The 144,179-nt window shown below is 41.2% G+C and overlaps 7 protein-coding genes and 3 pseudogenes across 8 annotated transcripts; 3 read left to right on the plus strand and 7 right to left on the minus strand.

The window, feature by feature from the left end:
- The first annotated feature begins 6,186 nt into the window (after nt 1-6,186).
- LOC136166209 (olfactory receptor 7E178-like) lies at nt 6,187-7,116 on the plus strand. Its single transcript, XM_065932237.1, has one exon. The coding sequence runs from the start codon at nt 6,187-6,189 to the stop codon at nt 7,114-7,116; it is 930 nt and encodes a 309-aa protein (XP_065788309.1).
- An 11,104-nt stretch (nt 7,117-18,220) lies between these two features.
- On the minus strand, nt 18,221-19,156 carry LOC136166220 (olfactory receptor 7G1-like). Its single transcript, XM_065932247.1, has one exon. The coding sequence runs from the start codon at nt 19,154-19,156 to the stop codon at nt 18,221-18,223; it is 936 nt and encodes a 311-aa protein (XP_065788319.1).
- Nucleotides 19,157-26,045: 6,889 nt separating this feature from the next.
- LOC136166224 (olfactory receptor 7G1-like) lies at nt 26,046-26,984 on the minus strand. Its single transcript, XM_065932261.1, has one exon. It carries the CDS (start codon nt 26,982-26,984, stop codon nt 26,046-26,048), a length of 939 nt encoding a protein of 312 aa, XP_065788333.1.
- Nucleotides 26,985-31,344: 4,360 nt separating this feature from the next.
- LOC136166229 (olfactory receptor 7G1-like) lies at nt 31,345-32,283 on the minus strand (annotated as a pseudogene).
- Nucleotides 32,284-38,499: 6,216 nt separating this feature from the next.
- Nucleotides 38,500-39,428, minus strand: LOC136156198 (olfactory receptor 7G3-like; annotated as a pseudogene).
- Nucleotides 39,429-51,548: 12,120 nt separating this feature from the next.
- Nucleotides 51,549-59,264, minus strand: LOC136156202 (zinc finger protein 431-like). The gene is made up of 5 exons (XM_065918730.1): nt 59,166-59,264; nt 57,630-57,756; nt 54,552-54,635; nt 53,688-53,767; nt 51,549-52,994 (listed from the first exon to the last, which is right to left on the minus strand). The coding sequence occupies exons 1-5, from the start codon at nt 59,262-59,264 to the stop codon at nt 51,549-51,551; spliced, it is 1,836 nt and encodes a 611-aa protein (XP_065774802.1).
- A 10,620-nt stretch (nt 59,265-69,884) lies between these two features.
- Nucleotides 69,885-79,160, plus strand: LOC136156213 (olfactory receptor 7G3-like; annotated as a pseudogene).
- Nucleotides 79,161-90,260: 11,100 nt separating this feature from the next.
- ZNF317 (zinc finger protein 317) lies at nt 90,261-104,546 on the plus strand. Of its 2 annotated transcripts, XM_065917694.1 has the most exons (7): nt 90,261-90,431; nt 97,849-97,968; nt 98,612-98,754; nt 99,180-99,306; nt 99,761-99,856; nt 100,338-100,420; nt 100,910-104,546. In XM_065917694.1, the coding sequence occupies exons 2-7, from the start codon at nt 97,869-97,871 to the stop codon at nt 102,227-102,229; spliced, it is 1,869 nt and encodes a 622-aa protein (XP_065773766.1). In that variant the 5' UTR covers nt 90,261-90,431; nt 97,849-97,868; the 3' UTR covers nt 102,230-104,546. The 2 variants fall into 2 exon arrangements, with proteins under 2 accessions (XP_065773766.1, XP_065773767.1); XM_065917695.1 differs by lacking the exon at nt 98,612-98,754.
- Nucleotides 104,547-106,664: 2,118 nt separating this feature from the next.
- Nucleotides 106,665-114,660, minus strand: LOC136155702 (olfactory receptor 7D4-like). Its single transcript, XM_065917697.1, has 2 exons — nt 113,755-114,660; nt 106,665-106,942 (listed from the first exon to the last, which is right to left on the minus strand). The coding sequence occupies exons 1-2, from the start codon at nt 114,658-114,660 to the stop codon at nt 106,880-106,882; spliced, it is 969 nt and encodes a 322-aa protein (XP_065773769.1). The 3' UTR covers nt 106,665-106,879.
- Nucleotides 114,661-124,036: 9,376 nt separating this feature from the next.
- Nucleotides 124,037-124,975, minus strand: LOC136166235 (olfactory receptor 7D2). Its single transcript, XM_065932284.1, has one exon. It carries the CDS (start codon nt 124,973-124,975, stop codon nt 124,037-124,039), a length of 939 nt encoding a protein of 312 aa, XP_065788356.1.
- Nucleotides 124,976-144,179: the final 19,204 nt, after the last annotated feature.

Here is a 144,179-nt window from a genome sequence, read left to right on the forward strand (position 1 = left end):
GAGAACTGCAAACTCTCTATAAAGAAATACGGAGTTGAAAAACTCCTAAGCTGGGACAAGAAGGCCAGCTTAGAGTTTGGTACCTGACTTTGTCCTAAATTACTCAACTGTTCTTAAGAGGATTGGATTTGATGAGAAATCAACCTTTTAAAATGTTTTAGGATTTGACACATTGTTAAAATGCTTTTCCTAGCCATTATAAACAAAAACAACAAAAAGCAAACTCTCTTCCTTTTCATCCCAGGCAGAGACGTCCTGCCCACTGGGCTCTTTCCTTTAGGGGTTCATGGTAGACACAGTGGGAAGCAGTGGTGGTACCTGCTTAACAACTATAGGAAGGAAGGTGGAAGTGGGGATTCCAGGAAGAATGAGCTCATGCAATTCAAGGCAGTCCTCTCTCTTGTCCCTGCTCTTGAATTTTGCTTCCCTGTCCACTTGCTCTTTTATTCTTGTAATTTTCTTCTTGATCACTAAGGGATTATAGTGTCAGGGTGTTGGTTTGTATTCTTAGGAAGGAGACAAGAAATGTGTCCTTTAGAAAGCTTGGAAGAGACTTCTGATCCTCTGCTTAAACTCTCTGAAGTGTGGGGAAACAGAGTAAATAAGTTCAGTGCATGGACCTCAGAGACCCACAATCTAATTTTGAATTTTATCTATTTATTATCTGAACGACACTGAGCAAGTCCTTAACATCTCTGATCCTCAATGTTGCCATCTAAATTGATATCCAGTTGATAAAACTGTGTTGACAAAGCATGAAAGAAAATGGATTCTAACACGTGCCTAGATGTGTGATGGAGGCATTACAGTTAAAGTAAAGTAAATTTTAGGTAGTTTCATTATTAATATTATCCTTAAGGCTAAGTACCCATTACTTAACTAAAATAACCAGTGATCTGAGGTTTGGTTTTCCCTAGATCCTAAGAGAACATTCTGTTGCTGTTTAGTTGCTCAGTCTTGTCTGACTTTTCCAACCCTATGGACTGTAGCCGCCAGGCTCCACTGTCCATGGAATTCTCCAGGCAAAAAAACTGCAGTGGTTGCCATTTCCTTCTTCAGGGGATCTTCCCACCTCAGGGATCAAGTGTCTCCAGTGTTGCAGGCAGATTCTTTACCACTGAGCCACCAGGGAAGCCAGAGATAACACTTTACTTTTTTTTTTTTTTTTTAATGCTAGTGGATTCTGACTGCCTATAGGGAAACAACTGAGATTTATCTATTTTAGGTTCCTCAGAGCATTTCCTTCCTTACACAGACTAGGGTACAAGAACAAAAATCTCTGTTGGATACTGATAGACCTTAGTTCTCAGAAACAGAGTGTGGGCTGTAAAACTTCCAGGCACTGGGCATTTTCCTGATTGTTTTTTCATTCCTTCTAGCAACGTCTTGCTGGACTAGACAAAAGATGAAACAGTGCTTGTATGCCTCTGTGTCACTTTCTAAGGGACTCATCAGTTTCAATTTCATAGAATCTACAGTGTTCAGTTATTTAGGAAAAAATAGTGACTCACAAAAATTAAAAAGAGAGAGAGAGAGAGAAAGAGAGAGACAATGAAAGAAAGAAAGAAGACTTTCCTAGTGATGCAGTGGACAAGAGTCTGTTTGCCAATGCAGGGGACACGGGTTTGATCCCTGATGCAGGAGGATCCCGCATGCCACAGAGCAACTAAGCCCATGCCACAACTGCTGAGCCCGTGTGCTGCAGCCGCTGAAGCCCACATGCCCTAGAGCCCGTGCTCTGAAACAAGAGAAGGCACCCCAGTGAGAAACTGTCTACCGCAACTAGACAGTAGTCCCTGTTTATTGCAACTGGAAAAGCCTGTGCACAGCAACCAAGACCTAGCACAGCCAAAAATAAACAAATAAATATTTAAAAAGAAAGAAAGGAGGGAAGTCAATCTGATCATGTGGACTAAGACACATTTTTGGATTTCCATTCATTCTGCAAATGAATTTCTTGGGATATAATAGGCTTCTACCTCTCCTACATAAAATAGAATATAAGATCATTAAATTTTATTAGGATTGTGCTTCATCAATACCCAAAGACTCCAGTAATGATTCAAATTTTGATTCAAAACCTATGACAGAATATTTTTAAGTGCTGATCTCTTCAGATACCTCTATTGGGGATCAGGATGGGTTACCACAAAGCATACCACAATGATCTATTGATTAGTTTGAAATGAAGTTGCTTCCGAAGCAGCCAGTGCAAAAAGGAAATTCTGATTCTCCTCTGTCTCCTTGAGAGGGAGGAAAATCTCTCATATGAAAGGGGCACTCTCTGCATCTAGAGGGAGATATGAGTGCTCAGTTGTTCATCATGTCTGACTCCTTGTAACTTGGACTGTAGCCCATCAGAGATTTCCCAGGCAAGAATACTGGAGTGAGTTGCTGTTTCCTTCCCCAGGGGATCTTCCCAGCTCAGGGATCAAACCTGTGTCTCCTGCATCTTCTACCTTGGCAGATGGATTCTTTACCTCTGAGCCACCTGGGAAGCCCTAGCTAGGGGGAGGATATCCTTATTGTCAGACATAGGGAATTTAGGGCCCAGAAATCTGTTTAAACAAAACTCATTATTTCTTCAATATACTACCTCAAGCTCAAACAGTTTAGATTCTTCACTAATGAAGCACTCAAAGCCTAAGTTTCTTTGTCCTGTCAATTTCTTACAAATGTTTTGTTTCTTTTTCTAAAGAAGATAAAAGCCGCCTGCTTTGGACACTTCTTAGGTTCCATTTTTATGTGACCTCCAACTGCACAAATTAACATTTGATTCCTTTTTCTCCTGTTAATGTACCCTGTGTTAATTTTATTATTAGTCCAGCCACAAGAACTCCAGAAGGGAAGAAGGGGAAATTAGCCCTTCCTTGACACCCCACATGTCCTATAAATAGGTGTTATTGGCCCAACTTCAATGTAAAGAATACCTTTGCAGAGAGGTAGGGAGATTTACACACACTCCATATTTAGTGTGTGAAAGATGTGAAAGGCCTCAGACAAGGGCTCCCAATTCCAGTCCCAGGACTCTGTCCCACCAGAGTGGATTGCTTGTTTTTTCCTGAAACCTGCTTTAGTCCCAGATGATCAAATGGAATTAGAACCATGGATTTCTTCTGCTGGGGATTTGGTGAGTTTATCTGTGAATCAACAAATGGACTAAGTGGTTTTCAGGGGCTTTTATTGTATGAATACTATGGATGATAGGGTTTTCTGTGAATAGGAATGCATTTTCCAGCCCATCTAGAACATTTGAGTTACAGAAATATCATTCCTATACAAATGGGAATTTTCCTGTGATTTTATCATGAAAAGACTATTGCCAGTGAGATTTCAGAGATATTTCTAATTTTATATCTTGACAATCAGAGCATGCACTTGCTTTGGTGTGATTTTTTTTTTTATCACACAAGGAAACCAAGATAGGAATAGGAAAACTGCACACGTTTCAATTTTTAAAACTCAAACAATAATCTTAGATGCGTATGTCTTTTGGGATTACTATTCATGTAATATAGATAGGGGTGCAAGAATTTTCTTAGCTGTGTCATAATAAAAAATTGAAAAGGAAAATAAAACTTATCCCTCAGGTAATGTCATACATTATATTATGTGCTGAAATACACATATTTCATAGAGTGGTAAATAGGAACTCATCTATGATAGATAGTATGTAGTAAAGTTTTCAAGAAAACTTCTTATGAATACATAAATCAATATAAATGTTATGGAAACACTGAAAGAAAACACATTTACCCAACTCATGATGTGTTTAACTTGGGAAATATTGAAGTGCTAGGGAATAAGATCAATGCAGGGAGAGCAAAATTCCCTCTAGTTTTTTTTTTTTTTTTTATCTTTAGATTGCTTTAGATATGCAAATATCATGCCTAGTACGCAATCTACAAATCAGTTCCTCAGAGGTACTGAGGACTTTTTAATGCCTTCTACCATATCAATAGGCTCTTTAACTACGGCCTCAGCAGCAACATCTTCAATGTTGACACCACCATGAGAACTTCCTATTGATACAGGGCCTTGAAATGACCTTTCCATTGTGATTGCAAAGTAGTATTCTCTCCTGGGATATCTTCCTTCACAAACCAATACTTGATTGCATATCCTGCCCTTTTCTCCTGTTTGCTTGGTAAACAACTTTTTCCCAATCATTTGTGAGGAAACAGCTTTTGCTTCTTCTGGAGAGAAAACGATCTTCACTCCTCCTTTGAGGCCACTTTCAAATGTTCCTTTTCCTCTGACACCAGCCAAAACTTGCACCTTTATCACAACATCTTTTGAACCTATTTTTTGGCGATTACAAAAGCTTCATCCGGTGACTTAGCCACGTGTCCTTTGGGAATGGAGACGCCAGCTTCCTGCAACAATTCCATACTCAGGTATTCATGCAGTGAGAGATTCCTTTGCTGTTGATGCCGTATTTGGACTCTATGGTTGTCAAACAATCCAGAGCTTCCCAGGACCTGGGCGGTGGCCGGCAGCGCCATCTGGGGTCGGTGGCTCCTCAGGGTGGCGGCAGCCAAGAGCCGGCTGTAGAACACGGAGGTTGCAATTTCTCAGTCCGACCAAGTCCCCTGGGCGCCACAGGCGCAACTAGTTTCTTTCTTTCTTTTTTTTTTTAAATTAGACAAATAAGGTACAGCTTCCTTTTTGTGATAGCTACATCAACATTATAATGACTGTAAGTTCAATTAAATTGAGATACATACATAGTTTTTGGTCTTTCAACTTTTAAATTAAACTTATCCTGGATATTAAAACAAGCCTCCAAAGTATAACTGACAGAATTTGGGAGGTTAAAAGGGCATGTGAAAGCTAATTTTATATGTTAGCTAGGCTAGACTATGGTGACCAGTTGCTTGTAACTGTGAGTACTTTAATTGCTTATAGCAAACCTGTAAGTTCAGTTCAATTAATGTACCCATTTTACAGATGCAGAAACTACCCAACTGTTTGTGATGTTATTATTTTTTCCCATTTTGATTTTTCCCAATTACACTCATATTTTGACCTGTCAGGAGAAATGAAGACTTGAGTTGCCTTCAGGGAGTTCAATGTTGATTGAAACTTGATCCCTCCATAAGAAAGAACTACTTGAACAGCTCTTAATCTGTCATAAGAAGACCTATTTAGGGTTTGAGACTGGGCTTTGTTCTTAAATTTTTCAACTATTCTTAAGAGGACTGGATTTGATGAGAAGTCAACCCTTTACAAACGTCTAGGAGTAAATACACAATTAAGAAGGTTTCCTAGCCCTACAAACAAAAACAGTAAAATGCAAACTCAACTTCAAACCTATCTCTGAGAGTATATAGCACTGAGAAAAACACTACAAAAATGAAAAAAACTTCAAAGTATTTATTAAAATTTAATTATTACTTAATAATTGGTGCATCATACATTAATGCTATCTTCAGGATCGTGGATGCCATATGATTTTACACTTTTAACAAAAATATACTTATCAAAATGTGGAGTCCATCAAGGTCAAATATTTATATTTGAGTTATATTTAAAGAGACATTTACCAGACAACCCACATATTTGAATGAACAGTTACTCTCATGGAAGATGAATATCATAAAGATGAAATAAAGATGAAATAAATAAAGATGAAAAACCCTTGAAATTAATTAGCCTATACAAATGCTATCTGATTGTGAACATTTGATTTTAATTTAGAATCCAGAGACAGTGCTTTTTAGCTCTCTGGGACTACAGTGCAAATCAAGGGAATTTCTTGTACTGCTTTTGAATAAGATATAGTACTTTTGACTGCTGTTTCTTGTGCTTTAATTATAATAATCTTTTAAAAGAGAAGAATACTTATTATTCTATATCTTTCTCTCAAAGTTAGGGTACAGATATATTACTGTGTTCATGGACTTGTGATCTCAAAATGTCGTTTCTTCTCTAATATTCTTTGGTCCCATGCTTCTAAAATAGATGCATGAAGAAAAAAATGAATGTCTTCAGCATTAGTAAAGATGTGTTCACACTGAGAAATATTGCTCAATGAATTGTGTTGTATGGTCCTCATGCATGCATGCATAACTCTTTCTGAATTCTGAATTGTTCAAATCCAAACTCCGTACACTTAAGTCTGTGTCTCTATATTTCTGTTGTTTATTCAACATCTTCTTCTCTTTAAAAAGGTGTCCCTTCTTCATGGAACCACATAATCATACGCGTGTCTCACAGTTCTTCCTCCTGAGGCTCTCAGATGATCCAGACCTGCAGCCCCTCCTCTTTGGACTCTTTCTGTCCACGTACCTGGTCACTGTGCTTGGGAACCTGCTCCTCATCCTGGCTGTCAGCTCCGATTCTCACCTCCACACCCCCATGTACTTCTTCCTGTCCCATCTGTCCTTGGCTGACATTGGTATAAGCACCACGACTGTTCCCAACATGCTAGTGAACCTCCAAACACAGAGCAAATCCATCCCCTATGCAGGCTGCCTAGCTCAGGTGACCATCTTTTCTCTTTTTGCATGTTTGGAGAGTCTCCTTCTGACAGTGATGGCCTATGACCGGTTGGTGGCCATCTGTCACCCTCTACACTACCTGGTCATCATGAACCGCCAACTCTGTGGCTTGTTGGTCCTGGTGTCATTCTCCATCAGCCTTTTGAACTCTCAGCTTCACTACTTGATGATGTCACAGCTTACCTTCTGTGCAGATGTGGAAATCCCTCATTTCTTTTGTGAGCTTTCTCAACTTCTCAACCTTGCCTGTTCTGACATCTCCACCAGTAACATATTAATCTATTTCATTGGTGCCATCTTGGCTGGAGTTCCACTCTCGGGGATACTTTACTCTTATATTAGAATTATATCCTCCATTCTGAGAGTCTCCTCATCAGATGGGAAGTACAAAGCCTTCTCTACCTGTGGTTCTCATCTGTCAGTTGTTTGCTTATTTTATGGAGCAGCCCTTGGGGTATATCTCAGCTCCACTGTCTCATCTTCTCACAGGAAGGGTGCAGTGGTCTCGGTAATATACACTGTGGTCACCCCTTTGCTGAACCCCTTCATCTACAGTCTAAGGAACAGGGACATCAAGAGTGCCCTATGGGGGATTATCATCAGAATGGCCTAATTTTAATACCTGTGTCAACATTTTTTTTTTCTGGGAAAAAAATACTGGGAAAGGCAGTAAATTCAAATATGTGCAACAAGAAATTCTGAATCTGCAGTCCCATAGTGATTTGTACCTATTTGACACTCTGCTTTCTGTTTACACAAGTTTTCCCTTTGTTGTTGAAATTGTTGTTTAGTCGCTCAGTCATGTCTGACTCTTTGTGACCCCATGGACTGGAGCCTGCCAGGTTCCTCTGTCCATGGGATTTCCCAGGCAAGAATGCTGCAGTGGGTTGCCATTTCCTTCTCCAAGGTTTCTTCCTGACCCAGGGATCGAACTGCCATCTCCTGCATTGCTAGGCGGATTCTTTACCACTGAGCCACCAGGGAAGCCCCATTTTCCCTCTTAGAATAGCTTTAATGGAAATAATAAGTTATTTTGGACTCCCCACACAAGGCATAGCTCACCTGGACTTTGTGAAGCACATCAGTATACCCTTCTCACTCTCTTTATACATTATCCAGGACCTCTGTTCATAGGGAGTTTTATTTCTAGTACTGCAAAATAATCATAGCTCTTGCTTTCTTCTTATTTATTGTTTCTATACTTTTCCTATGATTTTTTTGGCCCACACTTTGATTTGAGGATCTATACTCTACCTTAAGGACTAAAATATTTAGTGCATTTTTGTTTAATAGTCTTGGTCAGATTTTTGAGCAAATAGGATGACTAATTTCCTGTTCAAACTAGGGTATTTTGAAATTGAAATGAGGTATGATTAATACTGAGTTATCAACTGGGACTTTCCTAGGAAACCTGACATGTATGCTTCCCAAGAAGTAGATGGAAGAGTATCTACCAAAGTCAATTACCAACTTTTCTGATAATTCTTCCAATTCCAACCACCATATCCCCAATCATATTATGTATCCAGACACAAAGAACAAAAATGGAAAGATTCCACTTGTATAAGGTACCTAAGGTAGTCAGACACATGCAGACAGAGATTAGAATGTTGGTTACCAGAGTCTTTGGGAGGAGGAATGGGGAGTTAGTGTTTAGTGCAGACAGAGTTTCAGATGGGGAAGATGAGAAGTTCTTCAGACAGATGGTGGTGATGGTTGTAAGACCATGTGACGTTTACTTGGAAATCATTAAGACAGTAAATTTTATGTTATGTTATTTTACCACAATTAAAAAAAATCTACTGTCAGAATGAGGGACATATTTCTCCAATGTTGTCTCAGCTCTCTGCAATTAACTCCTAAAGCAATCTGCCTCAGCTACAGAGAGCCACCAGGTAGCCCATATCAAACAACTATATGATGTGGAGATGTAAGCATTTATCTCCACTGTCCCAACTCCAGCCAACTCTAAGGGATCATTCTAGTTACAGAGCTCTCTGGTGGTTTTCAGAGAACTTTGAGGGGCTTCAACTTGGCTTGATTTTTTTTTTCACACCCTGCTTTGCTGCAAAGAGTTTGCCAAGCCACAAAGCTTAAGGGAACACTCCTCATGAGATTGCCTTCACTTCAGACACCAGCTAAAAGTTCAAGGATTCCCGGTTCCACCCTTACTTATACAAATCAGGGACTTCCTCACATTCAATAATTTTCTAGAATAGTCAAATTAAGGGATATCCCTCGGGTTCAGTATTGTGTTAGAATGACTCACAAAACTCAGGAGAATTCTATACTTAAGATATTAGTTTTATTATAGCAAAGGATACAAATTAGAACCAAAGGAAGATACACATAGGGTTGGACCTAGAAGTCCCATAGATGGAGGTTCTTGTTATCTGCTCTCTGCAGAGTCCAGACCCATTATCTCTTCCTGGCTAAAGTGTGTGATAATATATGAAAACAATATTGCTAACTAGGTAGCTAACTTGAGCTTCAGTGTCTAGAATTTTTATAGAGGTTTTATAACATAAACACAATTAGTTAAATTATTGCCCATATGGTTGAACTCAATTTCCAGCTTCCATGTTGAGTTGATGTCATTTTGCCCAAAGCTCTCTTCATTCAACGGTTAGCACGGCTATACCCCATCTTCAGTGATCTCATCAGCATAAACTATCAGGTATTGTCCACATTACCCACTATGAAAAACCAGGATGAATAACATCACTCCTATCACTAAGGAAATTTCCAGCATTTAATGATTACCTGTCAGGTGCTGGGGCAAAGGTGGTATCTCTCTGGGTGGGGCCAAATTCCATACTACACTTCTGCCCTTGCATAAATTTTGAAAAATTGAAGACATTTTGCAACACACACTTCCACCATTTCCCTTCCTCCCTGGACCAGCAGACCTTACATAGAGAGCTCTATAAACTCCTGAGGCAAGCACCAGTTCATTTATTTCTGTTGTTGTTGTTTGGTCTCTTAGTCATGTTGGGTTCTTTTGTGATCCCATGGACTGTAGCCCATCAGGCTCTTCTGTTCATGGGATTTTCCAGGCAAGAATAATGGAGTGGGTTGCCATTGCCTTCTTCAGGGGATCTTTCTGACCCAGGGATCAAATTAGTGTCTCCTGCATCGCAGGCAGATTCTTTACCACTGAGCCACAAGGGCTTCTATTTCTATTAGTAGCAACATTCAATAGGATATATTTTTGTCCATCTAATAGTATGTAAAACATTAAGTCACAAAATAAAAGGCAGGTTATAAGTTTCACAAATAACAAATGGATAAAAATGAGGATAGAAATTTCTCAATTGAACATCTCAAAAGACAATACAGGAAGGTGTCAAAATGAAACAAAAAGGCAACCCTCAGGATGGGAGAAAATATTTGCAAATAAAGCAACTGGCAACAGATTGACCTCTAAAATATACAAACATTTCATGCAGTTCAATATAAAAAAAATCCACTGAAATGGGCAGAATATCTAAATAGACGTTTCTCCAAGGAAGACAAGCAAATGGCCAAAAAAGCACATAAAAAGATGCTTAACAATACTAATTATTAAGGAAATGCAAATCAAAACCACAATGAAATATCACCTAAATGGCCATCATCAAATAATCTACAAACAATAAATGCTGGATAGGGTGTGGATAAAAAGAAACCTACATGCACTGTGGTGGGGACGTAAATTAATACAGCCACTGTGAAGTTCAGTATGGAGGTTCCTTAAAAAACTAAAAATAGAACTACCATATGACCCTGAAATCCTACTACTGGGCTTATACCCAGCGAAAACTGTTTGACAGAAAACATAAATTAATACAGCCACTGTGAAGTTCAGTATGGAGGTTCCTTAAAAAACTAAAAATAGAACTACCATATGACCCTGAAATCCTACTACTGGGCTTATACCCAGCGAAAACTGTTTGACAGAAAACAACAAAATTCTGTAAAGCAATTATTCTTCAATTAAAAATATAAATAAAATCTAAAAAACATTTTAAAAAGACATATGCATCCCAATGTTCATTGCAACACTGTTTGCAATAGCCAGAACATGGAAGCCATCTAAGTGTCCACTGACAGATGAGGGACTAGAGAAGATGTAGTCCATGGATACACTGAAATATTACTCAACCATAAAAAGAAATGAAACTGGGTCATTTGTAGAGATATGGATGGACCTACAGACTATCATACAGGGTGAAGTAAGTCAGAAAGAAAAAAAAGGATTGTATATTAATGCATATATGTGGAATCCAGAAAAATGGTATAGATGATCTTATTTGCAAGGCAGAAATAGAGACACAAACGTAGAGAACAAACATATGGGCACAGCGGGGTGGGAAAGGGGATGGGATTGATATATGTACACAATTGGCACTGTGTGTAGAATAGAACCTAGTCAGAACCTACTGTATAGCTCCGGGAACTCTATCCGTGCTCTGTGGTGATCTAAATGGAAAGGGAACCCAAAAGAGACGGGATATATGTATATGCATAGCTGATTCACTTTGATGTACAGTAGAAATGCAAACAGCATTGCAAAGCAACTGTACTCCAATAAAAATTAAATTTAAAAAATTTAAAAAGCTATTAGCCAAAGAAAATGGTCATCATAAAAAGAAACAAATCTACAAGCAATAGCTGTTGGATAGGGTATGGAGAAAAGAGAACCCTCTTACACTGTTGGTTCAGTTCAGTTTAGTTCAGTCGCTCGCTCGTGTCTGACTCTTTGTGACCCAATGAATCACAGCACGCCAGGCTTCCCTGTGCATCACTAACTCCTTGAGTTTATTCAAACTCATGTCCATCGAGTCGGTGATGCCATCCAGCCATCTCGTCCTCTGTTGTCCCCTTCTCCTCCTGCCCCCAATCCCTCCCAGCATCAGGGTCTTTTCCAATGAGTCAACTCTTCGCATAAGGTGGCCAATGTACTGGAGTTTCAGCTTCAGCATCAGTCCTTCCAATGAACACCCTGGACTGATCTCCTTTAGGATGGACTGGTTGGATCTCTTTGCAGTCCAAGGGACTCTCAAGAGTCTTCTCCAACACCACAGTTCAAAAGCATCAATTCTTTGGCATTCAGCTTTCTTCACAGTCCAACTCTCACATCCATACATGACCACTGGAAAAAACATAGCCTTGACTAGATGGACCTTTGCTGGCAAAGCAATGTCTCTGCTTTTTAATATGCTATCTAAGTTGGTCATAACTTTCCTTCCAAGGAGTAAGCGTCTTTTAATTTCATGGCTGCAGTCACCATCTGCAGTGATTTTGGAGCCCAAAAAAATAAAGTCAGCCACTGTTTCCACTGTTTCCCCATCTATTTCCCATGAAGTGATAGGACTAGATCCCATGATCACGATGGTGTGATCACTCACCTAGAGCCAGACATCCTGGAATGTGAAGTCAAGTGGGCCTTAGAAAGCATCACTATGAATAAAGCTAGTGGAGGTGATGGAATTCCAGTTGAGCTATTTCAAATCCTGAAAGATGATGCTGTGAAAGTGCTGCACTCAATATACCAGCAAATTTGGAAAACTCAGCAGTGGCCACAGGACTGGAGAAGGTCACTTTTCATTCCAATCCCAAAGAAAGGCAATCCCAAAGAATGCTCAAACTATTGCACCATTGCACTCATCTCACACGTTAGTAAAGTAATGCTCAAAATTCTCCAAGCCAGGCTTCAGCAATACGTGAACTGTGAACTTCCAGATGTTCAAGCTGGTTTTAGAAAAGGCAGAGGAACCAGAGATCAAATTGCCAACATCCGCTGGAAATCATTGAAAAAGCAAGAGAGTTCCAGAAAAACATCTATCTCTGCTTTATTGACTATGCCAAAGCCTTTGACTGTGTGGATCACAATAAACTGTGGAAAATTCTGAAAGAGATGGGAATACCAGACCACCTGACCTGCCTCTTGAGAAATCTGTATGCAGGTCAGGAAGCAACAGTTAGAACTGGACATGGAACAACAGACTGGTTCCAAATAGGAAAAGGAGTACGTCAAGGCTGTATATTGTCACCCTGCTTATTTAACTTATATGCAGAGTACATCATGAGAAATGCTGGGCTGAAGGAAGCACAAGCTGGAATCAGGATTGCCGGGAGAAATATCAATAACCTCAGATATGCAGATGACACCACCCTTACACTGTTGGTAGGAATGCCTATTGGTACAAACACTGTATATAGAGGTTCCTTAAAAAACTAAAAACAGAACTATTGTATGATTCAGCAGTCCCACTCCTGGGCATATATCTGGAGAAAAATGTTATCTGGAAAGATACATGCCCCACAATGTTCACTGCAGCACTATTTATAATAGCCAGGACATGGAAGCAACCTAAATGTCCATTGACCTAGGAGTGGATTAAGAAGATGTGGTTCACAGATAACTAACAAGAACCTGCTTTATAACAAAAGGAACTCTACTCAATACTCTGTAACAGTCTATATGGGAAAATAAGCATTAAAAAAGGATGAACATATGTATAATTGATACTTCTCTGTATACCTGAAACTAATGCAACATTAAAAATCAACTACACTTCAAAACTGTTTTTAAAAAGAGGATTTGGTACATATATACAAAGGACTATTAGTCAGCCATAAAAAAATAAAATAATGCAATTTGTAGCAACTTGGATGGATCTAGAGAGTATCATACTAAGTGGAGTAAGTCAAAGACAAATATCATGATATCACTCATATATGGAATATAATTTTTTAAATGATACAAATTAACTTATTTGCAAAACAGAAACAGACTTACAATATTATTACCAAAAGACTTTCAATATTGAAAACAAATTATGGTTACCAAAGGGATAACATGGGGGTGAAGGACAAATCAGGAGATAGGGAGGAACATACACACACCACTACTATATATAAGATAGACAACCAACAATGACCTACTGTGTAGCACAGGGATGTCTGCTCAACATTCTGTGGCAATCTGTATGAGAAAAAAATCTAATAATGAATAAATGTATATGTATAACTTAAATCACTCTGCTATACACCTGAGACTAACACAATATTGTAAATCAACTATATTACAATAAGATATACAAACAACAAAAAACAAATCAGATGTAAAGCAAAAAACAAAACAAACAAAAAATGAACATGGTACTAATCTATTCAAACAATTTTCTTTTTTATCAGATTAGTAATCTAGGTCACTTGAGGTCTAATTATGATGTTCATAGAAATGTGAGTTTTATAAATGAAGAGAATAGAGAAGATTTGAAATTGAAGTATCATAATAGGGAGGTAACAGTTGGAAATAAATGAACTGTTGCATAGTAAAAATACATAAATGCAAGACCTATGGATTTCACAGACAAGACATATTGGCTACAGGCCATTATGGAAAGTATTGACAAACTACAACTATGTAATTAAAATGAAGCACTTGTATTCATTTGAAGAAAAACTGTAGAGGATATCCAAATAGAAGTCATATACTTGAAGAAATCTGCAATGTGTATGACTAGCACTAATGTTTTGATTATGTAAATAACTCATGTGAATGAGTGAGAAAAGGATAAAGAACTCAGTAGATGTATCATTTTAGACATTTAACAGAAAGGGTGATCAAAAGACTCTCAACCATGTATTAATAAGAGGTATGCCACTTGAAGAAATAGTTTTTACACCCAGTAAGTTGTTACAATAAATGAAAAGTGTTGATGATGATAAGGATCCTCTCTCTCATTCTACCAAGAAATATTAAAAAAAAAAACCCTCAGATTTACTCATAATGGCAGAAACCTAGTTACAAAAACTAATAGTTATTTATTTTATTATGTTACTCAGATCAGAAGAAAAAGGCTGATAAACATTACAAGAAAGCAAACAAAATTTCCATCAGTATCATAAAGGATATCTATTTTGTAGTCATCAAACATAATGTAGATATACAGAATATTGGAAATTAATCAGTTACTATTATATCTCAAAGTACAATGAAATCTCTAAAGTGCAATACGAGAAAAACAATAACAATGGCATTGCTTATTTTAAATTTCAGGTCAGTTACATGCATTTTATTATGTTACTACTTTTGCAGAACAGCACATGCCCCTTGGAGCTTCCCTGGTGGCTGGTAAAGAGTCTGCTTACAATGCAGAAGACACAGGAGATGCAGGTTCAATCCCTGGGTGGGGAAGATCCCCTGGAGAAGGGAATGGCAATCCACTCCAGTATTCTTGCCTGGAGAATCCCATGGATAGAGGAGCCTGGTGGGCTACAGTCCATAGGGTCACAAAGGGTGGACATGACTGAGGCGACTTAGCAGGCACACACATACCCCCACCTCTGAAGTTCAAAATCATTGGTTCTTGCTGGAGGTCAGGGATACCTCAGTATGAACAAAGGGTACCTGAGGTACCTGAGGGTAATTAATTTCTGCAGCTGTTCTAATGACAACAATGGAGGAACCTCTGCGCTGGAGTGAAGAGGAGTGCCAGCCAGGGAGCTGTTCCCTAGATTTGGTGCTTAAAGTAAAACCACCTCTCACTTTTCAGTGAATAGAAGGTTTTTCATCCACACGCTTGATTCTCCCTTGACAGCTCCACTGTTTTCACCAACTAACCACAGAAGTGATTCTGACTGATGAGCATACATTTTTGTGCTTCTGGGGAAACTGATCCAGCTAATCTTGTCCACTTCCCTTTTTCCTTGTCTTCCTAACAGCACTTCTCTGTCAAATGAAAGTAGTTCTCATAGAACAGCTCTCTTCACAAAGACACATTAAAAAGTTTTCCATGAGGGACTTCCCTGGCAGTCCAATGGTTAAGAATCTACCTCCCAATGCAGGGGACTCAGGTTCAGTCCCTGGTTGGGAAAACAGATTCCACATGCCTTGGGTAACTAAACCCGCCCACTGCCCCATGCACCACAACTAGAGAAAAGCCCATACACTGCAATGAACAGCCTGCACACCTCAACAAAGACCCAGCATAGCCAAAAAAAAATTTTTTTAAGTTTTCCACTACAGTCCTAAGATTACACCCAATTGTTAAGACTTTCATGATACAATTGATTTTATTTCACGATGCTTCTGTATGGACTCCACCAACAATGTGTAAGAAACAATGATATAAGATGGCTAAGGAGAGAAGTGAAAATTCAGGTACATTCTTGTAAATAAGCCAATGAGAAAGAAGGTTTTAAAGCAAATAAGATGCCAGAGGAAAATTACCAACATTTGCCTTGCCTGACTATTAATTATTTATTTTTATTATGTATTTTACTATATTACACAGATCAGAAGAAAAAGGCTGATAAATATAACAATAAAAGAAAACAAATCAAATTGTTAAAGCAAGTGGAGAAATACATGGGATCAATAACATTATAAGACTCAAGGTTAGAGGAAATTTGTGGAACATGATAATACTGTTAAATTTTACTAGGGCATTGGTCTAAGTATTTAGAGTCCTTATGGAGATTAACTTTGCAGGAATAATTGCACTCAGGTGGCTCAGTAGTAAAGAATCTGCCTGCCAATGTAGGAGACATGGGAGACTCAAAATTCGATCCCTGGGTTGGGAAGATCCCCTGGAGTAAGAGTTGACAACTGGCACCAGTATTCTTGCCTGGAAAATTCCACGGACACAGGAGTCTGGCAGGTTATAGAGTTGGACACCACTGAGTGACTGAGCATACACACACAATAAGTATAAGGCTTTCACAGTAATCATTTGTTCTTTATCCGGAACTGGATTAAGTCAGTGGCATATGATCCTATTCTCAGTGATAGGATTGAAGGTAATATCTTATGGATGATGCAGGGGAAACATCTATTGTTAATAGACCTCAATTAACAACAGACCCAGAGAAGGACAGTTGATTGTACTGGCCTCTGGGATTCATATCTAGATATGATGGCTGCATCTGATTCAGCCATCTGAGTCCATGAGGGGAGTCAGTCCTGGGTTGAAGCTACTTCACAGAGGAATGAATGAATCTCTGCTCTCCTACTCCTGCACATCCTGTACCTCTGAAATCCTTGTAATGAGGATAACTACTTCATTGTTTGAGCATATTAGAGGAAGGATATCTTTACCTTATTAGAAAGGATTCCTCATTAACCAATTTCAAATATTATGCAATCATTTCAAACCATGGTGATAATCTAATCACAAATTTTTATAGATGATGAAGTTGAGTGTTGTGGATGTTAATGTTGCCCCACATATGTCTGATTACCAGTGAGTGACTAGTCTTAAGAATTCCTGAACTGTGGTTAAGAAAGATTGGCCGCCATGTCTCATAGCAGGCTTAACTCTGGGGTGCAATTCACATGGTGCAATCCACATTTCTACCTCTGTATAACCACAGACTTCTTTAAACCTTGACCTATCCAACTTTTCCCACTTCTCTTGTGCTGAGAACATTCCACCCAAAATTATCATACTGAGAAGATCTGTCTCAGATTCAGCTTCTGTTTGCTATAACAAAAAACCTTCAGTTTAGTTCAGTTCAGTCGCTCAGTCGTGTCCGACTCTTTGTGACCCTATGTATCGCAGCACGCCAGACCTCCCTGTCCATCACCAACTCCTGGAGTTTACTCAAACTCATGCCCATCGAGTCGGTGATGCCATCCAGCCATCTCGTCCTCTGTCGTCCCCTTCTCCTTCTGCCCCCAATCCCTCCCAGCATCAGGGTCTTTTCCAATGAGTCAACTCTTCGCATGAGGTGGCCAAAGTACTGGAGTTTCAGCTTCAGCATCAGTTCTTCCAATGAACACCCAGCACTGATCTCCTTTAGGATGGACTGGTTGGATCTCCTTGCAGTCCAAGGGACTCTCAAGAGTCTTCTCCAACACCACAGTTCAAAAGCATCAATTTTTCGGCACTCAGCTTTCTTCACAGTCCAACTCTCACATCCATATATGACCACTGGAAAAAACATAGCCTTGACCAGACAGACCTTTGCTGGCAAAGTAATGTCTCTGCTTTTTAATATGCTATATAGGTTGGTCATAACTTTCCTTCCAAGGAGTAAGCGTCTTTTAATTTCATGGCTGCAGTCACCATCTGCAGTGATTTTGGATCCCCCAAAAATAAAGTCTGACACTGTTTCCACTGTCTGCCCATCTATTTCCCATGAGGTGATGGGACCAGATGCCATGATCTTAGTGTTCTGAATGTTAAGCTTTAGGCCAACTCTTCTCTTTCACTTTCATCAAGAGTCTTTTTAGTTCCTCTTCACTCTCTGCCATAAGGGTGGTGTCAAAAAACCTTAGAGAAAGGTAGTCTGCGGCAAACATCACAGAGCTAGAGACTTACCTGGTGGTCCAGTGGCTACTCCATGCTCCCAATGCAAGGGACCCAAGTTTGATCTCTGGTCAGGGAACTGGGTCCCACTTTCTGCAACTAAGAGTTCACATGTTGCAGCTAAAGACCTCACATACCGCAACTAAGACCTTGCACAGCCAAATAATTAAATTAAAAAAAAAACCAAAAACTACAGAGCTAGAAAAACAACAAGTCGGGTTTCAATGCTAAGTTAAAATGTACTTGGCCTTCATGTTATCTATTCACTTAAGAATTTGGTAACACAACATTGCAAATCAACTATACTTCAATAAAAAAAAAACTTGGTGATGAAAGTGTCAGGCAGAGTAGTTCATTCATATTATTTTAATTTTGATTCATTCTAGAGTACCCGGCCAAAATCAGGAGATACAATCACAGTAAAGATATTCTTCCAAAGAACTTCCTCAAGGCTCCCTTCATGTCTTTGTTCCTCAGGCTGTAGATGAAGGGGTTCATCATGGGAGTGACCACAGTGTACATCATGGAAGCCACTGCAATCTTCCTAGAAGAGTCAGTAACTGCAGAACTAATATACACCCCAAAAGCTGTCCCATAGAACAAGGACACGACTGAGAGGTGAGACCCACAAGTGGAAAAAGCTTTGTACTTTCTGCTTGATGATGGCATTCTCAGAATGCAAGAAACAATTTGAATATAAGAGAAAATGATTCCAATAAGGGGAATGCCACCAAATACACCAGCTGCTAAATATATCAGGATGTTATTGATGAGGGTGTCAGAACATGCAAGTTTGATGACCTGAACAACTTCACAGAAGAAGAGGGGAATTTCCAGGTCTGTGCAGAAGGACAGTTGCAACACCATCAGACCGTGGAGCAGGGCGTCCGCAGTGCTGATGAACAAGGAGAGTAGAATCAGCTGAATACAGAGGCGAGGGTTCATGATGACTGTGTATCTCAGTGGGTGACAAATAGCCACATAGCGGTCATAGGCCATTACTAAAAGGAGAAAATTTTCCCACAAAACAAAAGTTAGGGCAAAGCAGATCTGGGTGATACAACCTGTAAAAGTGATGCTCTGACTCTGTACTTGGATGTTCACCAGGATCTTTGGGATCATGGATGTGCTTAAACAGATGTCTGTAAAGGAGAGATGGGAGAGGAAGTAGTACATGGGGGTGTGCAGGTGGGAGTCAGAGATGACGGCCAGGACGATGAGCAGATTTCCCAGGACAGTGACCAGGTACATGGACAGGAACAGGCTGAAGAAGATCGTCTTCAGTTCTGGGTCCTCTGACCATCTCATAAGATGGAATTCTGAAACATCTGTGTGGTTTCTGGGTTCCATGCTGCTGATGAGTCTGATAAAAAAGATATGATAACCAGGAAACTTCCCTGGTGATTCAGTGGTTAAGACCCCACACTCCCAATGCAAGGGGCTTGGGCTCAATCCCTTGTCAGGGAACTAGATCCCACAACTAAAAGATTCTGCATGCCGCAACTAGGACCCGGTGCAGCCAAATAAATATTCTTTGAAAAAGACATGGTAAACAAAAGAATCAGGGGGTATCAAAAGAGGTAAATGCCACTTGGGGAATGGAAGGAGACAAACTGAGGGAACAAAAAAGGAATGCCTCCTTTATGCATTTTTATTCCTGGGTTCCTTTTTAAAAAATTGATGTGAATATTTCATAGCACAAACAATTAGTTCTAGAAAGTTTTAAGACTTGGTTGTATTTTTAAGTTATACTATCTGTGCTCTTCTGATTATTAAAAACATTTGGTGACTCTGTAAAGAGGAACAGTAGGCTAGGGAGGTAGTGAAGATTCTACGTAACCAGCAGCTTCAGTACCATGCATCAGAAATAATACAAAGATATATCAAGAAACAGGAAAGATCAGGTGAACTTACCAACCTTTCTGCCCACCCACACCATCACAGGAACACAGAGAAATGTCAGAAAAAAAAAAAAAGTCACCTTATTTGATGTAGGGAATAAACCAATAGACAATAGATACCAAGGGGGGAAAGGAAATGGGATTAATTGGGAGATAAAGATTGACATATATACACCACTATGCATAAAATACATAACTAATACAAATCTACTATATAGCACAAAGAACTCTACTTAATGCTCTGTGGTAACCTAAATGGAAAGAAAATCTAAAAAAGAGGGGATCACTTTTTCATGGGTATATCTGTAACTGATTTGCTTTGCTGAACATCAGAAACTAATACAACATGGTAAAACAACTATACTCCAATAAAAATTAATTTAAAAAATTACACTTCAGTTTAAAAAAATCTGAAAAAAAAGTCACCCTGTTGTAGAACAAGCAGATTTCTACTCAGGAAGAAAAGCTCAAGGTCATAGCAAAGAATATGGTGTTAGTAAAGCAGATGTTTACAAGTATTGGTACAAAATGCAAAAAAAAAAAAAAAAAAAAAAGTGTGAAGATGACATAAGTTAGGCAGAGACTGGGTTCTAGCCATCTGATGTAGGTACTATCTTCACAGCCTTCCCTGGATAAACTTGTACCAAAATATTGCCCTCATTTCCAAACATTCACAAAGGGATATCACCTGTGATACCTGGCTGGGATCATAATAGGAAGAGGCTTGACACCTCTAATGTACCATAGAGAAGAGCTGTCCTTAGGAAGAACAAAAGATCTGAGTGAGTCACCATGTCCTGGGCAGGGGGAACCCTTTATGAGAGGGGTCTCAGTTGTGCTTCTTCCTTCCCGAGAAAGACTGCTAACAGAGGTGGTCACAAGCATATTACTGTCTTGAACCCTGGAGATTCAATTTCCAAAGTTCCTAATTAACCAGCCAATTCATTGTCACTGTGATCCCAGGACAGTGCAAACTCTTAAGGTGAAGAGAAATTCAAGATGGTTGATTTTCTGACTCTATGAGGTCAAGTGGACATCATTCGCTTTTCTTTGTCTGTGCAGGCTCATGCCCATCTCTTAATTTTTTCATGGAATTGTAAGAGGCTCCAATGTCATGGCAAAACACTAGTGTGCAGATTTAATCTCATTATATTCATTTAGATTTTACCCAATAATTGGAGATGGTATGCCACATTAATATTAATTAAAATATTTTTCATCTTTAAGGAGATCAATGTTTTCATGTGCCTATCCATTTCTTCTCTCTATTTTTCACTGCTACTGTATGAATTTTGTTAACCTACAACTGTCATGATATAGCAAAACCAACAGAAGACAAGATGGCATTGTAAAGTCACTCCTCACCATCTTAGCTTCTTTTGCTTCAAACACATAAAATAATAGGAAAGTATAAAAGACATAGAGGTATAAAAAGTTAAAAGCCAAGGGCTCAGGGGAGGTTTGTTATTGGGAAATTAGAGTGAATATGAAGTCTTGGACACTGCCTGGGACCTTAACTCTAGACTTAAAACAGGAGAAAGTTTCAAAAGAAGCCTCAAAGACAAAACCAAATCAAGCTACCTGATGGATTGGTGGCTGGATTTTTTTATGCTCTCAAAATCAGTGGGCAGCAGGAATTAGTTATTAGAGTGAATTCAAGGCTAGTTTTTGGTAAGGGCAGCTGTGAAGCTGTTGCATGATAAAACATGAGAAACAGAGGCAGGGAAAAAATATAGCAATTAAAATGAATCCACAATTCAAACTTCAAAATAACCTGGAAGAACTAGATGCCAAAAAGCTCAACCTATCAAACCAAGAATCAGATCATCAATCCACTCTAGGGTAAGATTTTAAATTATTTATTTATTTTTTTAATTGGTGAAAAATTGTTTTACAGTTTTGTGTTTCTTTCTGCCATACAACAATGTGAATCAGTCATAATTATATATATCCCTTCCCTTTGACCCTCCCTCCCCTCCCCTCATCCCACCCTTATAGGTCATCACAGAGCACCAGGCTTGGCTCCCTGTATTGTTTAGCGACTTCCTCCTAACTATTTTGCACATGATAGTGTATATATGTCAATGCTACTTTCTAAATGCATCCCGCCCTCAACTTCCCCCACTGTGTCCACAAGCTCGCTGTCTACTAGGTTCATCAGTACCATTTTTCTAGATTCCATATATATATATGTTCATATACAGTATTTGTTTTTCTCTATCTGACTTTACTTCCCTCTATCTGACAGGCTCTAGGTTTATCCACTTTTCTACAACTGACTCAAATTCATTCTGTTTTATGGCTGAGTAGTCTTCCACTGTATAAATATACCACAACTTCTTTATCCATTCATCAGTTGATGGACATCTAAGTTGGTTCCATGTCCTAGCTACTGTAAATATTGCCCCAATGAGTCTGGGGTACAAGTACCTTTTAGAATTGTGATTTTCTCTGGGTGTATGCCCCGTAGCGGGATTGCTGAGTCATATGGTCGATTCACTCCTAGTTTTTAAAGGAATCGCCATACTATTTTCCATAAGGGCTGTACAGGATAAGAATTTTTAAATAAATGTTTGCTTTTTACAGGGGACTTCTTTCACTCAGCATGCCTTTGAGAATTATTCAAGTTGTTGAGAGTATCAATACCTAACTCCTTTCTATTGCTGCTTTCTATTATAATACAGCACATTATTTATGCATTATCCAGAGAAGTACATGTGGGTTGTTTTGTTTAGGCCAGTTCTGAAAAGAGCCATTGTATTTATGAACAGTGTGGTGATATATGATTTCATTTATATGGTATTATGAGAAATACAAAGCTGTAAGGATGCAGAAGAGATCCGTGGCTCATAGTGATTCACAAAGACAAAGGAATGTGTGATTACAGTGAAACACAAGGTAGTTTCTGAGGGTAGTGGTGGCTCTAAGAATTGATACATGAGCTGAAATATAAAGAGCAGTACAAGGACTTCCCTGGCGGTCCAGTAGCTAAGACTCCCTACTCCCAATGCAGGGGGCCCAGGTTCGATCCCTGCTCAGGGAACTAGATCCCACATGCCCCAACTAAGACCTGGCCCAGCCAAATAAATGAATAATTTTTTAAAGTAAAAATTAAAAATAGGCATTTCCCTGGTGGTCCAGTGGTTAGGTAGTTAGGAATCAATCTTGTAATGCAGGGGACAAAGGCTTGATCCCTGGTTGGGAAACTATGATTCCAAATGCCTCAGAGTTCGTAAGTTCATATACCACAACTGGAAAGTCTGTGTGCCACAACAAAAGATTCCACATGATGCAACTAACATCTGACACAGTCAAATAAATAAATTTTTTTTAAAGATCTCTTCAATTAATAGTGAAAAGCTTTTCACAAAGAAAAATTTCTAAATAAAAAAATTTATTAATTAAAAACAAAATAAAGAACAGTACACAAAAGTGCATTAAATTGTATGATATTTTAAAAATAAATTTTGGAAAGATTAAAACATAAGTATAGATAGTGGAGCAGTGGTAAAGAATGCGACTTCCAATGCAGGAGATGCAAGAGACACAGGTTTGATCCTTGGGTCAGGAAGATCTCCTGGTGTAGGAAACTCTGAAACTCTGTATTCAGTTGGGTATACCCACTCCAGCCTTCTTGCCTGGAAAATCCCATGGATAGCGGAGCCTGGCGGCTTACAGTCCTTGGGGTCACAAAGAGTCAGACATGACTGAGCTTGCACACACACACACATACACACACACACAGATAGTACTCTTAAAGACATAAAGGAACCTGTGCATTAGAAATTAAAATGAAATATATATATATATATTTATATACATCTTTATTCATAAGAGAACTATATACAATAGCCAAGAGGTGGGAGCTTCCCAAGTGTCCACCAGAGGATGAATTGATAAACAAAATGTGTTATATACATATGATGGAATATTATTCATCCTTAGCAACGGAGGAAAGCCTGCCGCATGCTACAACATGCATGGAGCTTGAGAACATTAAACTAAGTGAAACAACCCAGTCAGAAAAACACAAATTTCACTCATAAGAAGTATCTGAAATACCGAAATTCATAAAAAAGGAAAGTAAAACAGTGGTTATGGGGGCTAGGAAGATGAGGTAAAGGAGAGTTACTGTTTAAAGGAAACTGAATTTCAGATTTACAATATGAAAAATTTCCTATACTGAACACTTTTAATTGTGAACTTAAAAATAATTAGGATGGTATAATTTTATACAATGTGTATTTTAACACCACAAGAAAGAAGAAAATTAGTATATGTAGACTGATAAAACAAATATTGCGAAATAGTAACTGCTGAATGTAAGCAGTTCATAAATTGTTTTTCATTGTCTCATTCTTTCAATTTTTGCTGTATTTTGTTTTTCACAACCAAAAATTGAAAAAGAAAAAAGGACATATATTGTATGAATTGTATGACATATATTGTAAGAATTTTCTAGATTAGAAACATTTATAGAGACAGAAAAAGGAACAGAGGTTGCCAGGAACTGAGGCACGGCGAGAGTCAGAGGTGATGAAAAGTAGGTGGAGGACTTCTTTGGTTGTGCAGTGGTTAGGAATCTGCCTACCAGTGCAGGGGACACAGGTTCCATTCCCGGTCTGGGAAGATCCCACATGCCGTGGAACAACTAAGCCCGCATGCCACACCTACTGAAGCCCAAGTGCCTGGAGCCTGTGCTCTGCGACAAGAGAAGCCGCTGTCAACAATGGAGAAACAGACATAGAGAACAGACGGATGGACACGGGGATGGGGAGGAGGGAGAGGGTGAGATGTATGGAGAGAGTAGCGTGGAAACTTACACCACCATACGTAATACAGAGAGCTAGCGGGAATGTGTGACTCTGGGAACACCAACAGGGGCTGGGTGACGATCTGGAAGGGTGGGATGCGGAGGGAGTGGGTGCGGGGGTGGGAGGAGGCTCAGGAGGGGGGAACATGGGTGTACCCGTGGCTGATTCTTGTTGACGTTTGAGAGAAAGCCACAAAATTCTGTAGAGCAATTATCCTTCAATTAAAATAAATAAATAAAAAACATGCCAGAGGGAAAAAAAGAGAGAGAGAGAGAAGCCACTGCAATGAGGAACATGAGCACCACGTGGAAAAGCAGCCTCCACTCACTGCAACTAGAGAAAGCCCACACAGCAACCAAGACCCAGCACAGCCAGAAAATAAAATACAGGTGGAAACAGAATGTGGTGATGACTGCACAGCAGTGTGAAGGCAAATACGACTCAAAATGGCACACTTGAGACACATTACAATTGCAATTCTTACATTTTACCACAGTTTTAAAAAGTAAAACGAGAATACAGTAGGCATATTTCTTTTCTAGAACTTCAGTACCAACTTTCTCCAACTGAAGGTAACATGATGCCATGGAAATAGCGACTAAAAATAGACTCTCAATTAACAACAGACCCAGAGAAAGACAGTCGGTTGTCTTGGCTTCTGGGAATCACCTCTAGATATGATGCCTCCATCTAAGGCAGCCGTATGAATCCATGAGGGGAGTCAGCCGTAGCATGAAGCCTCTCCATGGAGGAATGAATGAATCTCTACTCTCTCGTGCCTGCACATTTTCTGCCTCTGAAATTCCTGTAATGAGTATAACTATCTTTATTATTTGAACATATTAGAGCAAGAATGGATGTGCTGTGTGCTAAGTTGATGCAGTCATGTCCAACTCTGTGCAACCCTATGGACCATAGCCTGCCATTAGAAAGTCTTCCTCACTAATCAAGTTCAAATACCTCACAATCTTTTCAAATGACTGAGATCATCTAATCATGGTAACTTTACAGATGATGAAGCTGAGTACTGTGGATGCAGATATCAGCTTACACATGTCCCATTTACCAGTGGAACTCCTGAACTGGGGCGTGAAAGATCAGCCAGCATGTGTCTCAATAGCCTTAACTCTAGAGTTCAGTTCACATATGCTAAACAGGGAGTCAGGCAGAATCTATCTTTGCATGACCACAAACTTGTTTAAATCCTTTCCTTCACCTTCTCTGATATCCTTTATGCTGAGAACATTCCCCAGCGAAATTACTATAGCACAAACCTCTGCCTCAGACTCAGCTTCTCTTGGCCCTAACCAAAAACCTTATCTTAGAGAACTGAGATTTTGTGTCAAACATCACAGAGCTAGACAAGGAATAATTTGAGTTTAAACCCTAAATTAAAATGCACTTAGCCATCATGTTATGTTATCATTTAAGAACCTGGTGATGAAAGAGTCAGGCATTCTAGCTCATCAGTAATCTTCTAATTTGGTGTTATTCTAGTAGCCTTATCTCAAATTCAATGACACATCAGAGAAAAGAAAGGATGCCATCAGTGAGTTTTCTCAAAGCTCCTTTCATGTCTCTGTTCCTCAGGCTATAGATGAAGGGGTTCATCATGGGAGTGACCGCAGTGTACATCAATGAAGTCACTGCAGTTTTCCCAGAGGACTCAGAAATGGCAGAACAAATATATAGTCCAAAAGCTGTTCCATAGAACAAGGTAACAACTGAGAGGTGAGACCCACAGGTAGAAAAAGCTTTATACTTTCTGCCTGATGATGGCATCCTCAAAATAGAGGAAACAATTTGAGTATAAGAGAAAAGGATTCCAGAAAGAGGAATGCCACCTAATATGCTAACTGCAAAATACAAAAAAATATTATTAATGAGGGTGTCAGAGCAGGCAAGCTTGATGACCTGAACAGCTTCGCAGAAGAAGAGGGATATTTCCAGGTCCTTGCAGAAGGATAGTCGCAATACCATCAGACTGTGGAGCAGGGCATCCACAATGCTGATGGATAATGAGATGAGAATCAGCACAGCACAGAGGTGGGGGTTCATGATGACAGTGTATCTCAGGGGGTGACAAATGGCCACATAGCGGTCATAGGCCATTGCTCCAAGGAGAAAATTTTCAAAGCTAACAAAAATCAGGACAAAGCATATCTGGGTGAGACAGCCTGTGTAAGTGATGCTCTGATTCTGTGTCTGGACATTCACTAGAATCTTTGGGATCATGGTGGTGCTTAAACAGATATCAGTAAAGGACAGATTGGAGAGGAAGAAGTACATGGGGGTGTGGAGGTGGGAGTCACAGGTGACAGCCAGGATGATGAGCAGGTTTCCCAGGACAGTGACCAGGTACATGGACAGGAACAGGCTGAAGAAAATGGTCTTCAGTTCTGGGTCCTCTGTCAGTCTCATGAGAAGTAATTCTGAAACATCTGTGTGATTTCTGGGTTCCATGTTGTTGATGATCTGATGAAAAAGATGTGGTTAAAAAAGACATGGAAATCTGTGGTCCCTAGATGAGCATCAGGAGTATCACAAGAGATCCACACCATCTTGGAAAGGGAAGGAGATTAATGAAGGGAGGGGAAAAGTAATGCCTTCTGCATGCACATTTTTCTGTTCTTAAAAAAATATCCAAAGTTGGTATTTCAGAGCATGAGCAGTTAATTCTAGAAAGGATAAAGACATGGTTCTTTTATAAACTATCTATACTCTTCTGATTATTTGCGACATTAGGGGACTTCCCTGATGGTCCAGTAGCTAAGACACTGTGTTCCCAATGTAGAGAGTCTGGGTTTGATCCCTGGTCAGGGAACTAGATCCCATATGCTACAACTGAGACCTAGTGCAGCCAAATTAAAAAAAAAAGTAATTTTATAAAGAGAAACAGATGAGGGAGGCCATTGAAAATTCTGTCCAGATCCCCAGTGACCTCAGGGCCAGGGAAAAGAAATAATACATAGACATGTCAAGAACCAAGAATGGAAAGATAAGATGAAGCTCATCAACTTTTCTCTCCTCCCCTACAATGACAGATGCACAAAGAAATGTTGAACAATTCTTTAAAAATCACCCTGTATCTGAACAGGAAGATTTCTAATCAGAAAGAAGTGCAAGGTCATATAGAGAGTTTCATATTAGTAAATCACAGATGCTTACAAATATTGGTGCAAAATATAATTTAAAAAAGGTAAAGATGTCATATGTTAGGCAGAGAGACCTGGCTCTAATCATCTGATGTATATACTGTTTTCACAGGTTCCCCTGTATGAACCTGTTCCAAAACACCCAATAATCACTAAAGGAATAGGTTACCTGGCTGGTATCACAGTGGAAAGATGCTTGACATCTCTTATGTACCATACAGAACAGCTGTCCTTAGGAAGAACAGAAGGTCTGAGTGAGTCACCAGCTCCTGGGCAGGAGGGATCATTTATGGGAAGAGTCTCAGGTATGCTACTACTTTCCTAGAAAAGGTATAGTTGATTGAGGTAGTCACAGGAAGATCACAGGAGATTCAATTTCCAAAGCTCCTCATTAGCCAGGCAATTCATTGTCACTGTGATCCCAGGACAGTGCAAATCCTTAAGATCAAGACTCTACATGGGAGAAATTCAAGATAGTTGCTTTTCTGACCCCATGAGGCCAAGTGAACTTTTCTGCATGCGTACCAACTCACGTTCATCTCTTAACTTTTCATAAAACTGTAAGGGGTTACAATGCCATCCCAAGACAACAGTGGTTAAGCATAATCTCAGTACATTTAATCTATTATCTAACAGGTTGGCATGGTACTCCTTTCATCTGTTTGTCAATTAACTCCTTTCACTGTTCACTGCTACCGTGTGAACTCGTGAACATACAAGTTTCTTGATATTTTAAAACCAACATGAGACAGGATAGCCTTGTATTGTCGTCCCTAACTATCTTAACCTCATTTGCTTTGAACACATAAAATAATAGAAAATACAGAAGACTTAGAAATATAGACTTTAAAAAGACAAAGGCATTTGTGGAGGTTTGTTACTGAGAGATGGGAGGGTACACAAGAGTTGGGGACTCTTTCTAGGACTACAACTTTGGACTTAGGACAGCAGAAAGTTTCAAAAGAAGCCCCCAGGGCAGAACTGAATCAAGTCAGTCAGTGGTTTGGTAGCTGAATTTGGTGATGTTCTCAAAATCACTGAGTATCAGGGACTAGTTATCAGTCTGAATTCAAGGCTAGAGGGCTGGTAATTGCCGAGGGCAATTGTGAATCTGTTAGGTGTTTATGTATGAATACAAAAATGGAAGGGGAGGGAGGAAAAAGCCTAGCAAGTAAAATGAATCTACAATTCAAATTTTAAATACCAGGAAGAACATGATCCTAAAATGTTTAACCTACCAAACCAAGAATCAGATCATCAATTTGCTCCAGGATAAGATTTTTTAAATAAATGTTTGATTTTTGCATGGGGCTTCTTTCACTCAGCATAATGCCACTGAGAATCATCCGAGTTGCTGCCTGTCTCAGTTATTCATTCTTCCTTACTGATGTTTCTATTATAATGATATAACCACAACCGTAGTTTACTTATGCATATCCACGGAAGTACATGTGAGTTGATTTTGTCTTGGGCAATTCTGAGTAGAACTACTCCAAGTATTCACGCACAGGTTGAGGTGATGTATGATTTCATTTATATGATATCATGAAAAGCACAAAAAAGTCAGGCTAAAAAGCAGATTAGTGGCTCACAGTGGTTCTCAAACACAGAGAACCATGTGCCTACAGTCTAGTCCAAGGCAATTTGTTGGCAGATGATGTAACTTCTGTGTATATTGACTGTGGCAGTGGTTGTAAGCATCAAAGAATGTCTTATAATACAGAGAGAAGCACACACAAAGGGCATTCTGCTATATGATCATTTTAAAACTAAATTTTTGAAAGATTAAGTCGTGACTATAGATAGCATTTTCAAAGAGAGACAGGAAAGTGTGTAGTTAAAAAATAACAATTCTAGGGAATTCCCTGGGGGTCCAGTGGTTAGGACTCTGAGCTTCAACTGTGGGGGGCCTGGATTTGATCCTTGATCAGGGAACAAAGATCCTACAAGCCAAGCAGTGCAGCCAAAAATAATGATAATAGTAACAATTCTAAAAGCAAATTTAATAAAACATCTGGTGTTTTTACATACCTTTATTCATAGTAACACGATTTACAATAACCAAGAGGTAGGAGCAGTGTCCATCAAAGGATGAATAGATAAACAAAATGTATTGTATACATACAATGGAATTACTTTCCCCATATCAGGAATTAGTTAAGGAGGTGACTTATGATCATAGTCTCAGTGATAAGATAGAAGGTAATAACTTGTGGGGGTTTCCCCAGTGGCTCAGCGGCAAATAATCTGCCTACAATGCAGGAGAAGCAGGAGATTTGAGTTTGATCCCTGGTTGGGAAGATCCCCTCAAAGAGGGCATAGCAATCCACTCCAGTATCCTTCCCTGGAGAATCCCATGGACAGAGGAGCTCGGTGGCTACAGTCCATAGGGTCGCTAAGAGTCGGACGCAACTGAAGCAACTTAGCACGCACGCGCAATCTTGTGGATGATGCCATGTACGTATCTATTATAAATAAAGCCTAGGTCAACAACAGACTCAGGGAAGGACAGCTGGGGTTTTTCCTCTGGGAACCATGCCTAGATATGATGCCTGCCTCTGATGCAGGCATCTGGGCCCATGAGGGGAATCAACCCTAGCATGAAGACACTTCATGGAGGAATGAATGAATCTCTACTTTTCTGCTCCTGCACATTTTCTGCCTGTGAAGTTTTTGTCATGAGAGATAACTGTCTTTATAGTTTGGGCATGTTAGAGTCAGTATTTCTTTCCCTTATTTAAAGAAAGGCTTTAAATAACTTGAACAGATCAAGTTCAAAAACCTCACCGTCATTTCAAACTACTGAGATAAGCTAACCATAGCAATTTTTTACAACTGATGAAGCTGAATATTCTGGATGTAAATATTGGATGACACATGTCCAATATACCAGTACAGTCTCAGGAACTCCTGAACTGGGGTATAAAAGATCAGCCACTATGCCTCACAGTAGGCTTACACCTAAGGTTCAGTTTGTATGGTGCTGTCCATGGAATCAGGCAGGATACATCTCTGCATGAACACAGATTTAAGTCCTTTCCCACTTTCTATAATAAAGATAAATTAATATTTTTCCCCACTTTCTTTGTGCTGAGAACATTCCCCATGAAATGACCATACCAAGAATATCTGCCTTAGATTCAGCTTCCATGTACCCTAACTGGAGAAATTTATCTTAGAGAATAGAAATCATCTGTCAAAAATCACAGTGCTACATTTAGAGAACAAACTTATGGTTGCTGGGGAAAGGATGGGGAGAAGGGATAGTTAGGGAGTTTGGGATGGACACGTACACACTGCTATATTTAAAATGGGTAACCAAAAAGGACCTACTGTATAGCACATGGAACTCTCCTTAGTTACGTGGCAGCCTGGATGGGAAGGAAGTGTGGGGGAGAATGGATACATGTATGTGGATGGCTGAGTCCCTTCGCTGTAAACTATCACAACATTGGTAATCGGCTATACTGAAATACAAAATAAATTAAAAAAAATCAGTGCTAAAAAAAAAGAGCAAGTAAAGTATTAACCCTAAGTTAAAATGCACTTAGCTATCATATTATCTATCATTTAAGAACCTGGTGATGAAAAAGTCAGGCTTTCTATCTCATTAGCATTCCCTTTACTTTGATTCATTGTAGTGAACCCATCCCAAACCCAATGACACATCAGAGAACAGAATGTACCCTCCCAATGAGTTTCCTCAAAGCTCCCTTCATGTCTCTGTTCCTCAGGCTGTAGATGAAGGGGTTCATCACGGGAGTGACCACAGTGTACATCAATGAAGCCACTGCAGTCTTCCTGGAAGAATCAGTAACTGCAGAACTAATATAGACCCCAAAAGCTGTCCCATAGAACAAGGTAACAACTGAGAGGTGAGACCCACAGGTAGAAAAAGCTTTATACTTTCTGCCTGATGATGACATTTTCAAAATGGAGGAAACAATTTGAATATAAGAGAAAATGATTCCAAAAAGAGGAACACCAGCAAATATGCTAGCCACAAAATATATCAGGATGTTATTGATGAGGGTGTCAGAACATGCAAGTTTGATGACCTGAACAACTTCACAGAAGAAGAGGGGGATTTCCAGGTCTGTGCAGAAGGACAGTCACAACACCATCAGACTGTGGAGCAGGGCGTCCGCAATGCTGATGAACAAGGAGAGTAGAATCAGCTGAACACAGAGGCAAGGATTCATGATGACTGTGTACCTCAGTGGGTGACAAATAGCCAGATAGCGGTCATAGGCCATTACTAAAAGGAGAAAATTTTCCCAACAGACAAAAGTCAGAACAAAGCAGATCTGGGTGATGCAGCCTGTAAAAGTGATGCTCTGACTCTGTGCTTGGATGTTCACTAGGATCTTTGGGATCATGGTTGTGCTTAAACAGATATCTGTAAAGGAGAGATGGGAGAGGAAGTAGTACATGGGGGTGTGCAGGTGGGAGTCAGAGATGACAGCCAGGATGATGAGCAGGTTTCCCAGGACAGTAACCAGGTACATGCACAGGAACAGTTTGAAGAAGGTGATCTTCAGTTCTGGGTCTTCTGTCAGTCTCATGAGAAAGAATTCTGAAACATCTGTTTGGTTTCTTGGTTCCATATTGCTGATAAATCTGATGGGAAAGCTGTGGCCCCTAGTCCAGCAGCAGGTGTATCACAGAGGCAAACACCAATTTGAGAAAGGAAGTAATGGAATAGAGGGACACACATTATTTTGTTACTTTGAATAAAGACTGAAAGTTACTAAAAGCAGTGTGTCAACATTTGTAAATTATGAAAAGAGCTGAGGAATAGCCATTTTTAAAATTACACTATCAGGCTTCCCTGATAGTGGCTCAGTGGTAAAGAATCCATTTGCCAATTTAAGAGACATGGCTCGATCCTGATCCAGGAAGATCCCACATGCTCCGAGGCAGCTAAGCCCATGCACTACAACTATTGAGCTTGTGCTCTAGACCTTGGGAGCTGCAATGGCTGAGCCCACGCACTACAACTACGGAAGACCACGTGGCCTAGCATCTATGCTCTGCAACAAGAGAAGTCACTGCAATGAGAGGCCTGCACACTGCAACTAGAGAGCAGCCTCTGTCCTCAGCAACCAGAGAAAAGCCCTCTCAGCAATGAAGACCCAGCACAGTCAAAAATAAATAAATAAATTATAAATTATCTTTTGATAAATAAATTACAAATTTATCTTTTGATAAAATTACACTATGTTGTTCTGATTATTTTTATAATAACATTTGATAACTTTTTTAGGAGAAGCAGGTAATCAGGGCTGATGAGTCTATCTGAATCATCACCTCCTTCCCCAGAGACCTCACAGCCTGGCAACAGAGATAATACAAAGCTGTGTCAAAAACTCAGAAGTACAAGATATGGTCAAACTGCCCAAGCCTCCTCCCTGAATCGCTACAGAAAGGAAGTTAAATGCCGGCAAAGTGGAAAACATGGAAAACAACCACTATGTTTGTAAATGAGCACATTCCAGCTGACAAGGCAAATAGTCTCTGAGAATGAAAAGACAGTAGGAGACTGACAGAATAAGAGCTGTTTGAAGATTACAGGAAAGATACAAAGGAACATGTCGAGAAAATAGAAGACAGGCAAGAGGCAAATGGATGCCTTGGTTCTAATAATTTTATGCATGATCTCTTCTCACAATTTCCCCTAGTTAAACTTGCGGTAAAAACACCTCTCTTGATTGCCAAACAGGAATGAAGGTTTACCTGAATGACTTCACTAGGAAATGATGGACTCTTGTCGAGATGCAATGATGCGTTTCCTAGATGTCGAGTAATGGAAGCTGAAGTTTAATAAGACGAGATGGATTGAGTGAAGCACTAGGCTCCTGAGCAGGGTGGGGAGGGGAGTCATTTCCAGGAGGAGGCACATGTGTGCTGATTTTATTGAGGAAGTGCTGTTGATTGTCACCGACAATTTTTAGTCTCTGTCCCTTTGGAGGATCAATACCCAAAGCTCCTCATTAGTCAAACAATTTTATCATCATGCTGATGCCAGGCCAGTGCAAATCCTTAAAGACCAAGAAGATATAATGGAAGAATTTAAGGTGGTGGAGTCTCTGATGCTATGAGGCCAGGTGTTCACCAGTCACTGTTCCACCTTTTTCTACTCACATGTATTTCACATCCAGTGCAAATGTGCATACACCGTTCTTCTCTAATTGGACTCCAGTATTCTATTTCTAGATACAACCAATAACATATCCATGTAATCAATAATATAGGTTATAATCGGTTATGGTTTATAATTGTAGATATGAAACTCATTCATTCATTCCAGCCACACAAGAAGGAATGAAATTCTGACACATCACAGCATTACACATTACAACCTTAAAAGCCTTATGCTATGTGAAATAAACCAAGCCAAAAAGGACAAATACTATATGATTTAAGTTATGAGGTATCTAGAATAGGCAACTTTGTAAAGACGGAAAGTAGAATGGTGGTTGCAGGGGATAAGGGGAGAAGGATTGGTTTTTAAGAGAGCTGGACTATATTAAAAGTTGTTTATTTCTGTACTTAGTAATAAAAGCACATTGATATTGATGCAGTGAGCAATGTTACATGTGGAGATATTTCACTGGAAGTTTACTTGCCCTGCTTGTATCTTCACTATACTGAAAGAACAATTCTAAATTTTCATTTTTGAATCACTTGTTTTAGTAGCTTATTTTTAAAGTGCTTGACTTTCTCAGGCTTTCCCTTTTGGATTGTGCTATTCTTTCAAATATTTAACTTCTCTAAGGCCATAAAAATATCTTTGCATATTATCTTCCAAAATTTTTAATCACTTTGAAGAGGAGAATGAAAAAGTTGGCTTAAAGCTCAACATTCAGAAAACTAAGATCATGGCATCTGGTCCCATCACTTCATGGGAAATAGATGGGGAAACAGTGGAAACAGTGTCAGACTTTATTTTTGGGGGCTCCAAAATCACTGCAGATGGTGATTGCAGCCATGAAATTAAAAGATGCTTACTCCTTGGAAGGAAAGTTATGACCAACCTAGACAGCATATTTAAAAGCAGAGACATTACTTTGCCAACAAAGTTCCGTCTAGTCAAGACTATGGTTTTTCCAGTGGTCAAGTATACAGGTGAGAGTTGGACTGTGAAGAAAGCTGAGCACTGAAGAGTTGATGGTTTTGAACTGTGGTGTTGGAGAAGACTCTTGAGAGTCCCTTGGACAGCAAGGAGATCCAACCAGTCCATCCTAAAGGAGATCAGTCCTGGGTGTTTATTGGAAGGACTGATGCTGAAGCTGAAACTCCAATACTTTGGTCACCTCATGCGAAGAGTTGACTCCTTTGAAAAGACCCTGATGCTGGGAGGGATTGGGGGCAGGAGGAGAAGGGGACGACAGAGGATGAGATGGCTAGATGGCATCACCGACTCGATGGACATGAGTTTGGGTAAGCTCCGGGAGTTGGTGATGGACAGGGAGGCCTGGCAGGCTGCCATTTGTGGGGTTGCAGAGAGTCAGACACTACTGAGTGATTGAACTGAACTGAATAGATATAAACTGTATAATTTCAAAAGTGGCTAACAGAAAAAAAGTAGGAATTTGACTGTCAATCAAGTTTTGCCCTATTTCATAGTATCAGGCAAGATTAAAATTCCAAAGTTGACATGGATGGATTTTAAAATATTTAAGGTTAAATGTAAATTCTAATTAAGTCAGGGGCTTTGTTCTTTGGACTAGCTGTGAAGAAATTGATGGAATATTTATTATGTTATAAGTGGAATTTTGTTTACTACTCAAATTAAAGTGGTTCTCTTTTAAAAAAAAGAAAAAAAAATACTATTTCAGCCATTTAAAATGTACAATTCCATGGCATTAAGAATATCCACAATGTTGTGTGACCACTATCTATTTCCTGATCATTTTCATCACCCTGAACAGAAATTCTTTATATATTAAATAATAACTCTGAGAAATTCCCTGGCATTCCAGTGATTAGGGAATTCCTGGCATTCTCACTGCCGTGACCGGGATTCAATCCCTGGTCAAGGAACTAAGATCCCGCAAGTCATGACGAATGGCAAAAAACAAAAACAAACAAAAAAACTCCCACAAATTCTACATTTCATTCTTTTCTCAGAACTTTCAGAAGGAGCCCAACACTTTGACTTTTGCCCAGGGTAGCTGATTTCAAGCTTCTGACTTCCAAGACTGCAAAAGAAAATATTTGTGTTGTTTTAAGATACTAAGCTTCTGATATGTATTACAATGACAGTGAGTGAGTGAAAGTTACTCAGTTGTGTCTGACTCTTTGCGACCCCATAGACTGTAGCCCATCAGGCTCCTCTGTCCACAGAATTCTTCAGGCAAGAATCTTGGAGTGGGTTGCCATTTCCTTCTCCAGGGGATCTTCCCAACCCAGGGAATGAACCCAGATCTTCTCCATTGTAGGCAGATTCTTTACCAACTAAGCCACCAGGGAAGTCCATTACAATGACAATAGGAAACTAATGCAGAACATGTCCCAATTCAGGCTGATAATAAAAACAATGTCTTTGGGGCATCTCCTGGGCAAGATTCTTTCTGCATTGCAAAAAGGCCAAAGAAAGGGAGAGAGTTTTATTTCTAGTTACTGTGTCTGACAATATTAAATCTGTCTGCAGGTCAAGAAGTAACAGTTAGAAGTGGACATGGAACAATAGACTGGTTCCAAATTGGGAAAGGAGTGCGTCAAGATTGTATACTGTCACCCTGCTTATTTAACTTATATGCAGAGTACATCATGAGAAATGCTGGGCTGGATGAAGCACAAGTTGAAATCAAGATTGCTGGGAGAAATATCAATAACCTCAGATATGCAGATGACACCACCCTTACGGCAGAAAGCAAAGAACTACAGAGCCTCTTGATGAAAGTGAAAGAGGAGAGTGAAAACTTAGGCTTAAAACTCAACATTCAGCAAACTAAGATCATGGCATCCGGTCTCATCACTTCATGGCAAATAGATGGGAAAACAGTGGAAACAGTGACAGACTTAATTTTTGGGGGGTCCAAAAATCACTGCAGATGGTGACTGCAGCCATGAAATTAAAAGACACTTGCTCCTTGGAAGAAAAGTTATGCCCAACCTAGACAGCTTATTAAAAAGCAGAGCCATTACTTTGCCAACAAAGGTCTGTCTAGTCAAAGCTATGTTTTTTCCAATAGTCATATATGGAAGTGAGGGTTGGACTATAAAGAAAATTGAGTGCCGAAGAATTGATGCTTTTGAACTGTGGTATTGGGAAAGACTCAACAGTGCCTTGGACAGCAAGGAGATCCAACCAATCCATCCTAAAGGAAATCATTCCCGAATATTCATTGGAAAAACTGATGCTGAAGCTGAAACCAGTGCTTTGGCCACCTGATGCAAAGAATGACTCATTTGAAAAGACCCTGATGTTGGGAAAGGTTGAAAGTGGGAGAAGGGGACGACAGGGGATGAGATGGTTGGATGGCATCACCAATTCAATGGACATGAGTTTGAGTAAACTCCGGGAGTTGGTAATGAACAGGGAGGCCTGGAGTGCTGCAGTCCATGGTGTTGCAAAGAGTTAGACATGACTGAGCAACTGAACTGACTGTATCTGAAAGTGCTTCCCTGGTGGCTCAGCAGTAGAGAATCTGCCTGCAATGTAGGAGATGCAATGGATGCAGCAGATGTGGGTTTGATCCCTGGGTCAGGAAGATCTCCTGGAGAAGGGAATGACAACCCACCCCAGTATTATTGCCTGGGAAATCCCATGGACAGAGGAGCCTGGTGGGCTACAGTCCACAGGGTCGCAAAGATGGACATCACCAAGCAACTGAGCATGCACACAGGTTGTGTCTGAAATGTCTTTGCCCAGCTATAGCCATTGGTGACCATCAGGGGGCCAACCTTAAGAGGAAGGCAAGAAGAATGAAATGGAGTCCTGCGCTTTTGTGCCTAGACCTACCTGACCTTTGAAGTCACTGTTAGAAAAGATGATAATTGTTTCTATCATTTGACCCTGTTGGAGTCAAGACTTTTACCTTGTTATTGATGAAGGCAGGCATTCTGACAGAGGTGAAGTAATTAAAATCTTCCAAAATTGTAAGTATTATAATACCATTATGCCAATTTTGTAGATGAGGAAGCTGAGCTTAGAAAGTTCAAGTAAACTGTCAAAGGTCACAGAGCTACTGTTTAGTAGAAGTAGGATTCAAATTCAGGTGGTCTGATTCCAAAATTCTTACCCCCAAAAAATATAAAAATGAGAACTTTCCTCGTCCAATGGCTAAGACTCTGCACTCCTAATGCAGGGGGCCTGGGTTCTACCCCTGGTCAAGGAACTAGATCCCACATGCTGCAACTAAGACCCAGAGAAGCCAAACAAATAAATATTTAAAAATACAGTAAAATAAAATTAAAAAAAGAGAAACCCTAGTTTTTTAATTAAAAAAATTCTCATCCTTAACCATTTGATCTCTGGTACTAAGTATTTCAAGAAGTTGGTCAGGCTTTCTGGACTTCTCATTATTTATCTCTCCTTTTTATATTCTAGGAAGTGAAAGTCAGTCAGTCATGTCCAGCTTTTTGCAGCCCTGGAACTCTTTGCAACCCCATGGATTGTAGTCCACCCGGCTCCTCTGTCCATGGGATTCTCCAGGCAAGAATACTGGAGTGGGTTGCTATTTTCTTCTCCAGGGAATCTTCCTGACCCAGGGATTGAACCTGGGTCTCCTTCACTGCAGACAGATTATTCTTTATCATCTGAGCCTCCAGGGAAGCCCTATACTCTAGGAATATAAGTACAAAGCAACTGAACATCAATGGGAAGATGATATTCTAGAGATGAATTTCTTCAAAGCCCCCATCATGTCCTTGTTCCTCTGGTTACAGATAAAGGGGTTCATCATAGGAGTGACCATAGTGTACACCACAGAATCTTTCTTTCTGGAGGAATGAGTGGCTGCAGAACTAAGGTACACCCCAAAGCCTGTCCCATAAAACAAGGAAACAACTATTAAGTGTGACACCCAGATAGAAAATGCCTTATACTTTCCACCAGTTGATGGGGTTTTCAGGACAGAAGAGACAATTCAAGTATAAGAGAAAAACAATTATCCCAGAGAGAGGAATAACACCCAACAGGCTGGTCCCACTAAATACACAAGGATATTATTGATGAAGATGTTGAACAGGTGAGTTTGAGACTATGAGCTAATTCACAGAAAAAGTGGGGAATTTTCAGGTCTGTGCAAAAGGACAGTGGCAGGGCCATCAGAGTGTGGAGCAGGGTGTCAAGAACAGTAATAGAGAAAGAGACCAGAGCCAGCAGCCCGCAGAGCTTGGGGTTCATAATGGCCTTGTACCTCAGCGGGTGACAGATGGCCACAAATCGATCAGAGGCCAGCATCACCAGCACTCCATTTTCCAGTCCAGCAAGCGTCTGGACAAAGCAGATTTGTAACTGTGTAACTGATGGATTTGCTCTGGGTCTGGATGTTCACCAGCATCTTTGGTATGGTGTGGAGGTGAAACAGATGTCTACAAAGGGCAGGTTGGAGAGGAAGAAGTACGTGGGGGTGTGGAGGTGGGGGTCACAGATGATGGCCAGGATGATGAGCAGGTGACCCAGCACAGTGACCAAGTACATGGACAGGAACAGGCAGAAAAGGATGGGCTGCAATTCTGGGTCCCCTGACAGTCCCAGAGGGAGGAATTCTGAGGTAATGGAGAGGTTTCCGGGTTGCATGCTGTCAGTGGAGCTAATAGAAAGATGGAGACAAGAAAACAAAACTTCAGAAACTTCCTTAATTTTGTATCTGTGGGTTTTTTCCCCTTTTTAAAGATTTATTTATTTATGGCTGCCTTGGGGCCTCGTTGCTGTTCGAGGGCTTTCCCTAGTTGTGTCGAGCTGTGACTACTCTTCATTGTGGTGTGCAGGCTTCTTACTGAGTGGCTTCTCTTGTTGCCGGGCAAGGCTCTAGGGTGCTCGGGCTTCAGCAGTTGTGGCACGCAGTCTTAGTCGCTCCCAGGCATGTGGGATCTTCCCGGAGTAGGGATTGAACCGTGTCCCCAGTATTGGCAAGTGGATTCTTAAACATTGGACTACCAGGGAACTCCATGTGTCTGTTTTGAAACCAAATCAGTTACAGGTCTTGTCTTCCCGCTTCCTCCTCTCCCCTTTTCTTATTTTACATTTCTGCAAAAATTCCCTCCACACTGCCCCATGTCCTAAGTTTTTATAGTCCATCTATTGTTTGTCTAGTAGGGGTACTTACTTGGAAGAACAGTCATGGAATATTGTTTACTCCCTTAAGATGCCTCCAAGCAAATCATTCCAGTATAAAATTAGGGCTGCATTCTAGGGACCTCCCTGATGGTCCAGCGGCTAACACTCCGTGCTCTCACTACAGGGGGCCCAGGTTCGATCCCTGGTCAGGGAACTAGATACTGCATGCTGAATCTAAGAGTTCACAAGTCACACTAAAGAACAAAAGATCCTGTGTGCCACGATGAAGATCAAAGATCCCACATGCCCCCAAAAAGACCCAGCACAGCCAAATAAATGAACAAATATTTTTTAAAAGACTGTACTCTAGAATACAGTTTGGGAAAATACGGTCTGTGGACAAAATTCTGCCTGCTATTTGAAAGTGAAAGTGAAAGTCACTCAGTGGTGTCCAACTCTTTGAAGCCTGTGGACTACATAGTCCGTGGAATTCTCCAGACCAGAATAGTGGAGTGGGTATCTGTTCCCTTTTCCAGGGGATCTTCTCAACCTAGGGATTGAACCCAGGTCTCCAACATTGCAGGTGGATTCTTTACCAGCTGAGTCACCAGGGAAGCCAAAAGATACTGAAGTGGGTAGCCTATCCCTTCTCCAGAGGATCTTCCAGACCCAGGAATGGAACCAGGGTCTCCTGCATTGCAGGCGGATTCTTTACCTGTTGAGCTACTCAGGAAGTCTCATTTTATTCATTTTAGTAATAGTAAATAAAGGTTTACTGGAACACAGTCATTTGTTTATTTACTGTCCTTGGCAGCTTTCTTGCTACATCTGAGTTGAGAATATTCATGTCAAAGACCATATGGCCCACAAAACCTAAAATTTTTACTATTTGGTTCTTTCTTGAAAAAAATGTGCCTACCTCTAGTCTAGAATCTTGATTAAATTTAGGTTCAATTTTTGGCAAACATCCTTAAATATTTTCATGAGGAAGCACATGTCTGTCTTCTTATAACACTTTTGACCTGGATCCATTAACTCACCATGAATTACTAAATGATGATATTTTAATTCTTTTTTCAATTATTGGCTGAACGGCTTCCAATAAGCATTAGAGAAACTTCCTCTAAACAAATAGGTTGATTTAACAAAAGCAGAATACATCCTGATTCACAAGTTCACTTTGCTTTTTTCCCTTGGCCTACTGCCTAGAAGGGAAATTGAGAGTGAGACAGAGTGAAAAAGGAGGGACAGAGGAAGAAGGACATCCCAAGAATGATGTCTCAAGGCTGAGAAAGGAGGGAAATGCACAAATTCCCATTGGGAATCCTCTTATTATAATGAAATAGAGGGAGGAAATCATTTAAATAAGTTATGGCATGGCTATGATATGCCATATTATTGCAATACTATTTTTAATGTTATTTCATCCTATTTTATTTTTTGAATGTTCATCATATTAACTTTTTAAAGTTCAAAATCAAAACATTTAAGTTAGTTCTACATGTATAAAGCTAACCTGAAAAAATATTAAAGGAGAAAAACAATTTATACAACAGCTATAATATGGTCACAGTTATGAAAATACATAAATACCCCTTAATGAATAATTGTTTACTTTTGTGATGTTTTATAATGTCAGATTTCAAGCATCTGCAAAAGTACAAAGAGGGACAATGAAGGGCTTAAATCTGCCAGAGGGCTTCCTTGGTGGTTCAGCAGTAAAGAAAGCCTGCAACGCAGGAGACCACCTGCCATATAGGAGACATGGGTTCAATCCCTGCGTTGGGAAGTTTCCCTGGAGAAGGAAATGGCAACCCACTTCAGTATTCCTGCTTGGGAAATCCCATGGACAGAGGAGTCTGGTGGACTATAGTTCATGGGGTTTCAAGAGTTGGATACGACTTAGTGACTAAACCACACCACCATCACCATCAAACCTACCGGAAAACATGATCTAATTCAAATTCAAGTATTGTTTCATATTTCCTTCATTTTTTTTTACAGTATTTAAAATATTTATTTGGCTGCACTGGGTCTTAGTCACAACACAGAGGATCTTTTTAGCTGCAGCATGCAAGCTCGCATGTGGCATGTGGGATTTAGTTCCCTGACCAGGAATCAAACCTGAGCCCCATGTATTGGAAGGGTGGAGTCTTACCCACTGGGCCACTAGGGAAGTCCTGGCCCATTGATTTTAACATACACTCTCACATCAATGGGTATTTGGGTATGTCCAATTCTGTTTCCTAGAGTATTTATGGAGACACATCCATACGTAACAACAGTGTTAAACTAATCATGGTGAATACACACCAAGTGTTCTCTGGAAAGGGCAGGAGGGAAACAATAAGAAAGAGGACTTCCTGTGTATGTGTATCTCTTATCTTTAAGTTCTTTATATTTTAATATAATTTTATTTAACCTAATATATACAAAATGTTCTCAACATGAAACCAATATAAAAATTATTAGTGAGCTATTTTATATTATTTTTCCCATGGAAAGATTTCAAAATCTGGTGTAAGTTTTATGATTTGAGCACATCTCAATTTGGGTGCTAGATTTTCATCAGAAATATTTGACCTACATTTTTAATGATTTTTAATGGAACATAATTGCTTTATAATGTTGTGTTAGAGTCTCCTGTAGAGCAAAGTGAATCAGTCATGGATGCTTGCTCAGTCGCTTCAGTAGTGTCTGACTCTTTGTGACCCCATGGACTGTAGCCTACCAGGTTCCTCCGTCCATGGGATTCTCCAGGCAAGAATACTGGAGTGGGTTGCCATGCCCTCCTCCAGGGAATCTTCACAACCCAGGGATCAAACCAGTGTCTCCTGTGTCTTCTGCATTGAAGGCAGATTCTTCACCACTGAGCCACAAGGGAAAACCTAATCAGTCATACATATACATATATCCCCTCTCTCTTGAGCCTCCTAGACACAAACCCCCATCCCATCCCTCTAAGTCATCACATAGCACTGAGCTGAGCTCCCTGTGTTATATAGCAGTGTCCTTCTGGCTATCTATTTTAAATATGGTAATGTATGTTTCAGGATTTTCCCGGTGGCTCAGATAGTAAAGAATCTGCCTGCAATGGGGAAGACCTGGGTTCAATCCCTGGGTCAGGAAGATCCCCTGGAGGAGGAAATGGCAACCCACTCCACTATTCTTTTTTTTTAATTAATTTATTTAATTGGAGGCTAATTACTTTACAATATTGGTTTTTGCCATACATTGACATGAATCAGCTATGGGTGTACATGTGTCCCCCATCCTGAAACCCCCCCCACTTCCCTCCCCATCCCATCCCTCTGGGTCATCCCAGTGCACCAGCCCTGAGCACCCTGTCTCATGCATTAAACCTGGACTGGCGATCTATTTCACATATGGTAATATACATGTTTCAGTGCTATTCTCTCAAATCATCCCACCCTCGCCTTCTCCCACAGAGTCCAAAAGTCTGTTCTTTATATCTCTGTCTCTTTTTCTGTCTTGCATATAGGGTCATTGTTACTATCGTTATAAATTCCATATATATGCTTTAATATACTGTATTGGTGTTTTTATTTCTGGCTTACTTCACTGTGTATAATAGGTTACAGTTTCATCCACCTCGTTAGAACTGATTCAAATGTGTTCTTTTTTAATAACTGAGTAATATTCTTTTTTTTTTTCTGAGTAATATTCCATTGTGTATATGTGCCACAGCTTTCTTATCCATTCATCTGCTGATGGACATCTAGGTTGCTTCCATGTCCTAGCTATTGTAAACAGTGCTGCAATGAATATTGGAGTACACGTGTCTCTTTCAGATCTGGTTTTCTCTGTGTGCATGCCCAGCAGTGGGATTGCTGGGTCGTATGGCAGTTCTATTTCCAGTTTTTAAAGGAATCTGCACACTGTTCTCCATTGTGGCTGTACTACTTTACATTCCCACCAACAGTGTAGTAGGGTTCCCTTTTCTCCACACCCTCTCCAGCATGTATTTTTTGCAGACTTTTTGACAGCAGCCATTCTGCCTGGCATGAGATGGTACCTCACTGTGGTTTTGATTTGCATTTCTCTGGTAATGAGTGATGTTGAGCATCTCTTCATGTGTTTGTTAGCCACCTGCATGTCTTCTTTGGAGAAATGTCTGTTTAATTCTTTGGCCCATCTTTTGATTCACTCCAGTATTCTTGCCTGTATAATTCCATGGACAGTGGAGCCTGGCGGGCTACAGTCACCAAGAGTCAGACGTGACTGAGCGATGAACACACAATGTTTCAATGCTACTCTCTCGACGTGTCCCAACCTCTCCTTCCCCTGCTGTGTCCACAAGTTCCTTCTCTACACCTGTGGCTCTATCCTTGCCCTGCAACAAGGTTCACTGGTAGTATTTTTCTAGATTCCACATATATGCGTTAATGTCTGGTATCTGTTTTTCTCTTCTTATTCACTTCATCTATATTTAAATACAACTATAAAAATACAACTATAAAACTACAATTTATAGTTGAGAAGGCAGGTTCATATATCCACGTGCTCTAACACACATAAGTTTTCTTGAAACTGCACTGAGACCCTGCTCGCTCTGAAAGCTCATGGCTCCCAGCTTCTGTCCCAGCAGTCTCCTTCTGAGCATCTAGCATGCTTTATAATGATGTCTGCCTTCAACACAAATTTTTAAAGTTGTCTGAAGCCAATAAAGGAAAAAGGTTTGCATTAATTCTGGAAGGTGGTTGCACGGCTGTTTTGTTTTACTGCTCACTGTACTGTTTTCATGGTTTAAAATATTTTGTAATGTTTCGCTGGTGTGCTGCGATTCATGGGGTCGCAAAGAGTCGGACACGACTGAGTGACTGAACTGAACTGAACTGAATGTTTCGCTTGGAGGTTTTCAAAGAACGACTAGAAAAGTTGACTAATGGGTCTCAACCTCCTTGCCCAGTGTTCTCACAAGTAGGAGATCAGGACAAAACTTGAATTCTCTAAGAATGAAATTTGGAACAAGGAATGGGAAAATCAATGGGGAGGGAGGTGGGAGGGGGGTTCGGGATGGGAACACATGTAAATCCATGGCTGATTCATGTCAATGTATGGCAAAAACCACTACAATATTGTAAAGTAATTAGCCTCCAACAAATAAAAATAAATGAAAACAAACAAACAAAACAACCAAAAAGCCAAACTCACCCCACTCCCAGGCCCACTCATTACCAAAGAAATTGGTAGACAATTATAGAACAGGTGCCAGATTTCTGAAGGGGTTCATTCATGCTCAGGTGGGCCCCTAGGATTTAGGAGACCAGAGCCAAAAATTATGAAAGCTGAAAGCAAACTGGATGAAAATGGGAGGATAAATATACCAAGGTCAAAAACTTGTCATCTTACTTATAATTCCATTGAACCTACTTATCTTACCTCTTGGATGTCCTCCAGATAGACTGGTTAAAAAAAATAAACTCAGGCTCCCCTCATGGTTCAGTGATGAAGAATCCACTTGCCAATGTAGAAGACAGAGGTTTGACCCCTGATCAGGGAAGACCTCATATGCTGCAGAGCAACCAAGCCTGTGGGCCACAACTCTAGAGCCCAGGAGCTGCAACTATTGGCGCCTACATGTCACAGCTCCTAAAGCCTTCTCACCCTAGAGCCCGTGCTCAGCAACAAGAGAAACCACCACAGTGAGAAGCCAGAACTCTGAAACTAGAGAATAGCCCTCCACTTGTCAGAACTAGAGAAAAGCTCTCCCAGCAACAAATACCCAGCACGGCCAAAAATAAATAAATAAAATTGTTAAAGAAAAAAAAAAAACAAAACTCTTCACTTTCTCACTGCATTTATTGGGCACTTCAGATTACCTTGAAGCCATCAATGTACTCATCTACCTTTCCTCTGGATATTGAAGGATGGAGACAGACGATCTGCCCCCACAAAGGGTAGATGACCCAAGTAAGGCAACTGGCTCCAGGGCAAGAGGGATCATCCCAGGAGACTCAAGTGCGCTGTTTCCTGAGTTGAGTAGTGCTGTTCACAGGTGAACCATCTGCAGTCTCTACGGCCCAGGGGAGTGGGGGGGGGGGGGGGGCGGTGTTCAATTTCCAAAGCTCCTCATTAGCCCAACGTGTACCATCATTTATTTCTTTGCTCAGGCAGTTCAAATCCTTAAGGAGCACAGATCTTAGAAAGAAGAGCTCCTGCATGGCAGACTTCCTGACCCTGCGAGGACAGATAGGTATCTGTCATTTCCCCGCCACATTTCCTCTCACCTCCAGGGCTTCTCATTCTTGAATCTTGGGTCTAACCTGAAGGGAACTGATGGGCTTCTCCTTAGACTAATTCCTAGACTTCTCTGAGCCAAAATCACGAAAGGACTAAAGAACTAGAGTGGCTTAGTCCTCACAGGGACAGAGACTCAGTGATGGAGAGAACATATCATGGGATCTTTACAAAGCCACAAGAAAAACTTCTGCTTTCTTAATTAAAGCCCCTGCATGAACAAGGTTAGTATTATTGTAGGAAAGAAGTAGCAAGATTGGGACTTTCCAGGCTGTCCAATGGTTAAGAACCTGCCTGCCAACGCAGGGGACACAGGTTCAGTCGGTTCAGTCGTGGTCTGAGAAGATTCCACATGCCACAGACCAACTAAGCCCATGAGCCAAAACTACTGAGTCTGCACTCTAGAGCCCAGGTGCTGCAACTACTGAAGCCTGTGCGCCTAGAGTCCATGCTCCACAGTAAGAGAAGCCACCACAGTGAGGAGCCTGCAGTCCGCAAGGAAGAGTAGCCCCTGCTTGTTGCAACTAGAAAAGCCCACTTACAGCAATGAAGACAAAAGGAAGCAGCAAGGAAACAAATTTACTAGTTACTTAGGCAGGCTTTTCAAGGTTGCCTGAAAAATAGGCATAAGTCAGCAATCTTAAAAAAATCACCGTGGCTCTTCCCTGGTGGTCCAGTGGTTAACATTCCATGATTCCAATGCAGAGGGCTCGGGTTCAATCCCTATTCAGGGAACCAAGAACCCACATGCTACAAGGACCAAAAAAAAAAAAAAAAAAAAAAAAAAAAAAAATCATAAGAAAAAGCACTAATTATAAAGGAAGTGACAACTAAACTGACTGCATTAATATTGGGAAACTCTCAGGGATAAGATGATGCTGTGAAAATGCTGCACTCAATATGCCAGCAAATTTGGAAAACTCAGCAGTGGCCACAGGACTGGAAAAGGTCAGTTTTCACTCCAACCCCAAAGAAAGGCAATGCCAAAGAATGCTCAAACTACCTCAAAATTACACTCATTTCACATTAGCAAAGTAATGCTCAAAATTCTCCAAGACAGACTTCAACAGTACGTGAACTGAGAACTTCCAGATGGTCAAGCTGGATGTAGAAAAGGCAGAGGAACCAGAGACCAAATTGCCAACATCCATTGGATCATAGAAAAAGCAAGAGAATTCTAGAAAAACTACTTCTGCTTCATTGACTACACTAAAGCCTTTGACTGTGTGGATCACAACAAACTGTGGAAAATTCTTAAAGAGATGGGAATACCAGACCACCTTACCTGCCTCCTGAGAAACCTGTATGCAGGTCAAGAAGCAACAGTTAGAACATTACCTGGAACAATGGACTGGTTCCAACTTGGGGAAGGAATATGTCAAGGCTGTACATTGTCACCCTATTTATTTAACTTATAAGCAGAGTACATCATGCAAAACGCTGAACTGGATGAAGCATGAATTGGAATCAAGATTGCTGGGAGAAATATCAATAACCTCTGATATGAAATGACACCACCCTTATGGCAGAAAGTGAAGAACTAAAGAGCCTCTTGATGAAGATCAAAAAGGAGAATGAGAGTTGACTTAAAACTCAACATTCAAAAAAGATCATGGCATCTGATCCCATCACTTCATGGCAAACAGATGGGGAAATGATGGAAACAGTGATAGACTTTATTTTGTGGGGCTCCAAAATCACTGCAGATGGTGACTGCAGCCATGAAATTAAAAGACACTTGCTCCTTGGACGAGCTATGACCAACCTAGACAGCATTAATAAAAGCGGAGACATTACTTTGCCAACAAAGGTCCATCTAGTCAAAGCTATGGTTTTTCCAGTAGTCATATATGGATGTGAGAGCTGGACTATAAAGAAAGCTGAGTGCCAAAGAATTGATGCTTTTGAACCGTGGTGTTGGAGAAGACTCTTGAGAGTCCCTTGCACAGCAAGGAGATCACACCAATCAATCCTGAAGGAAATCAGTCCTGAATATTCATTGGAAGGACTGATCCTGCAGCTGAAGTTCCAATACTTTGGCCACCTGATGGGAAGAACTGCTCATTGGAGAAGACCCTCATGCTGGGAAATACTGAAGGCAGGAGGAGAAGGTGACTATAGAGGATGAGATGGTTGGATGGCATCACCAATTTGATGGACATGAATTTGAGCAATCTCCAGGAACTGGTGATGGACAGGGAAGCCTGGCTTGTTGCAGTCCATGGAGTTGCAAAGAGTTGGACGTGACTGAGCGACTGAACTGAACTGAGGGATATGTGTGTTAGTCGCTCAGTTGTGTCTGACTCTTTGTGACCCCATACTGTAGCCCATCAAGCTCCTCTGTCCATGGAATTCTCCAGGCAAAGATACTGGCTGCTGCCGCGTCGCTTCAGTCGGGTCCGACTCTGTGCAACCCCAGAGACGGCAGCCCACCAAGCTCCTCTGTCCCTGGGATTCTCCAGGCAAGAACACTGGAGTGGGTTGCCATTTCCTTCTCCAATGCATGCATGCATGCTAAGTCGCTTCAGTTGTGTCTGGCTCTGTGTGGCCCTATAGACAGCAGCCCACCAGGCTCCTCTGTCCACAGGATTCTCCAAGCAAGAATACTGGAATTGGTTGCCATTTCCTTCTCCAGGGGATCTTCCTGACCCAGGGGTTGAACCCAAGTCTCTTGCATCTCCTGCATTGGCAGGTGGATTCTTTACCATCACACCATCTGGGAAGTCCTTCTCTAAGTGTAAAAGTAGCTCAATACAGAAGTTTTTAAAACTAAGAAAAACCAAAACATGGCCCTACATACTCATCAAAATGGTCCAAACAAAATAGACAATGTGAAATATTGGCAAGAGAGCAGGAATGAAATTTGGTGCAACTATTCTGGAAAACTGCATGGTAGTTGTGAAGTAAATATTACCATATCTATTCCTTAATACATACCCAACAAAAATATGTAGTTGTGAATCAAAAGACATGTATAAGAATGTTCACTGCAGAACTATTTGTAAAACATCCCAGCTATAAACAGATAAAATGTCCAAAACAGGTGAATGATACAGTGTACAAATTCATTCTATGGAAAACTGTGCAATGATGAAAATAAACTCTGGCTAGATACAACAGCAAAAAATGTATCTCAAAAATGTAATGTTGAGCAGAAGCCAGGCACAAATGACAACATGTGATATCAGGCACAAGAGTACACATAACTTAAGTCAATGAATTGTACACTTTGAATGAGTGAACTTTTTGGTTCATGAATTTTATCCCAACAAAGTTGTTTTTAAAATACATGTTTCTAGGGGATTCCCTGGCCATCCAGTGGTTAGGACTCTCTGCTTCACTGCCAGGGCCTGGTTTCCTGTTCTTTTTTCAGGGTCTGGTTTTGATCCCAAGGAACTAAGATTCTGCAAGCTGCACAGTGCAGTCAAAAAAGACACAAATGAACTTACTTAGAAAACATATACAGACTCAGACATAGAAAACAAACTCATGGCTACCAAATGGGAAAAGGGGGTGAGGAAGGAATAAATTAGTATACTGGGGTTAGCAGATACAAACTACTGTATATATAAACAAGGTCCTACTGTATAGCACAGGGAACTATATTCAATATCCTGTAATAAATCATAATGGAAGGGAATATGAAAAAGAATACTTATATATATATATATATATATATATATATATATATATATATATATATGCATATGTACGGGCTTTCCTGGTGGCTCAGTAGTAAAGAATCCATCTGCCAATGCAGGAGACTCGGGTCCGATCCCTCAGTCAGGAAGATGCCCTGGAGAAGGAAATGGCAACCCATTCCAGTATTCTTCCTGGAGAATCCTGTGGACAGAGGAGCCTGGTGGGCTGCTGTCCATAGGTCGCACAGAGTCAGACGCAACTGAAGTGACTTGGCATGCATGCATGCATTGCAGAAGGAAATGCCAACCCACTCCAGTATTCCTGCTTGGGAAAGCCCATGGACAGAGGAGCCTGGTGGGCTACAGTCAGACACGCAGAGTCAGATGCGACTTAGCGACAGAACAACAATATACACATGTATGTATTACTGAGTCACTTTGCTGAACACCCGAAACAACACTGTAAATGAACTGTACTTCAATTTTAAAAAAGAATTAAAAATACATGACTCTATAGAGTACCTACATTCTGATGGCAGGAATCAGTGATTAGTAGTGCCCATAATATTCTATACCTTGACCAGAGCTTGCAGTAGTTAATACTGAGGTATTCTGCTGTTGTTCAGTCACTGTGTTTGACTCTGTGACGCCATGGACTGCAGCACACCAGGATGCCAGGCCTCCCTGTCCCAGAGGTGTTTTACCTTGTAAAGATTCATGCATTTGTTCATTCTCGTATATGTTAAATGCATAAACAAAATGTGTTGTGAAAATTTCATAATTCCAAGAAGAATTTAACCATCTGCAATCTTCATGGGTCGACTCACTACAGACCTTGTGCAGGATGTGATAGGAGACAAGAAACACCGAGGTACACAGGTGATTTGTAAGCACAACTTAAGAGCTTTACCTAATAGGCAAACATCTATTAAGGGGCTTCCTCAGTGGTTCAGATGGTAAAGAATCTGCCTGTAATCCTGGAGACCTAGGTTCGATCCCTGGGTTGGGAAGATCCCCTAGAGAAGAGAATGGCTATTACTCTAGTATTCTTGTCTGGAGAATCTCATGGACGGAGGAGCCTGGTGGACTACAGTCCATGGGTTTGCAAAGAGTTGGACATGACTGAGTGACTAAGCATGCATGCAAATATCTATCAAACCTATATCCCCATACTATATAGTTTTTCAATTTTGTTACCATATGTAAAATTTATTTTTAAAAATTGACCATCTGTGGACTATATTGGTTAGTGATTACAGTCAACTGGGAGAAAGAAAAAAGAAAACTCCCTACCACCACCACAATAGAGTCCATAGGATTGCCAAGAGTTGGACATGACTGAAGTAACCTAGCACACATCACCACTACCACTACCATCACCACCACACACAAACACATGGAAAACAAAAGAACAAATACACAGAAAATATGGTGGCTTAAAACATTAGGTTTTTATTTTTCTCAAGTAACAAGCCTTTTTTTTTTTTTCCCCAGGTAACAAGTCTTAAAGATATTAAAACATTCTCTTTCAGCATGACTACATATCTTCTAAGAGATAATGAATGAATACAAAATTTCTCACAATCGTTGCATAACTTAGGTTTCTCCCATATATGCATTATTCAGGGGCCTTCTCACATTATTCAAAACCAGTTCTTTCCACTTAGCATTTTGTTGTATGCCTTAAAGATTGAGAGTTCCCTGAAAGCTACTTTACATGTATGTCATCAAAAGGGACTTATTGAGCATGAGTTCTCTCGTGACGCTGAAAGGGTAAGGGTTTACTGAAACTGTGCCCACAGATCTTGCAACTATAGGGTTTTTCTCCAGTATGTATTCTTTTGTGCACAGTGAGATTACACTTTACACTGAAGGATTTTCCACATTGATTACACTCATAGGGTTTCTCCCCTGTGTGAATTCTCATGTGTACTGTAAGGGAAACATGCCTGCTAAAAGCTTTTCCACATTCACTGCACTTAAAAGACTTCTTGGCCCTGGTATGCATTTTCATATGCCTCCCATGAGATAAGAGACCAGAGAAGGTTTTCCCACATTCCTTACACTCATACTTCATTTTCATGTGAATTTTCTTATGTAACATGAGGAAAGATTTCACTCTGAAGGCTCTTCCACACTGATTACAGGTAAAGGGTTTTTCTCCAGTGTGAATTCTCGCATGTTCTTTAAGGCATGAGCGATCCCTGAAGGCTTTCCCACAGTCATTGCACTTACAGGGTTTCTCTCCAGTATGAATTTTCTTATGTGTGGTAAGGATGGAGCTCAGCCTAAAAGCTTTCCCACACTGATTACACTTGTAAGGTTTCTCTCCGGTATGTATCCTCATATGTGTCTTAAGAGATGCCTCACTCTTTAGGGCTTTACCACAAAAGCTACATTCAGTGACTATCTCTCCAGTGTGGATTTTCTTATGTTGTTTAAAGTATAGGAGAACACTAAAGGTTTTTCCACAATCATTGCACTTATAGGGTTTCTCTCCAGTATGTGCTATCTGGTGCATGATAAGCCTAGCGTTTCTACTGAAGGTTTTGCTGCATTGATTACATTTGTAGGGTTTTTCTCCTGAATGAGTCCTTGCATGCTGTTTGAGAAGTGAGCTATCTCGGAAGGTTTTTCCACAGTCATGGCACGCATAGGGCTTCTCTCCAGTATGAATTCTCTTGTGACGTGTAAGATAAGAGCTTGAGGTGAAGGACTTCCCGCACTGATCACACTTGAATGGTTTTTCTCCAGTGTGGGTTCTCATGTGCAACTTAATGGACCCATGGCTCTGTAATACTTTACCACACTGACTACACTCAAAAGGTGTCTCTCTAATGTGAGTTTTCTCATGCTTCTTAAGATGTGAGATTGAATTTAAGACTTTCCCACAGTCACTGCATTCATAGGATCCCTCTCCTGTATGTTGTCTCTTGTGGTTGGCTAAGTTAGAGCTCCTGATGAAGGAATTTTCATCTGTTTCACAGTTGTATGACTTTTTCTGAGGAAGAATTCTCTCATGTGACTTGAGATGTGAAGATTCACCAAGGGCTTCTGCAGAGTCAGGGTATCGATGGAGTTTCTTGCCTGGGTAAATTCTCTTATTCCGAATAATGCTAGATTTCACACTCAAGGTTTCGACAATTTCTCTGCATTGAATGGTATTGCCTCCAAGAGTTTGTTCCTAATAATTAAAATATGAATTATGATCATGAGATTTATCATGTTCATGACTGAAACTCTCCCCCGGCATAAATTCTGACATGTCTAACAAGCACTTTATTAGCATGAGAGTTTCATATTTTCTCAGTGAATATGCAGTTTCTGACTGAATTTATTAGCTTGAATAAGCAGATCGCTATACCAGATGGATCCCACTAAAGTTTCTTCAACAGATTTAAGATAAAACTGCCTTAGGGTGAAATCTTAAACATTTAATATCTAATCCCATTATGGAAATATTTACATTAGGGATTGTTATGAGTTTCCTTCAAATGAAAACTTAACAGTAGCTTCTGCTTTCTGTTGGTGAAATAAGCGTGATATCACTTGGATTACCCTGTAGTCTAGCAGTCCCCCAACCTTTTTTGCACCAGAGACTGGTTTTTGTGGAATACAATTTTTCCATGGATGGGGGTGGGGATGGTTTTGGGAATGATTCAAGTGCATTATAGTTATTACGCTGCCACTGATCTGACAGGGGGCAGAGATCAGGTGGCAGTGTGAGCAATGGGGTCACCCATCGCTTACCTCCTGCTGTGCAGACTGGTAGCAGTCCGTGGCTCAGGGATTGGGGAACCCTGCTTTAGTTTTTCTCTATCTTATAGGATTCTGAACTTCTAGGTGAGGACAAGAAATTATCCCATGTGAATCTTACCTTCTTGTCATTGAGTGTATATTTCTCCAAAATACCTTGCTCTTGCTGCGGTCCTTCGGTTTTAAGGAGAATCATCTTATCTGAACAAAGTAGGGAAAAGTTTTGGAAAAGACATGGAGACCATATATTGACAAAAACAGGTAATGCCCAACCCCAATCTGAAACAAATGGGAAGCGTAACCTCATGATCCTATATAAAATGGTGGAGTGTATAGCACAGAGAACTCTATTCAGTACTCTCTGATGACCTGTATGGAAATAGAATCTAAGAGTGGATATATCTATAGTTGACTGATTTTGCTATATGGCAGAAACTAACACAGCACTATAAATTAACTATCATGCCAATAAAAATTAATTAACTAAATAACATTGTGGGATGATGACCAAAATAGTAAGCCCCATGTGGATTTCTCTTCAAATATTGATCCTAGACTCAGGAAGACAATATGAAAGAAGAATCCATTTATGGTGGAACTGATGACATTTACATGGTTTAGGGTTTCATGTAATTTACTAAGGAATCATTCTGCTTTGATTGAAAGTCATGTTGTTGACAAGCCATTACTACATATGCAAAATGGGAAGAATCAGACAATGATTCGAAATGTAAATATTAAAAACTAAGACAGTTCTTTCAGAGCACAGGAAGGTATGAAATGAAAGGCAAAAAGTGGAAGATTAGGGAAAGCTGAAACTATATAAGGAAGTTCACACCAAAGGGTCTCAGCTTTCTCCTTAAATAAAAGGGGTTATTTTTTAAAGTCTCCTGATTGACATTTCATAATGCATCTTTTCCTTCACCCCAAACAGATCTTGTAGGCAAGACATTCATATATGCCTGGTGCTCACATGAACAGGTACCTTGGTGAATTCTTTGTTCTACTATCTTCATTTCATCTTCCTGCTCCAGATGGGTGATGAGAGGAGGTTTGCTGAGTTGATATCCTATAATTGGGGATGATACATATGAGAGGGCCATGCAGTAAATGACAAAAACTATCATCAAACTGTGGCAAGAACTTGGTCTTTGAGGTTCTGAAGATTGACAATTGTGACATTACAGAGAGCAAAATGATAAACTTCTAACAGAGAAAGCAAAAGTAAAGCATTTGGGAAATCAACTTTCCACAAATGGAAAATTGTCTAGAGAAATCATTGAACCTTGGTAAAAGAACAGGGTATGTGACATTTTAAGGCTATTTTTAGAAGCCCCACCGGGGACTTCCCTGGGGGTCCAGTGGTTAAGAATTCACCTTGCAATACAGGAGATGCAGTTTGATCCCTAGTCAGGGGATCAAGTCCCAAGTCCTTTGGTAGACTTTAAGACCCTGTCCAAGTCTAAGCAGAAAGTGAAAGCTAAGCCTGTCTCATAACTTGCCTAAGAAGCTGTGACTTCTCCCATAGGTCCCCTTGGCAAGAGGTGGAAGAGATAAAGGCAAGGAGCTTCCCTGGTGGTCCAGCGGTTAAGAATCCACCTTGCAATGCAAACGAAACTGGTTCAATCCCTGGTCTGGGAAGATACCACATGCCGCAGGATAACTAAGCCTGAGTGCTCTGAGACAGCGAGCCGCAAGCAACTACTGAGTCCACGTGCTCCCACTACCAAAACCAGAGCTCTCAAGAGCCTGTGCTCTACAACAAGAGAAGCCACGACTGAGAAATCCACATACAACGAAAATTGGCCCTGTTCACAACTAGAGAAAGCCCACATACAGCAACAAAGACCCACCATCGCCAATAAATAGATACATCTTTTAAAAACAAAACAAATTAAAAAAAAGATACAGGCAAGGCACTTAAGAAAATCTTTTTACCAATCATTGGTGGTCTACTAAATTACAATGACCAGCTAGTGACTTCCCCAAAGCCAGGCTTTTAAAAATTAAGTACTTAAAAAAAAGAAAGAAAACTCTGTGGCTGCACACTGCAGAGAATATAGAATCTGTGGAATTCATGTAGTAAAGTCACTAAACAAATAAGCACCAACAAGAAAACAATAAAAGCCAGCAATGAAACCAAATTTCCCTAAAACTGAGTTCCCTTACCAAGTTTATGATTAATCATTCTATCCAAAACTTTATTCCTGTTCTTTTATCCCCTCTGACCTCAATCCTATGCTAACTGAACAGTAATCAATCAGTCAAATGACTAAAATTGCTGTTTTTGGTAGCATCATTAATGTACTAAAACTGCTATTATGGAAATCATCATTAGTGTACAAACTCAGATTTTTCTCCTCCAGAGCAAGATGAGCTAACTGACCCTGAAGTCATGGACCACCCGGTCACAGAATCTTAAACCAGAGACATCCTGACTCCCAAAACTATGATTAAGAAAAGTCAGAGAAATGTCACAAGATAATGAGTAATTAGTCCCAGTCTCTTTTTAATTCCTCTTAAAAAAACAAACAAACCAACCCTAATTCAAAGACCAAGCTGGAGTGGATCTGAGGTTTTTCTCCCACTCTCTTGTTTGGCACCCTGCAACAAATGCTGTATTTTTCTTCACCATAACCTGGTGTCAGGAGATCAGGCAAAGAATTAGGAAATTTGGGATTTATCTGGTGGTCCAGTGGTTAAGAATCCACCTTCCAGTGCAGAGGATGTGGGCTCAACACCACTAGTCATTAGGCAAATACAAATCTGAAGCACAGTGAAATTCCATTTCACAACTGCTATCATCAAAAAACAGGAAATAAGTGTTGGTAAGAAACTATGGAGAATTTGGAATCAACATATATTACTGGAGGGAATGTAAAATGACACAGCCAGTTTGGAAAACAGTTTAGCAGTGCCTAAAAATGTAAAGTATGAAGTTACCAAATAACAAAGCAATTTTACTCTTGGGCATATACCCAAGATAAATGACAGTATTTGTCCACACAAAAACTTGTATGTGGATGTTTGCAACAGCATTTTTGGTTGTTGTTTTGTTGTTAAGTCGTGTCTGACTCTTTGAGACTGTAGCCCATCAGGCTCCTCTGTCCGTGCAATTTTTTAGGCAAAAATACTGGAGTAGGTTACTATTCCCTTCTTCAGGGGATCTTCTGGACTCAGGGATTGAACCCATGTCTCTTGTATCTTCTGCACTGATAGAAGGATTCTTTACCACTGAGCAACCCAGGAATCCCATTATTTGTAATAACAGGTGTCAAAAACCCAAATGTCCATCAACTGACAGATAAACAAAATATGGTAAATCTATGCAAGAGAATATTATTCAGCAATGAATAGGCTACAAGGACTAACATATACTACAACATGGATGAACCCTGAAAACATTATGCTAAGTGAAAAAAAGTAAGTCATAAAAGACAACACATGGTATGATCCCATTAATATGAAATACTGAATAGGGAAATCTATAGAGAACGAAAGTAGGTGAGTTGTCAGGGTCTGAAAGCAGAAAGGAATGAACACCCTGTAAGCAGGTTAATGAAAATGTTCTGGAATTAGACAGTGGTGATGGATGTACAACTCTGAAAATAAAAAAACCACTTTAAAAAGCTTAGTTTTATACACTTTAAATGAATGAATTATGGTATGTGAATTATACCTCAATACAGTTATTTTTCTTAAAAATAAAAACCTACAGGACTTCCCTGGAGGTCCAGTGGTTGGGAATCCACCTGCCAATGCAGGGAACACAGGTTTGACCCTTGGTCCAGGAAGATCCCACATACCTTGGAGCAGCTAAGCCCAAGTGCCATAACTACTGAGCCCTTGTACCTAGAACTGTGCTCTGCACTAGGGGAATGATGAGTAGCCCCTGTTTGCCCCAACTAGAGAAAAGCCCATGCACAGCAAAGACTCAGCACAGCCATAAATACATGAATGAGTAAATTTTTAAAAAGCCTGTATCTGTATCACAAGCGTTAATCACCCAAGAAATCCATGCTCAAACTCAATAAAATAAATCAAGGGATTGTGTCAGCCTTACCCAGTGAAGCCAAGTTTCTATAGTTCTCCAGCATCACATCTTTGTACAGCCTTCTCTGAGATGGATTCAGCAATGCCCACTCCTTCTGGGTGAAGTTTATGGCCACATCCTCAAAGGTGATTAAGTTCTAAAATAACAACATATCTCGGGTCAACCAGTCACCAATCCCACAGTGTTCTGTGGAAGAGGATCATGGGTAACAGCACTGGAGATGAAAGACATGTTTACTTCATGGTCTTTACCTCACTTTCATAAGTCTAGATTCTGAGGATTCTTATTTAATTCAGGATTCAAGGACTTCCTTGGTGGTCTAATGTTTAAGAATCCCCACTCCCAATTCAGGGGGCATGGGTTCAATACCTAGTTGGGGAACTAGGGTCCCACATGTGGCACAGCATGACCAAAACAAAACAAAACCCCAGGACTCAATTCTCAGAATCTTCCCTTCTCTACTCATGCTTACTCCTTAAGGAATCTCGAGAATTTATGATGAAATGTATCTCTCTACTCCTAGCCTGAGAACTTCCACAATCTTATTCTCTTCTATCTTCAGTGTCAAACAGAGACCTGAACATATTGCAAGAATGAAAGAAATACTTCCTAAATGAAAAAAATTATTTTTCAAAATTATTATTACTTTTGACACTGTTGTTTTTCAGTTGCTAAGCTGTGTCCAACTCTTTGCAATCCCATGTGCTGTAGCACCAGGCTTCTCTGTCCTTCACTATCTCCTGGAGTTTTCTCAAGTTCATGTCCATTGAGTCGATGATGCTATCTAACCATCTCATCCTCTGCCGCCCTCTTCTCCTTCTGCCTTCAATCTCTCCCAGCATCAGAGTCTTTTCCAATGAGTCTGTTCTTCGTATCAGGTAGCCAAAGTATTGGAGCTTCAGTTTTAGCATCAGTTCCTTCAATGAATGGGGCTTCCCTTGTGACTCAGCTGGTAAAGAACCTGCCTGCAATGCAGGAGACCTGGGTTCAATCCCTGGGTTGGGAAGATCCCCTGCAGAAGGGAAAGGCTACCCACTCCAGCATTCTGACCTGGAGAATTCCATAGACTGTAAAGTCCATGGGGTCTCAAAGAGTCAGACACGACTGAATGACTTTCACTTTCAATGAATATTCAGGATTGATTTCCTTTAGGATTGACTGGTTTGATCTTCTTGCAGTCAAGGGACTCTCAAGAGTCTTTTACAGCACCACATTTCAAAGCATCAGTTTTGAGACTAAGACAGTATTATATTTTTCTTTTTATTTAAAAATTTTCTAACTTTTTCTTTTTTTCTGTTTTTTTTTCTTATTTTTAGTTTTGTTTACTTTTTACTTCTTTTACTAACTGCACTAAGCAAAAGAGATGCCTGGGAGAAAAAACTGTTAAGTAGTGGGGTAGAATAATTTTTTTTAGAAGTCCTTGAACCACTATCAGAAGTTCCAAAATGCAGGTTGAGTTGTGAGGCTCCAGAGTACTGAAGGAGATGCATTTACCTCAGGGGACAGGAATGCATTTTAGGAGAAAGAAAATAATTCTTGACTCACCTGTAACCAAGAGCGGAAGTTTCCCGTCTCTGTGGTCCTTTCATGGGCACAGGAAGGGTCTAGAACAGGCAGAGTGAGAGGGGAGGATGACATGAGCATGTCAGCAATGTTTTCAAGCGTAGAAGTTGTCTGACATCACTTGAGTCACACACACATACGCACTAGCTCCACCAGAGTCAGAAAATAGGTGCTTTCTACTCACAATAGCAAAGACATGGAAGCAACCTAAATGTCCATTGACAGACGAATGGATAAAGATGTGGTAGTATATACAAAGGAATACTACTCATCCATGGAAAAGAATGAAACAATGCCATTTGCAGCAACGTGGATGAGCCTAGAGATCATATTAAGTAAAGTAAGTCAGAAACAAAAAGACAAATATCATATGATGTCATTTACATGTGGAATCTAAAACATGACACAAACTTATTTATGAAACAAACTCATAGATATAGAAAATAAACTTATGGTTACCAAGGGGGAAAGGTGGTTGGGGAGGGATAAATTAGGAGTCTGGGATTAACAAATACAAACCACTATATATAAAGTATATAAACAACAAACAAGGTCCTACTTTAAAGCACAGCATAATGAAAAAGTGTATGAAAAAGAAATCATGTATCACTGAATCACTTTGGTATACCCTAATACAACTAATACAACACTGTAAATCAACTGCACTTCAATTAAAAAAAGATAATAGGGTGCTTTGACACCCATGAGAAATGGGTTTATCTTCTCAATTTTCTTAACTAGGAAATTGAAATTCACAAAGGTTGAGTTGTTATCTTTCCCAGCTTTATAAAACAAATTGATGAAATAAAGAAGCATCACCCTTAAATTTTCTTCCCTCTAAAATCCCAAAGGGCACTGAATCTGACATGAACAGTTCTGGGGCTCCAAGGGTTCGAAGAGCTCATGTGAACCTCCTTTCATCCCAGCCCTTCTTCCAGTCCCCGGTGACTCCTCAGACCCTTTATTCTGAGCCCGCTCTAAAGTGCTGAGCCCACTGAATCCCGGTGAAGCGAATCTGCCCCAGGGACTTACCAAACATAGTGGACAGATGTGGGGTTGCCATTTTGTAAGTTTGTGAGTCCTAAGTATGCTCAGACAGCAACCAGGAGAACCTGGAAGCTCCTCTTATGCCTCTATGATCCACTCCAGGCAGGGCTCTGGAATAAAGAAATATTAACAAAAGAATTCACAAGCTTTCTGTTTCTCCTTTGCACTTAGGACAATTTGATCATTGTGCATTCTGTATGTGCTCCTTTCAGACTCAGCCGTCTTTGATCCTGGGTCTTTGTTTTGCATGCCACGTATCACCTCAAAGCAATATGAGGGCTGTTCTTGGTCTCTCCCATCCCTAACGTACATTCTTCACATTGTTGTTTAGTCACTAAATCGTGTCCCACTCTTTGCAACCCCATGGACTATGGCTTGCCAGGCTTCCCCTGTCCATGGGATTTCTAGGCAAGAATACTGGAGTGGGTTGCCATTTCCTTCTCCAGGGGATCTTCCTGACCCAGGAATTGAACCGGCATCTCCTGCTTGGCAGGATTCTTTACTACTGAGCCACCTGGGAAGCCCATCCTTCACATTATCATTACCAAACCACATTACCCATCGCTTATCAAAAATCCCATATATATATAAAAAAAAAATCCATCTCCTCTGAGGCACTTTACTGTCTTCTCACCTGAATTAGCACCAAACATAGACTTGACTCATTAAAGTCACTGGCACCTAACTCCCATTCTTCATTTTAACTCTATCCCTGGACTTTTCTGGTGATCCAGTGGTTAGGATTCTGCACTTTCAATGCAGGGTGTATGAGTTCAATCCCTGGTTGGAGAACTAAGATCCCACATGCTGCATGGCATGGCTAAAATTTTTTTTAAAAAAGAGGAATAAAACATTAACTCTTATCCCTGCTCTAATTCAAGATGATTCCATGTTCGTGGGCATAAACTAGCAAACATCCAATCCATGGCTTCTACTCCCAAACATACACCTTGAATTTATCGTTACCTGAGATTCTTGCTTTCTACAAAGGCAAAAAGTCAAAAACTCCCACTTTATAAACACAGTAGGTATATTTCCACTTGTTCTCTTTTTTGGCTGCGCTGCATCTTCTCTCCTGCCTCACAGAAGCTTCCAAGCCATCCATACTTCCACCATATTGCTATTATAATCCTCATTTTCTTGGCACTGTGTACAGAATGTCATGGTCCATCACTTCAATAATATATTTTCCAAAACACCAAATTTCTCTCTGAAGAATCATAATATCATCTGTCTATTCTGCCTGGGTAATTCCTATCCAATAAAATACAAGAGAATCACTAAAAATTTTGAGTTCCATACTCTAAGTGGGCCCTCAACACTAAAGGAAAAGCCCCACAGGGGATTTAATCTCCTAATTAATCTAAAGACATTTCAAAAATTCCTCTAAGATTTTGAATTTCATATGGTCTCAACTTTGTCTCTTCAATAACAAATGATCTTGGAACTTCCCTGGTGGCACAGTGTATAGAATCTACCTGTCAACGAGGGGACATTGGCAGGTTCCATCCCTGATCTGAGAAGGTTCCAGGTGAGAACTACTGAGGCTGTGCTTTAGAGCCCATGAGCCTCAACTACTGAAGCCTGGTGGTCTAGTGGGTAGGACTCTGCTCTTTCAATGCAGGGGGTGTGAGTTCGATCCTTGGTTGGGGAACTAAGAGCCTGTGCTCTGCAACAAGAGAAACCATCACAAGGACAAGTTCATGCACTGCAACTAAGAATAGCCCCCGCTCGCTGCAACTAGGGAAAATCTGTGCACAGTGATGAAGAATCAATGCTATCAAAAGTAAATAAACAAATGATATCACATCTTACTTTGCAGAACAACTGTAACAATGATAAGAAGGATTTTTCATCTTGTTACCACCAGTTCCACAGCGTCATGGTTTCTTTCACTTTTCAGGTGAAGATATATCTGCCTTCTTATCTAAAGTCAACATCTCTTACGCAGGCAATGCAGGTTTGATCCCTGGGTCAGGAAGATTCCCTGGAGGAGGGCATGGCAACCCACTCCAGTATTCTTGCCTGGGAAAACCCATGGACAGAGGAGCCTGGTGGGCTATAGCTCATAGGGTGTCAAAGAGTCGGACATGACTGAAGCAACTGAGAAAGAAAAGGCTTTATTGTTATGAGGGTACTATCCTATGCATTGTAGGATGCTTAGTAGCATCCCTGGACTCTACCCATTAGATGTCAGTAGCAGGTGAAGTCGTTCAGTCATGTCTGACTCTTTGTGACCACATGGACTGTAGCCTACAAGGCTCCTCTTTCCATGGGATTTTCAGGCAGGAATACTGGAGTGGGATGCCATTTCCTTCTCCAGGACATCTTCCCAATCCAGGGATCGAACCCAGGTCTCCAACATTGCAGGTGGGTTCTTTACCATCTGAACCACCAGGGAAGCCCAAAAGTGAAAGAGAAAGTCGCTCAATTATGTACGACTCTTTGCGACTCCATGGACTATATAGTTCATGGAATTTTCCAGGCCAGAATAGTGGAGTGGGTTCCCTTATCCAGGACATCTTCCCAACCAGGTATCAAACCCATGTCTCCAGCATTGCAGGCAGATTCTTTACCAGCTGAGCTATCAGAAAAGCCCAAGAATACTGTAGTGGGTAGCCTATCCCTTCAGCGGGTCTTCCAGACCCAGGAATTGAACCAGGGTCTCCTGCATTGCAGGCGGATTCTTTACCAGCTGAGGTCAGGAAGATGTCAGTAGTATCCCCTCAAGTTGTGAAAGGGGTATTGGCAAATGTCCTTCAGGGGGCAAAATTTCCTGGTTGAAAACCACTGGTATAATCCCTTCTTACCTTCTCAGAAAGCTTGCTGTATTAGTTGTTCCTTTGTTCTTTTCCATTACCATCAACTTCTACTCCATTGAACTCATACTGTTTAAAAAATTTGTACTGATTTTTGGCTGTGTTGGGTCTTTGCTGCTGTATGGGCTGTCTCTAGTTTCAGTGAGCAGGTGCTAATCTCTAGTTGCGGTGGGTGGGCTTCTCATTATGGTGGCTTCTCCTGCTGCAGACAGCAGGCTCTAGGGCATGCGGGCTCAGTAGCTGTTGTACTCAGGCTCAGTTGCCCTGAGGCATGTGGAATCTTCCCTGACCAGGGATCAAACCCATGTCCCCTACATTGGCAGGTGGATTCTAACCACTGGACCACCAGGGAAGTCCTGTACTCAGACTTTTAACATTGAAATATAATCAAAGATCTCCCATCTTACAACAAGGTCCTATTGTACAGCATAGGGAACCATATTCAATATCCTATGAGAAACCATAATAGAAAAGAATTTTTTAAAAAAAAATGAGAAAGTACATGTGCTTAGAGACAGGTATTTTCCTGGCTAATCTTTTCCCTTTATAATTTTTTGCAAAGTTTGAGTGTTATCTTAAGTGATCGTTGGTCTTCCCTGGTCCAGTGGTTAAGAGTATGTGATTCCACTGCAGGCGGTGAGGGTTTCATCCCTGGTTGGGGAAGATCCCCTATGCCACTGGGTGCGGTCAAAAAAAAGTAATAGTTAAGTGACTTTTTGTACATTTTCCAAAGGCTACCTTGTATTTTCTAATGCATATTGGCTTGCATCTCTTCTTTCTAAATAAAGCTTCTTAATCAATTCAAAGAAAAAAGATCTCCCATCTTGAAATGAATTCATAGCTTAGAACCCACTTAGCCCTCCAGTTACTGCTCAATCTCTTTTCTTTTTCTCCATCAAATTGTTTGAAAGAAGAGTCTATCCCCAGGGACTTCCCTGGGGGTCCAGTGGCTAAGACCCGAGCTCCCAGTGCAGGTGGTTCGATCCCTGGCTAGGAAATGTGATCCCACATGCTGCAACTAAGACCTGGAGCAACCAAATAAATATTTTTTAAAAAGAATAGTCTATCCTCACATTCTCCCCATTTCCTTACTTCCCTTAATTACACTCCAACCTAGTTTCTACCTCACCATCGCTTCACTGATACTGCTCTACTAAGACTACCAAGGATTTAAGAGAATCAATCCAGTGAATGTCATTTTGTTTTTGACTTACAAGCTCAGTAGCTCAGTTGTGTCCAACTCTTTTCGACCTCATGAACTGTATACCCCACCAGGTTCCTCTGTCCACGGAAGTTTCCAGGCAAGAAAATTGGAGTGGACTGCCATTTCCTTCTCCATGACTTAGCTGACCCAACAGAAAAATCCTATCACTACCTTCCTCTATAAATCAGCCTCTATCATAGGCTCTGTGACATCTCCTGCTTGGCATCTTATTTCTCTGGATTCACTGGCCTGCTCCTTTCCCACTGTTGACTGTTCTCAAGGCGCAGTCCTGGCCCTCATCTCTCACCTTATTCTGTGCATTCCACATCTATGCATTCCTTTGAAATTAAATTCCATCTCTATGCTCATGACACCCAAATCTCCAGTTAGAGAACTCAAATTTGATCTTTAGGACCCATATATCCTGCTGCCTTTTCAACTGTGGCCATCTAAAATTTTTGTAGGCACCTCTGATGAAATTTATCAGACTGAATTTATCATCTCTTCCAAAAAGTTTTTACTTCAAACATCTGCACTCTCAGCAAGGAGTAATAGTGCCTTGGAGTACTAGTACTAGCTATTCACAGCACATAGAAGGTATCATTGGTATCACATACCTTTACCCCACCCCATCCCACAGCTATAATGAATTGAAACTAAAGATTAATTGATAAGCCCTTCCCCCTTCCTGTGGGCTGAACTCAATTAAAGCCCACAGAAGAAGAAAAAACAAAACCCACAGAGGGCTTCCCTGGTGGTCCAGTGGTTAAGAATCCACCTGCCAATACTAGGGACATGGGGTCAATCCCTGATCCAGGGAAGATTCCACTTGCTGTGGAGCACAGCAACTAAGCCTATAGTTTAGTTTAGTCACTCAGTTGTGTCCAACTCTTTGCGACCCCATGGACTGTAGCCTACCAGGCTCCTCTGCCCATGGGATTTTCCAGGCAAAAGTACTGGAGTGGGTTGCCATTTCCTTCTCCAGAGGATCTTCCTGACACAGGGATTGAACCCAGGTCTCCCACATTGTAGGCAGGTGCTTTACCATCTGAGGCACCAGGGAAGTCAGCTAATTACGCCTATAGGCCACAACTATTGAGCTGGTGCTCTAGAGCCCCGGAGGTACAGTTATTGAAGCCCGAGTGCCCTAGGGCCTGTGTTCCACAAGAGAAGTCATCTCAATGAGAAGCCCAAGCGTTACAACTATAGAAAGCCCACACACAGCAGCAAAGACCCAGGGCAGTCAAAAATAATAAAGGGACTTCCCTAGTGGTCTAGTAGCTAAGACTCTATGCTCCCAATGCAGAGGGTCGAGGGTTCGATCCCTGGTCAAGGAACTAGATCCTACATGCTGCAACCAAAGATCCTACATGCCACAACTAAGACCCAGAACAGTCAAATAAATAAATTTTAAAAAATAATAAAAATAAATAAAACTTAAAAAAACCACACAGAATCCTAGACTTCTCTCCCTCAGTCCATAACAAAGAAATTTAAAAATATGGGCGCACTTTCTACCCCATCCCCTCAAGGCAGCAATTACCTGAAACCTAAAACCATTCCTTTGTAGACTTCTCCACCCTACCACACAGCACAAATTGACAGGCTAATCCAAGACACACCCTATCTCCACCCATATCTAATCATTTCTTCAATGGTGCTCCCTCCAGAGAAAATTCCAACTACTAAACTCTTCTCTCTTCCCAACACATGGATAATTTTTCCTTTGTTATTTTTCTGTCTATGTAAATGTCATTTTCTCAGAATCAACTTTATTGTTGATTTATTGTGAGCACCATATTTAATATAAAGCCAATCTCTTTTTGTCTAAGAGCTCTGTTTTTCCTGTGTAGCCCTCGGCACAATTTGTAATCATATATTTGTTCTTTGCTTGCTTATGTTCTTTCTCTTCCACTAGATCTAATGTCCAAGAGTGTATGCATGCATGCTCAGTTGAGTCTGAATCTTTGCAACCCCCGATTGACAGTAGCCGGCCAGGTTTCTCTGTCCATGGACTTCTCAGGCAAGAATACTGGAGTGGGTTTCCCTTTCCTGCTCCAGGGATCTTCCTGACCCAGGGATTGAATCTGCATCACCTGCATCTTCTGCCTTGACAGGTGGATTCTTTACCACTTTGCCACCTGGGAAGCCCAATGTCCAAGAGAGTGGCCTTATTGAAACCATATACCTGAGGACTTCCCTGGCGGCACAGTGGCTAAGACCCTGAGCTCCCATTGCAGGGGGCCCGGGTTTGATCCCTGGTGAGGGAACTAGATCTCACAAGCCACAACTAAGAGTTCACATGCTTCAACTAAAGATATCACATGCCACAACAAAGACTGAAGATTCTGTATGCCATAGCTAACATGCAGTGCAGCCAAATAATAAATAGAAATAAATATAAATATATATTTAAAAAACCACCTATATCTATATATCTAGTCACTAGCACATCACTAGCTACACTGTAAAGCATTCTGAGTGTGAAGAAATTAATGAGTATGGATTCCACCCTTCATCTCTCCCCCAAGTCATCACTTTTTTCTACTTTGCAGCCATCAGGTCTAGATTACTGTCACTCATCCCTAAACCCTACTACTAATCCTTCATCTTTTCTTTGACAGTCAAGCTTGTCCTTTTGTACTCCATCCTTACCACGCAGCTAGCTCTGCTAAACACAGGTCTATAACCATTGTGCCCCTGCTCATAATGGCTTTCCACCTGTCTTAAATTAAACCTTGAACTTGCTTTCAAGACAAGTCATGTGGCTGGGGCTCCTGCAATCTAATTCAATTTCCTCTCCTCTTGCTTCTTTTTCAGCCATGTCCTGTCTTGCTCACTTCATGGTACAATCCAGGGATTTTAGCTGCTACAGGGATTCTGCATGTACAGAGTCCTCAGGCTAAAATGTTTACTCCCCCTTCCCCCCAGGCTTAGTCCATTGCCTGTTTGTATCCTAGTCATTTTCTAGGTTGTGCATTGGGGCTTCAGTAACTTTTTTCCAAGAGGCTTAATGAACCCTTAGATTGAGTCCTCCACTGACCCAGTGGCTAAGACTGTGTTCTCAGAGCAGGGAGCCCAGGTTCGATCCTTGGTCAGGGAACTAGATCCCCACATGCTGCAACTAAGACTTGGTGCAGCCAAATAAAACATTAAAAAAAAAAAAACTCAGGGGACTTCCCTGGTGGTCCAGAGGTTAAGAATCTCCCTCCTAAAGCAGCAGACATGGGTTTAATCTCCGGTTCAGGAAGATTCCACATGCCACAGAGGAACTAAACCCATGGGCCACAACTACTGAGTCAATGCTCCAGAGCCCATCTCCACAAAAGAAGCCACTGCAACAAGAAGCCCATGGACCACAACTAGAGAGGAGCCGACTTGCAGCAAAGAAGACCCACCCAGTGCAGCCAAAAAGAAATAATAAAATAAAATAAAGTTTAAAAAAAAAAATGCAGGAAGACCAGCCTCGAGGTCTGTGATAACCTAGAGGAGTGGGGTTGGGAGGGGAGTGGGAGGAAGACTCAAGAGGGAGGGGCTATACATACAGTTATGACAGATTCAAGTTGTTGTGTGGCAGAAACCAACACAACAATTATCTTCCAATCACACTAAAATTTAGTGACTAAATGACAAGAATTACTAAAACATATGCAATAAATAATAAAAACAAGAAGCTTGTTAGTGAGTTGTTTAAATAAAGTGAATTCTATTTAAGTAAAGGAAGCATAAAATTCTATAAAGGGGCTTTCCTGGTGGTCCAGTGGTTAAGACTCCACACAAAAGTTGCACGGTCACACACACACACACACACACACACAAGAAATTCTGTAAGAGAATGCTATTTTATAACCAAATCTCTTGCATTTAAAGCCAAAGCAGATGCCTAATTTGTCTTTATTGTGTTTTATCTCCTTTGGGGGATAATAAATACTTAATGAACACCACACTAGGTCAAAACTTCTTCTGTATAGAATCAACTGAACTCCAATTCCAGGTAGGACCTTAATGAAATTTGCGTCACTTTTTCAAGGATCTCTTGACTTTCAAGTGTTGGGGGCTGTCATGTGAGCTAAGCTCTCTTGAAAAGAACAATGTGTGTGCTCAGTCACTCAGTTGCGTCTGACTCTTTGAGACCCCCCTGGATTGTCTGCAGCCCGCCAGGCTCCTCTGATGGGATTTTCCAAGCAAGAATACTGGAGTGGGTTGCCATTTCCTTCTATTTGACCCAGGGATTGAACCCACACCTCCTTCGTTCTTTTGGCAGGCAGATTCTTTACCACTGTGCCACCTGAGAGCATACAGCTGACCTTAACAGGAGAACTTATGGTTAAAAGGTAATAAATTGCCCATTCTGACATCCTGTGAACAAAACCTATGTGGATGAAAAACTACCATCTACCTCTATAAGGATGACGTCACTAGCCACTGCAGTGGCTGACCTTCAACACACCCTGAAAAGAGTTCAGAGCAGAGTTCAGGAACAAGGAGCTCCATGCTCCTGGAAAACTGGCAGAACAGGACTTTAGATATTCTTTAGAAGAAGATTTTATGAGCCCAATTTCTTGTATTATCATTTTTTTTTTTTTTTTTTTTTGGGCCACACCACAGTGGCATGTGGGATCTTAGTTACCTGACCAGTGATCAAGCACACCTGCAGTAGAAAGACTACCAGGGAAGTCCCCTTGCATTTTCTTTTATTTAAAAAGGACTAAAATAATTAACAGAGACATCTGCTCCTCATGACTAGTAGCAACCCTCTGCCAAAATGTTGCTTGATGGCAGGTATATCCCTTCACCAAAATCACACTGACCTCCCCCCTACCTTTTGGGAGTAGTTCTTTAGCAATATATGAGAGGCGGTCTCCTAGGCTATAGTCTTCACTTTGCCCCAAATAAAACTTAAAAACTCACAACTCTCACATTGTGCACTTCTTTCACTGGATGCTTATGCAACATAAATAATTGAAAATTTTCATTTCACAAGACATCTCAACCTTAAATGCACCCGGATGCCCACCATCAAGAGAAAAATATTCTGCAGGTTAGAAATTATCTTACAAAGTGAAGCGCTGTGGGGAGCCCGTGCTACAAGTTCTTATTTATTACTCACCAAAAGACACAGAAATCCACAGGTCAGCGAGGTAAGGGCTTGGGCCAGGCCGTACTTCTCAGTTACCGCAAGCTTTCTGTCTGGAGAAATGTCTGGAGAAAGTTCGGTGTCAAGGTCACCGAACTTTATCTATAATACAACTAAAAGGGCTAAAGGATTAGAAGACACGCCTTGTTCTCTTTGACCAGGTTTACCCAGTGAAGTTTATATTGGATTATTGTTAAACCAAAATTACGCCCCGTTTACCCTAATGGTGGTGGTTTAGTCGCTAAGTCGTGTGTCCGACTCTTTCGACCCCATAGATTGTAGCCTACCAGGCTCCTCTGTCCATGGGATTCTCCAGGCAAGAATATTGGAGTGGGTTGCTATTTCCTTCTCCAGGGTATCTTCCCAACCCAGGAATCAAACCTGGGTCTCCTGCCTAGCAGGCAGATTCCTTACCAACTCCGTTACAAGGAAAGCCTGTTTACCCTAATTATTCAATTGTCAAGTAAACAAGCAAGTTCAGCCTTCCCTGGTATATGCGGAGGACTGATTCCAAGACCACCACTCCACCCACACCAAAAGCCAGGAATATTCGAGGCCCTCTGGAACACGGTGTAATTTACATCCTGTCCTCGGATTCGGCGAGTTCCGCATCTGCAGGGTTCCTCATTTGCAGGGTTCCGCATCCGCAGGGTTCCGCATCCGCAGGGTTCCGCATCTGCAGGGTTCCGCATCCGCAGGGTTCCGCATCTGCAGGGTTCCGCATCCGCAGGGTTCCGCTTCTGCGGTTCCGGAACTGCGGGTTCCGCAACTGCAGATTCGACCAATCGCCAACCACTCTGATTCTGCGGATTCCGCAACTGCAGATTCGACTGATTGCGGATCTGCAGATCCCAGGGTCGATTGCATTCAGTAAATTCTATAGAACGGTTCGCTGCCTACGGAAGTCTAAATTGTTGCGTATTTTAAAAATAAATTGTGTATTTTTACAGAATAATTTTCATTCATTGAACTAATGTTTATTGAGTATTACTGTATACCATGCATTATTCTGAATACCAGGAATGTAAAAAACAAACAAACAAAAAACAAAAACGCTACATACACACAGGAAAATCAAATAAGTAAGACGGCTTTTGTAGATAGTGAATGCTAGAAGAAAAGTAAATGGTAATGGCATACCTGAATGACTGGTAGTAGTTGAACAGAGACACTCTTTGGGAAGATGAAACTCCTGTGGAGACCTTGACACAACCTAGGTTTCACACAACCTAGGCTGAATTGACTTAAGACAGTGAGAACCTTTATTTATGAGAAATTTCAGTCAATCCGTCCATATATAGAGTGTTTAAAGTGAAAGTCGCCCAGTCGTGTCTGACTCTTTGTGATCAGAATACTGGAGTGGGTAGCAGTTCCTTCTCCAGGGGATCGTCCCAACCTAGGGATTGAACCCAGGTCTCGCGCATTGGAGGCAGATTCTTTACCAGCTGAGCCACAAGGGAAGCCCCATATAGAGTTTGCCTTTCTCCTAAATTCAGCTCCCTGAATGCAGGTTGGCTTGGCAGAAAAGAATAAGGTTTAGGTGCAGCAACGGCAACCCAACTCCAGTACACTTGCCTGGAAAATCCCATGGACAAAGGCGCCTGGTGGGCTGCAGTCCATGGGGTCGCGAGGAGTCGGACACGACTGAGCGACTTCACTTTCATTTTTCACTTTCATGCATTGGAGAAGGAAACGGCAACCCACTCCAGTGTTCTTGCCTGGAGAATCCCAGGGACGGGGGAGCCTGGTGGGCTGCCGTCTATGGGGTCGCGCAGAATCGGACACGACGGAAGTGACTTAGCAGCAGCAGCAGCAGCCTTGTGAATGGAGTTTCACTTAATGCATTCAAATCTGACTTTCTCTCTAGCCCTGGGCCTGATAAAAATTATGTAGAAGTCATGTGTTCCTGTCCTCAAGTAAAATAATAATAATGTAGGTTGTTCTCTGTTGGAGGGTGATAATGCAAATAAAGGGCTTCCCTGGTGACTTAGAGGATGTGCGAGGCCTGGATTCAGTCCCCGAGTTTGGGGAAGATATTCTGGAGAAGGAAATGACAACCCATTCCAGTACTCTTGCCTGGGAAATCCCATGGACAAAGGAGCCTGGCGGGCTACAGTCTATGGTGTCTCAAGAGTCAAATACGACTTAGCGACTAAATCACCACTACCACCACCACCTGTCCACCACCGCCAGTACTAAAACTTGTTTGCTCTACTGTCAATCCCCACCCCTCCTCAATGTGCCTGATGACAAACATTTCCTGCCTCATCTTTTCCTGTTATTGAAATCTTTTTTTTCTAAATTTATACTGCAATTATTTAAAGCAGTTTGTTAAGTTTCAAGACACTCCCCTACTCCACCTTTCACTTACACTGCCCACCCCACCCTCATTCCCAGCCCCACCCCAGCCCCAGCCCCGCCCACAAACTAGTTTTCAACGAGCCCCTCCCTCTCTCCTTCAATCTCCATCTCCAGTCCTGTGTGTTAGTCGTCAGTCATTTTCGACTGTTTGCAACCGTGGGTTGTAGCCCGCCAGGCTCCTCTGTCCATGAGATTCTCCAGGCAAGTATACTCCAGTGGGCTGCCATTCCTTTCTCCAGGGGATCTTCCCGACCCAGAGATCGAACCCAGGTTTCCTACACTGCAGGCAGATTCTTTACCATCTGAGCCGCCAGGGAAGCCTGAAAGTGAGTGAAGTCGCTCAGTCGTGTCCGACTCTTTGGAACCCCGTGGACTGTAGCCTACCAGGCTCCTCTGTCCATGGGATTTCTGAGGCAAGAATACTGGTGTGGGTAGCCACTCCCTTTTCCAGGGGATCATCCCAACCCCGAGATGGAACCCAGGTCTCCTACACTGCAGGCAGATTCTTTACCGTCTGAGCCACCAGGGAAGACCGCTTCACCTCTACTGTGGTCATAAATCATTATGGCACCTAACTCATGGGTTGGAACAGTTTCTTGACTCACATCAGTAATACGTTATCAGCTCCTATTAGGGTCTGGCACTGTGTTAAGTTATGCTCAGCAAAAACTGTTCTCTTGTAATTGCATTTTTCAGAGCCAAATGGCCTTTCATCATCAAATAATCACAAGAGTCTTGGATCTCAGTACAGTCATAGGTGAGTGTCACAAATGAGAAAAGCCCCAAATCAAGAAGCCTGGCCCCAGCAGGAGTGTCGGAGGAAGGCACCTGAACAGGTGCTCCTGATGCAAAAATCTAGAAACTGTAGAGACGTACTCATTAGTGTTTCCAAAACAGGATGCAGACAGTATTTTTTTTTTCCCTTTAACCATGGACTTTATTGTTTGAATATTAACAACTATTATTCTATACTCACATTTTTTTTTCTTACAAAACTCTACATTCCACATTGCTAGGTCTCTTCATTCTCCATTTTATGCCACATTTTCATGAAAAGGTATTTTGCTGAGTCATAATCTGCCTGATTGTGTGTTTGTTGTTATTCTATACTCACATTTTTTTTTCTTACAAAACTCTACATTCCACATTGCTAGGTCTCTTCATTCTCCATTTTATGCCACATTTTCATGAAAAGGTATTTCGCTGAGTCATAATCTGCCTGATTGTGTGTTTGTTGTTACGGTTGTTGTGGTGTAGTCACTAAGTTGTGACCCAATGGATCATAGACCCCCAGGCCCTTTTGGCCATGGGGTTCTCTAGGCAAGAATACTGGAGTGGGTTGCCATTTCCTTCTCCGCAGACAGTATTTTAAAGACTATATTTTTTGCTTGGCCAAAAAGTTCATTTGGGTTTTTCTATAAGATGTTATGGAAAAACCCGAATGAACTTTTAAAAATGCATATGTTTATTTTTTATTTATTTGACTGCATTGAGTCTTAGTCATGTCATGTGGGATCTAGTTCCTGACCGTGGATGGAACTTGGACCCCTTGCATTGGGAGCTGTGAGTCTTAGCCACTAGGCCACCAGGAAAATCCCTTGAATGAACTTTTTGGCCAAGTCAAATATTTTAATATGTATTATAAAATATTTCTTAATAGCGCAGTTGGGAAAGAATCTGCCTGCAATGCAGGAGACCCCAGTTTGACTCTTGGGTCGGGAAGATACGCTGGAGAGGGATAGGCTACCCACTCCAGTATTCTTGGGCTTCCCTGGTGGCTCAGCTAGTAAAGAATCTGCCTGCAATGCAGGAGACCTGGGTTCGATCCCTGAGTGGGGAAGATCCCCTGGAGAAGGGAAAGGCTACCCACTCCAGTATTCTGGCCTGGAGAATTCCATGGACTACAGTCCATGGGGTCACAAAGAGTTGAACACAACTGAGCAACTTTCACGTTCACAGGTGGCTCAGTGGTAAAAAATTCACCTGCCAATGCAGGAAACCTAGGACATATTGGTTTGATCCCTGAGTCAGGAAGATCCCCTGGAGAAGGAAATGGCAACCCACTCCACTGTTCTTGCCTGGAAAATCCTATGGACAGAGAAGCCTGGCAGGCTACAACCCATGGGGTCAAAAACAGTCAGACATGACTAAGCAACTGAACGCACACACACATTACAAAATACATCACCAAAAAAACAAAACAACAACAACAACAACAACAAAACTTTACTGAGTTTAACAAAAGAGCCAGTTAAGAGTCACTTCCAAGTCAATAGGAGTAATAGCAACAACCATGAAGATGACCAGGAATGGCTCATTTTGGGAGACTGTTTCCTTGATAAGGGAGAGGTACTCTGTAAAGGACGACTATCTCTGCTGTTGGGCATCTGGACCAACCTGGGCTGTGAACTTTGGTACCTAAGAGAGGTAAGAGGAAAGGCCACATGCTTATCCCACTCAGGGAATTAGCAAGCCAGTAGTTTTCTTCTTTCTGCTGCAGGACTGAAGTGAAGAGAGAGCAATTTGGCTAATGAGGAACTTTGGAGATAACTCTCCAAGGGCCAGAAAAAAAAAAAAACAACGCAAATCTGTAAACTGCCCCCCCTCCACCGTCCCCTGTCAGTACAATCTTATACTTACAAGACCAGAAAGGAAGATACCATCTTAGTGAATGTGTCTTATCCGGAAACTGCATGTATGACTGTCTCCTTGAAATTTTCAAGCATCAATTTGTTTTCAACATCTACCTCCTGGGGAGAAACTCAGCCCCTGTGGTCTTCTATGGGACCATCCTGGAGATAGAGAAACCCTTGTAAGTTCTAAAGGAAAGGGGAAACATTATTACTATTATCATTATCACTATTAGTCTCATTTGGATGTAGTCTTGGGTTAATTAAGCAGGGAATCTAAACCAACGGTTCTCAAAATGTGTCCCTAGGACTGCTCTGGTGGTCCAGGAGTTAAGACTCTATGCCTCCACTTCAGGGGCCTAAGGTTCAATCCCTAGTCAGGGAGCTAAGATCTTGCATGCTGTGTGGCATGGCCAAAAAATTAAAAAAGAAAAAAGTAGAAATGTGTTGGGACTTCCCTGCTGATCCAATGGCTAAGACTTCATGCTCCCAATGCAGGGGGCCCAGGTTCGATCCCTGGTCAAGGAACTAGGTCCCACATGCTCCAATTAAAGATCTCACACTGAGACCTGGTGCAGCCATATAAATAAATAAATGTGTATGTTTGTGTTAGTTGCTCAGTTGTATCTGACTTTTGCAAACCCATGGACTGTAGCCCACCAGGCTCCTCTGTCCATGAGATTCTCCAGGCAAGAATACTGGAGTGGGTTGCCATTTCCTTCGCCAGGGGATCTTTGCCACCGCCCCCACCCCCCACCCCCACCCCAAGGTTCAAGCCAGGTCTCTTACACTGCAGGCAGATTCTTTACATCTGAGCCACCAGGGAATCCCAAAGAAATACATAGAAATAAAAAAATATTAGAAAAATAATGTGTCCCTTGAATAATGTGACCAGTAGCCAGGGCTGGGTTTGTGGGTGTGTAATCAGAAGGGCCACAGAGGACCCTGCGCTTGGTTGAATGCTCTGCTATCACTGTCTTGACATTTTCTCAACTTGGGGTTCCAAATTTTCATTTTGCAGTGGGACCTGAAAATTATGCAGCAGGTTCTACCAGTTCTATCAGCATTACCTGGGGAATTCTTTGAAATGCAGTTTCTCAGACTTCACCTGGAGATGCTGAAACTGGGGTGGCACCCAGCAACCTCTGTTTTAAGAAACCCTCCAGGTGACTCTGACACATGGTCAAGACTGAGAGTCACTGTCTAATGGGCCTCTCGATTTTTCTGGCCTATTTCCAAGTCCCTTGGCACCAGGTTTTCAATTGCTCCTGGCTCTGCTGACCCCATTCTCTCACCCTGAAATTTTATGGACCAATTTGCTACTCGAAAGAAATCAATACTTCATATTTTCTGAGAATTTCAGGCGGCTCCAATGCATCCCCTTATTTCAGGAAGGGAAGGAGGAGCCCTGTGCTATTGACTCTGATGTGATTCTACCAAGAACGGGAGGAGGTAAGATCTGCGTCTCCGTGAGTGGTGTTAAATATTTCCTGATCTGCAGAATTCCCTGACTGAGGGAGAAGCCTGAAGCAAAAGTGGGGGTGGGGCTGTGTTCCTAAGAACATCCATGAAGTTCAGGTAATGAGGGGGCAGCTGGCTGATTTCTCAAAGCACAGAGGACAAGCCCATGAGTAAGCAAATCAGAAAGAGTTCCTTCATTACTTTTTAATTCATTTATTTTTTAGTAGTGACAAAATATAGAAAATAAAATGTACTCATAACTGTTTTAAGTATGCAGTTTCGTGGCATTGAGTTCAATTCCATTTTTGTGTAACCATCACCACCATTCATCTCCAGAACACTTTTCATCTTTCAAAAGTGATTCTTGGTCCTCTTGAAACACTGAACACCACCCACACCCCCCACCCCCCGCCATTCTGCCATCCTCCCATCCCCTGACAAGCACCCTTCTTCTTTTTTTTTTAATTTATAAATTGAAACCTTTCATTTTGTTAGCTTGTTCTTGGTTGCTGAGTCATGTCTGACTCTGCGACACCATGGACTGTAGCCCACAAGTCTCCATGGGATTTCCCATGGGGTTTCCCGGGCAATAATACTGGACTGGGTTGCCATTCCTTCTCTTAAGGATCTCCCCGACCCAGGGATCAAACTTAGATCCCCTGTGTTGGCAGGCAGATTCTTTACCACTGAGCCACCAGAATCACATTTGTTGAGGAGTTACAAATCATTTTTATAATGAAAAAGGTAAATCATAGTACCTTCTTCTAAAAGAAAGGAAAGTTACCAAATATTAGAGAATAACCACAATTGTCTCAGACTTATGATGCCAGGAGTTAGAAAATATCATTAGGCTTTTGAGAAATCTTGGTCAAGGAAAATCAAGCAAAAAAAAAAAAAAAGTTAATTTTTTGAAGAGGTTCGTTTACGTGGCTCAAAATTCAAAAGGTACCAAAAACAGTGAAAAATGTACCTTTTACTCCTGTTTCTTAGCAGTAAAGGCCTCTTTTTGAGGCTAACATTGCACTGATTTTGTATAGATTCTTGAAGAGAAATTTTATGCACAGATAGACATCTATATTATTCCTCAACATATTGTCTGCACACTAGTAATCATACTATTTTTTTAACCTAGCAAAATAGCTTGCAGATTGTTCCCCACAGTGCAATAGCGTTAGAATATTTAAAGGAATGAATTAATGATATTATTTTTTACATTGAGATATAAGAGAATCTGAGTTTATAATTTCCAGCAATACCTGAGATTTGCAAATCTGAGCAGGCTCAGTATAAGGTTAACCACAGAGGTAAAAATCCTCTGAGAAAATAAAGTCATCCAACTAGGCTTCAGGGCTTCCCTGTTAGCTCAGCTGGTAAAGAATCTGCCTGCAACGCAGGAGACCCCGCCTCAATTCCTGGGTCAGGAAGATCCTCTGGAGAATGGATAGGCTATCCACTCCAGTATTCTGGCCTGGAGAATTTCACGGACTGTATAGTCCATGGAGTCTCAAAAAGTCAGACATGACTGAGCCACTTTCACTTTCACTTCTTAACCAGGCTTGATCTGTATGAAGAACTGACCAGAATTTAATTATAGATTTTAAAATGCCTTGGGATTTCCCTGGTGGTCTAGTGACTAAACTCTGTGCTCGCAATGCAGGGGGTCCAGGTTCGATTCCTAGTCTGGCAACCAGATCCCACATACTTCAACTAAGAGTTTGCATGTCACAACTAAAGATTCCAAGTGCTGCAATTAAGACCAGATGCAGCCAAATAAATAAATTAACACTGAGAAAATAAAGTACTTTGAAGGCATGATGCATGCGTGCGTGCTAAGTTGTTTCAGTCATGTCCGACTCTTTGTGACCCTTGGACTGTAGCCTGCTAGGCTCCTTAGTCTATGGGATTCACGAGGCAAGAATACTGGAGTGGGTTGCCATGCCTTCCTCCAGGGAACCATCCTGACCCAGGGATCAAACCCACATCTCTGACATCTCCTGCATTGGCAGGCGGGTTCTTTACCACTAGCACCACCTGAGAAGCCCATGATGGTTCCTAGAAAAAAAAACAATAGCACCTGTTTTCATGTTGTAATTTTAGTATTGGAAAAAACGTACAGTATTTAGAAATTCAAAAATTACTTGGAGAAGGAGGAAATGAGTGGAGGAACTTGAAGGGAAGAATAAAAATTTTTGGCTGCCCTACCCAGCATGCAAGTTCCTAGTTCCCCAACCAGGGGTTGAACCTGTGCCCCTTGCAGTGGAAGCATGGAGTCTTAATTCCTGGACCACCAGGGAAGTCCCTAATATTTTTTGAATTTAAGGCATAGAAGAAAAGTTTCTCTCAAACAAATGATGTCTGTGTATCCATTTCATAGTAACTCATGTCTATATTTTCCAGTACACTCATCAACAACATGGAATCAGAAAACCAAACGTCTCAGAATTCCTCCTCCTGGGCCTCTCTGATAATGAAGACCTGCAGCCCCTCCTGTTTGGCCTCTTCCTGTCCATGTACCTGGTCGCCAGTTTTGGGAATCTGCTCATCATCCTGGTTGTCAGCTCTGACGTCCACTTTCACAGGCCCATGTACTTCTTCCTCTCCCATGTCCTTTGTTGACATCTCTTTCATTCCCACTATAGTCCCCAGGATGCTGTCGAACATCCAGACAGAGAACAAAGCCATCACCTATGCAGGCTGCCTCACTCAGGTGTATTTTTTCATGGTTTTCATGTGTATGGACTATTTACTCCTGACCATCATGGCCATCTGCCCCCACTGTACCACATGATCATCAGGAACCCCTGTCTCTGTGGTCTGCTGCTGCCTCTTTCTTTCTTCGTTAGCACTCTGATTGCCCTGATCCACAGTCTGACGGTGTTGCATCTGAGCTTCTGCACAGACTTGAAGATCCCCCACTTCTATGAACTTGCTCAGATCCTCAAACTGTTTAGATACTCTTATCAATGACGTACTGGTGTATCTGGTGACTAACCTGTTACGTGTTGGTCCTCTCTCAGGCATAATTTTCTCTTACACTTGGATTGTCTCCTTCATCCAGAGAATCCCATCCATTGGTGGGAGGTACAAAGCTTTTTCCCCCTGTGGGTCTCACCTCTCTGTTATTTTCTTATTTTATGGGACCTGTGTTGGGGTGTACCTTAGTTCTGCAGCAATTCTCTCCCCCCGGAGGAGGGCAGTGGCCTCAGTGGTTACACTGTGATTACTCCAGTGATAAACCCCTTCATCTACAGCCTGAGGAACAGAGACTTAAAGGTAGCCTTGAGGAAATTCATCTCCAGAACGTTTTCTTTTTCATGATTCTGTCATCAACTTTTGGTGTGGGCTTCTAGAATGAGTCAAAGAGAATGAAATATTGGGTATGCCAGAATTTCTGGTTCTTCCAAAATTTAATTCTCCTAGTAAAGTGGTTAATCATGGGTTCTCAAGTCAAGTATCTTTGTATTAAATCCTACTATCCTGGGAATTCCCTAGCAGTCCAGTGGTTAGGACTCCATGCTTCCACTTCAAGGGGAATGGGTTTGATCCCTGATGGGGGAACTAAGATCTCCCAGTTTGCTGAAATCCATACTCCCCCCAAAATCCTTCTATCTTGTGTTTTACTACCTGTCATTTATCAAACAACTTAACTGAGTTCAGTTTGATATCTATAAAATAGTCAAAATATTGCATACTTAATAGTGAAACAGGAAATACATGTGTATAGAAATTTATCTAGATTAAGCACTAGTAAAATCAAATGTGTAATTATCAGGTGCTAACAGAAGTCAGTTAATCTCCATAAAGCTGGAGGAAAAAGTCATTATTATCAGATGTGCAGTTCATGTGTTTGTATGCTTGTGAACACGCATTTGCTTTAGCATGATATGTTGATAAACCAATTCTCATTTCATCTGCTTCCTTTCGAGTCATCTTCATTTTCCTCTTTTCTGCTGGAATCTATACAGAGAAACTGATTAGAATAAAGTCAATTGAGAATTTTTCTTTCCTCCATGAATTATATAGAAGTGCGCTTCTTCATTTCCAAATATATGGAGGACCTATTTTTATGCCTTTGTTAGTGGCTTTTAGTATCATTGCATTGTGGCTAGAGAACATACTCTGCACACTTTAAATTCTTTGAAATTTAAGTGTGTTATGCACACTTGTGGTCAAACTTAGTAGATGATCTGTTTGTGCTTAAAGATCATTTCAGCAGTGATCGAGTGCATTTTCTGTATATGCCCACCCATTAGGTCAATCATGTTGAAATCTGACTTTTTTGTCTCCCTGTATCAATCATGGAGTGATGTATGTTATAATCAGCCAGTGTGATATTGAATTTGACTGTTTCTTTTTAATTTTATTTATTTATTTTTTTGTTTTTTTGTTTTTTTGTTTTTTTTAATTTTATTTTATTAGTTGGAGGCCAATTACTTCACAACATTTCAGTGGGTTTTGTCATACATTGACACGAATCAGCCATTGAGTTACACGTATTCCCCATCCCGATCCCCCCTCCCACCTCCCTCTCCACCCGACTCCTCTGGGTCCTCCCAGTGCACCAGGCCCGAGCACTCGTCTCATGCATCGCTTTGCAATGTCATGTTGGTTCAACAGGGTGAATCAGCTATTTGTTGTGCAGTTGCGAAGTGGTGTCTGATGCTTTGCAACCCCATGGACTGCAGTGCCCCAGGCTTCCCTGTCCTTCACTATCTCCCAGAGGCAGATATAAGTATACATGTATCGCCTCTTTCTTGAGCCAAATCACCCCACCCCGCACACACACTGAATTTAACTATTTCTGCTCATAGTTCAATCATTAGATACTGAGCACAAATTCAGAATTGTTATGTCTTCCTGGTGCATTCAGTCTTTTATCTTTATGAAGCTACCTTTGTTATCCCTGGGTGTATTATTGCGTTAAAATCTACTTTGTCTGATAGTGAAAAGTGAAAGTGAAAATGTTAGTTGCTCAGTGGTATCTGACTCTTTGCAGCCCCATGGACTGTAGACCACCAGGCTCCTTTGTCTATGGGATTCTCCAGGCAAAAATCCTGGAGTGGGTTGCCATTTCCTTCTCCAAGGGAAAAATTTTTAGAGGAAAAATTGTAGCCTTAAAAAGTGTGCTAAAGCTTGAAATTTTATTTAATAAACATAGTAAGGTAGTAAAAAGAATAAATGTAGCAAACTCAAAGAAGAAAGCAGGAAACAATGATCACAAAAGAACAAATTAAATTAATTTTGAAGAAGTGGAGTAGTAGAGAGAAAAAACTGAAATTTGGTTTCTTGAAAATACTGATAAAGCAATCTCTAGCAAGATTGATAAATTTAAAAGTTTACACAAATTAGTATTGGACTATCTTAGTATTAATTGCCAGTATAGAATTTAATTCAGAAAGGTTGATTCTCCAGGCCAGAATACTGGAGTGGGTTGCCATGCCCTCCTCCAGGGGATCTTCCCAACCCTAGGATCAAACCCAGGTCTCTTATGTCTCCTGCATGAGCAGGTGGTCTCTTTACCATTAGTATCACCTTGGAAGCCCAGAAAGGTGGGACATGGATGTTTTTTATATTAGGGTCCTGCCCTCTTTGTGTTCTAAGTATTCCACAATATGGAGAAGGAAATGACAAACCACTCCAGTATTCTTGCCTGGGAAGTCATATGTATATGTGCTGCCGAAGCGAGCACATGGGAAATCATATGAACAGAAGAGTGTGATGCGCTACAGTCCATGGGGTCACAAAGAGACACAACTGCAGTGACTTAGCATGCACACACGCATGTCATAGTCTAGGCATTGCCTACTGCCCCTGTATTCTCTGTAGTGTGCTTTAATAAGTACCAGCTCTCTCCTGTTCTAGTGCATCTTGCTCCAAGTGACTCATGCATTCTTGCTTTGAACAGCCTTGATGCTTGAAATCCCAGCAGTTGAAGCAGTGGCAGGGTCAAAACGTGAAATCAACAGAATGAATGCCTTTAGCAGTGGTTGGAGAGAACAAGACTCCTATCCACACATGGTCAAAATAGATGGATGCACAATGGATGAAAGTCATGGCTGGTCTAGCGACAGTTTCCATGGAAGGCATGGGCTTCCTTGAAGCCTTGTATCCCCAGCCACCCCAAGATTGTCCAATTGCTTTTCCTTATCTGGTTGATGTTATTATTCCTCCTTTTGGCATTTTCTGGGCTTCCCTAGTGGCTCAGTTGGTAAAGAATCCGGCTGCAATGCGGGAGACCTGGGTTCAATCCCTGGGTTGGGGAGATCTCCTGGAGAAGGGAAAGGCTACCCACTCCAGTATTCTGGCCTGGAGAATTCCATGGGGAATACAGTCCATGGGGTCTCAAAGAGTCGGAAATGACTAAATGACTTTCACTTGACTTCTCCAAGGGATCTTCCTGACGTGGGCTTTGAACCTGGGTCTCCTACATGGAAGGCAGAGTCTTCACCATCTGAGATAGTAATGCACCGTAGTTATCCAAGGTTTTCCTGCATCTCCCAGGTGGTGGGAAACCTGGCTGAAGTCCATACTGGTCTGCTTTTTGTCCCTCCCTATTCCCCAGAGACATTGCTTTGGGGTGCTAGCCTAAAGGGGGATCTTTACCCTCACTGTTCACCCCTGATCCTGCAGAACTTAAAGCTCACACTGGTCCCTCGGCTTCCCTTGTAGACCACCCCAAGGGGAAAACCAGCACCAGTGTCTGACTCACCACTCTGGAGCCCTTTCCTCTCCTAGTATACATGCAGCTGTTTCTTTCTTGGGTAAGTGTAATGTGTACAAGGTGCTGATTTGCAAAATGCTTATATCTTGCAAAACGGTTACAATCCTACTATTAGCCAGCATCTCTACCATGCCACATAATTACCACATTTTTTTGGTAGTAAGAGCATTTATGATTTACTTTCTTAGCGACTTTCAAGTATAAAATACATTTTTTTGCTTTCTTTAATATTTTAATATAATTTGTTTCCTCTATACTTCTATGTGTCTTATTAAATGCATAAAAATACTAAGCTATTAGATATATATAAATATAAATTACTCTAAGAAGGGGTTAATAAACTTTTGCTTTTGTTGTTCTTTGTTGTTTTGCAAACCCCTGTAGCATGTGGGTTTGCCAGTTTGCCCTAGAGATAAAGAACTGTCTGCCAATGCAGGAGACATAGAGACGCAGGATTGATCCCTAGATTGGGAAGATCCCCTGGAGGAAGAAATGGCAACTCACTTCAATATTCTTGCCTGGAGAATCCCATGGACAGAGGAGCCTGGCAGGTTACAGTCCATGGGGGTCACAAAGGGTCGGACGTGAATAAGCAACTGAGCACACACACAAAGGTGTCTTATAGTAGACGAGGCATTTATATGCCTGGCTCAAATATTAACATATAAAAGTGAGTGAAAATAGCGAGTTTTACCTGTGCTGCTAGAAAATGCTGAGAAGATGCAGACATGCTGTATCATGTGGAATCTTAGTTCCCTAACCAGGGTGGAACCCCTGTCCTTCTGCATTGGAAGCACAGAGTCTTAACCATGGAACTAACAGGGAAATTCCACAAGTGAAGGCTTCTGGGAGGAGCAAGACTCATTATTGCCTGGAATTACCCTTTGACTTCTGACTGCAAGGAGACTTTTTGCCATGTGTAGTGTCTCCCTTATCCTTTACTCAGACATGGTTTTTGCCTCTCTTTGTCCTTGCCATGATTATTCCCTTGAGGTGTTTACAAGAGATAAAACTTGGCTATTAACCCTGTTTCAGTTGTTACTTCCATTTCTGAGACCAAACATGGGGCTGTTTCTAAATTCCTCAACTGGAGCCCACCTATCTCTTGCCTCAGGAAATGCAAAGTGGAGGCTTGTTGTTCAATTGCTCAGTCGTGTCCGACTTTGCAACCCCATGGACTGCAGCACACCAGGCTTCCCTGTCCTTCACTATCTCCTAGAGCTTGCTCAAACTCATTTCCATTGAGTTGAGGAAGCCATCCAACCATCTTGTCCTCTGTTGTCCCCTTCTCCTCATGCCTCCAATCCTTCCCAGCATCAGGGTCTTTTCTAATGAGTCGGTTCTTCCCATCAGGTGGCCAGAGTATTTGAATTTCAACTTCAGCATCAGTCCTTCCAATGAATATTCAGAATTGATTTCCTTTAGGATTGACTGGTTTGATCTCCTTGCAGTCCAAGGGACTCTCAAGAGTCTTCTCCAACACCACAGTTCAAAAGCATTAATTTTTTCAGTGCTCAGCCTTCTTTATGGTCCGAATCTCACATCCATACATGACTACTAGAAAAAGCATAGCTGTGACTATACAGCCCTTTGTTGGCAAAGTAACGCCTCTGCTTTTTAATATGCAGTCTATGTTTGTCATAGCTTTTCTTCCAAGGAGCAAGTGTCTTTTAATTTCATGGCTGCAGTCACCATCTGCAGTGATTTTGGAGCTCCCCAAAATAAAGTCTGTCATTGTTTTCATTGTTTCCCCATCTATTTGCCATGAAGTGATGGGACTGGATGCCATGACCTTCATTTTCTGAATGTTGAGTTTTAAGCCAGCTTTTTCACTCTCTTCTTTGACCTTCATCAAGAAGCTCTTTAATTTCTCTTTGCTTTCTGACATAAGGGTGGTTTTATCTGCATATCTGAAGTTAAAGAGGAGGCTGGCTGATTTTAAATGTCCAACTGGAGTCCATTTATTTCTTGCCTCAAACCTAATAGGTTGGGGTTCAGGGAGCTTCCGAATTGGAAAGCAAGAACTCATCTATGTGCTGGGACAGTGAAGCTTCCTGAACTCTCAGAGGACAGAATCTCCTATGCTGAGGACCCTCTGGACGCTGCCCTGTGTATATATCTATCTGATTGTTCATTTGTATTCTTTAATATCCTTTGTAATAAAGAAGTTATCTAGTAACTTATTTTCCTGAGTTCTGTGAGCTACACTAGCAAATTGAGGAAACCAAGGATGGCTTTGAGGGGACTTGCAATGTATAGCCAATTAGTCAGACTGATTCTCAAAAGGTGTGCTGTTACTTTACCATTACCCCATCACCACACCCTGACTCCGCTCCAATCTTCATTCTATTCACCTTTGACATCAGACAAAGTCTTCTGGGAGATTATCCTGTGCATTTTGAGATGTTTAGCTGCACCCCCGGATGACACCACTAGATGCCAGGAGCGCTCCACCCAAACCCCGTTGTGCCATTTTTACAAAAATCTCCAGTTCAGTTTAGTTCAGTAGCTCAGTCGTGTCTGACTTTTTGTGACTCCATGCATTGCAGCACGCCAGGCTTCCTTGTCTATCAGCAACTAAAGAAACTTACTCAAACTCATGTCCATTGAGTTGGTGATGCCATCCAACCATTTCATCCTCTGTCGTCCCCTTCTCCTCCTGCCTTCAATCTTTCCCAGCATGAGGGTCTTTCCCAATGAGTCAGTTCTTCCAATCAGGTGGCCAAAGTATTGTAGTTTCAGCTTCAGCATCTGTCCTTCCAATGAATATTCAGGATTGACTTCCTTTAGGATTGACTGGTTTAATCACTTTGCAATCCAAGGGACTCTCAAGAGTCTTCTCCCACACCATAGTTCAAAACCATCAATTCTTTGGTGCTCAGCCTTTAAGGTCCGAATCTCACATCCATATATGACTACTGGAAAAACCATAGCTTTGACTAGATGGACCCTTGTTGGCAAAGTAATGTCTCTGCTTTTTAATATGCTGTCTAGGTTTGTCAGGAAGCAACAGTTAGAACTGGACATGGAACAACAGACTGGTTCCAAATGGGAAAAGGAGTACGTCAAGGCTGTATATTGTCACCCTGCTTATTTAACTTATATGCAGAGTACATCATGAGAAACACTGTGCTGGATGAAGCACAAGCTGGAATCAAGATTGCTGGGAGAAACATGAATAACCTCAGATATGCAGATGACACTACCCTTACGGGCAGAAAGCAAAGAAGAACTAAAGAACCTCCTGATGAGAATGAAACAGGAGAGTGAAAAAGTTGGCTTAAAGCTCAACATTCAGAAAACTAAGATCATGATATCTGGTCCCATCTGCTGCTGCTTCTGCTGAGTCGCTTCAGTCGTGTCCGACTCTGCGCGACCCCAGAGATGGCAGCCCACCAGGCTCCCCCTTCCCTGGGATTCTGCAGGCACATCATGGCAAATTGATGGGGAAACAGTGGAAACAGTGGCTGACTTTATTTTTGGGGGGTCCAAAATCACTGCAGTTGGTCACTGCAGCCATGAAATTAAAAGACGTTTACTCCTTGGAAGGAAAGTTATGATCAACCTAGATAGCATATTGAAAAGCAGAGATATTACTTTGCCAGCAAAGGTCCATCTAGTCAAGGGTATGGTTTATCGAGAAGTTATATATGGTTGGATATAAGAGTAGAAAGCTGAGCGCTGAAGAATTTATGCTTTTGAACTGTGGTGTTGGAGAAGACTCTTGAGAGTCCCTTGAACTGCAAGGAGATCCAACCAGTCCATCCTAAAGGAAATCAGTCCTGAATGTTCATTGGAAGGACTGATGTTGAAGCTGAAACTCCAATACTTTGGCCACCTGATGCGAAGAGCTGACTCATTTGAAAAGACCCTGGTGCTGGGAAAGATTGAAGGCAGGAGGAGAAGGGAACGACAGAGGATGAGATCGTTGGATGGCATCACCGACTCAATGGACATGAGTTTGGGTGAACTCTGGAAGTTGGTGATGGACAGGGAGGCCTGGCATGCTGCAGTCCCTGGGGTCGCAAAGAGTCAGACATGACTGAGTGACTGAACTGAACTGAGGCTTGTCATAGCTTTTCTTCCAGGGAGCAAGTGTCTTTTAATTTCATGACTGCACTCACCATCTGCAGTGATTTTGGAGCCCCTCAAAATAAAGTCTGTCACTGTTTCCATTGTTTCCCCATCTATATGCCATAAAGTGATGATACTAGATGCCATGACCTTCATTTTTTGAATGCTGTGTTTTAAACCACTTTTTTTTCAGGGAGGTGGGAGGGGGGGTTCAGGATGGGGAACACATGTAAATCCATGGCTGATTCATGTCAATGTATGGCAAAAGCCACTACAATATTGTAATTAGCCTCCAACTAATAAAAATAAATGAAAAAAACCCCACTTTTTTCACTCTCCTCTTTGACTTTCATCAAGTGGCTTTTTAGTTCTTCTTTGCTTTCTGCCATAAGGGTAGTGTCATCTGCATATCTGAACTTATTGATATTTCTCCCTGCAATCTTGATTCGAGTTTGTGCCTTATCCAGTCTGGCATGTGGCATGATGTAGTCTGCATATAAGTTAAATAAGCAGGGTGACAATATACAGCCTTGACATACTCCTTTCCTGATTTGGAACCAGTCTGTTGTTCCATGTCTGGTTCTAACTGTTGCTTCTTGACCTGCATACAAGTTTCTCAGGAGGCAGGTAAGGTGGTCTGGTATTCCCATCTCTTTCAGAATTTTCCATAGTCTGTTGTTGTGATTCACATAGTCAAAGGCTTTGGTGCAATCAGTGAAATAGAATTTTTTTTTTTTTAATTCTCTTGCTTTTTTGATGATCCAATGGATGCTGGCAGTTTGATCTCTGGTTCCACTGCCTTTTCTAAATCCAGCTTGAACATCTGGAAGTTCATGGTTCAATGTCTGTTGAAGTCTGACTTGGAGAATTTTGAGCATTACTTTGCTAGTGTGTGAGATGAGTGCAGTTGTGCAGTAGTTTGAGCATTCTTTGGCATTGCTTTTCTTCGGAATTGAAATGAAAACTGACCTTTTCCAGTCCTGTGGCCTCTGCTGAGTTTTCCAAATTTGCAGGCATATTGAATGCAGCACTTTAATAGCATCATCTTTTAGGATTTTAAATAGCTCAGCTGACATTCCATCACCTCCACTAGCTTGTTCCTAGTGATGCTTCCTAAGGCCTACTTGACTTCACACTCCAGGATGTCTGACTCTAGGTGAGTGATGATACCATCGTGATTATCTGGGTTGTGAAGATCTTTTTTATATATTTCTTCTGTGTATTCTTGCCACCTCTTCTTAATATCTTCTGCTCCTGGTAGGTCCATAACATCGCTGTCTTTCATTGAGCCCATCTTTGCATGAAATATTCCCTTGGTATCTCTAATTTTCTCGAAGAGATCTCTAGTCTTTCCCATTCTGTTGTTTTCCTCTATTTCTTTGCATTGATCACTGAGGTAGGCTTTCTTATCTCTCCTTGCTATTCTTTGGAACTCTGCTTTCAAATGGGTATATTTTTCCTTTTATCCTTTGTTTTTCGCTTCTCTTCTTTTTTTAGCTATTTGTAAGATCTCCTCAAACAGCCATTTTGCTTTTTTGCATTTCTTTTTCTTGGCCATGGTCTTGATCCCTGTCTCCTGTACAGTGTCATGAACATCCGTCCATAGTTTATCAGGCACCCTGTCTCCAATATTTTGGCCACTTGATGCAAAGAGCTGACTCATTTGAAAAGACCCTGATGTTGGGAAAGATTTAAGGCAGGAGGAGAAGGGGATGACAGAGGATGAGATGGTTAGATGGCATCACCATCTCAATGGACATGAGTTTGGGTGAACTTTGGGAGTTGGTGATGGACAGGGAGGCCTGGTGTGCTGCAGTCCATGGGGTCGCAAAGAGTCAAACATGACTGAATGACTGAACTGAACTGTCTATCAGATCTAGTCCCTTGAATCTATTTCTCACTTCCACCATATAATTGTAAAGGATTTGATTTAGGTCATACCTGATTGGTCTAGTGGCTTTCTGCACTTTCTTTAATTTCACCCTGAATTTGGCAATAAGGAGTTCATGATCTGAACTGCAGTCAGCTCCTGGTCTTGTTTTGCTGACTATAGAGCTTCTCCATCTTTGACTGGAAAGAATATAATCAATCTGATTTCAGTATTGACCATCTGGTGATGTGTAGAGTCTTTTCTTGCATTGTTGGAAGAGGGTGTTTGCTATGACCAGTGCGTTCTCTTTGCAAAACTCTATTAGCCTTCCCTGGTTCATTCTGTACTCCAAGGCCAAATTTGCCTGTTACTCCAGGTGTTTCTTGACTTCCTATTTTTGCATTCCAGTCCCCTATGACGAAAAGGACATCTTTTTTGGGTGTTAGTTCTAGAAGGTCTTGTAGGTCTTCATAGAACCGTTCAACCTCAGCTTCTTCAGTGTAACTGGTTGGGGCATAGACTTGGATTACTGTGATATTGAATGGTTTGCCTTGGAAACGAACAAATATCATTCAGTCGTTTTTGAGATTGCATTCAAGTACTGCATTTTGGACTCTTGTTGACTATGATGGCTACTCAATTTCTTCTAGGGGATTCTTGCTTACAACCTAGAGGCATATTAAAAAGTAGAGCCATCAGTTTGTCAACAAAGGTCCATATAGTAAAAGTTGGTTTTTCCACTAGTCATGTAAGGCTGTGAGAAAAAGGAAGTGAAAGTGTTAGTTCCTCAGTCCTGCCCAACTCTCTGTGACCCCATGGACTGTAGCCTGCCAGACTCCTCTGTCCATGTGATTCTCCAGCCAAGTTCTGGAGTGGGTTCCCATTTCCTTCTCCAGAGTATCTTTCTGACTGGGGTATTGAACCTGAGTCTCCTGCATTGCAGGCAGATTCTTTGCCCTCTGAACCATCAGGGAAGCTGCACAGATGTGAGTGCTGAGGGCCAAAGAACTGATGCTCTCAAACTGTGGTGCTCGAGAAGACTTTTTTGAATCCCTCAGACAGCAAGGAGATCAAATCAGTCAATCCTAAAGGAAATCAACCGTGAACATTAATGGAAGGACTGATGCTGAAGCTGAAGCTCCAACAGCTCTGACCACCTGATTGGAAGAATCGACTCATGGGAAAAGACCCTGATGCTGGGAAAGACTGAAGCCAGGAGACGAGAGCAACTGGATGCGATGGATCCTGCTCAGTTTCCAGAGCTGCTGTGACCTTTTTTGACTCAGAAACAGGAAAAATATTTCTTGCAAAGCAGTAAGATTCATGGCTGATGGTCAAGGTAGAACTGAGCATTTCCTGTTGGAGAAAGAAGAGTTCAGCCTGTGGTCAAGTTTATAATGGAAATGTGGAAAGATGGGGTTGCTATTATTCGATGTTGACAAGATGAAGTCAGGAGTTTGATTTGTGGCATTTTAATGTATCTATTGAAAGCACTGTTTACTTAAAATGGTAAGATTCAGTGCTAACATAGACATTATAGGACGAAAAGAGGCCTGAAACTAATTACCAAGGGATTGAGCAATTATAAGTTAGAGAAAATGTGCCTGGTTCATAGACTACACCTAGGAAACCCCCTTAAGCTCGCATTAATTCCCAAACTACATTTCCCAGAATCCTTTACGCTCTGTGCTTCCTTGTTCGCGTCCAGTTTTGCAGTCCCGCGACACTTAGAAGGCGGAAGTGAAGCGGAAGCCATTACTCTTGGGAGGAGAGTGCTGCTATACACATGGGAAGAGCAGTGGTCCACCGTGGCTTCTTACAAGCGCTTGGTCCCCGCGGCCGATCGGACTTTCCGTATGAACTTGTCATCCCTTCAGCCGCAGCTTCCGTGACCTTTGCGTCCCATGATTCTACTGTCGGTGATGTAAGTCCCACTTTCCTCACTTAACCCTTTACTCCTGGCCTTCGAGAAAACCCGGGAGGCCCCCAAAGCCGGCAGAGGTAACAGGGGACAGGACCTACGACCGGGAAGCCAGGCAGGAGTGTGTTTTAGACCCTGTGATAAGCGTTATGAAGTGCTGGTGACGAAGTTTAGGACCAGGGTGAGGCACCAGTGATGTGGTCCAAAAAAACTGACATCTTGGGGTGAGGACAGAAAAGCCCATTCCAGGTGAGTTCAGGACGTTATTGAGGCGGATATGTGTGTCAGGAATTGGAGACTCAAGGATAAACTACCTACCTTTTACTTTGTGCTCATTTATGTCTAATATTAATAGGAGTACACCGGTTTTCTTTCAGTTAACATTGGTCTTGAATGCTTTTTTACACTTAAACTTTTCTGTTACTTTAGTTGACTTCCTGTAAATAGTCTATAACTAGATTTAAAAATGCACTTCAGCGTTGTTGTTTAACTTGCGATTTAGTCTATTAATATTTAATGTGATTACTAATATTTGGCATTGACTTTTGCCGTCTTATTTGGTGCTTTCTATTTTCCCTTCGAATAATTTTTTTATTAGAATATAGGACATATATGTCCCCCCCAAAGTATGAAAACACACAAAATTAAAAGAAGAATAAAGTGAATCCTCAAACTAAGACAAGAAAAATAAGATTATGAAAACTCAGAAACCTGTATTCTTCTGAACTGGATGCACCTGCTTCTCCATGATTTTCTTCCTGGATTTTACTGCTTATATGTTTTCTTAAAAATGTATTTCCTAATTTTCGTAATTACTTATGATGCATTACATGCACCCAAGTATTTTCAGAGACATACGCCTACCATTCTTTCTTAAATACATAGTGACTTAAATTTTAGTCAGTTTACAAAGTTCCATATACTGTGGTTATATTTGCAAATTGTGTTTTTTATGTGTATATATATACACACATACTCATATATATATATATATATATATATAGACACACACACACACCTGTGCGTGTGTATAAATTTGGGGAATATTGGCATTATTATGCCATTGAATTTTACAGTTAACTGGTTTCATCTTCTGTAATGCTTTTCAATAAAGTTTTATGAGTATCAGCAAGAAAGATATAATGGTTTTTGTTATTGTTAGTTTTATTCCTTGGAAAGTACTGATGTATATTTATGTTTTTCTTTTATATCACAAATTTATTTTTATTATTTACTCTCTTTGCTGGACTTCTAGTAGCATTGAATGGAGTTTGAAAAGCCAACTTGAGGCAATCCTGTTTTCTTTCTGACCTTAAGGGGAATTAACTTGAGTGTTAGCTGAAGGCTTTTTTTTTTTTTTTTTTGAATAGTATTAGGTAAAGGAAGCACCTTTTTCCTAATCTAAGAGTTTTTTGTCATGAAAATCACTCTTACCAGGGTGATTTTTCTTTTCCAACATCTACTTTGATATGTTGATGTATTTCAGTCATCTCAAACTATGCCTGATGTGTAGGTTCTAGTTCTGTTTGTACTTTAAATGAATAAGTGAAAAATATGATTATTTTATTTACCTGATAATGGTATTAAACCAATTACAGAATTAAACCAATCTACATTTGAGTGAAATTGCCTTCTAATTTTCCTTTTCTGTTTCAGGTTTATGCCAGCCTCATAAAATGGGGTGGGGTTGTTCTCTCTTTTTTTCTAAACTCTGGAATATTTTACCTAAGAGTAGAATCACTTTTTCCTTAAAAGGGAATTGTACCAGGAAAAACCATTGGGGACTGGAGATTTTTATTTTTTCTAAAGCTCTTGTTTCACTTCTCTAAGAGTCAAAGGGCATTCAAGTTCTCTGTTTCATTATGGTAAATAAAATTTCTTTAGGAACTTATTCATTCCATCTAAAACTAAATTGTATAATCAAAATTGTTAAAATATGCTCTTGAGTTCAGTTCAGTCGTTCAGTCATGTCCGACTCTGCGACCCCATGGACTGCAACACGCCAGGCCTCCCTGTCCATCACTTGGAGTATACTCAAACTCATGTCCATTGAGTTGGTGATGCCATCCAACCATCTCATTCTCTGTTGTTCCCTTCTTCTCCTGCCCTCAATCTTTCCCAGCACCAGGGTCTTTACAGATGAGTCAGTTCTTTGCATCAGATGGCCAAAGTATTGGAGTTTCAGCTTCAACATCAGTCCTTCCAATGAACACCCAGGACTGATCTTTAGGATGGACTGGTTGGATCTCCTTGCAGTCCAAGGAACTCTCAAGAGTCTTCTCCAGTACCACAGTTCAAAAGCATCAATTCTTCGGCACTCACCTTTCTTTATGGTCCAACTCTTACAACCATATGTGACTACTGGAAAAACCATAGCTTTGACTAGACAGGTCTTTGTTGGTAAAGTGTTGTCTCTGCTTTTTAATATGCAGTCTAGGTTGGTCATAGCTCTTTTTCCAAGGAGCAAGTGTCTTTTAATTTCATGGCTGCAGTCACCATCTGCAGTGATTTGGGAGCCCCCCCAAAATTAAGTCTGTCACTGTTTCCATCGTTTCCCCATCTGTTTCACATGAAGTCATCTCTTACTGTGTTTTTAATGCTTGATACATGTGTAATGTTACCAATTTTTCATTCTCATTTTTATATGTTCTTTCCTTTATTTTAAATAAATCCTGTCAGAATTGTGTCAATTTTGTTTTTCTCTTAAAACTTTTGGCTTGATTGAACCACTTTATAATATGTATATTTTCTATTTCATAACTTTATGTTCTTCATAATTTTCTTCTTTTACTTTCTTGGCACGTTTCTTTACAGTTTTTTACTTGGATACCTGCATGTCCCAAAGGACTGTAGTGAGTATTCTATTGTATTTCAGTTCTAAGTATTATCAAATACTATGACTTCTTTGACATGAAAGTTATTTAGGACTTTTAGTTTCAATTTCTGTGACCTTTTTCTGTTTATCTTTTGGTTATTGTTTGCTAACTTACACTGTAATCAGATTGATGCCATTTTCTGAGACACACATTGTACCCCATGTGTGGTTGGATTTTATAGTTAGGAAATACTATTTCATCTTGTGTAGTCTACATATAGTTATTGAGTTATCTGCTTGAACGTATTATTGAGAGCTCTGATAGTGGCTCTGTCTATTCTCATTAGAGAGCCCCCCTCCCTTCCCACCCACCCCCCCATACTTTTGAGGCAAAAACATATATAGTATATAGCTAAAACTGTATATTGCTTTTTCTGGGGTTATACCTTTTTTCATTATGCAGTTTCCTCAGTTTTCACTCTTAACCTTTTTGCTTTAATTCATTCTGGTATTAAAATATTTAAACCAGATTTTTAAAAAAGTATTTACCTTGTATGTGAGGTGAAAGTCACTCAGTCATGTAAGACTCTTTGCGACCCCATGGATATAGTCCATGGAATTTTCCAGGCCAGAATACTGGAGTGGGTGGCCTTTCCCTTCTCCAGGGGATCTTCCCAACCCAGGGATTGAACCCAGGTCTACCCGCATTGTATGCAGATTCTTTACCAGCTGAGCCACAAGGGAAGCCCATTTACCTTGTATATGTTCTTTATATTTCCATTCTTGCTATATCCTTATTTTTTAGATGTTCTTGCAAACACCATATAACTGGATTGTTTTTACTCCATTTTGAGAATCTCTTTACTGTAGTTGAAGTGTTTGGTCAACTTTTTTATAGCATCTTTTTTTTTTTTTTTTCCGCCCTCTTGCTTCTTTTGATTTGAGAATTTTGTTCACTCCACATTTTTCTCTGCATGTTTTGAATTTACCTATGTATTTATATATATATATATATATAGATAAATAGATAGATAGATAGAATTTATTTATGTGTATTATCTTAGTAGTTGTCTTGGAGAATTCTTATCCTTGTTTGTTCATGAAATTTAGATTTTTGATAACTTATCACTCTTCTGGTTTACATGGTTTTGTGATCATCCATTTTATTATTTTTTTTTAAATATTTATTTAATTATTTGGTTGTGCCTGGTCTTAGTTGTGGCAAACAAGATCTTCAATCTTCATCTTTATTTTGTGGCATGCAGGGTCAAGTTCCCTGACCAGGGATTGAACCTGGGCCCCCTGCATTGTGAGCAGAATTTTAGCCACTGGACCATCAGGGATGTCACTGATCATGCATTCTAATTCTGTCTTTTTTTTTTTTAAACTTGATTATTGTGTATAGTCATGTTTAGTTTCATTATACCCACACATTTTCCTCATTGTGTTCTTTCTTTGACTCTTGGATCCTTTGGTGTAAGTTCTTAACAGTCTTTGCTTCCTTGAATTTTCTTTTCTCCCTTAAAATGTTTATTTTAGAATTTCTCTTTTCTGTGAGTGACAAGTTCAAATATGCTGTTATTTTGCTATCTTAATGGACATTTTGATTTTTAAAGTATATTCCAGAGCCATGAAGATGTTCCACTATCTTCTGGCTCCCATTGTTGCTGGCCAGAAGTCAGGTGTCAGCCTAATGTTTTATTTTTTTAAAGCAATGATTCTTAAAGTGTGTTCTTCAGATCAACAGCATCAGCATCACCTGGGAAGTTGTTAGAAATGCATATTCTTGCATTTTACACCCCATATATTTGCCTTCTGAAGTGAGAAATTCACAGCTACTGTGTTTTGCAATAATTGCCTGGACTCCTTCCTTCTCCTTTTAGAATTCTATTTAGAATCAGTTCAGCCATTTTCCCCCTGTCCCCCATGGCTCTTTATGCTTATCATCTCTTACCTGTGTGCCCCCATGTTTATTCTCTAGAAGTGGTTTTTAAATTGAAGCCTGTGTAAAAATCACCTATAGTGCTTATTACTATTAAGATAGATTCATCAGTCTACTTCAGAACTCTCATTTAATTGGGCTTGGATATGAACTGGGCATCAGAATTATTAAAGTTCTCTAGGTGATGTTTATGCAGCTGGCTTGAGGACCACACTTTGAAAAACAGGGGGTTTTTTTGAGAGGGGGACTGTATAATCTGATGAAACTCTTTATTTCAACAATTTGCCTTTATTTTAACAATTGTTATTGTCCTTTTAGAAATTGCACATTTTAAAATTTCTGCATATTTATTATCAGCATGTGAATGATTTTAAAACATACCTGTGTTTATTTTGTATTGCACTTAAAATAGTTTTGAATGGAAGATTTAAGCAGTATATGTAGATTGACTGTTGGAAACAGAAGTATTAATCTGTCCTTTTATCCCCTGGGACATTTCATCTGGTTGGTTGAAAGCCTACAGATAACGAAGTATGAAGTGAAGTGAAGAAGTGAAGTGAAGTCGCTCAGTTGTGTCCGACTCTTTGCGACCCCGTGGATTGTAGCCCACCAGGCTCCTCCGTCCATGGGATTCTCCAGGCAAGAATACTGGAGTGGATTGCCATTTCCTTCTCCAGGGGATCTTCCTGACCCAGGGATTGAACCCAGGTCTCCTGCATTGCAGGCAGACGCTTTAACCTCTGAGCCACCTGGGAAGCCCATTAGTGGAGTATAGAGATGTTAATTTATGAGTGTAACACATTTCTGGAGTAAAAAAAAATGGCTTACAGTGTTCTCACAACTATTGTTTCTTTGGGCCTACAGGAATAACTGGTAGAAACAGTTCTAACAGGGGCAGAAATACCACTCAATAAAAGTAACAGAAAGATTATCCTCTCTATAGTATTTCCACCTGCAAATTCTGAGTATCTTTGGGTTGTATTACAAAATTGAATATGGGGATTTTAAATCAAATATTGGAGGAATTATGGCCACAAAAGGAGAAATCATAATAGAATGATTGTAAAGGGTAAAATGTGTTTTGGACTGAAAAACCAATGAAGGTGGGTCTTCTGTAATTGTGAGGAGCAAGGGTGAGATGAGGGTGAGGTAGAAATGCATGTGAGCATGCAGAATACATGGTGGCGTTTACTCTGTGCTTGTGTGATGCTGAAATCTGTATCCAGGGTCACCAATTCTAGTTCTAGTGGTATAGTTGCTCAGATGAGAAGTACTCCAGAACTTTGCTTTGGTCTCTAGTTTACATTACCATGAGACTTTGAAAATATCCCACAAGTTTGAAATTGATGTGAGAGCTTTCTCCATTCAGACTTGAACCACTTGTGTACCTTGCCCCATATTGCAGATGGTGGTGAGCAGTGAGGGCCAAGGCATGCCTAAGCCACATGGCTGTGTCAACATACATCTCATAGGACCTGAACAGGATCCCCTTCTCCTCCAAGTTCCATCCCTTGTGATCTTCCCAAGACCCCAGGCCCAGGGATGTCTTCTCAGTATGAAGACAAATGTGGGTCAGCTTATTTGTCACCATTCATTCTTTCACACTCTTTAAACCTGTTTATTATTTGAGGTACTGTTCCAGATACTGCATACTCAGTCACTTAGTCATGTCCAACTCTTTGTGACCCCATAGACTGTAGCCTGCCAGGCTTCTCTGTCCATTGGATTTTCCAGACAAGAATACTGGAGAGTGGGTTGCCATTTCCTTCTCCAGGGGATATTCCTGACCCAGGAATCGAACCTGCATCTCTTATGTCTCCTGCATTGGTACATGGGTTCTTTTACCCACTGAGCCACCTGGGAAACCCTTCAGACACTGCAACAGTGAACAAAACAAAGAAGTGAAAAATCTTTGTCTTCCTGGCACTTCTTGTTTAGCAAGGTATACATTGTGTAAGAGATTTTGTCCAGAGAGCAAATTTTTGAATCATTGTTAGTGAGGTGACCTGATTCTAGTGATGACAAGCCCTGAGCTGTAGCCCACAATTGTGTATGTTGACATAGAGCATGGGGCCAAAAGGCATTGGAGATCAGAACACATGGTCCTAGATGGACCCTCCTCATGGTTACTTGAACCATCGTAAGCCAGGATGAGCCTTGAAGAAGTCTGGAGCCTAAGTGTTTAGTGAGTGACAGAGTTTAGCATAATTGTAATTGGTGACATGGACTTCTCATATGGCTCTGTGGTAAAGAATCTGCTTGTCAAGCAGGAGATGCAGGTTTGATCCCTGCATTGGGACAGTCCGCTGGAGTAGGAATTGGCAACCACTCCAGTATTCTTGCCTGGGAAATTTCATGGACAGCGGAGCCAGGTGGGCTACAGTCCATGAGTTGCAAATAGTTGGACATGGCTTAGTGACTGAATAACAGTTGGTGATACATTACTTGAGAAAGTGACTCTGAATCTTAGTTGAGGTGGGTCCAGGACCTCCACCATATTGCCTGAAGGTTTTACCTAAGCAAGGTTAAGGCCCAGGATGAGACAGAACTTGCTGCTCAAAAGAGGAAATGCTGAAAAACAAGTCAGAATTGTTGTGTGAGCGGGAGAGACAGAAAACCTTTGGCTACACCTAGTATAGTAGTCTTTCTCTCATTTCCTGCAGATGTCTGCTCCAGGAGGCCCATGAGAGAGAAAGTAGCTTCCTGCTCCCAGGCCCTGCTGTTCAGGCAGATTTACTGTCATTCTCGCAAGATGGCAGCTCTTGGCCTGGTTCCCACATGTGGTAAGTTCTTTGGGTGTTGAATACTCTCAAAAATCAAGCTTCCGTGACTCCTGCCACTTCACTGAGGGCAAGGATGTGCACAGCTGGTGGGAAGGCTGCCAGGTCAAAAGTGGTGGAGGATACATGAACTGAAATGGGTGGGGCAAAGTCCTGAGAGCTCCCCTAGCAACTGTGTCTGATTCAGGGTCTTTGTGAGTTTGGGTGAGGCAGGGAGTGTTTGTAGTTGGTGAGTAAGGAATGCTACAGGTAATTGATAACCCGTTTATTATTTTGATAAATCTGAGCAAAGTAATAGCTCCATTTCTTAGAGCTTTCATTTCTTCACTCATAAATTGAGACTGTATATCATTTTCTTTCTTTTTTTTTTTTTTTTAGAATGTATATTAGTTTCTATCTTTCTTTTCTATTTTTTCAGAATGTATGTCATTTTCTTTATGGCTATGTAGGCCCACCATCCTTTTTCCTATCCTTGAGTGGAACAGGGCTTCTCTGGCTTGTTATACAACTTTGTGTGTGTGTGTGTGTGTGTGTGTGATTGTGATTGGGGCATATGCACTGCACACACACATAATTAGTATGGGATCATTTCCTCATTTACAAGTGTTAGGTGGGCTTTAATCCTCATAGGTTCTCTCTTCTCTAGCTATGCCCAACCAGGAGCCTGCCTATATCCATGAGTCAGAAATTCCTCTTTCTTCAAAAGACCATTCCTGTCCCCAGGATGTGGACCTGTTTGCATGCAATGGCCTGGAGCCTCATACATCAACCAGTGTTGAACCACCTCAGGTATACCAAGTTCTTTAAGACCCTTGAAGGTGGGGGAGGGTCTTCATCTAGGCTGATGGATGCCTGATCAGAGTGCAAGAGGAAGAGCTAGAGAAGGTTGTGAGGCTGGTATCAGGGATATTAGGGAAAATGCCATGTAACAGGTTGTTTTTTCATCACACAGCACAAAGCTCTCAGGCCAGGCTAAAAGTGAAAGGAGGTTTGATCCCATGTCAGAGGTGCATTTGAAACCATGAGATAGGATGAAATTATCTCATAAGGAAGAGAAGACATCTGAGGGACTGTCTTCTAAAGTAAATGTTTAGACCCCAGAGCCCGTTATTGAAAATCCTGTGTTTAGAGTCTGTCACACATAGTCTTTATCCTCAGTCATCTTTTTTAACACAGGCTGGGTTCTCACTGACCCCAAATGTGTGTGGTTTCAGGAATCAGTGACTTTCCAGGATGTTGCTGTAGACTTCACTGAGAAGGAGTGGCCCTTGCTGGACTCTACTCAGAGAAAACTGTACAAAGATGTGATGCTGGAGAACTATAGCAACCTTGCCTCAGTGGGTAAGGCTGGTGTCATTTCTTCATTCGTTCATTCATGATTCAAATGTCCTTGTTACAAGTGCTTGCTGTGATTCAGGAACTGTGTGGGGATTTAGAATACAGTTATGAATAAGTTGACCTGGTCCCTGCCCTAGTGGTATCTCCCTTTGGATATTGAGATCTGTCCAGTGCATTGACCTTGGAGGTTATGTGTGTCTGAGCTTGGGCATAGTCTTCTGAGTTAAGAAATCCTCATTCTTTTGAAGGGCACAATGTGTGGGAATATTTGGGGTTTTTGTGTTTTATGAAAGCCTTTCACTGTGTTCCTTAGAAATGTGGCACCACCATTTTGCTGCTCCTAAGTCAGACTTGTCCATCCTCAGAACATTGAAGACCAAAACACTGACACCAGAGTATTGGAAGGGGTAGTCCTCTGCACGATCCTCCCTCAACATATGTCTTTCCCCGTGAGTAGGGTGCCAGGTGGGCAAACCCAGCCTCATCTCCCACTTGGAGCAAGAAGAGGAGCTAAGGACAGAGGATCGGGAGCTTCACCAAGGCCCTTGTCCCGGTAAGCGCCAGGCAGACACAAGTGCTGCTGAGAATCTGCACTTGCCAGCAATAGGGATGAGTGGGGTTTCCTCGGGAAACCTCACCCAGGTTGAAAATGCACTTTCTCCACTGCACCTCCATCCTCTCAAAAGTCTTTTGGTTTCGGTGTCCCTTCATCTTTAAACTTGAGGTGGCCATGTGGGCTCTTTGTCCCATTCTTTCTCCTCAACATTCCTGGTCATACTCTTAATAGCATTATCAATGTCAGTATTTGAAGAGTTAATTCTTAGTGAATCAACTTAAATTTCTACCCCCTTCATTGCCAAATGTCTCACATGTTCAGATTTCTCGGTCCTTTTTATTTATGTGTATTCTCCCCTCTCACTTTCCCTTTCCTTCTTTATGGTTTGTATCTGCAAAGAAAGCCACCTCTGTTTTTGTCACCATCATCCCACTATTTTCCTTCACCAGCAGGTTGATATTTTTCCAATTTGTTTCAGATTGGGCGACGCCATCTCAAACCAAATGGTCAATTCTTATGGAAGATCTTTTTGGGAAGGAAACATCTAATGGTCTGACAATGGTAACATTTCCTTGGAATAATTATGAATTGTCCGTATTGGGAGAGGACAGGGGCAGCCTGAGTTAGAAAAGCTTCTCAAAACCAGGCAGGTCCCCCACACCCCTCAACCACCCCCAAGAGCAAACAATGATAGAGATAATATTACCAGTTTGGGGAAAACCCTGAATTTGGCCCCAGACTTTTCTTAAAGTTCTACTGAGTAATTATTTCTATAACTACATCTCAGATGTCGAGTGTTGGCCTAATTTAGTTTTAAACAGTTAACAAAGTACATATGCAAGAAGCTTTGTGAAAGTTACACACATGGCATTTATTTGTTTTCTTTTTTGATGGAGTCCATACAGGGCAGAAGCGACACTTTGCTTTGCAGATTGTGACATCATTAGTAATTATGATGTGCTTCTACTTATACCAGTTTATGTGGGGATGATCTTAGGAATGTAACAAACATGGGAAATGCCTTAGTCAGTGCTCCCTTTCCATCAACAGGGAAGCAGTCAGCTTGGAGAGAAGTCCACGGAATACACTAACCTGTTTGACGTCTTCAGCATAGGCGCTCATCTCACTCAGCAGATGGGAAGGCACACTGGCAAGAGACCGTATCACCTCCGGGACTGTGGGGTGACTTTCAGGAACAGGTCCCATGTAACTCAACACGTGAGCGTTTACAATGGGCGGAAGATGCACGAATGTCATCAATGCCAGAAAGCCTTCACCACAAGTGCTTCCCTCACACGGCACAGGAGAATACATACTGGGGAGAAGCCCTATGAGTGCAGTGCCTGCGGGAAGGCTTTCAATGATCCCTCAGCCCTCAGGAGTCACGCAAGAACTCACCTCACAGAGAAGCCCTTCGACTGCAGTCAGTGTGGGAACGCCTTCCGCACCCTCTCCTCCCTGAAGATACACATGAGAGTCCACACTGGGGAGCGGCCGTACAAGTGTGATGAGTGTGGGAAGGCTTATGGTCGGAGCTGCCACCTCATTGCCCACAGGAGAACACACACTGGGGAGAGACCCTATGAGTGTCATGATTGTGGCAAGGCTTTCCAGCACCCCTCCCATCTCAAAGAGCATGTCAGGAATCACACCGGGGAGAAGCCCTACGAGTGCACGCAGTGTGGAAAAGCCTTCCGGTGGAAGTCAAACTTTAACTTGCACAAAAAGAACCACACGGTAGAGAAAAGCTATGAGTGTAAAGAGTGTGGGAAATCTTTCGGGGACCTCCTGTCCCGGAGGAAACACATGAGAATTCACATTGTAAAGAAGCCTGTTGAGTGCAGACAGTGCGGGAAGGCATTCAGGAACCAGTCCATCCTCAAGACGCATATGAATTCCCATACTGGAGAGAAGCCGTATGGATGCGACCTCTGCGGGAAAGCCTTCAGTGCGAGCTCCAACCTGACTGCACACAGGAAGATCCACACCCAAGAGAGACGCTACGAGTGTGCTGCCTGCGGGAAGGTCTTCGGAGACTATTTATCCCGGAGGAGGCATATGAGCATTCATCTCGTGAAGAAGCGTGTTGAATGCAGACAATGTGGGAAAGCCTTCAGAAACCAGTCAACCCTCAAGACACACATGAGAAGTCACACAGGAGAGAAGCCTTATGAGTGTGACCACTGTGGGAAGGCCTTCAGCATCGGCTCAAACCTCAATGTGCACAGGAGGATACACACTGGGGAGAAGCCTTATGAGTGCCTGGCCTGTGGGAAAGCCTTCAGTGACCATTCGTCCCTCAGGAGCCATGTGAAAACTCACCGAGGTGAGAAGCTCTTTGTGTCATCGGTGTGGAAAAGACTCCAGTGACACATCTTTTTTAAAGAAAAGCATGAGAACTCAGATTGGCAGGGAATCTGGCAGGTGTCAGGAAGGCAGGAAGCTTTGAGGAACTCATCTCACTGTTAACTTGGGAGAAATCCAGTTCGTATAATAACTGGGGAAAGACTTGGGTTTTTCCACGTCGCATTGGAACTATGTGAGAACTCGCAGTGGGTGAGAAAACGTGTATCTGAGGTCTGAGGAAGCCATCAGTTTACATGTAGCTCTCAACAAACAGGAGAACTTGGAGAGGGAACCCCTAACCTGGTATTTAATGTCAGAATGATTTTAGTACCACCTCGTACCTTCTGGGCACAAGAGCAAGCTCATCTTGCAGGATCTCTGTAAATTCCATAACTGGACAAACCTTTCCTGGTCTGATTGTATCCCTCATGAGAGAAATCACACTAAAGAGAAAAATCTATGAAATAAGGACCATGGGAAAGCCAGTAACAGGTTGGCAAGCTATAGCCAGCTGTCTGTTTTTATGCAGCTGGCAAGTTTAGAATAGTGGTTGTGTTTTTAAAGAAGAAAAATATGTGATGGAGATCACTTTTGGCCCGCAAAGCCTAAAATACTCAACTCTCTGGCCCTTTACAGAAAAAAAATTGCCAGTTCTTTATCTACAGCAGTGGGGATAGCTTTGCTCCCTGGGGGGCATTTGGCAAACTCTAGAGACATAGTTGGTCTTTAAAAGTGGTGGGGGGTTGCCATTGGCATGTTTTGGAAGACACCAAGGATGCTGCTAAATATCCTACAATGCACAGGGGCTTTCCTCAAGAGGGAGAAAGTATGTGCCCCAGAATGTCAGTATTGCTACAGTTGAGAAATTTTAACCAACAGTTCCTCATGTTTTTGTGAAACACGTGGGTACTCACATTATGAGAAATTCCTATTTACAGCTTCAAAACTATACTTAGTGTAATTCTTTTAGGAATCACATGAGAACCCACATTGTAGACAATCCCTCTGTGGAGTTTCATCCACAGCCCTCTCATGTGTGTGTATGAGAATTCTCTCCCCGGTAGGATTTCTCAGTATGTGTGGAATTACACTTATCAGTCAGTCTTCTATCACGAAAATGGACCCCAGCTCATTAATTTTTCAGTATTTAATTTTAAGGTTATGCTCTTTCAAATAACCCTCATGCCTCATCACAGAAGGTTTGTACATAGTAATTCTACTATAATTTCATTTGTGGTATGTGTTTATTTCCTTTTGGACAACTTACTTTGAACAGTGGGTTTTGTTTTGTTTTTTTAAGACTAGTGTCATGTGCTGTGTAACATGTGGGTATTTTTAGTACCTATTTGTTACAAATATCTAATTCAAATAAGTTGTGATCAGAGCAGGATGTGTTTATCAAATCAGTCCTTTGGAATGTTTTTGGCCTCCTGTCCAGCCACAAGTAACCTAAACTTGTAGTTGCATTTTCAGTATCTTTTTCTTTCATATCAGAAAGATCCAAGTTCTGATTAGTGAGGTATGCTATTTTAGAAAATATCTTACAGGTTTTCCTGCAACTAGTAGAGTCCATGTCCACAGCCTGGCCATTGACAAAAAAGCAGATGCCACAATACAGACTGTGAGAAAGCACTTGAAAAAGGGTCTGTCTTACCTGGATTCTTCTCTACATTTTTTTTCCCCTTATTCTTCCCCTTACTTTGCACCTTGAGAAGAGATCCAATACCTAGTGTTAAAGATCCATGTTATGACCATGAGGATGCAAGCCACAGGCTAAGCAAGAGGGGTGGGGCAGTTTACTGCAGGAAAATCACAATAATCTTGGCTTCCTCGGTGGCCTCTTTGAGTGTCTGCACTAGCCCTGGATTTGTTATTTCCAGACTTACTATTACATGAGAAAAAATAAAACTGGTTATTGGTTTAAGCTGCTTTGGATATTTCATTGTTTAATCTATTTAATAATTGTTTTATTGGTGGTTGGAATGTTCTACTGTACCAGATTGGATGTTGTCCATAACCCATGCCTCAGGTCATTAGTGGCGTTGGGTAGCTGCTGCTATACATGGGGGTATTATCTGTTTATAATTGTTGGATTTGGGTTTTTAAAAATCCTTAAGGGCATCCCTGGTGGCTCAGTGGTAAAGAATCCACCTGCAATGCAGGAGACCTGGGTTCCATCCCTGGGTCAGGAAGATCCCTTGAAGAAGGAAGTGGCAACCCACTTCATTATTCTTGCCTGGGAAATCTCATGGACAGAGGAGCCTGGCAGGCTATAGTCTGTGGGGTTGGAACAGAGCAGATGTGACTTAGTGACTAAACAACAAATAAAAATCCTTGTACCCCTGTTTTTAAGTTGTGTTACGTGTCTTTGATGTGCTTAAGCATTATTTCTTAACTTGTGTTGAAGTAAGCATATTGGTTTTCACAAAAACCCTAAGAAATAGGTACCGCCAATAACGTCCTTTTGCATGTGGGCAGTCTGAGGCAAGGAAGTTTGTTACTTGTTTGCGGTCAGCGTAGTGCCTTTCTTGTTGTTTATTTGTTTTAAATATTTATTTATTTGGCGGTGCCAGGTCTTAGTTGTGGCATACAGGATCTTTAGTTGCATCATGTACTCCAGTTCCCTGACCAGGGATGGAACCTGGGCCCCCTGCTTTGGGAGCACAAGTCTTACCCACTGGACCACCGGAGAGGTCCTTGTGCCCGTGTTTCAAGTTCATTCTTAGGTTGGACCCTGTTCTGTGCCCTGAGTCTATAGCAGTGAATCAGGATTTTTGCCTTTATGGTGATCACATTCTACATGGGATGAAGGCACGTGGTAAACAAATGACTAAATATGTGGCCATATTGGCAGTCATTTCACCCCCAAAATTTAAGCATGGTGATGATGACAGGGATGTGGGGGTTCACTGAATCTATTTTATGAATAGGGAAAACCTGTTGCTTAAGGGGACATAGTAGAGCAGAGATGTAAATTTCCTGCAAGTGTGTGCCACGTTCTGATGTGGCAAGAGCACCCGAGGCAGTTCAGAGGTCATGAAAAAAGAATTTTGCTTGCTAGGGCCAGTGTGGCTGGAAATCTGGCAAGCTTGGGAGTCACAGAAGGTGATAAGGTCAGTGCTGGATTGGGATCCTTTACACAGGGGCATCTTGTGGGTCAACTGGAAAGACTTCACCTTTTATTCTCTGTGGAAGGTCAGTGGAGGGTTCTGTACAGAGAAGTAACAACTATTCCATCTCTGTTTTAAAGAATCATTGGCTTCCAGGTTGGTTGACTGAGTAGAAGGATAGGATGCAAAAACAGAAATGTTAGAAGTTCATTGCAGAGTTGAAGTTAAGTATAACGGTGTCCAGTTGCTATATTTGAAATAGATAACTAACAAGGACTTACTGTATATAGCACATGGAACTCTGCTCATTGTTATGTGGCAACTTGAATGGGAGGAGAATTTAGGGGAGAATGCATCCATGTATATGTATGGCTGAATCCCTTCACTGTTTACATAAAATTACCACAACATTGTTAATCACCTATAGCCCAATACAAAATAAAAAGTTTAGAGTTTGAAAATAAAAAAAGTAACAGTATTAGTATTGGGTTGACCGAAAAGTTCACTTGGGTCTTTCTGTAAGATCTTAGAAACAAGCCACATGAACTTTTTGGCTAACTAGTAAGGGTATTTCGAGAGGCACATTGAATGTGGCTGTAGTTTCATTTTCACTTCGGATAATTGGTTCCTTATCATCCCACAATTTGTTTAACAACAGCTGATGTACAGTTCCTGGACTTTCCCTGATTATGAACAATGCTGTTGTAAAAAAATGTATAACACACTTTCTGGAGTGTTGAGTTATTCCAGAAGTGTGAAACTGTTAGGTTGTAAGGTCTGTGCATGTTCAGTTTATCTTAATGCCAAAGGTGTTTCTAAGTGTTTGTGTATGGTTTGTGTGTGGTATCATGTAAAACAGGTGTTGCTGAACTTCAGAAAAGTGTTTAGCTCATACTTTGTTATTGTTTACTTGCTGAGTCATATCTGACTTTTTTGCAACCCCAGGGATTGTAAACTGCCTGGCTCTTCTGCCCATGGGATTTCCCAGGCAAGAATACTGGAGTGGGTTGCCATTTCCTTCTCTGGGGCATCTTCCCAACCCAGTGATCAAACCCACGTCCCCTACATTGGTAGACAGTTTTTTTTGCCACTGAGCCACCAGGGAAGCCCTAACTCGTGTACAACTAAATTGTCACATGAACTCATCCATGTAAGCGGGCAGGAAAAATGTTCTACATGTTTTAGCATTCCTGATAACTCCTTCTCGCCACATAACAAACCTTGCCTTACTCCCCACAAGTGACCTGTGTTCTGGCTCTGACAACGTGGCTTGGATTTTTATTTTTGGACCCCAATGGAACCAAACAGTATACGTTCTTTAGTGTTGATCTTAGTTTACTCAAAATTTTCGTGAAACTGATCCATATTGTCTTGAGTTCCTCTAGATAGTAGTACATTTTATTGTGTTCCATTGTTTGGATATTCCAGTTTATTTCAGCAGTTTGTGTTGGTGGACATTTGACTTCTCAGTTTGAGTCTATTGTAAATAACGCTGCTATGAGCATATTTTAATACTTCTGATAGTGCATAAATGCATGAGTTTCTGTTGGGTTTAAACCCTGGACTAATACCACTGGGTCATATGGGATGCATATTTCATAAATGATGCCAGTTTTCCAAAGTGTTTGTAGACAGTTTTCCAACAGGCTTTTTTATGGAATTGGATCAGATGATAACAAATTTGCCTGCCTTTTTTGTTATCGATTTGTATATTATTCCAGATGTGGGCCTTATGACTGGATATGTTTTGCAAGTAATTTTCCCCATTCTGACTTGTCTTTTCAATGTTTTAATTGTTATCTTTTGATGAAATAAGTTCTTAATTTTAATGTCATCTAATCTTTATGGGCATCCTCTTCTTGTGTAAGAAACATTTACTTACCCTGAGGGCAAGAAGATATTCCACATTTTTTTCTACAAGTTTTATTGTTTTTGTGTATACATTTAGATCTGCATCTTGGAACTGATTTTTTGTGTTAGAGTGTGAAGTAGGATTAAGTTTTATTTTTTTCCATATTAACCCAACATCATTTATTTTATAAGTACATCTTCACCCCAGGAATTTTCCACCTTTGTCATATACTGAATTCCATATGCATTGGGTCTAAATTTAGGCTTAATTCTACTCTGCTGTTCTATTCACACACCATGCCACAGTGTTTAAATTATAAATAAGAAGCTTTATAATAAGTCTCAATATCTGGATGGATTAGTTTCTCATGGTTTCTCTTTTTCAGTCTTTTCCTAGGTATTCTTGTATGTGTGTGTGTGTGGTGTGTATGTGTGTTTGGGTGGGGGGGTTATGTGTACTTGTCTGTTACCTTGTCCATCTCCATAATACTAGCTTGTTGGTATTTTTATTGGCATTGCCTTGAATTTATATGTTAATTGGTGGGGAATTAGTATCTCTATAATGTTAAGTTCTTATCCAAGAACAAGGAATGTTTTCCCATTTGTTCAAGTCTACTTTAGTGTTTGTCAGGAATGTTTAAAAATTTCCTCTGTTCAAGTATTCTAGTCTCATTAGGTTTTTTGGTAAGTATTTAATCCTACATTGTTAATTAAAATTTCTCAGCCATTATGTCTTCACAGCTTTTGTATGTGAGAGCTACTAATACTGTATCTTGATTTTATAATTTGCTGCTTCACTGAATTCTTTCATTTTTTTGAGTTCATTTTATTATTTAATTTCTGGGATATTCCAGGCATACTACTGTATCATCTATAGATTGAGTGAGCTTTGCTTGTTTATCAGTCTTTTAAAAAATATTTATTTTTTCTGTCTTAGTTGTGGTTTTGAATTCTTAGTTTCAGCATGCAGACTCTTGGTTATAGCATGCATATGAGATCTAGTTCCCCAGCCAAGGATCAAACCCAGGCCCTCTGCATTGGCAACATGGAGGCTTACCCATTGGACCACCAGGGAAGTCCCTGTTTGTCAGTTCTTAAGCCTTTAATTTTTTTTGCCTGTGTGGTTGCATTGACTAGTACTTCTAGTATGATAATAGAGGGCATTTTTGTGTTGTTCTAGGGGTAATACCCTGTTTTTCCATTGATTAAGATAAATGTCTTTTAGAGTGAAGTATACAGTTGACCCTTGAACAACATGGGGGTTAGAGACACTGACACTTCACATAGTAAAATATCCGTGTATAACTTTTTTGGTCCCCCATATCCATGATTCCACATCTAGGGATTCAGTGGCAGATTGTGTGGTACTGCAATACATATTTTTTGAAAAAAATACATGTGTAAGTGGACTCCTGCAGTTCAAACTCATGTTATTCAAGGATCAATATTTTATCATATTGAGAAGGTATTCTATGTTCTTGAATATTTTATCATAGATGTGTACTGTATTTTGTCAGAGTTTTTCTGAACATCTGTGAGGAGGATTGTGATTCTCTTCCTCTGATTTATTAATATATTAATAAATTTCTCAACACTCAACAAATTTTGTGTCCTGAGAATGAATTTCATTGGCCATGGTATATTATTTTCTTAATGTGGTGTTGGATTCTGTTTGCTAGTATTTTGTTGAGAATTTTGCATTGGTATTCATGAGTAATTGATAAATGGTTTCTTAGAACTGTCTTTCTGGTTTGGGTTTTAGTATTATGGCTGCTTCATGAGAGGACTTAGGAATTTTTTCCCCCTTTTTTTCAGTACTCTGGAATAGTTTGTACAGCATTAGGACTATGTGGTTTTTGGAAAATCAGGTAGAATTCCCTATGAAACCATCTGGGTGAATTGCTTTTTAGTGGTATATTTTCTTAGAAACTTTATTTTTTTTTATGGAAATTAGTCTGTTGTTTTCTAACCTGAATGGCATCAGCATTGGTAATCATTGTATTGGTAATCATTGTATTTTCATGGGGAATAGCTCATTTCATCTAGCATAGAGGTCAGTAAAGTGGTCATATGATTTAAAAATATTTTTGGATTCGATGGTCGTTTCTCTTTTCCTGCACTCTTTCTACTTGCAGTGTTCCATGTGGGTCTTTGGGTGCGTGGTGTTGGTAATTGTGCATTGATGAGTGAAGATGCTGAGTGTGTTGCAGATCAGACGTTTTCCTCAGCTCACTAGTGAAGGAATAGCAATTATTGACTAGCTCTTGCCTAGATTTGGGGGGGGAAAAAAAATAATGTGCCCTTAGAGGCCAGGCCCAAGGGGAGAAGAGTACTTCTTCTCAGTATTGACTAATGTAAGACTTTCTTTAATTAGGAGCCCTGGGAATCCAACACAGCTACTCCGTCAGCCCAATTCCAACATCATGTCAGTTAACAGGCCAGAAGGAAACTGAATTCCCACCTGCACCTAAGTGCCCGAGAACTCTTGCATCTCATCGCACTTTTCTGCCAGTTCTTGGGACAGACCTGCTACCTTACACGGTTTCTCTGGAGGGGACTTGTAATTATATTCTTACTCAGTCTTCATGTCTCATTATGGCCTGAGTTCTTGGGGGTTCTCCTACAGGAACCAGCTCTATCTTGTGTAACTCAAACCCACTCTGGATTTTTTCCCTCTCTAAAGAACCAGTGAATAACAATTAAGGGCCTTATACTAGATTAGGCTTTGGGAAGAAAGACATGATGCTGTCCTTAAAGGAGTAAAGATCTAAGAGGAGAGATGGGTATAAACAATAGATAAGAGCTAATATGGCCTGTTAATCCATTAAAAGGACCCGAGGAGGCATGTTGAATTTTTGGAGTTCAGAGAGAGCCATATTGAAGAGATGACACAAGCTAAGCTTAGAAGGTTTATTTATAGTGTTCAGGATCAGATTTGAGTAAGCATGTCAATCATGAGTGCAAAGGCAAAGAAAATTGTGCATCACTTTCTCTGACATGTAAAAAAGGACAGTCTTGGAAGTAGAAGATAAAGCTAGAGGGGTAACCTGGGACATTATATAACATACGCACACATACATCAGGACTTTATCAGTCTCAGTTTAAGTGTTAATTGAAATTGATAGAAATATGTTCACATTGGTGAGATTCAGTTTAGAAAAGTAGCCTGTGCACACTTCTTATGGAATGGAATGAAGGGAGCCTGTTCATAATTGCTGCATAATAAACTACCTGAAACACAGTGGTATAAAACAACCACCATTTGTTTAATTTACAGTTCTGTTGGTTGACAGTTGGGACTGTGCTTAGCTGGGCTTACTAATGTGCTTGCAGTCGACTGCTGGTTTGGCTTGGGGGTTACTTGCTCCTCATTCTGGTCTCATCCTCCAACAGTCCAGCTGGGGCCTTATGAGATGAGGCTTTGTACGTATGATGCTGGAGGGTTCTAGAAGAGCACAAGCTCCACTGCAGGTGCTCTTCAAGTGCCTGTATGTGTCATGTTTGCCTGCACCCCACTGCCCAGTGCTGCTCACGTGGGTGCGCCCAGGGTGGAAGAATCCTCAGAGCTACAGAGAGGGGAAGTGAGTACAGGAAAGGGAAGAAATGGTACCTGTTTTGCAGTCACCGCAAGCCCAGTGTTATAGTGCAAGGATTTAAAATGAGAGAGGATAACTTTATATAGGTGTAATCAACATATAAGGAAGGGGCTTTCCTGGTGGTTGAATGGCTAAGAATCCACCTTGCAATGCAGGGGACATGGGTTCGATCCCTGGTTTGGGACGATGCCACATTATGCCGAGCAACTAAGCCCATGCACCACAACTGCTGAGCGTGCCTTCTGGAGCCTGTGCTGTGCAAGAAGAGAAACCACTGCATGAGAAGCCCGCGCATCGCAAAGAAGAGTAGCTCCTGCTTTCCACAACTAGAGAACGCTCTCATGCAGCAGTGAGGACCCAGCGCAGCCATAATAAATAAGTGTTTAAAAAGTCGACATATATGAAGCTGCACATTCTTAAAATATATACTGATAAAAGTTTTGTCCTATATATACACTTGTGAAACCATCACACAGTCAAGATGGTGACCCCCCCCAAATGTTTCCTCATGTCCCTTTTAATGCTTCCCCATCATTCCCTAGGCAAATGATGAACAGACAAGGTTCTTGTCCTCTGGCACTAAAATTTGTTCATCAGTTCAGCAAATGTCCATTAATACTTCTGTACCAGACCTAAGGCCCCATTCTTCCTGTAAGAAGAAGCTTGTATCATAGGTCCATTCTATTTTGGGCCTTAGGAAAACCAGGGTCTAACCCTCACTTATTTTTTTGTCTTCAGTTTTCTTTCATCAGTTGTCTGAGTCATGGTAAATCACTGATTTTCATTCAGGAGTGATTTTGTTCTTAAGGGATATTTGGCAATGTCTGGAGATACTTTTTTAAAAATCTTTTTTGAATGGGATGTGAGAGTAGGGGAAGCTACTGGTATCTAGTGTATAAGGCCATGAATGCTAAGCATCCTACAATGTATAGGGCAGTGCCCCTTCTCCTCCCTCACCCTCTGTCCCAGGAATTACCTGGCCCCAAATTTTAACAGTACCCAGGTTGGAAAACCCTGTGATATAGTAAATGTTTCTACACTTCTAACTAATTGAAAGATGGAGGACAAACATACTGTTGCAGGCTTATTAGGATGGTCCTATCTTGGCTTCATCTTATTCTAATTCTCCAGGTCACCAGGGCCAGAGGTTTCATAGAATGATTGGAAGCTAAAATGTTGTATTGAATAAAGTGATTTTTTTTTTTCCACCAGTATCAATCAGTTTGTATCTCAACCTCAGACCCCTGCTGGAGAAGAATGCAGCTGTGCAGAGCTTTCTGGAGTCCAGGATCCTGCTGATAGGTGTACCTCTTTTGGTACAAGATGGGGGCATAAATAAATATGTTCATAAATATGGCAGCCACTGCTTTTTGCAAATGTGTGCATTTGACATTAACTTTCTATAATCACCCCAGCAATTATTTAATACTTACCAATGCAGAATCTGAGACTACTTAGAAATGGTGCTAAATTGCTTTAGTCATGTCCAACTCTTTGTGACCCTATGGACTGTATACCCTGCCAGGCTCCTGTCCAAGAGTAAGTGAGAAAGTTATAATTCAACCATTGGAGTCTGCCAGGATCCAAATCAGGTATTCACCAAGAGAGTTCAACATTCCTCAGGTCAACCCAAGGCAGGTTTAAATTTTTTACCCTCATTTCAAGAGAATCTCCCCTTGGGGCTGAACTGTATAAGGGATGCTCTGCCCTCCCAGTTCACTGTTGCAGGGAGTCCTGGTCCAATCCTTAGTCTCTAGATCCAGGGAAGTTCTCTCCTGTACTCTGCAGATCTGATCTTCAGCACGTGGTGCTCCGGACTGAGCCTTGGACAGGCTGCCTCTCCTACATGATGTCCTCAGTGCTGTGAGTCAGCTCTGGGAATTCACTCAGCCTCTTCTAAACCCATAGCCTGGTCAACCCTCTACAGCTTTTCCACCTGGTCTGGTGATAATGGATCCCTTTGTACCTTCACTATAGTGAGCATGGACCTAGATGGCCCTCATGGATCTTCTGATACTTTTGCCAGACACTGTTCTGAATTCTCTTATGTATAATGTTTAATCTCCATTGGAACTCTTAAGGAAATATGGAGCACAGAGACACAAAGAAGTTAAGTAACATGAGTGAGATTGCACCCTTAGTGAATGATGAAGAGAGATTAACCCAGAGCCCTCTTGGCCTCAGTGATCTGCCCCACCTCAAAATATGGTAAGTGCTATGGAAATGAATGAACAGGAGGATAGTGGTTAGTTTTGGGCCCTCTGAAGAGCTGACAGTTTTTATTTGAAGCCTAGCATGTGACAATTCAGGGAAGTGTGGACCAGCGAGAGAAGACAGTGAGTAGAATGTTTTGGACATTTATTTTAGATCAAATGGGTCAACAGAGACCAGAGTTTCCTTTTTCTGAAAGTAGAAACTGCACTGAGTTTCCCAAAGAAGTTTCTCATTAAAGTCCCTAGTATAGGTCAATGGCCAACACCAAAGCAAGACTCAATAAGGGTAAAATCTTATGGGCTGAGGGAGGTTGGTATGAGACAGTCCAAACAATGGTTTTCAGACCAAGACTAGGTAAAGGCATGGTCCAGCAGGCACGGTGCTAGAAGTTTGAACATAGCTTGAGAGGGTTTAAAGGTGAGCCAGTGTGTAAATTTTTGTGGTCATTCTTGTCCTCTTCCCATCTGCATTCCTTGACTTGCTTTTTCCTCCCTTGATGCTTATAGGAATCAATCCTTGGAGTGATTTGTTTCCATGGGAAGTTTAGTTATTGATTGGTCATTCTTTTTCCTTGGTAGATGGTGAGCATTTTAGTGTGCTGCTTCAAGTTTGTCTTTGGCTCAGAAATATTTTCTTCTAGTAAATCATAAATAGTGTTTCTTTTCTATGTCTTCAGGTTACACCTTCATGGACACCAGTTATCAGCACTTGGGATCTCCGTTGCCTGCCCTTAACTTCCATTATCTCACAGAGAGTATGTTCCTCTAGTGAAAAGTCTCCTCAGAGCCCCCTTCATGTCCCTGTTCCTCAAACTGTAGATGAAGGGATTCAGCATGGGGGTGACTACCGTGTACATCACCGAGGCTATTGAACCCTTTCTGGAGGGATGGGCTGTTCCTGAAGTGAGGTAGACCCCAAGGCCTGCGCCATAGAACAAGGTGACAACTGAGAGGTGAGACCCACAGGTGGAAAAGGCTTTATACTTCCCCCCAGAAGATGAAATGCCCATTATGGAGAAGATAATTCTAGAATAAGAGAAAAGGATCCCAGTCAGGGGAATAACACCCAACAGGCCAGTTACAAAATACAGCACAATGTCATTGACAAGGGTGTCAGAGCAGGCAAGCTTGAGAATTTGAGCAAGTTCACAGAAGAAGTGGGGGATTTCTGTCTCTTTGCAGAAAGATACCCTCAAAACCATCAAACTTTGCAACAAAGAGTATGTCAGGCAGATCAGCCAAGAAAGCAGAAGCAGGAGACCACAAAGGTGAGGGTTCATGATGACTGTGTAGTGCAGGGGGTGACAGATGGCCACAAACCGGTCATAGGCCATCACTGTCAGTAGCAAATTATCCAGCCCAGCAAAGATCATGAAAAAATACATCTGGGTAAGGCATCCTTCATATGTGATGCCTTTGTTCTGCTTCTGGATATTCACTAACATCTTAGGGACTATGGTGGAGGTGAAACAGATGTCAGTGAAGGACAGGTTGGAGAGGAAGAAGTACATGGGGGTGTGGAGGTTGGACTCAGAGATGATGGCCAGGATGATGAGCAGGTTCCCTGTAACACAGACCAGGTACATGTACAGGAACAGTCCAATGAGGAGGGGCTGAAGGTCCGCATCATCTGAGAGCCCCAGAAGGATGAATTTTGAAATAACTGTCTGGTTCTCTGTTTCCATATAAGTTATGGAAATTGCCTTATGGAAAGAGGCAAGAATAATGTTCAAACAATGACAAAACAGGATGTGCCATATACTTGAAACTCAGTCACTCAAGCCTTATGTCTTATCTATGGGTTTTTTTAGTTGACCAAGGTCTCAATAATACCTTCCTTGTTTTGACCTCTACTCCTCGGAACACCTCTTTAAAAATTGTATGTTCCAGAACGTCCCTGGGGGTCCAGTGGTTTGGAATCTGCCTGCCAATCCAGGGGACATGGGTTCGATCCCTGGTCCAGGAGGGTTCCACATGCCATGGAGCAACTAGGTCCTTGAGCTACAATTACGGAAACCCATGCACACTAGAGCCCCTGCTCTGCAACAAGAGAAGTCACTGCAATGAGAAGCCTACACATGGCAACTAGAGAGGAACCTCAGCCTGCTGCAACTACAGAAAGCCTGCATGTGGCAGCACAGACCCAGTGTAGCCAAGAATAAATTAATAAAAAAAATGAGTGTTCTAGGAATTCACTGGTGGTCCAGTGTTAAGAGTCTGCCTTCCAATGTGGGGGATGCAGGTTTGATCCCAGGTCGGGGAACAAAGGTCCCACATGGCATGGAGCATGGGCTGTAGAGCCCATGTGCCACAAGAGCCCAGGCATTGCAACAAAAGATCTGGTGTGTCACAACTAAGACCAAACACAGCCAATAAATGAATAAATACATATTTAAAAACATGAATGTTGTACAGCATGCAGGGCTTGCTTTCATCTTCCCTGACTCAGAACTGTTCCTTTGCTCCTTAATTCCTGTGGAAGTACCAGCCTCATGACCCTCTCCAACTGCAAGGCATTTGTGGTCTCAAGTCCCAGGGAAAGGTGGAGAGGAGATCATTGGGAGTTACAAAATTAAATGATATTTTCTTATCCTCATGCCATTTGCTTGAAACAGGATCTTTAAGCAGACCATTCTCTGTCTCAAGTTTGACTTGGAAAAGGATACCATGAAAAAGCTTTATAGATAATTCCTCCATTATCATATAGTAGCTTCTCTATTATTATCCCAATTGATCCCTCTATTGTAGTCATAATGACCAATGTAGCATAATACGCCCTAATAGCAAAGGCAGAATCAGAGCCCCCACCATAATTGTTCCCAGCAGGTTTGTGTTGTAGTTCTTCACATTTCTTCAGGTGGAGAGGACTATGCCTTTTCTGTTGCATTGCTGTTTCATAACCTAAGCACTTATTATAGTACTTGGTATATAATGTGTGTGTGCCTAGTAGCTTCAGTCATGTCTGATTCTTTTCCACCCTATGGACTGAAGCCCACCAGGCTCCTCTTCCGTGGGATTCTCCAGGCAAGAATATTGGAGTGGATTGCTATGCCTTCCTCCAGGGGATTTCCAGCCCAGGGGTCAAACTCTGTCTGTGTCTCCTGCACTGCAGGTGGATTTTTTCCCCACTGAGCCATCTGGGATATAATAGGTGCTCTATAAATATTTGTTGAATGAATAACAGAAATTGTTGGGGTAGAGTAGAGGCAATTCCCTATCATAAAATCTTTTGAATAAGAACAAAGAGACTATCATGAAATTTTTTCAATTGAAAATAAAGAGAATGAGAGCCTTCTGTCTTTTATTGCACTCCTTAAAAAAAAAAAAAAAAAAGCCTTGGTTCTCTTAGAATGTTGCACCTCTGCCATAGGAGGGAATTTTTAAACTGAGAACAATTGTCCTCAATTTTATATGCATTTAAGCAAAGGTTTCTTCCTTTGAGCTGAAATGTGTCTTTATAACTTACATGGTTTTAGTTCCCTGCTCTGAAAATCATTTCTCTTTGCCATGATAAATTTAGATGTTTGCAAACATTTAAATGATTCTCTGAGTCTCCTCATCTTTCATTGATTTCACAGTTATTTGAGTACCTACTGTATACCAGGCACTGGGTTAGAGCCAAGTATGAAAGGTAAGAGACATCTGCTCTGCTATTCTGTAGCATTGAGTGTTATGAAAATGTTACTGCCTTTGACTCCTCTGGGGTCTTATTCTGATTAAGACTCTGATGATCCAGCCACTCGAAGACAGTAATTAGCAGGAGTATTAACTGGTCGAATGTAAGGAACTTAGTTGAAAATCCAAGAAAGTTTGTGAAAGATGAATGAGGACAGGCAGCTTTTAAAACAGTGAGATGACATAAATACAGAAATATCAATGGGACAGACTGGACAGTCATGAAACAGTTATTAGCCAACATGAGAATTTAGTTTGTGACATAGATATATTGGGCTTTGGTGGTTCAGAGATTAAAGGATCTGCCTGCCAATGCAGGAGATCTGGGTTTGATCCCTGGACCTGGAAGATCCTCTGGAGAAGGGCATGGCTATCGACTCCAGTATTCTTGCCCCCAAAATTCTGGGGACAGAGGAACCTGGTGGGCTGCAGTCTATGAGGTCACAAAGAGTTTGACATGACTGAGCAACTGAGCATGAGCAACACTGTATATGAGAATCACACTTTCATTTATTGGAAAATAAGACTTTGATATTAGATACTCAACTACTCAGTATCTTATAACTCAAGGAACATCCTGTACAATTTCATAGCTTTGAACTTTTGCCCCTCTCACTGGGAGTCCCCTCTCACCTGGAAAAGTCATGTCCCCCCTTCTATACTCTGTCTTGAAATCTTCATTGGCATTGCCAGGCAGCAATGGGCATACTCTCTTTGGACCTTCTCTGTACCTTGTTGAAACTGGACCACACCTGAATCAAGCTATCACATTGCATTTTGTGCATGGTTCATTTCTGGGTTTTTACATCCTACCCGGAGAGCAACACATTATAGTTACCTCGTTATGTGCAGTACCCAGCTCAGTGTTAGGCATAGAGGAGAAGCTCTGTAGATGTATAAATGTCCTTTTGAAGGAAAAAATGGTGGAAAATTATTCAGGTGGGTACAGAGTGGGCTTTCCTAGTGACTCAGATGGCAAAGAACCCACCTGCTGTGCAAGAGACCCAGGTTCAATTTTGGTTTGGGAAGATCCCCTGGAGAAGGGAATGGCTACCCACTCCAGTATTCTTGCCTGGGGAATTCCATGGAAAGAGGAGCCTGGTGGTCTATGGTTCATGGGGTTGAAAAGAGTTGAATACAACCAAAGAACTAACATATACTCACATAGAGTGGCTTATGAGGGGTGGGCCAGAACTGAGGGACACTTAAAGGAGAGTTTACCTAGAAATAGAGGTAAGAGAACACAGAATGTCATGGGGCTTGGAGAGCCCTGTCCAGCACCGGGGACTTTTCCTTGATTTTGGTGAGTTTTGCTTCCCCTGGTGGCTCAGTCAGAAAAAAAGAAAAAAAAAAAAAATCTACCTGCAACGCAGGATACCTGGGTTTGATCCCTGGGTGGGGAAGATCCCCTGGAGAAGGGAATGGTAACCCACTCCAGTATTCTTGCCTGGAGAATCGCGTGGACAGAGGAGGCTGGAGGGCTACAGTCCATGGGGTCTCAAAGAGTCAGACACAGCTGAGCGACTAACACCTCTTCCCCGTACATACCTACCTGTGTGCCAGGAAAACACTCAAGGAAAAGATTTGGCTCCTTCTTACCTCTTTGCCACAGCTGTTTCTGAGCAACCTAAGGCATCACAGTGCAATTTCTAAAGGTCTGGGTTCTATGATCTTTGCTTCTCTCAGTGGAGGACAAACAAGGACAGAGATCAGAGATGAAGAGCTGAGTCTGGGACTCAGGGTTAGGCTGATTCCTGGCGTGGCACAGGGCGTTTCCTCCAGCCGTGGGATAGGTGAGCCAAAGGAGAAAGAGCACAAGAGGGTTATGTGGGCTGAATCCCCTCACTTCCTACTGAATGATTGGCTGCTTTTGTCTGTTTCTGGAGAGCTCCCCCCTCCAGGGTCCAGGGAGTGACCTACTCTGCTACATCCACCCACTGGGGGCAGAGCTGGAGCCACACGTGGGGTCTGCTATCCCCTCATCCCTAAGTCCTACAACCCCACACCTCAGCCCTCATTAGCCCCTTTTCTTCCTGAAGCAGTTTTTCTCCTCTTGGGTGTGGCCTCTAGGGTACCCCGCTTCCCTTAGGGAGTATCTTACTCCACCTCCAGTTCAATTACAAGTCTAAAGATTAAGAAGCATCTCGGGTGAAGTCTTCAAGATCCTGGGGACACCTGCGTACCACGCTTTGGGACAGATATGAAAGCAGTAGAGGGGCTTCCCTGGTGGTCCAGTGGCTAAGACTCCATGCTCCCAATGCGGGGGGCCTGGGTCCAATCTCTGGTCAGGGAGCTAGAGCCCACATGCTGCAAACTGAGTTCACATGACCAACTAAAAGATCTCATGTGCTGCAACTGAGAGTTTGCATGTTGCAGCTGCAGATTCCGCGTGCTTCAACAAAGATCAAAGATCCCATGTGCTGCAACTAAGATTGGGTGCAGCCAAAAAGTTAAAAAAGTGGACAGGAGGACAAGCTTTCAAGAGTCACTGCAGTAACAGGACAATGACTTTGACCATTCTCAGGCCCAAACAGGCATGAGGCAACTTGATACTGTGTCTGGAGAGGGTAAGTCGGAAGTCGGGTAACTGAGTGATGGGAATATCAGGATCTTCACAGAACCCTGTGGTCTGCTTTGTAGTTGGCCTAGCAGATATCCCCTGTTCATTCAACCTGTAAACCCCTTTTAAGCCCCTTCCTTTTTTTTTTTTAAACTTTTTATTTTATATTGGAGTATAGCCATTAACAATGTTGTGATACTTTCGGGTGGACAGTGAAGGGATTCAGCCATATGTATACACGTATCCATCCTCCTCCAAACTGCCCTCCCATCTAGGCTGCCACATGACACTGAGAAGAGTTCCCTGGAGCACCTTCCATTTTTGAAGATGTGATAAACAAGTCAAAGTAAGCTTCATGGGATTTCCTTGTGGTCATACAACCCATTGAGGTTATCCAAGGAGACAAAGGATAAACAAACAGGTAAATAGAAAATGATGTATATAGATAATGATGTAATTACATAAATAGATAATGATGTGTATGATTAAAATATCAATGAAGTAGGGCTGTGGGCTAGAGTGAGCCTGAGGCTTCTCAGAGGAGGTGACATTTGGAGCTAAGATGGAAATATTCAGAAAAGACCTGGAGCCAGGCAAAAGGCAAGGGGGGTAAAGCATACTTGGCCCTCTCAGGAGAGGAAAGCACATATGCAAAGGCCCTGAGACAGCAACTGATTTGATATTTTGGTCACAGGCCAGTGTTTCAGAAGCCAACATGGAAAATATGTGAGATGGGTGTGGTCAAATGTTAGGGCCCTGGTCGTTCAGAGCTTTATAGACCCGTTTGAGGAGTTAGGGTTTTAATCTTAGAGAGATGGGAAGACTCTGCAATGCTTTGTAGCAAAAATGATGTGACGTGATGTCCTTTTTTGATTTCTAAATTTTCTCTGGCTGCTGTGTAGAGATTGGCCAGACTGGAATTAGGGAGACCAATGAAGAGACATGGAGACCATCTGTGGGAGCTGTGGCAGCAATTACCATTACTCTTTAGGAGATTTTTATTCTGATCAGTCCATCTGTCTTATATATTTTCAATTAGTTTAATCCTTACCTGATCATCCCAAAGGGAGCATAAAAAATTTTCCAAGAATATAGAATGCCTTGTTGTTTAATCGCTCAGTCATGCCCAGCTCTTTTGTGACTCCAGGGACTGTAGCACGCCAGGCTCTGCTATCCTCCACTATGTCTCAGAGTTTGTTCAAATTCATGTCCATTGAGTCGGTGACACTGTCCAAACATCTCTTGCTCTGCTGCTTTCTTCTCCTTTTGCTTTAATTTTTTGCATCAGGGTCTGTTCCAATGAGTCGACTCCTCACATCATCTGGCCAAAGTACTGGAGCTTCAACTTCAGTAACAGAGGAGGAAATGGCAACCCACTTCAGTGTTCTTGCCTAGAGAACCCCATGGACAGCATGAAATGCGTAGGCCACAGGAAAATGCCAACCACCTACAGAAAAAGATGGAAGTGCCAACTGGTCAACCTGTCACACCATAGTAACCTTTCTCTTCCTTCTAGGTCTGATATCAGAATTTCATGATGGGAAAGAATGTACCTTTTAAATACATTTTATTTATTTAATATTTTATTTTTGGCTGCTGGGTCTTTGTCGCTGTGTGCAGACTTTCTCTAGTTGCAGCGAGCAGAGGCTACTCTCTAGGCGCAGTGTGCAGGCTTCTTATTTCGGTGGCTTCTCTTTTTGTAGATCACAGGCTCTATGACACACAGGCTTCAGTAGATGCAGCATGTGAGCTCAGTAGTTGTGGCTTTTGGGCTCAGTAGTGTGGTGCATGGGCTTAGTTGCCCCTTGGCATGTGGAATCTTCCCGGATCAAGGATTGAATCCGTGTCCCCTGCATTGGGAGATGGATTCTTAACCACTGGACCATGAGGGAAATCCACAATGCATCTTTAAAGAGGTCCATTGAATTTGTGTGGGTCTGGAGGTCCATGGGGTGAATGGGAAGGACTGCTGGGAGCAGTATTTCCTCATCATCAAGACAAACAGGACAGCTGGGACAGACATGTGCTAGGGTAACAATATGCAAGGTTTCTGCTCCAAGGACTGCAGTTTGTGTTCTTTGTTTTGACAGGGGTCCAAGGAGTCTCCCTCAGAGTTCTGCTTTTCTCCCACACCTGTTTGAACTCCCGTAGGCATCTCAGCTATGAGCAGCAAATGGGTGCCTCTCAAGTGTCCTCTAAGTGTTCCAAAAAGATGGTGAAGGTGATAATTAGAATGAAGACAAGGACAGCAACTGTGTTATGAACCTTTGTGAAGGGCATCCGGTGCCCCGAGTCTGAGCTTATATAGCTTGTTTCATTTCATCTGCATAATCACCCTCAAAATCTAGGTGCATGCTCTGTTATTATTGCTAAACTTTTTAATGGAGTATAGTTATTTACCATGTTGTGTTAATTTCTGCTGTGCAGCAAAGTGATTCAACTATACATATACATATATCCACTCTTTTAGATTTCTTTCTCATTTAGGCCCACAGAGCATTGAGTAGAGTTCCCTGTGCTTTGCAGTAGGTTCTCTATTTTAAACAGAGTATCAGTAGTGTATATGTATCAATACAAATCTCCCAATTCATCCCACCCCTTGATATCCATAAGTTTGTTCTCTACATATGTGACTTTATCTCTGCTCTGAAAATAACTTCATTTTTTTAAAGATTCCATGTATAAATGATATTATGATCCTGTTTTTCTGCTTTATTATTATTTTATAGAAGAGGGAAGGAGCTAAGAATTTTTGTGTAATTTGTACCAGTCATGAAGTAGAAAGGTGTGAAGCCAAGCTTAAATCAGGCCATCTGACTCCCAACACAGGGCAACTGAATGGTATTCTCCCCCTGTTAACTAGACATTTCACTTCCCTGGACACTCCAGGAAGAGATTGCCTGCTCACTCTGCTTTCCCTTTGGGGGCTCCTGGGAGACCACAGTGGGGAGCAGTGGATGGCACCTGATGCATTGACTAAAGAGGAATTGCTGTGATCACAGGCAGAGAGCATGGGATGAGTTGTTGTTCAGTTGACAAAAATTGAGTTTAACATGGATGGGAAAATGTTTTTGTTTATTTTGTGTATAAGAATCCTAGTCATTTTATAGCTGGCAAAAGTTATAAATGCAGATCTGCTTTAAAAAAAGTTTTAAAACTTATGTAGGTGGTAAACCCATGTTCATAGCAGCATTATTCAGAGTAGCCAAAAGATGGAAGGAACCCAACTGTCCATAAACATATGAATGGGACAAAAAAAAATGTGTAATGTACATACAGTGGCTGTTCATTGGAAGGACCAATGCTGAAGCTGAAGCTTCAATACTTTGGCCACCAGATGCAAAGAGCCAACTCATTGGAAAAGACCCTGATGCTGGGAAAGACTGAAGGCAGGAGGAGAAAGGGGCTACAGAGGATGAGATAGTTGTATGCATCATTGACTCAATGGATGTGAGTTTGAGCAAATTCTGGGAGACAGTGAAGGACAGGGAAGCCTGGCATGCTGCAGTCCATGAGGTCACAAGAAGTCGGACATGACTGAGCAACTGAACAACAACAACAACACACACACACAACTTTATTTTCTTGTTGAGATTCCATTTCACTTCCATAGTATTGAAACAGTTGTATTGTAGAGTCTGTATCTTACATGTCATCTAGTTGGTACAACTGTCTGGTGTTTGTGTATATCCTGCTTTATGTGTGTGTGTGTTTTGCTGGCTGTTAGTCTCAACTGTCTCACCTTTAAAATGGGAATAGATTCATTCCTATTGGGAAGATTACATGAGATAACAGAGAGCAGTTAGCATAGGCTTACCATAAAATAAGCACTCAAACATCAACTATATTTTCATATGTAATCAATCATACTTTATCCAATTTAAAAAACACTGATGGTGGTACAAACATATACACAGCACAAATCCACAATCAAACACATAGAAATAAAGTGAACAATCAGGAGTTTAAACATGGTATGCCAACATTGGAGATAACAAAGCTACAGTAAATTTCAAATCGAAGTTTTTAACTCACCAGTGTGGAAGTAAGAAGACCAAAGACATAGTTTTTTGGATAGCACATGGGACAGAAATTACTGGGAGATTAATTGTTTGGATGTGGGTTAAAAACTAGAAGAGGGAATTCTCTGGTGGTCCAGTGGTTAGGACTCGATACTTTCACTGCCATGACTCAGGTTCAATCCCTGGTCAGGGAACTAAGATCCTGCAAGCCATGAGACACAGCCAACAAAACAAAACAAAATAGAAACTAGGAGAGGAAAAAAAAAAATCACAGATCTTACAGGATTGGGTGAAAAAACAAGATGATTTGAGACATGCAAGAATAATTCTTTCCTTTTTTGTTGGCTGTGCTGGGTCTTTTTTGCTGCATGTGGACTTTTCTTTAGTTGCAGCAAGTGGAGGCTACTCTCTAGTTGCAGCAAGTGGAGGCTGCTCTCTAGTTGCAGTGCTCAGGCTTCTTTTGTTTTGGAGCACAGGCTCTAGGGCATCTGGGCTTCAGTAGTTATGATGCATGGACTTAGTTGCCCTATGGCATGTGGGATCTTAGTTCGTGGGCCAGGAATTAAACCCATGTCCCCTGCATTGGGAGGTGGATTCTTAACCACTGGCCCACCAGGGAAGTTCTAAGAGTAAGAACGTCATCACTGACTCAATGGACATGAGTTTGAGCAAACTCTGGGAGATAGTGGAGGACAGGGAAGCCTGGTGTGCTGCAGTTCATGAGGTCGCAAATAGTCGGATAGGATTTAACGACTGAACAACAGCAACCTACAGAACCTCTTAGTCCTGAAGCCACTGGAATGATCACAAACAAGAGGTTGCTCTGTTGAGGAGCCTTCTGAGGGCCCCCTTCACATCCTTGTTCCTCAGGCTGTAGATGAAGGGGTTCAACATGGGGGTCACTACGCTGTACATCACGGAGGCCACTGAGACTTTCTGGGGGGAGTGAGTCACTGCAGAAGTGAAATGGACCCCCACACCTGTCCCATAAAATAAAGAAACGACTGAGAGGTGAGACCCACAGGTGGAAAAAGCTTTTTGCTTTCCCCCAGATGAGGACATCTTCCTTATGGATGAAGCAATTCGTGAGTAGGAGAAAAGAATCCCAACGAGGGGGAAAACACCCAGTACACCAGTCATAAAATATATCAAAGTCCAGTTCAGAAAGGTATCAGAGCAGGCCAATTCAAGAATGTGTGTCAGTTCACAGAAGAAATGTGGAATTTCAAGATCTCTACAGAAGGTCAGGTGCCTCATCAGACAAATATGAAGGAGGGATGTCAGGACACCAATGAACCAGGTAATAAAAACCAGCCAACCACAGAGGTGTGGGTTCATGATGACTGTGTAGTGCAGGGGGTGACAGATGGCCACAAACCGGTCATAGGCCATGGCAGTCAGGAGCAGAGTGTCCGGGATAGGAAAAAACATGGAAAAATACACCTGAGTGAGGCAGTCCATGTAGGAGATGGCTTTGTTCTCTGTGTGGATGCTCAGTAGCATCTTGGGGACTATGCTGGTGCTGAAACAGATGTCAACCAAGGACAGGTTTGAGAGGAAGAAGTACATGGGGGTGTGGAGGTGGGAGTCGAAAATGATGGCCAAGATGATGAGCAGGTTGCCAAGCACAGTGACCACGTACATGGACAGGAACAGCCCAAATATGAGGGGCTGCAGTTCTGGGTCCTCAGAGAACCCAAGGAGGATAAACTCTAAAACTCCTGTTCTGTTTCCTGCTTCCATGTAGCTGATAAATCTAGGAAGGAAGAGACAAGAACAGCAGGAATTAGCAAACTGGCATCCTCCACATATTAGAAATATTGACCATGCCTTTCACTCAAGTTTTAATATTTATGAAGTGTGCCATTTTGTCCAAGAATTGGACCTTTGTTCACTCAAAAGTGAAATACTGTTTTTATCTTATATCTTATCCTAATTTCTTGTATTAAGTACCCATTTTATGACAACAAAATGAAAATAGAATCCTATAAAATGGAGTCTGGCATTCCTGACCACTTATCTGAAGGATCTGTTTTATAGTAACCCTGTCAGACAGTTACGGATCTTCACAATGGGGACAAATCAACACGATGGAAATAATGTTGCTTCTGTGGGATTGAAATCCTGTACATTTGGGATCCTGCCAAAAGTGTAGGACCTCAGTCTAAAGACTAGGGAGCACCAGGGCTTCCCTGGTGGCTCAGTGGTGAAGAATCCGCCTGCCAACACAGGAGACGTGGGTTTGATTCCTGGTCTAGGAAGATCCCACTTGCCAAAAAGCAACTAAGCTCCAGCACCACAATTACTGAGCCTGTGCTCTAGAGCCCAGAACTTGCAACTACTGAAGCCTGGGTATCCTAGAGCCTATGCTCTGCAACAAGAGAAGCCACTGCAATGAGAAGCCCATGCACCGCAACTAGAGAGTAGCCCCAGCTCACCATAACTAGAGAAAAGCCTGCACATAGCAACAAAGATCCAGCACAAGCAGAAATAAAAAATATAAAGACTAGGGAACATCAGACAAACTCAAGTTGAAGGACATTGTGCACCATGTCTGACCTGCCCCTTTCAAAAATGTAAATGCCAACAAATTCAAATAAATTCTAGCAATTATCCTGGATTAAAGGAGATTAAAGAGACATGTCAGCTGAATGTAATCATAGATGTTCTTTTGCTGCAGATGAAATTATTAGGATAACTGTCGACATAGACACGAGTTCTGTAAATTTAATAATAGTGTATAAATGTTAATTTCATTATTTTGATAAGTGGACTATGGCTGTATGAGGCAATGCCCTTGTTTCTAGCAAATTTTGAAGACTTAGAAATAAAGAGATCCCATATGTACAGTTCTATTTTCTCTTAAGTGAGTCTGAAAAATTTCACCAAGAGACACAGGCACACACACACACATACAAAAGGAAGAAGTAAAAGTGGATTAAAAAAAGTAAAGATGGTAAAGTGTTAAAATTGGGGAGATCCAATAGAAGAATACATAGGAACTATTTGTCCTTTTAACTTTTCTGTAAATCTGAAATGAGGTTAAAATAAAAAGTTAATAAGTATCCCCTTCACATTATGCCCAGTAGTACAGGGCAGAAAAACAAGAAGAAAACCCCTTTGTGAGATGCTGTCAGAAAAGAGATTCCCTGGTAGCTCAGATGGTAAAGAATCTGCCTGCAATGCAGGAGACTAGGGTTTGATCCCTGGGTGGGGAAGATCCCCTAGAGAAGGGAATGGAATGGCAACCCACTCCAGTATTCTTGCCTGGAGAATTCCATGGACAGAGGAGCCTGTTAGGCTACAGTTCAAGGGGTTGCAAACAGTCAGACACAATTGAGTGACTAACACTTTCACTTTTCAAAGAACACTGCAGCTGGGGTCACCACTCACAGATTTTGGAGCCCACAGTCACACTCTCCTAGAAACCTCAGCCTGAGGAACTTAGCCTAAAGTTGGGAACTTAGTCCCTGATGAACAGTACCCTAGGTCCCAAGCAGAAGCAAACACATCTGCTCTGGAAGGTGCTTTCATCCCAGGATCTTCTCCTCAATGTCCAGAAGGGAGACTGGTCTGCAGTTTTTCTTTCTTTTAACACTCTTTCCAGGTTTTCCTGTACACGTTTTTCCTTCCAGTCTCCCAGTCTTATTTAGTATCATACCAGCCTTTCACTCTTGAAGCTCCCACATGTTTGCCTTTAAGAGGCCTAAAAATGCTAGGATTATCCCCCCAGCCATGTCTATGGAAGCCCTGCCCTCTCTGCTGAGCTCCTCCTCCCTGCTTTAGTCCTCTCGTGATGACTCCTGTCCTCATCAACCCTCCTGCCCACCAACTGCAGTCTCACTAGTCCATGCCTTTAGAACCCTCTCTATTTTTCTCTATTAAACAAATCGTAGTTGTGTTTTTGCATTTACTTATGGAATTGATTGAGCTGTCCCTCTAATTACTGAATCATAAACCACACAAGTTCAGATCACAGATCACACGTTACTCACCTTTGTATCCCTGGTGCTGTGTTATCAAAGCGTATGGAAAGATGAATGAAGGTTGAAAACAACTATCACTATATGTAAGAGAAACAGGAAATCTGCAAGGTAACCTCACATTGACTATAGATGCACCAAGGTAAAAAAGGAGTAGTATGAAGTTATCTGATAAAAACCACCACAATATTGTAAAGTAATTGTCCTCCAATTAAAATGAATACATTAAAAAATTAATCTGAAAAAATCCAACATAGCCCATTATGAAGTAATATGCATCTGATGAGTGCAAAAAATATTTAGTATTAGTAAGTCAGATAACAATGTATTTATGTCAATAGATCAACGCACAAAATAATGATAAGTTTCAAACCAAGTTTCACTTAACAAAACTTAAGTCATTGATGGGAAGGGAACAGAGCAAAGCTTCAGTCATCTAAGAACAGAAGAGTACTGCCCACAGATGATAAAATACAGCTTTGTTAACTGAGTGTGAAAGAAAGTGAAAGTGTTAGTTGCTCAGTCATGTCTGACTCTTTGCGACCCCCATGGTCCATAGCCCGCCAACCTCCTCTGTCCTTGGAATTCTCCAGGAAGGAATACTAGAGTGGGTTGCCATCCCTTCTCCAGAGGATCTTCCTGACCCAGGGATCGAACCTGGGTCTCCTGTATTGCAGGCAGATTCTTTAATGTCTGAGCCACCACGGAAGTCTGAGAGTCATCATCAAAACTTAAAAAACCAAAACCAACCAATAAAATGCAGGAAGGGGAAATTGTGCCAGCTGGTACAACTATTTAACATTGTTTCTATTAATTCAAAAGAAACACCATAAAAGAGTAAATGAAATATAATATTAGGAAATTAAAACAAAGTTGGTCACCATCAGCTGCTGATATGATTGCCTACTTGAGACACCAAAGAAGGTCACTTTAAATAGAATTTGAACAAGTCAGTGTCATCAGCTTTCTTGGATTTGCAAATAACCTTTACAAAAGATAAGAGAAAAAGAGGGACTGTTCATAATTGCAATGACATTTGGCACACCTGGCCCAGAAGGGGATTCGATCCATGTTTGTTGAACCAAAGAGTGTATGCTGCTCCTGTTCAGTTGCTCAGTCAGGTCCGATTCTTTGTGACCCCTTGAACAGTAACCTGCCAGGCTCCTCTGCCCATGGGGTTTCCCAGGCAAGAATACTGGAGTGGGTACCATTCCCTTCTGCAGGGGATCTTCCCAACCCAGGGACTGAATGCAGGTTTCCTGTCTCCTGCATTGGGATTCTTTACCACTGAGCTACCTGGGAAGCCCCAAAGAGTGTACACAACCCTAGTAGAAAGCAAGTGATGTTGGGGGTGGGGTAGAGAAGCAGATATTTGCTGAAGCAGAGATTCTCCAATGAGAGCCTGTATCAGAATTACCTGGAGGACTTGTTAAAATGAACTGTTGGGTTCCTTCTTGTGAGTTCCTGTCATTATGATTGAGCAGGGTCTGAGAATCTCCATTTCTGTCATATTCCTGGGGATATTCTGCTCCTCCAGGAGCCCCACTTTCAAAACTACTGTGAGTGAAAGTAGCTCAGTCATGTCTAACTCTGCGACCCCATGGACTATACAGTCATGAAATTCTCCAGGCCAAAATACTGGAGTGGGTAGCCTTTCCCTTCTCCAGGGGATCTTCACAACCCATGGATTGAACCCAGGTCTCTCGCATTACAGGTGGATTCTTTACCAGCTAAGCCACAAGGGAAGCCCAAGAATAGTATCTCTTCTCCAGCGGATCTTCCTGACCCAGGGATCAAACCAGGGTCTCTTGCATTGCAGGCAGATTCTTTACCAACTGAGCTATCAGGGAAGCCTGAGAGCTACTGTATTAGAGAAGAACAAGAAAGGTATTAGCAGATGGATTGAAAACACTTATTACATTTGAGAGAGTGCCAGTTCTTGACACTGAGAAAGTCACTGGTTTCTAGAGGGCCTGAGGCAGACAGAAAACAACTGTAATGGAATTTAAAAAAGACATAAATAGTCAGGAAAGTAAATTCTAGAAACATAAAAGGAAAACCATCTTGGGTTACTATCTATTTTGTTACCTCCTTCTGGGAGACACCACTGTTTCAATTCTCCTTTTTGTACACAGCACTCACTCATACATTGTGACCCCCTTGGCTGGGATTGCTCAATGAAATGCTTGTGCAGCCTCTTCTCCTCTGTCTCTTGGATGCTGAAGACAGATTCTCTCAGGGAGATGGAACTTGTCACAAAGCCATGACTGTGGGAGGCACCCGTGTGATCTCCTCCTGGTCAGGCATCACTGAACTAGGGTGAGGCTGCTAGGGAGGTATTTACAGTTTCTCCAGCCCCAGCGGGAAGAATTCTCATCACTCATTATCAAATAAATTGTTCCTCTGGTGCCCTGCTCTTCAAGTTATTCAGCTCCCTTTGGGTGGAGAGGAAATGGCAGAAAGGAATGGCTTGTGCTCCAGGAAGGCAGCTTTGGGGCTAGATGGATCTCTCTCCCACTACCACCTTTCATCATTTTTGATTTGGCTTCGAAGTAAAGAAGTTCCCCCTTAGGAATGTGTCTCTGATGTAAAGACTCATCTCCCTGTAGACACACCACTTAGGGTCACAAAGTAACACAAAAGAAAAGAGACACATCTGTCTCAGTGAATTCCTCATGACACTGGATATTTGATATGTAGACAAGAGTCTTGTTTCAAGAGAGGGTAATCAACTGTGTTAAATGATGCTATGAGGTCAAGGAACAAAGGCTGAATGATAACCTGTAGATTTAGTGAAATGGAAACAATGGAAAGAGCAATTTTGGTAGAGTGCTGGGGAGTGGGCTATTTGTAGTGGGATTGGGAGTGATGTGGCAATGAGGAATTTGACCCTATGAGTATAAAACATTCTGCCAAGAATTTTGGTGGTGAAGGGAAAGAAAGAGATAATAGTTTCATATGGGTTTTTTTCTATCTGTTTGTTTCAGACATGAGAAAGTATTTAGATGGCAAAAGAAATACTTCACTTGACTGTAGCAAATTAAATTGGTACTATGTCATTTAATGAAAGATATGATATATTTCTAAAAGAATGAATCTTTTATAAATTATTCTTAGTTCTAAGTAATCTGTCTTCTTTAATTAGTTGACAATAGAACTAGAACAATGAAATCAAAGAAAGATGTGGTGTTATCACAAGTTTCAGGGGTTAAAGTAACCTCCCATCACCAAGAATAACATCATTAAATTAGCAGTTTTCTACTATGTATTGGGTTTTAGGATCTATATTCTCAAAGATTTTATGGAAAAACCTGAATGAACATATTGGCCAGCCCAATATATATCACTTGACAAAGATATATAAGCTCAACGGTATAACCCAAGAGCCACTGGAACTATAAATACAAGATGTCAATATTATGTATGGAATTTCTTCATTCCTTTCAGTAAATAGTTTTAGACAGCAACAATTCCATTATGGCAAGATTCCAAATTATCTTTGCCATCACTCTGTATTTTTTTGTTTTGTTTTAAAATTTATTTATTCTATTTTTGGTTCTGCTGGGTCTTCATTGCTTTGGTGAGCAGACCACTCTCTAGTTTCAGTGCTGCTCAGGCTTCTCATTGAGGTGGCTTCTCTTGTTGCAGAACATGGGCTCTAGGGCACGTGGGCTTCAGTGGTTGCGGCATACAGGCTTTGTTGCCCCAAGACACGTGGGATCTTCCTGGACTGGAGATTGAAACAGTACCCGCTGCATTAGCAGGCAGATTCTTAACCACTGGACCACCAGAGAAGTCCCATACTCATTTTCTAAACTAGAAAAATAATTGTACTATAATTAAAATTATAATTTCAGTGTAATTACCAACTACCGTGTACATGGTATCACTGTAACTTGTGCTTTATATTCATATAAAGACATTATCATGTTACATTATTGCATTAAAAAATCATTCATGGAGTGTATAGTCCTTCACTACCAGTGAGTGAAATAACCAACCAGAAAACACCTGTCAGGTGGTAGCAGATGCTCCTGAGAAGTGTAACAGGTAATACTTTTAATCAATGCATTGGCAATTTTGAATATTCTAAAAGGATTATTGTTTTCAAAGGCCAGAACTTCCTTTCTTCTAGATAATGTTGTATCCCTAAGGACAAAATGACTTCAAATGAAACATTATGAACAATGGAATGTATTTTAACCTGTTGCTGGAAATTTTCTCCTGGCTTATTTCTTCATAGATTTTAGAAATTTCACCCCGCTCTGTTCTTCAAGAGTCGTTAATTCATAGAGATCATGTTAAGCATCATTTCTACTCATGTGCTAGAAGAATGCCTGATTAAAAGATCATAAACGTATTTCCCCAGTGGTGCAGTGATAAGAATCTGGCTGCCAATGCAGGAGACATGGGTTCGATCCCTGGTCTAGGAAGATCCCACATGCCACGTAGCAACTAAAACCTCTGTGCCATGTGAGCCCGTGTGCTGTAACTACTGAAGCCCGTGAGCCTAGAGCCTGTGCTCCACAACAAGAGAAGCCACTACAACGAGAAGCCCTCACACCGTACCTAGAGAAAGCCGGAACATGGCAACAAAGACCCAGCACAACCAAAACAATAAATAAAATAAAGTCTCTGGCAGCATCACAATAGAAAGGTCATTGAAAACAGGAATTATGATCCTCTTAGCTTCTCAGTTTGTGGAATTCAATGAATTGTTCCTTTAGTAAATGAACATTAAATTATTTTTTAATGAAAGTGTATGATCAGTTCAGTTCAGTCGCTCAGTCGTGTCTGAATTTGTGACCCTATGAATCGCAGCACGCCAGGTCTCCCTGTCCATCACCAACTCCCGAAGTTTAGTCAGACTCATGTCCATTGGGTCGGTGATGCCATCCAGCCATCTCATCCTCTGTCATCCCCTTCTCCTCCTGCCCCCAATCCCTCCCAGCATCAGGGTCTTTTCAAAGGAGTCAACTCTTTGCATGAGGTGGCCAAAGTACTGGAGTTTCAGCTTCAACATCAGTCCTTCCAATGAACACCCAGGACTGATCTCCTCTAGGATGGACTGGTTGGATCTCCTTGCAGTCCAAGGGACTCTCAAGAGTCTTCTCCAACACCACAGTTCAATTCTTCGGCTCTCAGCTTTCTTCACAGTCCAGCTCTCACATCATATGTGTATGATAGGTGAACCTAAAAAAAAAAATCAGTCAAACTGAGTGAAACCACACATAAGGCTCACACAAGACAATACAACCCACTCTGAAAGTGAAATGGAATCTTAAGAAGAAAATAAAGTTGTGTGTGTCTAAGTATTGGACAATCCTGCAGCCCACTAGGTTCCTCTGTCCATGGACTTCTTCAGGCAAGAATACTACAGTGGGTTGCCATTTCCTTCTCCAGGTAGTAAATACATATAACATAAAACCTACTATCATCACTATTTTAAGTATACAAGAACATCCGCAGTGTCATACAGTATAGCCTTCACCACTATCTACCATACCGTACCCCAATCCAATTAAATCTGAATCCCTAGTGATACAATCGAGAATGAGCATATGCAAAGCTCATCAGGAACTTCCAATAAACCAAGAGAAGGACCAATGACATGCATTTTCTTATGTAATCTGCTTCAGCAGATTTGATTAATGCCAACATTTTTTTTTTTTTTTTTGGACAATAGACATGGACTGCGGAAAGGGTTGTATGTATATTAAAAAATTGTATGTATATTAGAAGAAAGAGAGTTTGCATTTCACCTGGGAGCCTGGATCAGCAAATACAGAGGATTCTACAGGTGTTATAGGTTTCAAATTCAATGTGGTTTTGACACGTGTAGGATCTCAGAATATTCCACTAAATACATGCCCAAAGGGGAAATATTCACATATACAGCATCATCAGGAATTAAATCTATGAGAGCTAAGAAGATTATGTGACCTGAGAGGCAGTGTGCAAGGTTCTCTTTTTGCGGTGCATGGACTTCGGAGCTCGGTGGCTCCCAGGCTTGATTTCTCCTCAGCTTGAGGGATCTTAGTTCCCTGACCAGAGATGGAACCCATGTCCCCTATATTGAAGGAATATTCTCAACCACTGGACCACTAGGAAAGTCCCCCTAATTCTTCCTTTACTTTGGTTTTCACTGATTATGTTATAGAATTTGAGAGCAATTTTTCATTTTTTAAAAAAGCTATATTGACAGTCAGCACTTTTTCTCTTTTTTTTTTTTTGACCATGTGGCACATCTTTTGGGATCTTAGTTCCCTGACCAGGGATCAAACCTGGGCCCTTGGCAGTGAAAGGTCCAGTCTTAACCACTGGACCACCAAGGATTCCCCCATTTTTTCATGTGTTCATCCACTTGTATTTAGCCTTTTGTTTTTACTTTTCTCTATTTGTTTTTTCTTAGTGTTTTAAGAGCTTTCTAATATATTAAATAACCACACTTTTATATTTTCTTTTAGATTTTCTCTCCCTCGTGTCATTTGGTATTATTGATACCAAATGATTTATTGATACCACGTGATATATTGAATGTATTTTAAACTATTGATCAAGTCCTTTCTGATTCCTTTCACTGTTCTTCAGCTTAGGAATTTTGCACACTTCGTGAAGTCATAGAAATACATTATCTGTATTCGTTTCTAATAGTGTCCCAATTTCAGTTTTACCACTCTCTTTTCTGTTAGGGTTTTTACTTTGAGACATTTTTTAAAATGTTTTCTAAACACCATTTATGATATCATTGATTTTTAGGTGCTAAATTGTGATGTATCTATATTACAAACTAAATTCTCATATTGGCTAATATCTATTTCATGACTATCCAGTCTGTCCCACTGATATTTCTGTGTTTATGTCCATTGCACTGTTTTAAACTTTACCTGTCCTCATTCATCTTCTTTTACAAACTTTCTTGTATTTTCAACTAAGTTAATATTCCTTAAGTTTGACCAGTTAATACTCCTACTAATCGTCCTACTAATCACTTTCCTTGAGTCTTAATCAGAATAATGACCTCAACAGAATCAAATGCAGTACCATTTCCATAGCACTCAACGCTACAGGACAACAGAGCCCATGTCTCTTACCTTTCACACTTAGCTCAACCCAGTGCCTGGCATACAGTAGACACTCAAATAGTTATGGACTCAATGACAGATGAAGAGATGCAGAGAATCATTTAAATATCTACAAGTATCTAGATTATCATGGCAAAGAGAAATGATCTTCAGACAGAGGAACTAAAATCATGTAAGTTATAAAGACCCATTTCAACTCAAAGGAAGGAATCTTTTTTTTTTCAATTAAATATATGTATTTTATTATTATTTTTTTCCATTTATTTTTATTAGTTGGAGGCTAATTACTTTACAATATTGTAGTGGTTTTTGCCATATATTGACATGAATCAGCCATAGATTTCCATGTATTCCCCATCCTGAATCCCTCTCTCATCTCCCTCTTTAGGACAACTGTTCTCTGAGTTTAGAAATTCTGTCCTGTGGCAGATGTAATATTCAAAGAGAAACTAAGGCTTTTTTAAAAAAAACTTTAAGGAGTGAAATAAAAGGAAGAAGGCTCCCATTCTCTTTATTTTCAGTTGAAAAAACTTCATGATAAATGGTCTTTTTGTTCTTGATCAAAATATTTCATGACAGGAAGTTACCTCTATCCTAAACTGATAATTTCTGTTATTCACTCAACAAATATTTTTAGACCATCTACTATATATCAAGTACTAAGGTTATGAAATGAAAATGAAATAGAAAAGGCATTGTCTTCTCAACATAAAGATTGACAACACAAACATGCTGGACACAACTAGAATGCAAGGTGGGGGCTCTGATTCCATCTTTGGGGTTAGGGTGTATTATGCTACACTGATCATTACAACACCAACAGAGGGATTAATTAGAGCAGTAATGGAGAAGCTACTATATGATGATGGAGGAATTATCAATAAAGTCTTCACACAATATCCTTCTCCATGTCAAACTTGAGACAGAGAATTGTGTCCTTCAAGATGTTGTTTCAAGGCAAATCAGTTCAGTTGAGTTAAGTAGCTTAGTTGTGTCTGACTCTTTGTGACCCCATGGATTGTAGTACACCAGGCTTCCCTGTCCATCACCAACTTCCGGAGCTTGCTCAAACTCATGTCCATCAAGTCAGTGATGCCATCCAACCATATTATCCTCTGTTGTGCCCTTCTCCTCCTGCCTTCAATCTTTCCAAGCATCAGGGTCTTTTCCAATGAATCAGTTCTTTGCATCAGGTGGCCAAAGGATTGGGGTTTCAGCTTCAGTATCAGTCCTACAAATGAATATTCAGGACTGATTTCCTTTAGGAAATGAGTTTTCCAAGGCAAATGGCATGAGGGTAATAAGATATAATTAAATTCTGTGACTCCCAATGATCTCCTTTTCTCTGCATTTCCCTGGGACTTGAAGAGATGACAACAGAAATGCAGAAAGGAGATGGTCATGAGGCTGGTACTTTCACAGGAATTAGACATCAAAGGAATAGCTATGAATCAGGGAAGATGCAAGACAGCCCTGCATGGTATGAAGCATTCTTTTTTTTTTTTTTTTTTTTTAATATTTATTTGACTGTGTTGGATCTTAGTTTCAGCAGGGGTCATGCTTTCTTTGTGGTTCATGCCACATGCTGCAACTGATAGCCAACACAGTTAAATAGTGGATTAAGACTCATGAATGCTAAAGCCTACCAGCACCAAACTCAAATTTTCAAACATCCAGCTTTTAAAAATATCCTGATAAACAGCAAGGTCCTACTGTATAGCACAGAGAACTATACTCAATATCCTGTAATAAACCATAATGGAAGAGAATATAAAAAAGAATACATATATATATGTATAACTGAATCATTTTGCTGAACAGCAGAAGTTCACATAACATTGTAAATCAACTATACCTCAATAAAAGTACCTAATCAAAACATATTCCAGATAATCATTAAATCATTTAGACCAGTCAACTTTATGTGCTTCGAAAAACCTGACTGGACAACTGTTACCTATTGATAAGGGTCTTGAAATTTTTTTGTTTTGTTTTGATTATTATTATTTTATTTATTTTAATTTTTTGGCTGTGCTGTGCACAGATGGTATCCTTGGTTCCCAGAGCAGGGATTGAATCTGCACCCCCTGTATTGGAAGCATGGAGTCTTAACCATTGGACCACTAGGGAAACCCCCAAGCAGCTGTAGCCCTTCCCTCCCAGAGCTCTCAGATCCTGTGATCCAATGTTCCTCTTGGAGGAAGTGAGTTCAGGGTCTTCCTAACTCTGTAGTCTTGGAAACTTATCCCCTCTGATTTATTTTCCTTCGTGGGATGCAGATAAACTAAGTTTTCCTTATGAAAACCAATTTTTCTAACACTATATTAGTCCTTTTCCCCCATGATAGAGGTATCATTTTATTTTCAAATTCCCAGGTCACAATTTTCCAACTACTCCAAAGTCGGTCCATACTCAACTCTGCCATTTATAGTACATGATTGCAGGAAATTGGTTGTCTTCTCTACTATGCCATTCATGCCTCAAATAGAGGTAATGACTGTTACATCAGGGTTAGTATTCAATTATTATTCAATTCAAATGACAATATTAGCTATTACTTTCTTAATGGCTCAGATGGTAAAGAATCTGCCTGCAATGCAGGAGACCTGGGTTCGATCCCTAGGTCAATATCCCCTGGAGGAGGGAATGGCAACCGACTCCAGTATTCTTGCCTGGAAAATTTCGTGGCCAGAGGAGCCTGGCCGGCTACAGTCCATGGGGTCGAAAAGTGTGAGTAGCACTTTCACTTTCAGTAATAGTAAAGAGTGTGGTGTTCACTGTTATTATTTTTGTTAATGTTTTAAAAAATTTTTATTTATCTGTTTAAATTGGAGGATGATCACTTGATGTATTCTTTTGGTTTCTGCCATACATCAACATGTATGGTATATGTATGTCCCCTCCCTCCTGAACTTCCCTCCTACCCCCCACCCCATCCCACACTTCTAGGTCATCACAGAGCACCAGATGTTAATATATTTTGTTAACAGTGTTGTATATTATTATATTCATATCCAATGGGACAAGTCTTTGGTTTAGGTTGCTGTCAAGGACTTAGCAGACCTGATACAATTTTTATTTAAAGATTTTGATTGGTAAGGAACATGTAACTCAGATTCTAATGGAATATTTTCCAGAAAGCATCCTGAACCATGACCTCAAACCTAAAGAGAGGAGAACTACTAACTTGAAGAAAAGGATGAGTACCCGTTCCACACTGCCCCAGTTTCCCACGTGGGAACAGAATTGTCAAGAACAGCTTCCATTTGACAATGGTTCTCTCTCTCCCAAGGGAAAAACTGTTCAGAGTAAAAACAAGAGCATTCATTTAATTGGGACCTTGGAGAATTCAACCTTGGATGTCCCTCAAAGGATAAATGCTTTTCATTTGCTCTTTTGCTCCCAGATCACTGATGGCAGGCCCAAAAGAATATCTTCCTGATCCCTGGTCTATCTGGATCCCATAACAAATACTATTTCTGGAGACTGCTCACCATCTATCCTTCTGCCCATCAGTGCAACCAGGTTCTTCTTCCTTGCTACAATCCAGATGATCCATTGGGCTTAGTAAGTGTTTGTTACATGTGCACATGTAAAAAGGCTTTTACCAGAAGTAAAATAATTCTAGGAACATGGATATGAGTAGAGGCTGAGAGTCCAGTTTAAAATTTCTGAAGATTTTAGGCTTGTGGCTCGTAAGGGGACTCCAGAATCTAGGGTGAATTAAATATTGATGATGATGAGAGCAGACATACTTATCTTTAGTGGTAATTTGATTGCCAATTTTGTGTTTGATACAACACTGCCTGTTGGTTTGAGCTATGTATTTCTTATCATTTAGGGAAATAGCTTCTCTCTTTTTTTGTGTACTATAAGTGATCATCAAACATACACCTCTTATTATAACCCCCTGCCTTTTGGAAGCACTTCTAAATTTTGGTACATGATGGTATCATTGTTTTCAGAATGTATCTATTTGTGTAAAGTATATATTTATTATTTTACAATATATTTATTAGTTGTTGAGCAGTTTTCAACTCTGAGGATAGACACTTCATTTTAATTTTCCTTCTGCCCTATCATTGGTAGCTCTTGGTATTATTGTCATATAACATCATAAAATTAATGCATTTTGTTGTTGTTTAGTTGCTCTGTTGTGTCCAACTCTTTTGCAGCCCCATGAACTGTAGCCCACCAGGCACCTCTGTCCATGGGATTTCTCAGGCAAGAACACTGGAGTGGGTTGCCATTTCCTTCTCCAGGGAATCTCCCCAACCCAGAGATAGAACCCACATCTCCTGCTTGGCAGGTGGATTCTCTATCACTGAGTCACCTAGGAAGCCCATGTATTCACTGTTATTTTGAGTAAAACTACTCAGCTTTTAGTACTTGTGGAACTTTGGAGTGTCCACTGATGGGAGGTGCAAGCCAGGGTGCTGGGCGTCAATCCCCAGTCTGCATAGTACCAGGTGTGTGACCTTAGAGAATTCATCTGACCTCCCTGTACCTCAGCTGAAGTGGAGGATAAAGTGGTAGAGGTGGTAAGGATTAACTGAGGTACTATCAGGAAAGTGAATAAGAGTGCCTGATACTATTATATATTCAATAGCCATCATTGTTGTCAGACAAGAAGCAAGTTGTCCATTATTTAGAGACCAGAAGTGCTGAAATGCCTAGGGTACTGTGGCAGGGGGTTGAAACAGGGGAAAAAAGCATCTTAGAGCATCCCTGGGGGGAGACAGCCAAGAGGAAGCCTCAGGAGATGTTTCCTGGCCACATAGAGGTGGCCATGGAAGTGCAGCCTCCAAGCTTCCCTTTCCCTTCCATCTCTCCACTCACCACAGGGTGGTGGGGGAGGCAGAAATACTCAGTGGGAAAGTGCTTCTCCTTTTAGGATCTATGGTCAGCATTTTGCTCAGACCTGCCAAATACTCTCTATTAAGGCAGAACCTGAGAGACAGGACTTTGAGGCATTCAACATGCTGGTGGTGATCTGGGATTTACACCGAGGATCGCAAGAAAGCAAGGTGCTAGTTTCTGGATCACTGGGAATACATGGGGTATATCAGGCAGCTGCTGTCTGCCAAGGATATGGAAGTGTTATGGTGCACAGGGACGCTATGCTTCTCCACACCAGATGGACGTCACTCGGGTTTGTATCTAATCCCTCATGACAGGAAATGCCTAGTTAGAAAGAATAATCTAGAAATAAACTCACCAAAATGTTAACACCATTTACCAAATAGAAGTGAGAGGAAAAGATGAGATGGACACTTGACTTTTTAAAATTATTTATTTATTTATTTAAATGTGATTTGCAGAATCTTAGTTTCCCAAGCAGGGACTGAACATGAGCCATGGCAGCTAACAGGCTTCTCACGTGGCACTAGTGGTAAAGAACCCACCTACCAATGAAGAAGATTTAAGAGATGCATGTTCAATCCCTGGGTCAGGAAGATCCCCTGGAGAAGGAAATAGCAACCCACTCCAGTATTCTTGCCGGGAGAATCCCATGAATGAACAGAGGAGCCTGCCAGGCTACAGTCCATAGGGCTGCAAAGAGTTGGACACGACTGAAGTGACTTAGTGTGCAAGCATGCATGACAGTTAAAGCGCTGAGTCCTAGTCACTGGATTGCCAGGGAATTCCCTTGACTTTTACTTTAAACTTTCTGTATTATTTGAGAAAAAATGATTTTACCATATAGCATATAATATTTAGTATTATATTGGTCAGTGACAGCAAACTAATAAAAAGAGGTGAAGAGAAAACAATAAAGCATTTCACTACTTGAAATCATTTTGGATTTGAACAGTTCACCACCTAGAGCACATACAAATTTGAAAGTCTGTTGAAACACATTTTTTGAACAGAGGAGGGTTTGACTGAATAGAAATGTTCTAAGCTTGGACCATTTTCTAAAGGAGGGAAAAGCATGAAGCAGTTATAAATCTGTAAATGGCTTCACTACTGGTGGTGATATGAAGTAAATGATTAAACATGTGAATCAATTCTTACATGAGGAAGTAATGACTGTTAGAAGCTTGTCTTAGCCCATGGAGAATGGAGTATTTTGAACTACCCTTATTTCCTTTCTTCATATCTTAATTAGACCTCATGGACAATACAGTCCATGGAATTCTCCAGGCCAGAATACTGGAGTGGGTAGCCTTTCTCTTCTCTCGGGGGTCTCCCCAACCCAGGGATTGAACCCAGGTCTCCTGCATTGCAGGTGGATTCTTTATCAGCTGAGCCACAAGAAGCCCAAGAAAACTGGAGTGGGTAGCCTATCCCTTCTCCAGCGGATCTTCCTGATCCAGGAGTCGAACTGGGATCTCCTGCAATGCAGGCAGATTCTTTATCAACTGGGCTATCAGAAAAGCCCTTATTAGGCAAAATAGTGATTTATCTTAATACCACAGAGTCTTGACAAAATCTCTTTTTTTTCCCCCTGATTTTTTCTTTTTTAAAAAACTTTTAATTTTATATTGAGGTATTAGGTTTCCCAGGTGGCGCTAGTGGTAAAGAATCCACCTGCCAATGCAGGAGACAAAAGAGATGCAGGTTTGATCCCTGGGACAGGAAGATCCCCTAAAGGAGGAAATGGCATCCTACTCCAGTACCCTTGCCTGGGCAATCCTATGGACAGAGGAGACTGGCAGGCTACAGTCTAGAGGGTTGCAAAGAGTCAGACATGACTGAAGCAACTTAGCATGCATAGCCAATTAACAATGTTATAGGACTCAGTTCAGTTCAGTTAAGTCGCTTAGTTGTATATGACTGCTTGTGACCCCATGGATTGTAGTATGCCAGGCTTCCCTGTTCATCACCAACTCCCAGAGCTTGCTCAAATTCATGTCCATAGGGTCGGTGATGCCTTCCAATCATCTCATCCTCTGTCGTCCCTCTCCTCCTGCCTTCAATCTTCCCCAGCATTAGGGTCTCTTCCAGTGAGTCAGTTCTTCATATGAGGTGGCCAAAGGATTGGAGTTTCAGCTTCAGCATCAGTCCTTCCAATGTATATTCAGGACTGATTTCTTTTAGGATTGACTAGTTTGATCTTGTAGTCCAGGGAATTCTCAAGAGTCTTTTCCAACACCACAGTTCAAAAGCATCAATTCTTCGGTGCTCAGCTTTCTTCATAGTCCAATTCTCACATCCATACATGACTACTGGAAAAACCATAGCTTTGACTAGATGGAGCTTTGTTGGCAAAGTAATGTCTCTGCTTTTTAATATGCTGTTTAGGTTGATCATAGTTTTTCTTCCAAGGAGCAAGTGTCTTAATTTCATGGCTGCATTCATCATCTGCAGTGATTTTGGAGCCTCCCAAAATAAAGTCTGTCACTGTTTCCATTGTTTCCCCTCTATTTCCCATGAAGTAATGGGACTGGATGCCACGATCTTAGTTTTTTGAATGTTGAGTTTTAAGCCAATTTTTTCATTCTCCTCTTTTACTTTCATCAAGAGATTCTTTAGTTCTTCTTTGCTTTCTGCCATGAGGGTGGAGTCGTTTGCATATTTGATATTTCTCCCTGAAATCTTGATTCCAGTTTGTGCTTCATCCAGCCTGGCATTTCACATGATATACTCTGCATATAAGTTAAATAAGCAGGGTGACAATACACAGCCTTGATATACTCCTTTTCCAATTTGGAACCAGTCTGTTGTTCCATGTCCAGTTCTAACTGTTGCTTCTTGACCTGCATACAGATTTCTCAGGAAGCAGGTAAGGTGGCCTGGTATTCCCATCCCTTGAAGAATTTTCCACAGTTTGTTGTTATCCATACAGTTAAAGGCTTTAGCATAGTCAATGAAGCAAAAGTGGATTTTCTAGAATCTCTTGCTTTTTCTATGATCCAACAGATGTTGACAACTTGATCTCTAGTTCCTCTGCCTTTTCTAAATCCAGGTTGAACATCTGGAAGTTCATGTTGAAGCCTGGCTTGGAGAATTTTGAACATTACTTTGGTAGCATGTGAGATGAGTACAACTGTGCGGTAGTTTGAACATACTTCGGCAATGCCTTTCTTTGGAAAAGGCCTCAGCCATACATAGACATGTATCCATTCTCCTCCAAACTCCCCTCCCCTCCAGGCTGCCACATAACATTGATGCTCAGTTGCTCAGTTGTGTCCGACTCTTTGCGAGCCCATGAACTGTAACCCACCAGGCTCATCTATGGATTCTCCAGGCAAGAATACTGGAGTGGGTTGCTGTTTCCTTCTCCAGGGGATTTTCCCAACTCAGGGATCAAAACTGGCTCTCCTGCATTGCAAGCAGATTCTTTACTGTATGAGCTACAGGGAAATTCCAAAAATTCAAATCTATGCCTGTTTGCCTCATAAAACAGTCATCTTAACTGCAGTGTCAACCTTGTTTCCCTGGAGGAATATTTTAAAATAATTACCAACGAGGATGCTACGTCAATAGGAAGAGGATGCATTTTCTATAGAAATACATGTGAATGTTCTCTTCAATGCAAGTTTTACAAACACAGTTAAACCAACTTCCATAGAAAAGGGAAGATTATCAGAAAACCCATGCATATTTAAACAGAAGGCAGGGCAAGAAGGTAACCAGAAGTGTTGAAGGGCCGGTCTCCAACCCAGAAAGCCTCAGAACCAATGTCATCATCTCTTTCTCTTTCCTTTTTACGCTCCTTCCCATATTCTCTCACACCAATGATCTAAAGTCTCATTCTAAGTACTTGCCTCATTGCCTTCATCTCTGCAGAGTATATTTCCCAACTTTTAAAGTTTATTGAGCCACGATTTCTGTGGGTTTCCATAGTGTGTTGCCGGGACCAGCCGGCAAAGAGAACAAGTCCCGATCGCAACAGCACAGAAGCCCGAGAAAAGAACCAAAAGTAAAGGATGGAGTCGAGAGGACTGAATGCTCTTGAGGCAAGTCAGTGATTTTATTGAGTAAAACAGCTACCTTTATACTAGTACAAGCAGAAAACATAGTTCATAAAAATGCCATCTGGTTCTGGCCACATCAATACAATTCTTTATATAAGTGATTGTAGAAGCTTACATTCTTTTTTTTAACATTCCAAGATAAACTACTAAGTGAAGGTCACTACTATGTTTTTCTCAGGGAAGAACAAAGGAGACCCGGCAAATGTTTTACTACTTTATCATGGGGTGGCGGGACAGGGAATGGCCTCTTTCAAGGCTTTCCCAGGGCCTTTTTGGGCCTTGAGCAGGCCGGCTCCCCGCATCTCCCCCTTCTTTATTTATTAAAAAGCCGAGCCTTCCTACTCTTTCCTCGAGAAAAAGGAGACAAGGTTATTTTTTCATAATACGGGAAAACTTCATGATTCTTTCAGTAACTAAATTCATAATACATTGTAAAAAACATGGTCCACAACAAAGAAAACAGAGTACAATAACAAGCACTATAAGCAGGATTTTCCACCAATCACTCTTAAACCAAGATTTAACTTGCTCCCAAAAAGAAGGGGAGGAATCCTGCATAGAAAGTATTTGATGTTGAAGATCATTTACAGCATCAGATACATTGGAAGATAAATCTGGGATATACACACAACATTCTACTTTTATTATAGTGCAGGTTCCTCCTTGAGCAGCAGTAATAATGTCTAGGGTCATACGGTTTTCTAAAATGGCTTTTCTCATTTGTTTCTGTTCTTCATTTAAAGCTTCAATAGCCTTCTTTGTATCTAGTAAGGCTTGTTGAGTAAAATTAGTTAAAGCATCTACATGGGCCATTATGTCGACCGTCCCAATAGAGGGAACAAATACTGCTGCCAAATAATCATACCAATGAAATACAGCTCGAGACCATCATGCTTTCAAAAAGGGGAGGTTGGCCGGATTCTTGATGGACTTATGACTAATGTGACTGGGAGCA

This window comes from Muntiacus reevesi, chromosome 1 (genome assembly GCF_963930625.1).
Source record: "Muntiacus reevesi chromosome 1, mMunRee1.1, whole genome shotgun sequence".
Classification (NCBI taxonomy): domain Eukaryota; kingdom Metazoa; phylum Chordata; class Mammalia; order Artiodactyla; family Cervidae; genus Muntiacus; species Muntiacus reevesi.

Excerpts from the sequence above, each read along its gene's own strand:
- LOC136166209 (XM_065932237.1), top strand. The coding sequence starts at position 6,187 with ATGGAACCACATAATCATACGCGTGTCTCACAGTTCTTCCTCCTGAGG.
- LOC136166220 (XM_065932247.1), bottom strand. The coding sequence starts at position 19,156 with ATGGAACCCAGAAACCACACAGATGTTTCAGAATTCCATCTTATGAGA.
- LOC136166224 (XM_065932261.1), bottom strand. The coding sequence starts at position 26,984 with ATGGAACCCAGAAATCACACAGATGTTTCAGAATTACTTCTCATGAGA.
- LOC136156202 (XM_065918730.1), bottom strand. The coding sequence starts at position 59,264 with ATGCTCATGTCATCCTCCCCTCTCACTCTGCCTGTTCTAGACCCTTCC. Across the intron at positions 54,636-57,629 it reads TAGAAACTTGGCTTCACTGG|GATATCAACTCAGCAAACCT; the intron begins GTAAGGCTGACA and ends CCCCAATTATAG. Across the intron at positions 52,995-53,687 it reads ATACACTCAATGACAAGAAG|GAACAAACTCTTGGAGGCAA; the intron begins GTAAGATTCACA and ends TTTAATTATTAG.
- ZNF317 (XM_065917694.1), top strand. The coding sequence starts at position 97,869 with ATGAGAGAGAAAGTAGCTTCCTGCTCCCAGGCCCTGCTGTTCAGGCAG. Across the intron at positions 98,755-99,179 it reads CCAGTGTTGAACCACCTCAG|GAATCAGTGACTTTCCAGGA; the intron begins GTATACCAAGTT and ends GTGTGGTTTCAG. Across the intron at positions 100,421-100,909 it reads CATCTAATGGTCTGACAATG|GGAAGCAGTCAGCTTGGAGA; the intron begins GTAACATTTCCT and ends TTCCATCAACAG.
- LOC136155702 (XM_065917697.1), bottom strand. The coding sequence starts at position 114,660 with ATGGAAACAGAGAACCAGACAGTTATTTCAAAATTCATCCTTCTGGGG. Across the intron at positions 106,943-113,754 it reads ACATGAAGGGGGCTCTGAGG|AAACACTTTGGAAAACTGGC; the intron begins AGACTTTTCACT and ends AAAACTGTCTAC.
- LOC136166235 (XM_065932284.1), bottom strand. The coding sequence starts at position 124,975 with ATGGAAGCAGGAAACAGAACAGGAGTTTTAGAGTTTATCCTCCTTGGG.